Genomic DNA, 144,179 nt, shown 5'->3' on the forward strand with positions numbered 1-144,179 from the left:
CTAGTCATTTATTTTTTCAGGCATTGTCATCACGGATTCATTAACAGAAATATTGTAATCAAAAATTGCTAAATTGAACTGATTGACCTTGGCTGGTGTCGTTTCACTGTTTTAAAGTATAAATAATCCTGAAGAAGTAGGATTATTGACATCTTAGACTTCAGTCTCATCCAGTTCTTCCCACCACAACCAGTGTTTTATCATTATAAAGTAGTTCAAGTTATTTATATGCTCAAAACCTTTCAATATCATCCCACTGCACACTATATAAAATCTAGATATCTACAAGGCCCTATATCATCTTGCCCTGCCATCTTCCCTCACCTATCACATATCCTCATTGGATAGGCCAAGATCCTTTCCATTTCAGTGATTTTCTATTTGCTGTTCTCTCTAGACAAGTCCATAATACTTGCCACGGGAAGGTCCCTAGATCTTCCAAGGTAGTCCTCTTCTTCCAACTCAGGTTTCAGCTAAGCTGTCACCATCTCAAAGTAGCCTACCATGACTGTTCATTCTAAAACAGATACCTGCACCTCCCACTATTCATTTTATCACAGACTTATATTTTATTTTATTCACAGCATTTTTTACTATTTCAAATATTTGATCCTTTCCTTTATTCGTTTAGTTACATATCTTCCACCTCTAGAATGTAGTATATAAAAAAAAAAAAGGGTCATTCTGTCTGATGCCATAACAAATGTATTTAATCCATTACAGAAAATTGTGCTTAATATATAATAAATGCTCTGCTAACCCTTTACATTTGTGATATCCACAATTTTATTTTCTGCTCTGTATTGAGCATATTCTGTCTATATTGTCTGAGCATATCTGTCTATATTCCAGCTATATTAGACAGAATGTAATCAAATAATTATTACACCATTTCTTGAAACTCCATATGTTTCCAGTTATTTTTGTCTTGTCACTTTTCCTGATTTCCATCTGGAAATACTCTCTCATAGCGTTCTTCTCCAGTATAATAAAAATGCCTGCAATTCTTTAATGCCTACATGATAAACTTGGAACCCCACTTCTGCTTTTATGTTCTTCTTAGCACTGATTGGATATTTTACATTATGAAGGAATTACTGTTATTTTTAGGTATGATAATAGAATTATGTTATGGTTTTTAAAAAGGGGGCGCCTGGGTGGCTCAGTGGGTTAAGGCCTCTGCCTTCGGCTCAGGTTGTGATCCCAGGGTCCTGGGATCGAGCCCCGCATCGGGCTCTCTGCCCCGCAGGGAGCCTGCTTCTTCCCCTCTCTCTCTGCCTGCCTCTCTGCCTACTTGTGATCTCTCTCTCTCTGTCAAATAAATAAAATATTTAAAAAAAATAATAACTCTCCATGTTGTTTAGTTTAAAAAAAAAAGGATGAAGAATGGTTATCTCTTAGAGAAACATATTGAATTATTTGTACATGAAGTTATATGATGGCTAATATTTGCTTCAAAACAATCCAGGCATTATATGTGGGGGAACAACACCAAGGGAATTGGCCCTATGGTGATAATAAATATCTTCATCCTACTTCTGTAAACGTTTGTAACTTTTAATAATGAAACGATAAAGTTTTCAAATACTAATTCCATTTAACCTGACCAACCTGATTTTTGAATACTAACCTGTGCTTTACTCCAGCACATTAGCCTTTTCTGTGTTTTTTAAAGATACACATTCATTTTTCTTTTAACCACAATATGTTAGTTCATGACTTATTTTACAGAATTCAGCCTACCTGATGTGCAACTGCACATTCTATAGGATGCACTTGTACCTACATTTTAACAGTTATTTAGCCAGTGTTTTAACACTTAACTAATTCTGTTTCTTGAACAAGTCTTTTTTGGGGGTATATCTGGATGCGGTTCAATAGAAAATAAATTGAATTCCAAACATTGCACAAATCATCTGTTTATTAATTGACCCAAATAAACTTTTATGAATACAAATAGCTTCAGATGAGAAAAAAAAATGTCTGTTATATAAACAGTATTCAAGTTATATATTAATTCTAAAATATTTTATGTAGAGAGGGTACATTTCTATGGGCTATGGGTTTTTGATAGCTTTACTGAGATGACATCACATATAAAATTACATATATTTAAGGTGTAATATTGTATAAATTCTGTATATTTAGCGTATACAATTTGATGTTTTAATATGCATATACATTGTGAAATGATCAACACAATCACGTAATTAATGTATCTTTCATCTCAACATAGTTACCATTTGATTATGTGTGTGTGTGTGTGTGTGTGAGTGTGTGTGTTAAGAAGATTTAGGATACATCCTCTTGGCAAATGTCAAGTATACAGTACAATATTGTTAATTATCATCACATGTTGTACATTAGATCTCCAAAAATTATTAATTCCACATAACTAAACTTTTGGTTTTACCCCCATACATACCACTGGCAAGCCTCTGGTAGCCACCATTCTACTCCCTGCTTTTATGTGTTCAACATTTTTAGATTCCATATTTAAGTGAGATCATGCATATTATCTTTCTGTGTCTGGCTTATTTCACTTAGTATAATGCCCTTCTAGTTCATCCATGTTGTCACAAATGGCCAGATTTCCTAACTTCAAACTTTTCTTGGACCGCTTCCTCACTTTTCTTAACCTTCATAGAACTGAAGAGAGTTAGGGCCTTGCTCTGGATTAGGCTTTGGCCAAATGAAATGTTGTGGCTGGTTTTACCTTCTAATCAGGCCACTAAAACTTTTTTTGTGTTGGCAAAAAAACGTATTTTGTTTTCTTAGTAATGGTGTATTCACTGAAGTACCACTTTCAATTTCCTTCAAGAACTTTTTGTTTGCATTCACAACTTGGCTATTTGGTGAAAAAGACTTAGTTTTCAGCCTGTCTTGGCTTTTGACCTGCTGCCTTCCTCACTAATGTTTAATGTTTTCTAGCTTTTGATTTAAAGTGAGGTATGTGTAACTTGAAGACTTTGTTTCATTTGAGCCCATTATAGGGCTATTAATTGATTTAATTTCAAACTTGTTGTGTCTTAGGAAACAAGGAGGGGGAGGAGAAAGGCAAGGAAATAGCTAGTTGGTGGGGCAGTCAGACACACATTTATCAAATAAGCTGACAAATTGTCCCATATAGGGGACAACTATCCCATATAGGCATGGTTCATGGAACCCACCAATTAAAATAGTAAAATCAAAGATCACTGATCACAGATCACCACAATAAATAATAATGGAAAAGTTTAAAATACTAGGAGAATTACCAAAATATGACACAGAGACATGAACTGAGCAAATATTTGTTTATATATTTAGGTGCTCTAACATTTGGTGCACATATGTTTAAATTATTTCTTCCAACGGAATTACCCATTTATCTTTAAGTAATAACTTTTGATTCTTGGGACAGTTTTGATTTAAAGTCTATTTCTTCTTACTTTTACATAAGTATAGTCTACTTTGCTCTTCTTTGGTTTTTGAATGGAATACCTTTTTTTAATCTCCTTTCAGTTTCTGTGTACCCTTATATCAACCTTCAGTTTCTTGTGGACAGCATTTCATTGGATATTATCCACTCATCTACTCAATGACTTTTGATTGGAAAATTTAATCCTTTTGAAGAGATTGTTGATAAATGAAGATTTACTATTGACATTTTTTTTTAAAGATTTTATTTATTTATTTGTCAGAGAGAGAGAGAGAGAGCGAGCACAGGCAGACAGAGTGGCAGGCAGAGGCAGAGGGAGAAGCAGGCTCCCCACAGAACAAGGGGCCTGATGTGGGACTCGATCCCAGGACGCTGGGATCATGACCTGAGCCGAAGGCAGAGGCTCAACCAACTGAGCCACCCAGGCATCCCTACTATTGACATTTTTTTATTGTTTTTGTCTGTTTTGTAATTCTTTTATTCCTCCCTTACTCTCTTCTTTTATTATTTGATGATTTTTTAACACTTTGCTTTGATTTCTTTCTTTTTATCATTTGTGTGTCCACTATGGTTCTTTCCTTCATGATTATTTGAGACTTGTGTAAGTTTTCTTATAAAATTATAACCATTTATTTTAATCTGATAACAATTTCAGTTTAATTTTATACAAAAACTCTGTACTTTTACCACACCCCTCCACACTTTCTTGAGTGTGTTCTTGAAGTCAGAGTTTACTTCTTTGTATATTATGCATCTGTTACCAAATTTTTGTGATTTTATTCTTTTTTAAAAATTTTTTATTTGTTATTCTTAAAATTTTCTTTTACCTTCTATATCAGAAATACAGCTAATTTTCATATCACATTACAATATTAAATTATTCTGCATTTAACTATATATCTACGTTTACCACTGAGATTTGTACTTTCATATGCTTTCACATGGATGTTCAATGTGTCTTTTTTTCCATTTGAAGACATTCTTTAACCTTTTCTTGTAAGTAAGGCAATCTAATGGTGACAAAGTTCCTCAGTTTTTATTCTGAAAAACATTTTATCTCCCTTCATTTTTAAAGGATAGCTTTGTAGAATAAAGTTTTCTTTAGTTGACAATGTTTTTTTTCTTTCGGTACTTTGAATATACCATTCCATTCTTTTCTCCTGCCCTGCAACTTTTATATTGAAAAATCTACTGACAATCTTGGAGAGGCTTTCCTTGTATGTAACAAGTTGCTTTCTCTTGTTGCTTTCAAAATTCTCTATCTTTGACTTTTGATAGTTTAATTATAGTGTGTCTTTGTGTTGATCTCTTTATATTCAACATCTTGGGGATTCCTGAATCTGGATATCTATTTCTTTCCCCAGATTAGGGAAGTTTTTAGTTATTATTTTTTTTTTAAAATAAGCTTTGTGTCCCTTTTTTCCTCTCTTCTCTTTCTAGGGTGCCTATAGTGGGTATATTGGTTCCTTTGATTGTGTCTTATTAATCGTGTAAGTATGCATCACTCTTTTTCATTCTTTTTTTCTTTTTCTTCTTTGACTAATTTCAAATGACCTACACTTGAGTTTACAGATTATTCTGCTTCATGAAGTCTGCTATTGAAGCTCTCTATTGCACTACTTAGTTCAGGTTTATATTCTTCAGCTCCAGAATTTGATTTTTTCATGTTTTCTATTTTTTTTGTTGAACTGCCCATTTTGTTCTTATATTATTTCCTGATTTTATTAGATAATTTGTATTCCCTTGTAGCTTGCTAAGCTCCTATAGAACAATCATTTTGAAATCTTTGTCAAGCAATTCATGGATGGCCATTTCTTTGGTGTCAGTTACTGTAAGTTTATTGTATTTTTTTGATGGCATCAAACCTTGTGATTTATCGTGTTCCTTATATCCTTGCACTGATACCTGCACATTTGAAGAAGCCATCACCTCTTCCAGATTTTACGTACTAACTTCAGTAATGAAAGACGTTCACCTGAAGGGAGGGCTACAAAGGCACTGACTAGGGGACTATATAGGATTCATTGGTACCATGTCTGGTGGCATACAGGTTTCTAAATGTGTGGTGTGTGGTAGCTCTGGGTCTTGGGGTCATAGTGACTTGGTGGCTCAGAGTGCTATGGCCTACAATGTCAGCAACTCTGTAGCCCTTGGTGGCAAAAGCAGTGTGGTATACAAGTTGGCTGTGGAGGTCCTCAGCAACCCTCCAAGTCCACTGGTGAGCACACCTAGGTAGGCAACAGGGGTTCAAAACCAGTGGCATAAATATGTGTGGCTACTAAGGATAACTGTGAACATGTGTTCAGTGGTGGGGACCAGCAGCATGTATTTGGGCCAGGGCTGGTGGCAGGGACTGAGGCAAACTGTGAGTGCATACATGCTAGGCACAAAGTTTCCTGTGACTGAGGCACTGCAGTAGCATTAGGTGGACTGGCTCCAGAAAGGTGGCATCTTAGGCAGCTATAGTCTGCAAAGGCAAAAAAAAAAAAAAATGTAGAACTTTCACTGGTAGAACTACAGAAAATCTATGGTGGTTGCAATGGCTATTCACTGGCATTGGCAAAGGTTTACTAGCAAAAGCTACTGGGATTTCTGTAGAATAGGTTGCTGTGGTCCACTATGGTGAACACAGCAAAGTCTTCAGTGGTGAAAGCTACTGGATGTCCATGGCAGCCAAGAGGGCTGTGAGGTCCTCCGTGGCAAAATCTACTTGGGTTCTCTGCAGAGCAGGCCACTGGGCACCATGTTAAATCTGACATATGGCTGACACTGATAGTCTCCACCCTTCTTTGTTTTTAGCAGTTTCCAGACATCTCAGCTATGCCAATTTCCCCAGCAACCTGGGTGGGATAAATCAAAGCAGATTTTTCAGGCAGTACCCCCACAAGACTAGGATTGGTGGTCATTCATTCTGCTCTCCTCTTCCCTTGTCAGGGAAACTCATGGTGTTAAACTGTATCAGCATAGGGGATGGGATAATGCATGCAAAATGCTGTGCTTCTTACACTTTCTGTTAGTATTCTTAGGGTTTTGTTTTGTTTTGTTTCCTCCACTGTGTTGCTGCAGCTCCTTAACTGAACTCCTGAGCTTTCCCAGAGCTATTTTCATTCATGAACAGCCAACTGTTTTCCATGAAATGAAGGCTTAGATCTCTACCCTGCCATCTTGCTGATGCCATGATATGCTCTTGAAGATGTGTGTGTGGCATTTTTAAAGTAATTCCAATGAAACTTAGCTAATTTTAGTGGCTATTTCCCATTCTTCTCAGGCCCTGCTAACAAGAAATTATTTTCACTAACTGCAATCACACTGAAATCAGTTTTGATTGACAAAATAAAGTTAAAATTCATGTGGCATTCCTACTATATTCATATTAAAAGAACAAACTAAAAAATCTATATTAAAATTTATAGAGTTGGTGTCTGTGTATTTCAGGAAGAGAACCACATTTTCTACCAAATTCTCTTGATATAAGCTCAAATAAAACTTAATAACTAATGAAGAAAACAAATTTTGTGTTCCGTGCCTTTAGCAACACAGAACAAATTTACATTATAAAATCAACTAAAAATACAGTAATCTTCTTAGTATTCCTAAATATCTGTATATTTTGTGTTTTGACTTTTTAAGTCATGTGTTTTGTATCATATAACAAAATGACTAGGCATTTATTTCTTGGACTATTTTAGACTTAAAGATCATTTTGTGCTAGTTCCATGTGTATTGTTTACTGCCACAATAATATTTGCTACTACATCATGTAGAGCCTTGACACAAAACCAATTAAAAAAATAAGAAAAATAACATAAAAACCTAAAAAAATAAGAAAAATCTTTGGATTTTTTCCATAATCATTCCAAAATGATTCCAATTACTTTGGAATCATTAAGCATAAAATCTAGAAAAGAAATGGGAAAATTAAGTTGTTGAAGATAAATTAATAGTGCTATTTCCTAATACATACTTTCAATATTCAGTTTCTCAAATTATTATATTACACAGGAATGCTTCTCTCTGTTTCATCAAGTTGAAGTGCTCTTGAAATCATTTAATGTGCTGCTTCTCTGAATACTTTCAGATGCTTTCAATTTCTTTAATGAAAACATACTGAATCTAGTATTCTTCTAAATTGACAAGGGAGAAGCAAGGAAAATAGTGAAAAAGGAAAACAACATGAAAGGAATTGGAAAAGCAAGGAAAATAGTGAAAAAGGAAAACAACATGAAAGGAACTGGAATGAGATAAACAGGTTGAGGAAAGGAACAACATAGTTGAGTATATGTAGATGTAGAATTTTATTATTTTTTAAGTACCTACTGAATTTCATGAGTATTATTTAGATTTTTCATCTTAAGTTTTGTTTTTCATAAGATAGTGTGTTGCTGTATAGTAAGTACCTTTTGGTGGAAACTTTCTATTTGTATTTCTTTTGGAAATCTGAGCTTCTTAGTTTCACATACACTAGATAGTATGTTTGGATACAGACTGATGAAATCATAGCAATTTATTGACTCTGATTCCATGCACTATGCTTCGTTGCATGCCTGAAGATATGCTACACAACAAAGTAAATAACAAATGCATGACAGTCTAAAGGACAGATTCTCATTGGGGAAAATTGTTTAACATCCAAGCCCTTCACTATGCCCTAAAACACTGCTATACAAAACATAGTGTCAGGCGGATGGTGAAAGAAATGGATCAGCAAGACTCCATCAGCTGTGACATGTGGCATCAGGAGATGACTGTTTATCACTGTTGTGTTGAACTCCTGACACTGTTTTCTGCTTTGGCTTAAAAATTTGATCCCTATATCTCCGATCTTTCCAACTTGCAAGGGATTTTCAAACACTGCCAGATACATTCATTGTGAGAAAATGCTGTGTTTTCAAATGAAATTATCCTTAAGGGAAGACTGACCTGGGGAAACCTTTTGTAAATTATGTAATGGAAAGAAAATGAACCATCAGGGAAACATTTTTTTTTTTTTTTTTACTATCCCCTGCCCTATTGTGATAGTGATAGATTTTTTTTCATGGTGGCATTACCTCCAGCATAGGTTAGATTGACAATTATCTTTGGAGATAAATTTGAATTATGATTATTTGGGGGCAAGCGGGAACTGTTTATATATCTGATTTATATTTTATTAGCATTTATAATTCCTTCTCACTATAACATAAATATGATTCTTTAATAAGTGCATATTTACATAAATAAGTTGGATCTCTTGAAGTTGGTCTATATTTAGTATATGATGTACTTCCTACTGCAATATCTAATTATTTTATTAAACTAAAAATAATATGAAACAATTCTTATACATACCAGTTCTACAAATAAAAAATTTCTTACTTTACAATTAATTATTGTTTTGTAGTCAAGAATTTAGTGAAACTAAATCAGATTCAAATTCAATAGTCTCCTAAATTAGATATTTTATGTAGTTTCTAGTCATCATTTTTTCCCATACATCTTACATACCTTAATAAACTCTATGGAACAAAAATAGTTTGTTAGACCAAATAAATAACTTCAGTGAAAGAAGATGGGATTACATAAATTAAGAAAAAACATATCAGAACATGGGAGGATAATTTAGAAGTGCAAATCAAACAAAAATACATAAATAACTCCAGATCTGAGATGCTGAATAGTATCCATGTAGCCTCTAGAAATCTCATAAAAGTTACTGTTAATAACATAATATGCACTATCTTTAAAGCATTACATTGAAATATTTTTAAATCTCTTGTGTTTCTAATTAATGTTTTATTTTACACCACTATGCAGGATGATACTTGATTCACAAAATTAATAGAATATTTGCAGTTTTTATCGCTAATAATTATATAAATACTAGAATTCATTAAGATCAATAACTTGTAACAAATAACTTCACATAAATGAACAGGCAAGCATATATTTTTTTACTTAATACAAAGTACAGTTTTTTCAAAGATAATAGCAGTTAGAAACATGTGGATATAATTATAGAAATATGTATACATATGTACATTTTTATACATATGTACATATGTGTATCTATAAAAAGGATTGCAAGAAAAGAAGTACTATTAGATATAACACTTAACAAAGGCTTAATTCACACATGCTTTCTTAATAAAATCAAGACATTCAAAACATCAGTAGCATTTTTGACAGAACTAGAATAAATAATAATAAAATGTATATGGAACTATGAAAGACCTCAAGTAGCCAAAGCAGTCTTGAGAAAGAAAAGCAAAACTGGAGGTATCACAATCCCAGATTCTAAGAAATACTACAAAGCTACGGTAATCAAAACAGTATTGTACTGGCACAAAAGTGACCATTAATAAATGGAACAGAAGAGAGAGTCCAGAAGTAAACTCACATATGGTCAATCTACAGCAAAGAAGGAAAGAATATACAATGGGGGAAAAGACAGTCTCCTCAATAAATGATGCTGAGAAAACTGGATAGTTACATGCAAAGATCAAACTGGACCACTTTCTCACACCAAATGCAAAAATAAATTGAAAATCTAAATATAAGACCTGAAGCCATAAAATTCCTATAAAACAACATATACAGTAATTTCTTTGACCTCGGAATTAGCAATATTTTTCTAGTTATGTCTCCTGAGGCAAGGGAAACAAAAGCAAACATAAACTATTGGGCCTGTACTAAAATAAAAAGCAAAGGAAACAATCAACAAAACAAAAGACAACCTACTGAATGGAAAAATATATTTCCAAATGACATACCCAAAAACGGGTTAATATCTAAAATATATAAAGGACTTATACAACTCAACACTCAAAAAACAAATAATCCAATTAAAATATGGGCAGAAGACACAGAGAAAATTTTCTCCAGAGAAGACATACAGATGGCCAACAAACACATGAAAAGGTGTTCAACATCACTAATCATCAAAGAAATGCAAATCAAAACTATAATGAAGTATCATCTTATACCTGTCACAATGGCTAGATTCAAAAAGATGAGAAAAAACAAGTTTTGGTGAGGATGTGGAGAAAAATGAACCCTTATACACTGTTGTTAAGAATTTAAATCAGGTCATTGGGCCAAACAGTATGAAAGTTCCTCAAAATAGTAAAAATAGAAATATTATATGATCCAGTAATTCCATTATTGGGTATTTACCCAAAGAAAACAAAAACACTATAATTCAAAAAGATATAAGCATTCTATATTTATTGCAGCATTTTACAATAGCAAGATATGGAAGCAACATAAGTGTCCATCAACAGATGAATGGATAAAGGTGTGGTATATATACACAATGGATTATTACTCAGCCATTAAGAAGGTGAAACTTTGGTACTTGTAAAAAACAACAAATCAAACAGAAAAAGACAAAAACCTTATGATTTCACTTACATGTGGACTCTTAAAAACAAAACAAATGTATAAACAAACAAAAAGCAGAAATAGACCCATAAATACAGAGGACCAATTGATGGTTGCCAAAGGAGAGGGGCTGGGGGGATTGGCAAAATGCATAAAAGGGGAGTGTGAAAAAATCTTTAAGTATTTTTTGATGATTATTCCTTGTATATTTAGCACAGAGGTATAATTATAAAAGTAACGGATTTAGTGTTAGAAAGACTGGAATCAACTCCTTCCTGTAACTATTACAGAGAAACTTAATTAGACTAAAGCTACATTTACCTATATGTAAAATGAGTACAATGGTATCTGCCATACCTCCTTTAGCATTTTTCTAAAGATCAAATAAACTGCTTCTAAGGAAGCACTATGTGAACTGCCAAATAATAAATATAAATTATTTTATTATCATATTCACTAATAATGTAATAAAATATTTATGTGAATATAAACTCTGGCATTTACACATTATAAATGTTAGTTTATTTCTATAATTTTCAGTGCCTAGAAGCACAGATCATAGAAATTATTTTCTTAATTACTGTAATATATTAATAACCCCCCTTAAAATTATACAGCACACCAGTATTAAGTAAATATTCTAATTAAGTACAGTAAATGAGTATTTGTAATACATTAACCACTTATGTATCTTTTTTTCCCATGTTATCACTCAGAATTCTCAGCTAATCGACGTACTATTTTTTTTAAGAAATAATATGTAATTTTTACAGTTTATCAGTGCAGCATTCTTCTGTTGGGCCAATTTACTGAAAATCATGGCATAGAGGGTGAAGAAAAGTTTAGACCTGGAACTACCATGAAGTATGATAGATTTTAAAATATTTGTTGTTTGGAGAGGGATCATTGCAAACTGAAAAAATTAACAATAAAATGGGTCCCTGATAGAAGTAAATTGAATCCTTCCTCAGGCTTTCCAAGATTCACATAGTTAAAGCTATGCTAAAAAAGAAGCTTACAATTCCAAAATTATAAAACACCATAAGCAAAAGTCAGCAAGCATAACACCAACAGAATCAGGCCACCAAGAACTTCAAATAGTAATCCTCTCAGATGAAATATAAAATAAGTATATTTAAAATAATTAATAAGAACATAATAATCTATTTAAAAACATAGGAAAAAGGAATACCTCAAAAAAAGATTGGAGATTTGGGAGTAAAACAGAAGCATAGCTTAGAACACGGGGAGACAAATAAATAAATAATAAGAAAAAAGCATAAGGACACAATGAAGAAATCCAAATAAGATATTGAAAATGATAGACTACACAGAATACAGAGGCAAACTTTGAAAAGATAATGGTTGAGACATCAACACATTTAAGAGAAGCAACAAGAACTGAATAAATGAAAAAGAATCTAAAGCTAAATTTATAGTAGTAAAAACTATAGAACCCCAAAAGAAAGGAGCACTTAAAAGTAACTAAAGAGAAAAGACAAATTACTAGAAAGAATTATAAAAATAAAATGACTCTCATAGGACATTAGAAGTCAGGAAAAAAAAGTGGAATAATACATTCAAAATGCTGGAAAATAATTTTTGACAATTAACATACACTCAGAAAAATAATAAAGATGAGAATGAAATTTAGGTATTTACAGGTAAACAAAAATTGAGACAATTTGCCATTACCATAGTTACTCAAAGAACTACTAAAAAAGAACATAGGACTAAGAAAAAGAACAATATTTAAAAAGGAAAAAAAATCCATATCACTCATTAATATAAATGTAGAACACCAAAATAGCAATTTAAATTTCACACTATATCTAAACATAGTAATTAAGGGGCACCTGGGTGGCTCAGTTGGTTAAGTGTCTGCCTTCAGCTCAGGTCATGATCCCAAGGTCCTGGGATAGAGCTCCTATTGGGCTCCCTGCTAAGAAGGGAACCTGCTTCTACCTCTGCCCCCACCCCTGCTGGTACTTGCTCTCTCTTTTTCTCTCTCCCTCTCTCTGTCAAGTAAGTAAATATATCTTTTAAAAAATGGTAATTAAAAATGACTACCTTTTAGGAATACAATGACTGATTTTAAGATAGAAATTCCAGAAATGGCCTTTACAACAATGGAATAGTAAAAAAGGGAAATATGATTATCCCATTAAATATACTTAAGACTTTGATAAACTTAAACACTTATTCATAAAAATAACTCTTAGTAAACTGATAATATAGGAAAATACTTTAACTTAATAAATTTGATAAATTTGATAATCATTCATAGTAAGAAACATTATAAGCTACCTTTTAAAAAAGGCACACTATTTCTGTTCAACATTATCATATACTGTAGGGATAAAACTCCACACCAGATTAACATAAGTGAAGATAGAAAATGATCAAAGGTACTATAAACAGAACAGGCAACATAAAGAACAAAGTATAAAGTATAAAGTATACTTTGTATAAAGTACAAAGTATAAAGTGACATACCTGTATCTAATCATACCAGCAATTACATTAATGGACTAACTTTTCCAATTAATAAGAAAATTATCATACTGTATTTAAAAAGCAAGACCCAGGGCACCTGGGTATCTCAATTAATTAAGCCAACTCTTGGTTTTGGCTCATGTCATGGTCTCAGGATCATGAGATCAAGACCCTGTCAGACCCCTTCGAGCATGAAGTCTGCTTGAGATTCTTTCCCCCTCCATCTCACCCCCTCTCTGCTGCTCCCCCTGCTCATACTTTCTCTTTCTCTCTCAAATAAATAAATAAAATCTTAAAAAAAAAGACCCAACTATATGCTATGTGTCTTTCAATACAAAGGCACAAAAAAGTTAAAAATAAAAGGCTAGAAAAAGATAAAGTATGCAAAAAGTAAAGCTAAGAAGTCTGGAATGTCAAAATAAACTCAGGTAAAAACAGACTTTATTATGAGAAGTACTACCAGAAATTATACAAGAATGTCCTGTAATAACAAAATGACAAAGTGCACATAACTAAACATGCAAACACACAAAACAATATAAATCTAACTTACTATTGAAATATATAAATAAAAATATATAGAAAATATATATAATAAACTACATACATATGTGTATGTATGTATGTATGAATATAGTGAAGTACAAATATTGTGGCTGGTCACAATAAAATTTATGATAGTGTTCATTGCCAGGAGGAACAGAAAGGATGGGATGTGGAGGATGGAAATATAAAAGGCTTTCACTTTATTTTATAATAATTAATTTATTGACCAAAGATCTGAGGCTAACGGAACTCTTTTTTCATCTTGGCTAAATCTCAAAAGCAATATTAGATTAAAAGAAATAGGCAAGTTTTAAAAGAATACATAGAATACAATATAATTCATGTGAAGTTATAAAACTTATAATATGTGTATTCTTTATTAAATATACATATGTACAAAAAGTATGTAACGTTTGTCAAATGGTAAATACCGAATCCAAAAGAGATTCCCTCTGGACAGGATAAATTTGAGAATAGGAAAAGGTACAAAGGTAATTTCAATCATAAAAGCAATTGTTTATTCCTTAAAAATAATCCTAAAACATCTGGCAAACTCTATATGCCATTCAGATGTCACCAGCCTAGAAAGAGATGCATGAGCACTCAACATATTATTTCCTATACTTTTCAATTTGCTTGTGGTATGTGTGTGTGCTTCTATTGTATTAGAATGAAAAGTAAAAACTAGTTTCACATTTCAGCTCTGTCAAGTCCTCACCAGGAATAGTGCAGGCCACATGAACCTAATTTCTGGCTTCTGGGACAATTTGCATTTCTGTTTTGCTAGCCTCATAATCAAACAAAACATTATTAAGATTGAGAATAAACTAGAAAAACTACTCAAGGTCCATCAATGCTCCAAATATATGTTTTCCTCATCTAAAAATGCAAAACATCTGTTTGTGGTTCCACTTCTTCTAAGCATCAAAATCATTACTATATCTAATGCAGTTATTAATTTAAAGTAATCACCTCCTACAAAAAAGTCCAAGCATGACATCTCTGGCAAATAAGTTAAAAAATTCTATTCAGTTGTTTCCAAAGCAAAATAGTTTGTTGTTCAGTTCATACTGCTAATTATTATCCTCATGATAATGGAAAAATCACATTACAGGAAAGAGGAAATCCCAGAATCACCATTATCCTGAGTAATTGAATTAAATGAAAATCAAATGTGCTACCAAATCAAGGAAGACTTTGACTGTAATATTATTAAATCAATCTTTTTCAATACAATATATATTTTATTCCCATTTTGATATTTTACCACCTAGAGCTAAATGCTAATGTTCCAATCTGTTAACAGTCACTAAGATAGGTGTATTACTTATGCATTTACTCAACTCCATCATCATTTTGTCTCCCATTTTATGTTAAATAAAAGAGAGTCAAATCACATATACCTATACTATAAATTACCTATTTCATGCTCTGTATCTTTGTGGATGGTAGGTTCATGGGTGAATACATAGGTCAAAAAATCACCAAACTGGACGTGTTGAACCCATAAATCCAAAAGAAAGTTCTCCTTGACTACCAACTGCCAAAGGAAATTTCTCTCCCAGAAGAACTCTGGTTATCAATTTACGTTGTATACTTCTAGATCATTTTAGACATATATGCATATTGTTTCCTTTCTCTCCCTCTCTATCCTCCTTTATCTCAGCCTCTCCCTTCCTCTCTCACTCTCTATTTCTCCCCCAGTCCCTCTCCCCCAGTCCCTCAGTCTCTATCTCTCCCCCTCTCCTCTTTCTCTCTCCTTCTCTCTAATTACATAAGTGGCATCATGTTCCAGGTATCAGCCTACAGTTTACAATTTTCACTATATCTTGAGGATATTTAACTGTCAATAGTATTCTGTGTTTTGTTTACCCACTCCTTTATTGACTATCTTATTTATTCTTATGTTATATCATGATAAATAATATTTCAATACTTTGGTTGTACATGGCTCCTGGGGGACATACGAAGTGTTTCTCTAGAGTAAACATGAAAAAACATTATTGGTTCTTGAAGTACATGAATATCAAATTTTAATAGATACTGCCAAATTACTCTCCAAAATGACTATAATAAGTTATACCCTTACCAACAGGGTATGGAATTGCATGTTTCCCTATGCTCTCAGAAATACTTATTTGTTTACTTATCAAACTAAAAGAGTAAAAGATAAACATGAATTTACCTCCAGTAAAATTGAGAACTTTTAAAAAATGTATTATTGGTATTTTCTATTTCTTATGTAAATAACCTGATCACAATTTTTGCTAATATTACATTACCTTGTTTTGTTTTTTTTTTTATACTCCTTGGAGGAAATTTGTATATATTCTGAGTAATGTTTGTCAGTTATTAGGGTATTGTCATACCATATTTCCAATAATATCATATTGCCAGTATTAATAATACATAATTTCTCCAATTCTGTTATTTGTCATTTACCTTATCCTAGAATTCAAAAATGATTATGTAACTACATTTATCAATGTTTTATTTCTTTTAGGAAAAAAAAAAGCTTCTTGCCCACTTAAGAACTTCCTTACCATAAGGTCAAAAACATTTCTGCTTTATTTTCTTCAAAAACATTTACAATATCACTTACTCATTGCCTTATTTATTTATACACTTTTATCTTTAATGCATCTGGTGCTTCTCTTTCACATGTATGAATAACTTGGGTAGGTGTTGGGAGACAATTCTCCATAGGTCTCTTATATCTGCATGTCATGTGAGCAAACCAAAAACTTCACTTTGTCCCAGACTATCATCAAGAATGCTAGTATAGTGAATAGTTTTGGCATATGAAGATAATGCTTCTGTACAGAGCAAAGGACAAGCATGCTTACTGCCCATTATAAAAGAATAAGTTCTGTAATGTAGCCCACTTTATGGCACATGGCCTTTTGCCCTCTTTGTGAAAACCAGTGAGAAATGGACACTGGGAACTGACACAAAAAACGAAAACACTCTGGCCACTACCATTGAACTGAATAATAGATGCACTTCATCTCCGACCACAAAGTATCCAAAGTCACTGAGGATATTGGATGTGACACTTCTAAGCCCCCATCTATGATTGTCTAGAGAACATGAACAGAATGATGTTAGAAGAGAACAGACTTAATAGTTCTACATTCAAATGAAATGCATATCTAAATAACGTAATTTATATTGATTTTGAATTCATTTCTAGAACAGAAGTAAAATAGAAAATTGAATAGGTAAATTTCCTTCTCAAAATATTATCTGTTACTCTGGTCACATCTTTTTCCTAATTTCTGCTTCTAATAGGACATTGGTAAAAGGCTTTAGAAGATTAGAATGACTACATCTTTCAATTATATCCCATTGTGCCTTGATTATATAAATGCTGCCTATTTAAAGGGTATTAATTTTTTTATTTAAAGGGTATTAAATCTTTATCTTTGTCTCTATCATGCTCCAGTATTTATTTTGATTCTGCCTTGAAAATTTAAATGTGCTGAGATGACCAGTAATTGGACAATATTTGTGACTAAGCATTTAAAATTCCAATCCAAGAAGGAGTATTCTTGAGAAACTTCTGAGTAAAGACAGCATATAGTAATGGAAAAAAGAGTAATAACCTTAATTCTAGTGTGTGCTACCACAAATGTAGGAGTTCATATGACATACGTAACTAATCTTGTTTTTAAAAAGGGAGAGCCAAAAGCCATTTTAAATCATCAAATATTGATGGCCAGCCATGAACTAAGAATCCAAGCAGAAAACATTGCAAAAACTGACCTGATTTTGTTCAAAGAAGAAATAAGATTTCTAAAGTTTTCTTTTTAATCCTTTAATCACTGTCTTCCTGCACATCCCACTTCTTGGGAGTTGAGGAAGTTAAAACTTATTTTAACTGGGCAATGGAGTTAGGAGGGAAATTTTATAGGAAGCTAATTAAAATTATAAACATACAGTAGAAATCTGGGTATAACTGGTTCTACACATCATAGCCAAACACAACAAGGAAAGCTAAAGATTTTTTTCCTTTACTTTAAGAGTAGGGGATGAAGAAAGTTGAGACAAAGAGACCTCATGGAAGCAAAAACAAGCATATGGAAAAAGTTACTTAAAACATAAATGCCAAACTATACCAGAATGTTCAACAAGCAACTTATTTTTGCAGTCAAAGACCAGAGAAACTGGAATGTAAATGAAACAAAAAAATGAAGATGAGAAAAATAAAATCAAGTCAATGAGCTTTTTAAATGCTTAACTCTTACATTTATGTAGGAGAATTCTTTGACTTAGCAAAACTAAATTAAATCTTCAATAATTTTAAAAACATCCTATGCATCATAAAATCCAGTGTACTGACTGACAGCATTTGAAGTGTGACTGCAAACATAGTGTCTTAAAGATCTGCAAGGCTTACTAGATGAATTAAAAATAAATACAGTTTTGATTCCTAAATCGTCAGCACTGGTACGTATTTTAGTGTGCATCTTGATTGATTTTTTTTAAATTTACATAAATAAAATGTACTCTTTATGGATCATTTTATATAGTTCTATGGCTTTGACAAATGCAAAAAGCTGAGTAACCACCAACAGAGTCACAATGCAGAATATATCCATTACTCCAAAAATTCCTTCATGACATCCTTTTGTCATCAACCTGGGATTTTTTTTTTATTTGTTTGATTTTTTTTATTAACATATAATGTATTATTTGCTTCAGGGGTACAGGTCTGTGAATCAACAGGCTTACACATTTCATAGCATTCACCATAGCACATACCCTCCCCAATGTCCATTATCCAGCCACTCTATCCCTCCCCCCACCTCCCTCCAGCAACCCTCAGCTTGTTTCCTGAGATTAAGAGTCTCTTATGGTTTCTGTTCCTCCCCAGTCCCATATTGTTTCGTTTGGGAGTGCTTTTGAAACTATATACTAACGCAGTTGTGTAGTTGGCCCTATTTCTAAATATTTCAGTTGTGTAAGAAAATAACATCCTTTTTTTTTTTTTTTTTTTAGTTTGGTTCATGCTGTTTGCCCCTTGGATCTAAAAAAATTCCTAACTGATGTGAAACACAGAGAAGAATAATAAAATTATTATTTAGCCAACAAAAGAGGTTTTGGAAAATAAAATTTATTTTTGTGTACTGAAAGAACATTTGATAGCCTCAGATAGCAGAACGGAGATCAAAATTTGAATAGGTATTAAATAAAAAGTAGAATATAAATCTAGGATTTTGTGAGAATAATTAGAACATCCTTTGGAATTTGGATCTAAAGTATGTACCTTCTAAGATTAATGACTTATGATTTATAATTCTATGAAGAAATGATAAAAGAAGTTATGAAAGGTGAATTTAAAAGACTGAGTGAATAAGAAGTTCTCATAGAAAGAGCAAGTATCAAGGTGACTGAACACCATGGAAAAATATGAACAATATCAGAAAAAAAAAGTTAAGAGAAAGAATCAACAAGGGAATATGAGGACACCATGGTTGAAATAGTCCTGATATTTGTAGTTGTGAGACCTAGACTTCAATTTCATTTTTCCTATAACCTTTACTATGTTTTTATATGACAATGAGCAAATTATTTAAGTCTTCTGGTATCCCAACCAAAATATTAATAATAATAATAAAATTCTTATTTACTTCGTGTAGTTTAAGACCAAATAAGATAACCCATTTGATAGAATATTTTTGAATTATGAAGCTTTTTCACAAACATATTATTTTTCCTTATACCTTTACTATAATAAGTGGAATTTAAAGAATGGCTTAGATAGAAGTATTGGAAATAGAAATATGTAACAAAAGCTTGGAATAACTGTCAAGATAGAAAACAAATTTTTGTTTGTTGTGTATAGGAATAAGAGCATTTTTTAAAAAAACTAAGGTTAGTTTTAAATGTATGTATAATGGTCTTTTTGTGCAGTCCAGGTTTAAGTGGAATTACAACACAGTGTTCAGTTCATCTTTCCACTATTCTCCCCAAATCCCCATTAGTCCCACAAGTAGTAAGATGGTATCAAACATCTCAGGAGGTTCATTTATATCCATCTTCCCTGAGAGCCAGGGTAGATTTTCACATAGTAGAAGAAAACTCTCCAGTTGGATGAGAATGTCCCTGTAGTGAGAAGACTGTTCATGGATGACTGACAAGTCCCAGAGCGGTGCTCCAATCACATCTATCATTCTTCTTGGAGGCAAGAGAAACTTAAACATTTGGAAGAAGAATCTCCCTTCTCAACCAGGGAACTTAATTGTCTGAAAATATGTTAATAAAAGTCTATTAGCAAACCAGAGAGGAGGTTTGGTATTCTATACCTGGGATCGTTTCCTATTCGGTGGCAAAATGAATAGGGTATTTTGTTTGGATTGGAGTTACATGAAACGTGAATATCAGGAAAATTCATTAAAACTCTAGGTCTAAGAATACATATAATACTGTAGCTGAGCAACTATACAGATTTATATATCCAGGAAAAGGTAAATTGAGACAGGATATGTGATGAAAAATATATGTGTATCCTCAAGAGTTGTACACAGAATCACTAGCAAACACACACACACACACACACACACACACACACACACACACATCCAGGCTTCCCTGGAATATATTTAGAAGAATGATGATGTTATAAAAGGCAACTATCCAAAAGGCCTAAAAAAGGAATTTTATAACTCATGAATCTAACATTGTGACACTGTAGTAACAGACACACAGGTTTTGATGAAGAAAATATAGAAGAAATCTATCACTAAGAGGCACAGAAAACTCAAATAATGAGACACTAACAAAATATAACAAAGCAAACTAAAACAAACAGGGTTTGGGAGGGTGGGGGTGGGGTGAGCCTGGTGGTGGGTATTATGGAGGGCACATATTGCATGGAGTACTGGATGTGGTGCATAAACAATGAATTTTGGAACACTGAAAAGAAATAATAAAAGAAAAGAAAGAAAAAAAAACACAAGTGAAACACTTAAATACAGTCACCTACTCAACGTTCCAGCACCCTTCCCATATAACACACATGTGCCCATGCATGCAGCTAAAGGTACAGGATCATCAATTTTGAGTAAAATAATAATGTGGTAGTGACATATTGCAGAACACATTCAAAAACAAGTTTTATTTTGTTTTGTTTAACTATATAAGTTGTATTGTATATTTGTTTGCAAACACAATACATTCTGGTGACTTTACTGATTTGCTCAGATTTTACTTGAAAGTGTTGAAAGTCACTGTTTATTGAAACTCTGCTCACTAGGCCAAGTCGGCCCTGAGACCAAAGAAAACAGCCATATCTGGACTTCTGTAGATCTGTAGAACGAATGGGAAAAAGAGGCCCTTATTTCCTGATTTCCCAAGCACCAAACCAAAAATATTAAAACAGTTTCACAAATGGCTAGAACTCAAATTGTCTCAATGTCAGCAACCTATATGTACTCCAGAGATTACTCTGGTGTATGTGACAAACGTGCTTATGATCAAGTCCTTCCCATCACTACTTTGCTGGCTATCTTTGCTAATGTTCTTCCAGGAAGAGCAAAGGAAAAATTCCAGTCATCTGGAACTGGAATCATCTGGGAGCGCTGAAGGACTCTGACAGAGTCAAAGACACAACTTTCTGCAAGAATGACTGGTGTGAAATCAGAGTTAGTGTTACCCCTGTTTCATTCAGTGTAGGGAACTGCATCTTTTAAATGTTACTCCCAACTCTCTCACTGGTATTTAAGCATAGACGCCAGTCAAGGAGAAAGTCTATTCATTGCCATTCTTCCACTTAGCATATAAGGCTTGGTCCAGAAATTGTTTGTCATCATCTTCTTCATTATTACTGTTATTGATTATTGTCTTGCTGACATAATCCTCAAAACTACCTTTCTTCCTCTTTGTCAGTTTCCCAGCTATGATCAAAGCATGAATTCTTTTCCAAGAGGTTCTTCCATGCAGTGAAATGACCTGGATCAAACAGTTCTCCAACTTGATCCCATTCCTTTCATTAGAGAATGGTATTTAGAAACCAAAATGTGGAAGCTAACTTGTCTCACTGCTACTGAGGTTTTATTCCTTCTCAGTGAGCAAAGTTAGGGAACATTATGTATATCCATATACAGATAGTCCCAAATTTATAATGGTTTGACATGATTTTTCTCAACTTTATGACATTGTGAAAATGACAGGCATTCAGTAGCAATCACACTTCGAGTTTTGAATTTTGGTCTTTTCCTAGGCTAGTGACATGTGGTATGACACTCTCTCTCACAATGCTGAGCAGTGGCAGCCACCCAGTTACAAGGCAACCATGTGATCACAAGGGTAAACAACCAGATAGCATACATTATATATCCATATAACCAGGTCTGTTTTTCATTTTCAATATTATTCAAAGAAATCAATCAGTATTCAATAAATCACATAAATATTCAACATCTTGTATAAAATAGGTTTTCTGTTAGATGATTTTGCCCAACTGTAGATTAACATAAGCATGCTAAACACGTTTAAGGTAGGCTAGACTAAGCTACTATGTTTGGTAGGTTAGGTGTATTAAATACATTTTGACTTAGGATACTTTCAATTTATGATGGCTTTATAACGATGTAACCCCATCATAAACTGAGGGTGATCTATTGATCTATATACATATCTTTGTCAGTATTTCTAGACAAACATATCTGATTCCAATCTAACCCCACAAAGTTGATTCCAGTATTTTCCTTTCATTTGTAACTTGTTTCTCTGATAGCGAAAAACCTAGTTTTCATTATCCACGATATGTTTGAATTCAGAATTGCTAATCCATAACCTTATGAAGAAAAATTCACCAACTATAGTACCATATTTGTATACATTCATTTTTATCTTTGGCTTTGAAGTATCAAGTCAAATTGCTGTTTTCTGAAGTTAATTAGATTACATTTTTCTTCCCTAACTCCTTTGTTTAATTATCTATATTACGTTTATTATTTATTATTTTTATTCTAGTTTAGATTCTCCTCATGACCTGGTTCATTTTAGTTCTTTATTTATATTTCACATATGTGAAATATAACCAATGTACTAAAAGTCAAACTAAGCAAAGCATATGCTTGGAATATCTCTCCTTCATCATTCCTTCCATATCATTCTCTCCTTCCCATTTTTTCCACCTATTTCAGCCATCCCTAACCAATCTCATCAATTTTTGGATTAAACTTCCTGTATTTATTTTTGTCGAATAACCACATATCTTTTTTTTCAAAAGCTAGGGTTTTTATTTAATAATTAAACCTATTTAATTTTTCTATTTTTCTATTCTCTAGCTCCTTAATTTCAGCTTTTATCTCTGTTGTTTTCTTTTTGTTCTTTCTTTTGACTTACATTATTATTATTACAGTTTTTAATTGAGTAATTAATTTGTAATATTTCATTTTACTATTGAAGTATTCCATGGTTGGAATTTTTTAATGCATCCCATATATTCTGTACTTTTTAAAAAATACTATAATTTGCATCTTTCCTTTAACCTATTAGTTTAATAAGCATTTTTCACATTTCTAGGCTAAAGAACTTTATTGGTTTATGATTTTATTAAAAATTTCTTGTTTTGTTTTATTGTGATTAAGGATCATTGCTTATCATATTTCTATTTTATGGGATTTACTGAAGTTTCTGTGTATATATGTGAGTGTGACCTAATACATGTACATTTAGGTAATGTTACATAGACATACATAGACAAATACAGAGGTATTCTCTTATAAAGGTATAAAGTTTGATATATATCAGAATTTACCTTACTGATTAGGTTTTTTTAGTAATTCCATCTTCTTACTTATTATGTATGCATTTAATCTAAAAGGGGGAAGCAGACCCTGATAACCAGAAACTCAATCTCAGTGTTGTAGCTCTCCTAGTATTCTCATCTAGGCTTGTTGTTCCACTATTGGACAAAACAACCTGATTCCTGACAAGGTCACTTTGTGACTGTGAAGAAAACAAAACAAAAAAAAAAGGACTATTTCCTAATTTGCCTAAGCACAGACTTAAAGAGAAAGTCATAATATTAGCCATAGATGGTAAATATTTCTCTTTCCATTTAATATGAGTGGCTTCTGCCCTTTTACCAGTTACTGCTGTAGCTTAACTCCTACTGCCCTCCTTCTAGATAAGATTTATTATTACAATAAACTATAATAAACTACAAGTAGAATTACCTCCACTTCCTGATAATATTCTTCTATAAACTCTTCCCATATCATCTAAATAAGCTCCAATTTTAAAGTAAGTCTTTTCTAGTAACCCCTTATTGACATACTCTATGTTTTCTCATGGTGTGCAGTTTTCCCCAATGCAATGAGCATTAACTCAATTTACTAAGCTACAGGTTTTACTGGTGGTCTTTGACAGGAGGGCTTCACTTGCCTTATTCTAAGAGTAGTATGTTAAAGTCTCATATTGTCTGTTTCTATTTCTGTAGTTTGTTTCATAGAAGTGGTTGCTATGTTATTGGATGCATAAATATTTGTGTCATAACATCATTGTGATTTGTGATTTTTAATACAAGTGCCCTTATCGCCTTAAATAATTTTTGGCTTGTGTGCTTTATATCTGCTGAAAATAGGATTGCTATCCTGTTATCTCATTGAGTCTTCATGAGCTAAATTGAAATCTTTTTTTTTCTTTTAGTGAGTTAAGTATATATAACTGATATTTGACTTAATTTTGTCATAATATTTTATAAATACTGTGTATTATGCTTGTTATATTTCTTTCTCTACAAGATAAATATATCTATACACACAGTAACAGTATACACACACAGTATTAGAAAGCTTTGACTTTATGTTCTGGTGGATATATTCGTACACATATATTTTTGATGTCCTTAATCCACTGTTTCCTTATTTTACCTTTTATCTTTTACTGTCTAGTTTGTCAGCTTTTAATGGGATTCTTAATTCCCATCTGTTGCCCATCCAGCAATAAATGAACTTATTGTACTTTCATTTTGTCTTTCCCTAATTCCCTATTTTTAAGCTATACTTTTATACTTTGTTACAAGTAATATTTTCCCATTATTATTTCATCTTCATTTTTTATTTTAAGCTTTGATGTGTATGTCCATATGTGTCTGTGTGTATGCGTGTGTATACTCCCTTTACTGTAGTATACTCCCATTTACTGTAGTATTAAAGGATGAAACCCATCTGCTAGTATATTTTAAAAGAAAAATTCATGTATATGTAGAACTTTCTATGTCTTGTATGTCAAAAAATTTTTCTAGAGCCTTGATGCTTTAAAGATAGGTTTAAGATAAAATCCTTGGTTAACATATTTTTGAGTTAAAAAAAAAATTCCTTCCCCATTGCTGCCTTGCTTTGTATGATGCTTTTGAAAATCATGACACCAGTCTAACTATTTTGCTCTTTTTAATATTTGATTTTTACTTTATCTTTGAAATATAATAGTTTTATAAGAATACATACTGGAGCTGAACATTCCAACTTGATTTTCCCATGTACTTTATAGGAACTTCTCATTTGTAGATTGAGGAGTTATTTTTATTTCTGGATTTTTTTTAGATTATAATTTTAAATATGAGTTCTGATAAATTATTCTATTCTCTTTTTCTTCAGAGATACCAATTTTATAAATCCTATCCTTCCTTTCTATATCTTCCATTTTCTCTACTTTTTCTCTTATGTAAACTAATTTCCTAAATAAATAAATAAATACTATTTCTTTTATCATATTTACATTCTCTCAATTATTTCTTCCCTAATTTAAATGTTCTCTTCACTTCTTCCATTTATGATTTATTTGGCCTGAAGTTTTTAAATTTCTGATTCAAAATAGTTCTTTATATCCCTAAATATTTGTTCCAATATATTTAATTCAGTTTGGAATGTTGTCTTATAAGTTTCCTCTGCTTCATAATTTTAGGGTGGGAGTAAAATTTTAATCAATTAGATGTGTAGGATCACATTTTGTGATTTTTTTTGTGAGAACTCTGTATGGATCTAGTTATTAGTTTCTTATGACACTGGTGAAAGGATTCCTAGTTCAATAACATCCTCTTCTATCAATCCAAATATTTAAGTGGATTTTTTTTTTTCTGACAAAGAGTAAAGTTGTGTATACTTCAATTATTTGGCTTGCTTTTATTTTGCAGGACCCAAGTTTCTCCCTTTGCTGCTTTTTCTCTTTGACACCCAGTTTCTAAAGAATGCTTCTTCCCTCCTATTTGTCTTTTATATTCATTGAAAGCTATGCATCTTAGTCTACTGTTTATATCATTAATATTTTGAAGCCCCTTTTCTGTAGCTTGTCTTCAACTCACCAAGACCTTTTAAAAATACTTTCATACTGGAGTGCCTGGGTGGGTCAGCAGTTTAAGCATCCAACTCTTAGTTTCAGCACAGGTCAAGATCTGAGGGTGCTGAGATCCAACCCCACATGGGGCTCTGCACTTGCAGAGTCAGCTTGGGATTCTCTTTCCTTTTCCTTCTGCCCCTCCTGCTCCTGCTTTCTCTCTCTCAAATAAATAAATAAATCTTTAAAAAAATTTCATACTGAGGGTGGGCTAATTCTTTCTGATGATGGTTTCAAATCAGCTACAAGCCTGTGTCTAGCTCCATGCTCCCCATCCCTCACAATTAATCTCATTCAGTCTCATTCCTTGACTCCCACTACCACTTCTGCATGAAATCACTGGGATTTGGTTTTCTTTATCTACAATTATATTAAACTTTGGGCATTCTGTCTTCAAGCTATGCTGAAAGTGCAATTTAAAATATTTACATAATTCAGGGGCGCCTGGATGGCTTAGTCAGATAAGCCCCTGCCTTTGGTTCAGGTCATGATCTCAGGGTCCTGGGATGGAGGCCATCATCAGGCTCCCTGCTCAGTGGGGAGTCTGCTTTTTCCTCTCCCTCTGCCCCCTCCTCAACTCATGCTCTCTCTCTTGTGCTCTCTCTCCTGAATGAACAAATAAAATCTTAAAAATTAAAATAAAATATTTACACAATTCAGTCTAGTTTCTTGAGCTTACATTCTACCAGACTGTCAGGTATTAATACTTTCAGTTAGGGAACCCTCTTCCAATTCCCCAGATTTGTACCTAAATTCTTGAGAGATTAGTTAGTGTCATTTATCATTTATCAACTAGCCACACCGGCATGAGGTATACCACCATGCCCTGCATTTCTTGTTCAAGAACCCTTGAGGTTGATGTTTAGTCACCTGTCTTTTCTAACCATGCAATCCTTAAAGACAAATCTTCAATCACCTCTTATCCTACTTGTCAAAGGCCTGGAGCAGAAAAGGTTAGGGAAGATGAGGGGTGGGGAGACAAAAAAAAAAGGGAGAGGGCGGAATTAAATGCTCTGCATCTTGCTTTTCTTCTCATGTCCCACCTCCTTCCCCAATCCTAAAGAATCCATCTAAATTCAATAATGGAAAGAATTTCTCTGCCTCAATATATATTTTTCCCTGTTATGTCTAAATCCATTCTGTATTCTTCAGTTTCCCTCAGGAGCTAAAATTTTGATACTCAAAACCCAGAAGAGATTTTTTTAATCTGTTTTTTAAGTGACTAATTCCAAAATATCTCTTTTCTTTGGCCCAGGTCCAGAACTGCCAAACTGCTATCCACACCACCATTATTATGCCCAGGTGTTACTGAAAATCGGGAGGAGAGAAGAACACCCAAAGTTTCAGAACTATGTTCCTCCCTTATTAATGTGATAATGATGATTCTACACTGCTGGGCTAAGAGGTGAGAAACAGAATGCTGGAGTACAAATAGAAACAATAACACTGGGGATGACTACCCTGTGAAAAAGTTATGCAAGGAAGCAACACAAATGCAGGGCATATTTACACTTGCATATTTTACTTTTGAAATTGTTTCAATTGTACTGACAGAACACCAATAAAAAGAAGTGTTCTCAAAAGAGCAGAAATATCTATATCTATCTATATTAATGTGTGTATATGTGTGTGTGTATATATATACACACACACACTTAATGAGGGTATGCTTTACAATAAAATCAAGTCAGAAAAAACTGTAATGCTTTCAGAATTTCAATCCCTGCTTTTAGTTCCAGCACATCTGCAGGAAAAATAAGTTTTGTGATTTCTTAGAGGCTTGTGGTTAACCTCACAGCATGGAATAAATTATCTACAATTCCATCCTTCATTAAAACACCCTTTCCATGAAACGTGTCAATGAAGTCAGAACCTGGCTGGCCATGGATCAACCAGAGCACTGACCATCCACTTATGTTCTTCCATTATATTCCTTAATTATAGCAAAATACAGTTATTCATTCCCAAGAGTTTTATATTGTTTATGTCGTGCCCTAAATTAAGAACACCTATAATGTTTTAATTTGAACAGCATGAATATATACATGTATCAAAATAAAATGCCATACGACACATATAAACACAAATATCTTTGACCTCAATTGAGAGTGAATGGCTGAATGATTTAGTTTAATCATTTCTCATTCAAATTGCAAAACATATTCCTCTGAAGCATATTTAATAATATTTAGGAAAGTCTTTAACTCCTAGTCCTGCCCACAAAATCTGTAATATCTAAAGAGTGCTTAAGTTTGAGAGAAAACAAAGAACATCATTCCAAAAGTTGTTTCGGCAACATTCCTCCCACATTTTCACTTCTGAGTACATGAAAATTACTCCTCTCCCATTCTCAGTTCCTCCCTCTCACCTTTTGCTCTTCATCAGCTTGGTAAAAAGGAAGGAGTTTATACAAAACAGCATTCCACCCCATTTTTGAAGTTCATCTCTCTACCACTGTGACATAATCAACCATAAAGATCCCAAAATTTAAAACATAGCACCCCCTCAATTGAATACTTGGAGACATTTGTCAAAGGCCAGTGTTGAGACTGTAGCTGAAAACTACATTTAGGAGTTATTATCTTCCAATAGCTGTTTGAGACAAACAGATATGTATACAGTAGGTAATAAAAGTAACAACAAAATTTATATCTGAATTGAAATAGAAACCCAAAATTGAATTGAATGTTTTTATAACTAAGAATTCCATGATGGGTCAGTGACTTTATTACCCTTCAAAACCTTTAAAATGGTTCATAGACCAATGTAAGGACAAAATAAAAACACTTACAAAAGATATTTATATATCCTTTGGATGTTTGAAATATTCCAATGTCACTTCAAGCAGAGATCATAGAATCTAGTTACCCTTCCTCAAAAATAGGACAAACTTTTTCAGATACTTTAATTAAAGTGAGTAACTATTAATAGCTATTAATAAATAACCCCATCCACTTTACATAAATGACAATAAAAGCAAATTTGAATGATTTATTACTTTGAATAATTGTGTTAATACATGCGCCAGAAATAATTATTAGGGTGCCAAACCATATATAAAATTCAGGTGTTTTATTTTTAACTTAATAAATACCACTTATCTCTTTTACTCTCTATAATACTCTGGAGTTCATTAATATGGAGTTTTATAATATTTATGATGAAATTTCTAGTCATTAAGTGAAAATTTTTCTTAACCTCTTATGGATTCTACATCTTTACTTGGAGATATAGCTTGATGAAGAAAAATATTGGCTTTGTTGTAATGAGAACTAAGAATTCTACTTAATAAGATTTACTACCACACTGTAGGAAGGACTTCTAATACAACAAACATAATCAAATTGTGTCACAAACTATTTTCATACAGATTTTAAAACTTTCTGGAATTGATTCTAACCAAAAGAGTCCTGGGATTTTTTTTTTTTTTTTTTTTGGCATTGAGAGGAATCTTGGCTAAAGAGTACCATAATTTCACTCCCTTCTCCTGTTCCACAGGCATTCTTGTCACTGATATATGAAAGAATCCTTGGATACACTCCTGTTGTTCACATTCTCTTTAGAGTAGGGATTAGGAGTCATCTACATTGATAACAGATTTATGTATTACATGCAACTTTCTTTACTAAACATTCTCTTTTTTTTCTCTTTAAAAGATAGAAAACTTACTATAGTGTTTTTGATTAATTGTCCTTATGCTCAAGTAAATTCTTTTTCATAACTGCAGTTTTTATTCAAATAATGTTTCAATATGATTTTGGAAATGAAACATATAAATGAGTTTATCTTTACTGCAAATGAGTTATAACTAGATTCAGGGAGAAAAAATAATAAATATTAGGCGTAATGGCTAAAATGGTAGGGTTTCCTTAATATTTTTTAAATTCCCTATGTTCACCAAGGGTTTAGTACAAAAGCAGTGAAGATGCAGATTAGGAAATTCTTTTTTCCTCTATAATTACAGAGTTGCCAATCAGACAAAAGTTTCAGAGTACTGCACATTTTAGATTAATGGTGACATGTTGATGGATCTAGGACTCCAGGCCTTCAAGAGTGCTGCTGTCCTCAGTAATTCTGAATCAAAGATGAACCTACCCTGGCTCAAGTGTTTTACCTAAGTCTTTTTTCATTCTTGACAGACTTCAAAGACTTGTACCTTCAAAAATTTAGTCTGATACACTGAGATATCCTTGTATTTGATCTTAGACCAGGTCTTTTCATCTTACTCAGGCTCTAATATCATCATAACCCTAGACTGTTCTTGGTGAGAGCACATAATGAGTTAACCCTTTTACTATCAAAATGACTTCTTGAAGCAAAAGGTTACCTAAGTGCTTCCTTCTACTTCAGTTACTTTACATTTTAAGATGGACAAAAATTATGTCATTAATATTTAAAGTCACACTCAGATTCTGATTCAAGAGGTGACAGGTAGGGTTCATGAGTTCATTATTTTAAAAAGGCCACTAGATGATTCTGATTAATGTGAAATATAGACTGGCCAATGCTTTGAACAGCACATGGGAAGCACAATATCTGTTCAGAACACAAAAGCTCATGTCTCTGTCAATATGCCACTTAAAGAAATAGTGGTGTAAGAATTTCTTTTTTTTTTTAAAGATTTTATTTATTTGACAGAGAGAGATCACAAGTGGGCGGAGAGGCAGGCAGAGAGAGAGAGAGGAGGAAGCAGGCTCCCTGCAGAGCAGAGAGCCCGATGTGGGACTCGATCCCAGGACCCTGAGATCATGACCTGAGCTGAAGGCAGAGGCTTAACCACTGAGCCACCCAGGTGCCCCAGTGTAAGAATTTCTATTAGGGCATTTCTAACCCAGAAGCTCTATTTTATGAAGCTCTGCAAAAATATACTATTTTGGCTTAGAAACTTATGAAAGAAATCAAGAGCATTTGGAAGGAAATTTTCATTTTTTTCCAAATGTTTCTTATAAGAATATATTTCTAATTTAAGACATTATAATGGTGTCTCTAAAACACAAGCTGGACAAGGGCAAAACAATTTCAATTATTATAGCCATTATAATGATACATGCATTATAAGGTTGTTTAAATTTCTTTGAGGGAAAAGTCCTCTTTCATAAATGATAGAAATCCTGTAGTTCTAGTGATAACTAAACTTTTGTCACAGTTGATCCTTTTTGTGTGGCTTGAACATGAACACTTTTCTTAGACACATTCTTGGGTTTTTGTCTTAACAGTCCTTAAGTGGATTCCATTTAACATTATACTGTTTTATTTCAATATGTTTCCAACAAGAAAAGTTTACAGCATGCACCCCCTTGGTCCCTTGAAATGAGTACATCTATAAGCACATGTAATATAATGAAGAAGACTGGTAGAGAAGTAGAAAGACAAAGGCTTTAGGTATGATTAGGTGAGTCAGTAGCATTCTGAGATTACTTTTCCACTTCTAAATGGGGAGAGGAAGGAACAATAACACTTAAAGAAATATAGCAATAAACTATATAAGAGTGAAATGAAGTCTGGATGTGGAGATGCATTCAAAAGAAGGAACTACACAACAGTGAAGTACCATATCATCAAATATGAAGTTTTTGGAGAAAAAAAAAATTGGTTAGCAGAATATAGTAACTGTTCACAAGGTAAGGACAAGGACAATGGCTCTCAAAACTTTTGGTTTTAGGAATCCTTTTCATTCCTAAAAATGATTGAAAGCATTAGAATTTTATTTATGTAAACATATACCATATTAGAAATTTAAGGTGATACATTTAAAATTATTTATTTTAGAGCTTAAATTCCTACCTCCCTACCCCAAGTAGGGGCTGGATTTGGGAATCTTAGTAATTCACTTCCAAAAAAGAGTATAGAAACAGAAAAACAAGTAGCTTTATAATTGAAGTTGACAGGCACTACCTTAAACAACTGATCAAGGTTAACATAAGAAGTGATAAATTATGTTGAGTTCCTGTGGTGAAAAGGGTACTTCATTTCAGTGTTGTCCCTCCACAAAACCCATAATCCCAGTCTAACCCTAAGGAAACCCAAATTGAAGATTCTATAAAATACCTGACCTCTTCAAAATTGTCACACACACAAAATAAAGACTGAGAAATTGTCTCTAAAAATACACTAAATGCAATATGAAAGACCTTAGTGAGAAAATGGATAAAATCTGAATCAAGTCTAAAGTGTAGTTAGCAGTAATGCACCAATACTAATCTCTCAGCTTAATAAATGTACATAGTATTAGGAAGTTAACATTATAAGAAACTGGGTGAAATACAGAAATTCTCTGTACTGCCTTCACAACTTCTAATTCTAAAAATATTCCAAAATAAAATGATTTCTTAAATGATTCAGTAGTCTAAAAATGAAAGCACCTATTCATATCGATGGATGCAGAAAAATATTTGACAAAATCCAATAACCATTCATGATTTTAAAAAACTCAGTAAACCAAAAACAGAATAGAAATTTCTCAGTTCAATAAAGACCATCCACAAAAATCCTATAGTTAAAATTATACTTAATGGCAAGAAACTCAAAGTTTCCTACTAATATTAGGTACAAAGCAAAAATATCCTCTCTTATCAATCCTTTTCATTGTACTGAAGTCCTAGTTAATAGGAAAAGACCAAAAAAAAAAAAAATGTTTATAAAGTCTATATGCTGGGAAGGAGGACATAAAAATGTCCTTGCTTCCAAATGCTGTTATTGTCTATATAGACAATCCAAAAGAATCAACAAAAACAAAATAAGAAAAAACCCTGAAACTAATAAGCAATTATGGCAAAGTTGCAAGATACAAAGTTAACGTACAAAAGTCAATCACTTTCCTATATACTACCAATGAACAAATGGAAATTGGAATTAAAAATACAATACCATTTATACCAGCACTGAGAAAACTGAAATACTTAGGTATAAATCTACCAACATATGTATGGTATCTATATGAAAAAAACTATAAAATTCTGATGAACAAAATCAAAGAACTTAAAAAAATGAAGAGATATTTTATGTTCATGGATAATAAGACTCAATATTGCAAGATGTCAGTTCTTCCAAAAATGATCTATAAATTCACTGCAATTCCAGTAAAAGTTCAAGCAAGTTATTTTTTGGATATCAACAAACTGATTCCTAAGTTTATATGAAGAGACACAAAACCCAGAATAAGCAACACAATATTGATGGAAAAGAACTAATTTGGGGGACTGACATTACCCAACTTTAAGACTTATTAAAAATGTACAGTAATTAGCGGGTGTAATATTGGTGAAAAAACAGACAAGTAGATTAAGGGAACAGAATATAGAGTCCAGAAATAGACTCACATAAATATAGAAAACTGATCTTTGACAAAGAAGCAAAGGCAATACAGTAGAGCAAAGCTAGTCTCTTCATTAACGGCATTTGAGCAACTGGACATCCACATGCAAATTTTAAAAAAAAAGGAGTCTAGACCCTGATCTTGCACTCCTCACAAAAAATGAACCAAAATGGAGCATAGAACTAAATGCAAAACACAAAACTATAAAACTCTAGAAGATAACATAGGAGGTAACCTAGATGGCCCTGAGTATGGTGATGCCTTTACCATACAAAACCAAAGACACAATCCATGGAAGAAATAATTGATAACCTGCACTTGATTATAATTAAAAACTTCTTTCTCTGAAAGACAATGTCAAGACAAACAGAAGAAAGCCACAATTAAGCAAAAATATTTGCTGATCATATATCTAATGAGAATTAGTAGCCATAATATATGAAGAACTCCTACAACTCAACAACAAAAATAACCCAATTTTTTAAAAAATGGTCAAAATCTTGACTAGAGATTTCTTCAAAGATGACATACAAATGATTCACAAACATATGAAAAGATGCCCAACATCACTGATCCTCAGAGAAATGCAAATCAAAGCAACAAGATATTATTTCACATCTAATTAGGATGCCTACTACCAAAAACAAGATAAAACAAATGAAAATAAAACAAGTGCTGGTAAAGATATAGAAAAATTATAACCATTGAGCAACATTGGTGATATTGTGAAACAGTCCAACCACTATAAAAACCAGTATTGTGTTCTTCAAAAAATTAAAAAAAGAACTACCAAATGATCCTATAATCCGACTTCTGGGGTATATCCAAAAGAGTTGAAAGCGATTCAAAAATCTATAATCCCCCCATCAGAAAAAGAAAAAAAAAATTCTACAACCCAAAAAGAATTGAAAGCAGGGTCTATAAGAGATACTTGCACACTTATGTTTATAGCAGCACCATTCACAATATCCAAGAGGTGGAAGCAACCCAAATGTTTGTCAACAGATCAACAGATAACTAAAACGTGGTATATTCACAAAACAACATTATCCACCCTTAAAAAGGGAGGAAATCCTGTCACATACTACAACATGGGTAAATCTTGAGTACATTATGCTAAATGAAATAAACCAGTTAAAAAAGACAATATAATTCTGCTTTTAGGAGGTATCTAAAACAGTTAAATTCATTAAAACAAAAAATAGAATGCTGGTTACCAGGAGGTGAGAGGAGGGAGAAGAGGAAAGTTATTGTTTAACAAATATAGGGTTTCAGATTTGCAAGATGAAATGCTACAGAGATCTGTTCCACAAAATGTAAATATACTTAAAACTAATGAACTATATAATTAAGTTAAGGTGGTAAATTTTATGTTATGTGTTTTTTTTAACCACAAAAAAATTAGTGAACTCTGAAACAAGATCAATAAACTTTTCATGCTCTGTGGTCTAGCATGCCTTTCAATGGATCTTTTATCTGTGCATGATTTAATAACAGCATATACTGATCATTTAAAAAAAACTTGTTCAAATAAATAAATAGTACTTGTTCACTGAGATATGCAGATAATACAAATGTTGGTAATGTCAAGAAATCATATTCATTAATCACCATTAATCTTATCAGAATTTTTTTTCTTTGTTAGTATTGGGAAACTGTCAAACTCACAGTGTTAAGGACAAACTTCCCAAAATTCTCGTTCTTGGTTTTATATTTGATACCAAATTGATACCAAATATCATTTTTTTTTGTAGTGGAAGGCTGATTTTGCTCATTTTCAGGAAAATATTTGTCAAATATCTTTGGCCCCAAATTATAATTGTCTATTAGTTATTCTTTCAGTAAAATTCTTGTACCTTGAAAAATGGGCCAGTTTAGCACACAATTCAAATAATTCTCACAAATTCTTTTCCCCAAAGTAATCACTGCACTTTGGTATACAGGAAAAGTTCTTTATGCATATTTTTCATAGAATACTATAAAAGTGAACTAATAGGCCACACACTAAAAAAATTAGTAAGTTTAATTCTTCACCAAGGATGTTCCTAAATGAAACAGCCATCTAATTTTAATGTGGGGGCATGGCAGTAAAGAATATAATGACTAGTATAATTTGGTGTCACTGTCTTTGTTCATATCAAGGGATAATCAGTTTTACTCACTATTGATTCAGTACCATCAGTGCAAGTTTTCTCAGAAAAAATCACGAGTTGTAAAACTTATTCAACAATTTAAATAATATGTTTCATAGTAAATATTACTTTAAAAAAATCCACCCTCGAATTATATTGTAATTAACAAATGTCTCACTGCTACCATTTTTAAGGAAAACCTATCCAAGGAGCCCAGATTCCCTTTCTCCAATCACTTCTGTCTGCCCCATATCAAAGCCATGAGACCAGTCAATTAAAAAGAAATGTTTCTGAAGAAACACAGAGCCATTTGATTAATAAACATTGAGGGGGGTGCATAAAACAAAAAGTAAATTTCAAAATATCCAATCTCAGTTGAAAATTTTATAATCAAACCATATTATGGAGTCATGTTTCTCTTTCAAGCTATTTCTTAGAACACTTCGTCTATTTTCTTTAGTTTAGTTAGAGCTAAAATGTATATATGTTGCTTAGAGAAAATATATATATATATATATATAAAAAAAACATTAATTGATATTTCCCAATTAGAAGTCTATGAGCTATACAGAAATGAGAGATATTGCAATTCTTGAATAACATTTGGCCGAATCTTTAAAAAAATGAGTCATGAAATGGAAAGAAGGCAAAACCTGTATCAAGTCTGTTTGTCTAGCATGCTTCAGCACTCTTCTAATAACCCAGTGGGTTTTTCTTGCAGACTTAAGTAATTCTATAGAGATTGTTCTTACCATAATTTTTCCATTCCTTATTACTGACTTATATGATACATCCATTTTGTATTCTCTTCCCCCATGAATGTTGAATGAATTCCTTTCACTCCTTTCTCCATGTCCACAGTGAAATAATCAAAATCCTATGGGATTCGAGAGAAAATGGAAAAAACAATTTTTAAATATTAAAAAAAATGGATATTTAAGTACCACTAGTGTTTGTTGTTAAGCATGCACATAAGAGATCTCCTTCGTGACTAATTACAGTTAAAAATCAGGGGCGCTTGGGTGGCTCAGTGAGTTAAGCCTCTGCCTTCAGCTCAGGTCATGATCTCAGGGTCCTGGGAATGAGTCTGCATCAGGCTCTCTTGCTCTCTCTACTTCCCCCCAATCCCCGCCTGCCTCTTTGCCTACTTGTGATCTCTGTCTGTCAAATAAATAAATAAAATCTTTAAAAAAACAAAGGTATAACCCTAAATATAAGATATTAATTCAGTTTTTATGTTGGCAACTAAATCGTTAATTCAGTGAGTTATTATACTGTCAGGCTGTGGCAGTGTCATAATTTCCTTTACTTTTATCATTTATTCAGAAGACATTTAGCAAAGTCAAATGTTCAAGGTGATGTTATTTTCTCAACACTCATGTATGCTTTCTCAACTTATATACAATAATAGTTTAGTCTATAAGATGTCTAAATGGGTTTTACATCAATAGTTGGAAATGCTACCCAGCAATCGCACTACTGGGTATTTACCCTAAAGATACAAATGTAGTGATCCAAAGGGGCATGTGCACCTGAATGTTTATAGCAACAATGTCCACAATAGCCAAACTATGGAAAGAACCTAGATGTCCATAAACAGATGAATGGATAAAGAAGATGTGATATATATTACATATAGGAATACTCTGCAGCCATCAAAAGAAGTGAAATCTTGCCATTTGCAATGACGTGGATGGAACTAGAGGGTATTATGCTAAGCGAAATAAGTCAATCAGAGAAAGACAATTATCATATGATCTCCCTGATATGAAGAAATTTGAGAGGCAATGTGGGGGATTTGGGGGTAGGGAAGGAAAAAAATGAAACAAGATGGGATCAGGAGGGAGACAAACCATAGGAGACTCTTAATCTCACAAAACAAACTGAGGGTTGCCAGGGGGAAGGGGGTAGGAAGAGGGTGGTTCGGTTATGGACATTGGGGAAGGTATATGCTTTGGTGAGTGCTGTGAAGTGTATAAACCTGGCGATTCACAGTCCTGTACCCCTTGGGCTAATAATACATTATATGTTAATAAAAAATAAAAATATAAATTAGTCAGAAAAAAATAGTTGGAAATGCTATAACAAAGTGTTTTTTTTAAGATTTCCCCATGTCTATATTTCATTTTATTACTTTTCTTTAACTCTGACTTCCCTCAAAGTGATGAGAGTGACAAAATTATCATATGTCATATAGCCTCTGGAAAAGTCCACTGTATAATTTTGAGGAAAAGAGAATGACAGTTGACATCAGTGAAAATGATGGATTAGGTAGTTGCAAGGGCTGTCTCTCCATAAAAACATCAAAAAAACAAAACTGTCAGAACCAACTTTGTTAGAATTCTTTTTTTTTTTTTTTTTTTTTTTTTTTTTTTTTTTTTTGTGGAACAAGAACCAAGTTTAAGGTTTACAGCAACCAAGAAAATGCTAAATCAAGAAAAAGACAATGTAAAAAGGGTAGGACACATACACCCATATACATAGCACCATTATTCACCATAGTTAAAAATGTTAAAGCAACTCAAGTGACCAACTATAAAAATGGATAAACAAAATGTAGTGCATATATACCAAAGAATGTTATTCAGCCTTAAAAGTAAAGACTTCTGACTCATGATACAATCTGAATAAACATTAATGACACAATGTTAGGAGAAATAAGTCAGTTATAAATTCAGAGAGATAACTTCATAGAGACAGAAAGTAGAATGATGGTTGCCAGAGGCCAGAGGAAGGGGAAAATGGGGAATTACTGTTTAATGGGTATGGAGGTTTAATTCTGCAAGATGAAAAAATTGTGAGGATGGATGGTAGTGATGGTTGCACAACATTGTGGAAAGGAACATTAAAATGCATACTGAAATGCACACTTAAAATTTATGAAAATGGCAAATTTTATATTACATGCTTTTTACTATGATTTTAAAAATAAAAAGACAATATTTTGAGAGCAATGTTAGAAAATAGACTGAAGCAAAAAACAAAGTATGCCTCACAATGATAAAAGAATATTCAAATTTTTTAGACATTGAATCAAGTTATTAAAGCTAAAGATAGTAAGAAAAAACATTAAAAATTATTTCAGCAAGGGTATTTAATCATATTATAGATGGACCATATGACAAGATTGTGGAATTTGTATAAGAAATTAAAGAAATATTAAAATATTATAAGTTTCTTAAGTATATTTTTACAAAAATGGTATATGTAAAAATATTATTTAAAGCAAAGAATCATTGCATACTAAAGGTTACTGTAAAACAAAAACAAAAAAACAAAAAACAAAACATGAGGTAAACTTTGTGGCATTTTCAATTGACCTTGCACTCTTTTTGTTGGCCTGGCAGCAGTCTTGAAGATGTCAGACAACATTCCCATTCCTCATTCAAAGTTCTAGAGAGCAGAGAAGACCTTACTCGCAAAGAATTGGGTTTGTCTCTTATAACCTAATTAAGGAATAATGAAGGACTGACCTAAGGTACTTTGTTCTACCTAACTCAAAATCTTTCAGTTTGGCAAAGTAACAAGCATTCCTCAAAAACACTACAAGACATATGAACAACCCACAGTAAAAGAAATTACAATTGAAGGAAATAACAGCAGGATGTCTTGTAAAGAAAATCTGTAGAGAGTGATATTTATTTATTTATCTATTCATTTATTCATTTATTTATTGGAAATTAGGGCATTCTAAATCACCCATGTACAATAGAGGAATTTAGAAAGTCACATACATGCCCAAAGCAGAATGCATACTGTTATGGACTGTATATTGTGTCCTCCCCAAATTCTTATATTGAAATCTTAACTTCCGATGTCATGGTATTAAGAGACGGGAGCACTGGGAAGTGGTCAGATCATGAGAACAGAGCCTGTAGAAATGGGCATTAGTAATCTTATGAAAGAGACCCCAGAGAGCTTTCCAGTCTTCTTTCCATCATGTGAGGATAAAGTAAAAACACAGCCTTCTACAAATGAGGAAGTGGGCACTCAGTTTTCACTGAATCTTCTAGTGTTTTGGTCTTGGACTCCCTAAGCCTACAGAACTACAAGAAATAAATGTTTCTTGTTTAAGTCACCCAGGCTATGGTATTTTTGTTATGATAACCCAAGTGAACTAAGACACAAACTCAGAAATGACTTAAGAAGTTCCTAAGCTTTTAGCTCTGACTCATCTTTAGGCTCAGTGCAAATAAGAAGTGAAAGACTAAGAGTGTAAACAACCTGGTAATGCATTAAAGCAATTCTCTCTCTCTCTCTCTCTCTCACACACACACACACACACACACAATCAGCAAAGACAGGAAGTAATTCAGGCTTCTATTCTTTCCTTCCTTCCTTCCTTCTTTCACTCCTTTCTTCCTTTCTCTCTGTCTCTATCTCTCTTGGCCTCTGTCTCCCCTCACTCTCTTGCTCTCATTCTCTTTCTCATAAACCCACATGACAAAGAATAATGACTTTAAAAAAAATAGTTCAGAAAGTCACTAGGCACACAAACAAGCTAAAGCACACAGCATAGAACAAAACAAACCTTGAGTAAGGCAAAGTATTTGATTTTACCACATTGTAATTTCCAAAATGTCAAAATTTTAACAAAGAATTATGAAAAATGAAAAGAAACAAAAAGTATGGGGTGTGTGTGTGTGTGTGTGTGTGTGTGTATATAGATAGATAGATAGATGATAGATAGATAGATTTCTTCCTGAGAAAGCACAGTTATTACACTTACCAAATAAAGAGTATCAAAATTACTAAAAGGAACTAAGCAAATTCTGGAGCTAAAAACTACAATAAAGTTAAATGAAATCCCACTAAAAGGTTTCAATTGTAGATTTCTACAGGTAGAAGAAAAAAAATCAGCTTGAATTGAAACTATCCAATTTGAGATCAGAAAGAGGGAAAAACAAACAAACAAAAAAACGAAGAAAAGCACATGAACCCTAAGGGACTTGTGAGATACTGTGAAATGGACTTTACATCCATGAAAATCCCAGAAGGAAAAGAAAGAAAGAGAAAGAGGCAGAAAGGATATTTGAAGAAATAATGGCTAATTTTTCCCAAATTTGATAAAAGACATGAATCTACATTCAAGAAGTTCAGTGAACTCCAAAATAAACACAAGGAGATCCACACCGTGACACATTATCATTAAATTGTCAAAAGCCAAAGATAAAGACAGAATATTGAAAGCAGTAAGAAAGAAACATCTTATACAAGAAATTATCATTAAGATTATAAACAGATTTCTAATCAGAAATCATGAAGGCCAGGAGGGAGTAGGACGTTTGTAAAGCGCAGAAAGAAAAAGTCAATGATTATATATCCAGCAAAACCATCATTCAAAATGAAGAAAAAGTTAAGACATTTCCAGATAAACAAGAGCTAGGGGAGTTTGTCAACAATAAAATTTGCCCCCCCCCAAAATGCTAAAGGGAATCCCTCAGACTAAAACGATAGCATGTAGACTAAAAACTGTTACAAATAAAATAAAATAAAATAAATTTAAAAATTAAATAGAATTAATACCAATCCTTCTCAAAATGTTCTAGAAAGTAGAAGGAACATTTCCTAATTCATTCTATGAGGCCAGTATCATCCTGATAACAAAATCAGAAAAAAAAAAAAAAAACACAAGAAAACTACAAATATTCCTTCTAAATATTGATGCAAAAATTATTAACAAAATAGTAGCAAAGTGAGTCCAACAGCATGTTAAAAGTTTTATACACCAGAACCAAGTGAGATTTATCCCAGGAACACAGAGTGGCTCAACATAAGAAAATCAATCAATGTAATACACCACATTAGCAACAACAACAAAATGACTATTTCAGTTGATAGTTGACAGTAAAAACCATTTCTATCATTCATGATAGAAAATACATAGAAAACTAGAATAAAAGGGAACATTGTCAACATGACAAAAGGCATTTGTGAAAATACCATTGTTAATATCATATTCAAAGGTGAAAAACCTTTTTCCCCTATTACTAGGAAGAAGACAAGGATGCCCACTTTTAGGATTGTTATTTAACACTGTGCTAGAAGTTATAGACAGGACAATCAGGCAAGAAAAAAAAAGATAAGAACCATCCAGATTGAAAAAGAAGAAACAAATCTATCTCTATTCACAAATGACATGATGTTACATATAGAAAGTCCCAAATAATACACACACACAAACACACACACACACACACCCCCAAAAACTAGTTTTCTTCTTCCACGCCTTCTGTCCCTGACCAACAGGTCTCCTTAGTTTCCCATCACCCACTACCAACTCTGTGGATACACAATAACATCACTAACCTTTGTTCTTCACCTGCAGCCTTGAAATGTGCTATTGTTCTCCTCTGAACCCTCTGAGATGACAGACAACTTGAATGTAGTAGAGATGGTCTCTTACGCTCAGGCACTCCCATGTCAGTGTTCGTGCAAGCCTGTGAATGTGCGCAACTTCAATCTTGATCTATAGATACTCTTGACTTGTAGAAATTTGTAGATCTGACTCAATAACAAGTACCTCATTTCAAAGACACTCCAAAATTTCTAGGGATGCATTTTATGCTCCCTTCTCGTATTCTCCACAGCAGGAGTGCCACAATTCTGGACACACTAAAACTCTCCCAAAAGCATTCTTTCTAATTCCCCTTCAGAAAACAGCACCATTTTGCCTTTGTGGTTTCCATAGCCCAGCAAGAGGGCCACTGGGCAACTGGGGAATAAAATGCTTATCTTCCCTCTTGGGAACTTTCAATCTTTCAATAATTTTCTAAGAGGCCTCATCACAGGCCAACTGGGGAGTAGATTACTCCCTTCCTTTCTTCCCACAGGAAAAGAAGAGAATCCACTTTCACCATAAGCATTCTTCAGTACAAAGCTAAACACCTGAATCTGTAGTCCTCTAGTTACACTGACTGAGTGATAGATACATTGATGGTGACATTGGTGGGGGAATGGTAGTAGAACAGAGCCTACACTGGCATTTTCTAGGGAAAGAGCTGGTCTCAACTACTACTGGGCTTCTTAAGAATAGATGACATTTACAACCTTTCATCCTTAGCCAGAGTGCAATTCACTTACACAATGACTACCTCTTGACATGGTGCTACAACTATTTTATAGGTATGTGGGGAAGTGATAGCAACACTAATAATTCTGCAATATGAATTTCAAGAGACGTCTCTGATATTCTTGATTTAGAACTGGAAATTCCAAATAATACTTTTTCTGCAAAACTTAATACATTTAATCCAATCAATATTTTCTCCTTCCAAGTAAACATTATGTAAATTTTTATCTTTAAATTAAAATTGTGCATTATTTTAAAACCTAAAATATCAGGGCACCTGGCTGGCTCAGTCATTAAGCATCTGCCTTCAGCTCAGGTCATGATCCCAGGGCTCTGGGATCAAGCTCCACATCAGGTTTCCTACTCAGTGGGAAGCCTGCTTCTCCCTCTCTCATTCCCCCTGCTTGTGTTCCCTCTCTCCTTGTGTCTCTCTCTGTCAAATAAATAAATAAAATATTTAAAAAATAAAAATAAAAAATAAATAAAACCTAAAATATGAAGACAGGTTTGAAATGAATTTCTTTGGCCCTCTTCTAAAATAAAATTCACTTAAAGAACCTAGTTTATCCAGAATGGTTTTAACTTACTGTAGTCACTACAATATGTACAACCTTTGTACATATCTAGTTTTTATTAATGATAAATAGATTTAGTTCCTTATTTGCATAATCATGCTATATGACTACGACTTGTAGGAAATAAAGTGAAGCCCTAAGATCATCATTTCATGTTTCTTCTTTAGTTATATTATTTATTGAAATATTCTGACTCATGAAATTATTAAATTATGCCCTAATTATGGAAAATGCATTTTAATTATTAAATCAAGTTAGAAATGAGTGATTTCCCTAAATTTCATTGTTAAATGGAGAGAGTGAAGCACTATTTGGAAAACTAATAATAGACTAGTATGCTTTTGTTGTTTACAGTGATACTTAGTATCAATGTCCAGGAGATATTATTCTAGTTGTATTCTATGTGAATGAAATTGTGCCACAAAGACTGCCATTCTCATAGATTCTATGACAAACACGATATGAATTGTGTCCCCAAGCACTGTGCCACTTGGCAGCTATGCTCAGAAAATCTTTTCTTAAAAATTAATTTTAACAAAGCTAACAAAGATAAACAAAGAGATGGGAATTTGAATTTGAAAGAATAAATGTGAAGCCAGTAATGAGACTACTTACTGGTCAATAATAAAGTTAGAGGAAAGTGAATTATTCATCCTTTTCTGTATGATCATGTACCATTAAGCACATAATATATAAACAAAATCATACTGGATTACTACAAAGGACCATCTCTGAATTACATCAAATTAGGCCCATCACTCAAATCTCCATGCCTTCAGTGAGCCTCTTCCACTAAGACTAGAAATGAAAAATAACAACAGAGACAGAAATGGGGAAAAAGCTAAGGGATTTGGCGTGCATGTCGCAGAAGGTAGGGGAAAGTCTCATCACCAAATGACACCTAAAAAGAAGGTCTTTTCTGCTCTTCTACACACAATTAATCCTTGCCAAAATACCAGTTCTTCTTAACATAATAGCAATAGCACAATGGAAATTTTCCCATGTGCCAGGTACTGAACTTAAGTATTTATATACCTGACATTTATCTATGTCTTCATTAAAAAAAAAAACAACAAAAACAAAAAGTGAGAGTCAATTATCATATGGTTTCACTTATTTGTGGAGCATAACAAATAGCATGGAGGACAAGGGGAGTTAGAGAGGAGAAGGGAGTTGGGGGGAATTGGAAGGGGAGGTGAACCATGAGAGACTATGGACTCTGAAAAACAATCTGAGGGGTTTGAAGGGGTGGGGGGTGGGAGATTGGGGGAACCAGGTGGTGGGTATTAGAGAGGGCATGGATTGCATGGAGCACTGGGTGTGGTGCAAAATAATGAATACTGTTATGCTGAAAATAAATAAATTAATTAAAACAAAACAAAACAAAAAACAAAAAACCAACAACTCTGATGTAAAGACACTTGTATGGCTCAGTTGGTTAAGTGACTGCCTTCAGCTCAGGTCATGACCCCAGGGTCCTGGGATCGAGCCCAGTATTAGGAATCCCTGCTCAGCAGGAGTCTGTTTCTCCCTCTCCCTCTGCTCTTCCCCCTGTTCATGCCCATGCTCTCTCTCTCAAATAAATAATTGTTTAAAAATTAAAAAAAAAAAAGAAAAAAGAAACCCATGATGTAGTCATGTTTCTTGGCTTAAAGATGAAAAAGTTAAGGTTTGTAAAGGTTTAAACATATGTTCAAAGTCATAGTCCTGGCAAGTGAACTCAAGAATCTATCTAACTGTAAAAGCTATAGATACTTAACCAAAATTTAATTCCATCTTCCTATACTATCCTTTCTTCTCCTAATCCACTTATGTGTTCCATTCATTCACTGAACCTTTTTCAGCCCTGGCTCAGTGCTAGTTATTCTGTGAAAGGGATGCAAAATTGAGTAAGTGGTAGTTAGCTTACATTCTGCAAGAATTCACAATCTAGAAGAAAAAAAAAATACATACCAGGATATAAAAGTATGGTGTTACAGGTAGGAAGAAATATATGGGTGCATGAGGAAGCAACAGGAAATCTCAAGATACAAGAGTAACAAATGTTTCCCACAGGATGAGATTTAAGTTCTCTTTGTAATACTTCTCCAGGTCTCTTTTAAGTCTTAGTGTAACCTCTACATATAAAAGTTTAACCTTGACCATTTAGAATATACAAATTAGCAAATCTGTCCTGCACTAGGCTTTAGTAAGTAGGCTTCTCCAACCAGAGAAATGGCCATTATTTCCAGTTCTAGAGATAATAAAAAATATCTCAGTAATAGATGAAATAAAATAGAGATTTTTTTTGGTTTGTCCCAACTTTTGTTCTTTGAACAAATAACACATGCAATCTCTTTCACGTCTTCCTCATTCCCAATCAACTTGTGATATCAACCAAGACTATGATAGTGATAGGCCATCCCAGATTTTTACAGATGTCTTTAATGCAGCAAATAGCTAACTATACCATTCTCTCTTCCCTTAAGAGTGAATTGGTAGTGTGAACTGTAAAACATGCTCAAACTAAATGACATTCATCTTGAATGGCTGCCAACAATTCAGGGCATATACACACCATATGCACACACAAAAAAACTGAGGTCAGGAACCAGATCTATTTACTAATTCACAAGTGGAATCAACTTCCTTTTCTTGGCTTCATTCTAGTGGCTGATGCTTGATCCACCATCACTGAGCCCCGGCATGGACCATGCCTAGATACTAGATACTAGATACTAGATACTCAGAATATTCCTGTTGCACATATTACTTTTTATTAAAATAATAACCCTGCTCTTGCTTAACAAAATAAGATGGTTGTGTGGATGGAACTAGAGGGTATCATGCTTAGCGAAATAAGTCAATCGGAGAAAGACAACTATCATATGATCTCCCTGATATGAGGGAGAGGAGATGCAACATGGGGGGTTAAGGGGGTAGGAGAAGAATAAATGTAACAAGATGGGATTGGGAGGGAGACAAACCACAAGTGACTCTTAATCTCACAAAACAAACTGAGGGTTGATGGGGGGAGGGGGGTTGGGAGGGGGAGGGTGGGGTTATGGATATTGGGGAGGGTATGTGCTATGGTGAGTGCTGTGAAGTGTGTAAACCTGGCGATTCGCAGACCTGTACCCCTGGGGATAAAAATATATGTTTATAAAAAATAAAATTAAAAAAAAATCATCAACAAGGCAGTTAAATAATGTTTTCTAGAAGTCAATGGCACACATTTTCATGTTAAAAAGGGGTACAAAGTCCCTGGGACAAAGAATAAAAAAGGAATAAACAAAAAAAATAAGATGGTTGCTTTTGCTTTTATAAAAAACTTAAAAAGTATACAAAGGACAGAAGAAATTTTAGGTTTTAGAACCTAAACTATTACCTGCATAGTAAGAATTAAAAGAAATGCAGTATGAATTTATATAGTGCCAAATATGGATCTCCAAATGAATATTAAGTAAATATTAAGGAAACAATATTAAGGAAAGAATGAAAACTCACCAAAAAAGAAGTAGATATAATTCCATTCCACATAGAAGAAACAACACATAAAAGGCATGAAGGTTAAAAAAAAAGAAAAAAAAAAGCCTTGATCAGGAAACTTACGTATTTTTTTGTGACTAAAATCTCTATAGTGAAAACATAAAAAACAAGATTACAACAGAAGTAAAAAGAACATATTATAAAGTATCTCCTTTGAAAAAAATCTGTACTTTACTTTCTACAAGTGTAATCCCAAACACTATTCTATAAATAGAACTTTTAATCTATAAATGCCCAATGTAAATTTCCAAGAGGTAAATACATAACGCAGTTTCCCAAATATACTAAGTTTAACCCACCTGATAATAGGCAATATCTTAAAATTGGTAAATTTTGTGGCAGTGTTGGTTTTTAACCTTCTCCTCACCAAATAAATAAGCTATTGGTTTGTTTTTTTAAATAGATTGTGTTTCATAAAATCTATGGAACTGTGAGGAGTGCCTGGGTGGCTCAGTGGGTTAAGCCTCTGCCTTCGGCTCAGGTTATGGTCTCAGGGTCCTGAGATCCAACCCCGCATCAGCTCTCTGCTCTGCAGGGAGCCTGCTTCCCCCTCTCTCTCTGCCTGCCTCTCCCTACTTGTGATCTCTTTCTGTCAAATAAATAAATAAAATCTTTTTTAAATTTTTTTTAGTTTTTTTAAGATTTTATTTATTTATTTGACAGAGATCACAAGTAGACGGAGAGGCAGGCAGATAGAGAGAGAGAGAGAGGGAAGCAGGCTCCCTGCTGAGCAGAGAGCCCGATGCGGGACTCGATCCCAGGACCCTGAGATCATGACCTGAGCCGAAGGCAGTGGCTCAAACCACTGAGCCACCCAGGCGCCCAATAAAATCTTTTTTTAAAAAATCTATGGAACTGGGTAAAAAAGAAAGAATACAATATTTGGCTATGCAATTCTTCCCCTATCAAACTCCTATTAATAACTTACAGAACTAGTGTTCTTTGACACAGTTTAGAACAAAGTACTATAGGCATTCATCAGTGTCAAGCTTTGTTTATTTGGCAGGGAGGAGAGTTCAACTTTTACCTCCAAGGGCTAACTTTAACACTGACAAAAGGAAAAAAAAAATGAGATTGAGCAGTAGAGCCCCTAAGAATTTCTCCAGAATCCATGTACCCTTTTTAGGAAGACTCAATTAAACATCATCAGCTGATGAAGTATTGTCTCACAAATGCAACCATATTATAAAAATAGTAACAAATGAAAAACCAAACTCCTGGTTTTCATGTTTACATCTAGTTGGAAGGAAGTAATTTCTTCCAGGTCTCATTTTTCTTCCCCACAGGGATTTTGAAAATAATGTATGTATTTATGCTGAGGAAGAATTAAGGAAAAGAAAACTTGTTTTAATTATTTGAATTATATTACTTTTAAATTGAAGATAATTAAACTCAAGACAAAATTTATGTACAACTTTATAAATTAATTACATAGGTTGTGTCCTGGGTTATGCATTAAGATGATAACCCTGAAGCTAGGAAGACCTTAAAAATTTTCACATCACGGGACGCCTGGGTGGCTCAGTGGGTTAAAGCCTCTGCCTTCGGCTCAGGTCATGATCCCAGGGTTCTGGGATCGAGCCCCGAATCGGGCTCTCTGCTCAGCAGGGAGCCTGCTTCCTCCTCTCTCTCTGCCTGCCTCTCTGCCTACTTGTGATCTCTGTCTGTCAAATAAATAAATAAAATATTTAAAAAAAATTTTCACATCACAGATTATAAATGAATCTATAACCTTTGCGGCATTGACAATAATATAAAACCCGGGTGATATGAAAAGGAAGGTCTTATGATTAGATGGCATCCTTAGAGAATTTACTGTCTTATGAAAATAATCAATCTGATTGATTCTGGATAGTTTAACCAGTATTTATCCTGGGACATGAGGGTTTTAAATATAAAAATATGGTTGTAGACTTGGGGAAGCAAGTTTAATTCATTATAGTATTTATCGTTAAGACAATAAAGTGTGTTGTTTTTCTTATAAAGATCCTTTCAGTTTGAAACTGATCTTTTTTCTCTATGTTGATCTATATTTTACTACATCAGAGAGTCACACTCTCTTCCACAATCTGAATATTCTGAACTGGGCACACAGACAAAGTCTAAGGATAGATAATCACAAAGCCCATGGTATGACACATTTGGCTGCCAATCATTTTAAAGCTATGTCTGACAGCTCTGTCAAAATCCATTTCAAACAATCTATGGGTAGATATATTCAACAAGTTCACTGTGTATTTCACAAAGGAATACTGATAAGTGGTGATAAATTTCTGGAAGACTTTGAACTCAGTTCAGGACTGATTCCTCTTAACATCATTCCTTCTGCTTACACTTTCAAACTACAGATGTGGACAAACAGAGCGGACTGGAGGAAAGGTCAGTAGAGTCAAAAACAGGATCTCTCAAAGTGAGCTTGCACCTACGATGTTTGTCAGAGTGTTCATTGATAGGCCCAGCAGAATATCATTGTGTTAGCATGTGTCCTCTTGCGATTGCTTTTCTTGACATATAAACTACTATCACGGTCACTAAGAACTGTTCTTCATATCTTACTAATCAAAAAGGACAGTTACTAAATGTAGTTGAGATCCAATTCTTAACCAAAATAATGGACAACTAAATATGGACCTACTAAATAAGTAAAATAATTATCAAAGTAAAGTGGCACATGAATGTAAGTAAACTAGGATGAGTATAGAGCAATGTAATGGAATAGCCATGTGGATTTGCTGAATATGAAGCAGACATAATTTGATATCAGAGAAAATATGAAGATAGCTATTTGCAATTTCAAAGAAGAAAAACACAAAATTGACAAGTGGAAAATGATGATAACCTTGACAATAATACGATATTTTGAAAGTTACAACCAGTGGTAGTAAGAATAATTATTCCCCTTTAAATATGACAAGGTGAAGCTAGTAGCTCTACTATGAAAAAAGTGGCACTATCTTCTATACAAATATGCATGGAATTAGAAGAAAACCTGGAAATTTTCTTCACATTCAGCTGCTATAATTTCCCTAAAAGAATGCCTCGGTATGAATGAAGAGAACAGGAGAAGTCATGTGATGGCTAGTGGGTTATCTTTCAATAGATTTGAAATATATAGCAGGATCTTTAAATTATCATTTGGGAGTAAAATATTTTTTAAAAAGTATATATACAAGCAAATTATTGAAACTTTTTTTCTGGCATTATCTCAGACTCAATTTTTATCAGTAACATACACAAAAATTAATTCTATTTTTATGACATTCTAGAATAAAAACTGGATATTATCCAGCTTATATATGCTCTTTACTGATGAAATATGTAACTAAAGGACTGTAAGCCATTTCAAAACTATATACAGTCCACAAAGACTAATAATTGCCATCACTGGAGTCATCCTAAAAAATATGCAATAGAATTGAAAAGCAGTGTAAAGGAGCAGACTGTGATTAAGCTTATAGTACCGTAAAACATCTAGCTTGAAGGTGAAAATACATTTAAACAAATAAGTTCTGGCAGGGTAGTTTAAAAGAAAATAGTTTATTTCATATTCCTACCTTTTATTTCTAAACCAGAAAAAAAAAAAAAAAGAGAACTTTTACTCTCTGACTCAAATCCTTTGCAATGAGATGGGATAAAAACAAAGTTTAACTTTTAAATTGTATCCTTTTTGTCAATTCCGTGAGTTGATTCCTAGCATAGCCGGCCATCGGCTCTTTTGCTCTATATTTCTTTTTCTACTGCCTTTTCTTAGCTTTACATGGTCAAGATCTGGTTTTCCTTGCAAGTAGCCTGAGAGATTTAAGTTTTGTCATGGTTCACAAAACCAGAAAGCTAACATCAAAATCTTCTTACCCTGAACAGATTGCATACAGGTTAGGAACTTTAAACATAATAATCAGCAATATGTTTTTAATTCTGGAGGGGCTGCAATGAAGTCTGCAGTCAATGACACAGTCTTGTCTCGTCTGTCACTGTGGGTAATGGTGCAGAAAAAAACAATATATGATGCATGACGGATGAAGAGTGAGGACTGAGAATCAAAACAGAGCGCTTTGTTCACAGAGCAACTGAGCTACAGTAATCAATTTACCTATGACCAAGTGAGTGTGAGGATGGTGAAAATTCCAGGGACCGACTGCATTCCCATCTTGAGAATCATAGGATCCTGCTGACAAATAGAGCACGAAAACAGGAGAATGCCTATCACTCCCAGCCTGAGGATCTAGAACTCTTCATCAGCAGGCGCCTGGGTCCTCCCAAAGAAAAGGGGCTTTCTTCAGGCAAGAAAACATTTACTCTAAGAAAACATTTACTTCATCCAGTGTCAGATTGCAATTATGCTCAACATTTCCAGACATGGGGATTGAGTTTAAATATGCCCTCTCAAAGTGGAACCTTAGCTAAAACATAGGGCCTGTTTGGCATATACTCTCCCTAATAAAGCCCAATATGGTATCCTCCATCCTCACACTCTCATGCTGTAGGAAAGTTAAAAAAAAAAAAAAAAAAAAAGAGTGTCATTTTTTCTCATTCAAATCAATCTTTCCAAACCATTTTTAGAAGCTTACTAGTCTGAGGGAAAGGTACGCAAGTTCGTCTTGTTTTGGTTTGTTTTTAAGATTTTATTTAATTACTTGACAGAGAGAGATCACAAGGGGGCAGAGAGGCAGTAGGGATGGGGGGGGTAAGGGTACAGGGAAGCAGGCTCCCTGATGAGCAGAAAGCCTGATGCAGGACTGGATTCCAGGACCCTGAGATCATGACCTGAGCCAAAGGCAGAGGCTTAACCCACTAAGCTACCCAGGCACCCCAAAAGGTATGTAAGTATTAGTCCAATTTAACAACTTAAACCCTCAAACTGAAGCAAAATTATCAGAGACCTTTTAGTGAATAAACACTCATGTGAAGGACTGTCTTCCACACTCCAAAATTACTCTAAGGAGTAGACTTTTTTTTAAGGGGGAGGGGAGTAATTATGAGGTTGTAGAAAAATCTACACTCATTTAGCAAATCTCCTTAAATCATCAAAGTCTCCCTTTTGTTGAATTATTTGACGGTACTAGAAAAGAACTTTGGACTATGAAATTGATTTTTAAATTCAATAGTCCTCACACTGGTCTATATAAATGACCTGAGTAGCATGTCACCCCAGAGTCACAACAAAGTTAGAATAAATTTAACAGACAAAAGATGAAAATAAAAATAGTTCTGCATTTAATAAGATACTAGTTAATCACAATGCAGATTACTACAAGATCTTAAAATGGAGTAAGAACAGCTGGTGATCATGAAATAGCTTCATCTCCAATTATTTAAAACATATTTATAGAACGCCTACTCTCTCTTATGTCCGAAGAAAACAAGGTGAACAAAATATTAATTACATTGTGTCTGCTTTCTCTTTCATTCTCTTATTCCTCACTTCATCTTTCGCTTCAAGATTTACCATCTTACATGGGAAAGACTTAGAGACATAAGCAGGCACATTCAGTAAAATATGTCAAGTTTTATAATAAAGATATGCATAGTGTTCTTACTCCTTGGGAATTAGCGAAGTCTTCCAGAATATGTCATTTGGCCTATATAATAAAGCCTTGGAGAGAACAAGGGATGGAAGACAAGATGGGGTAGGGAGAAAGTGATTCACAAAATTAACGTACATGAGGATCAGTTTGATTGCATGGCAAGTAATCACTCAGAACTTTGGTATAATGTTAAGTCAGTATCCTGAACACTCATAATATGAGAGACTTAGAAGTAATATTCAATTTTCAATAGCTAGTGAGGGCTAGGAAGAGAGAGAATATATGACTTCCCCTCCTCCATCTTAAGTTATCATAAATAGAAGTAAATATCAAGTCACTGAATACTATTTTTCAAACTGGTAAACTATGACTTTTATATACTCCTTTTGCGATCCCTTTAATCTCAAAAAGCTCAGCTTTCAAACTCTAGTAACTTATAAGCTTTTAATCACATTCATTTGATTGGTTAATAATTAATAGTATCTCATGGCACAAAACTGCTACTTTGTTGGTTTTTAATATCATATCTACACACCTGTGTGAAATGAAGGACTAATTACTGTGTTTATTAACATTATTTTTAGAGGTAGAACTGATAGAAAAATATAGCAATAAATTTAATTCAGTATGATTAAAGTAAAATCGTCTTAAATTTGAAGCACATGAAAGGTGCCTGAGTGGCTCAGTCAGTTAAGAGACCAACTCTTGGTTTCACCTCAGGTCATGATCTCAGGGTCATGAGATGGAGCCCCACATCAGGCTCTATGGGTAACATGGAGTCTGCTTGGGACTTGCTCTCCCTCACCCTCTCTTCTTTTTCTTCTTCTTCTTCTCCTCCTCCCCCTCCCTCTCCTCCTCCTCCTCCTCTCTCCCTCTCTCTAAAATAAATAAATAACTTTTTACATACCAAAAAAAAAAAAAAGTAAGTTAATCACATGAGCAGCTGGAGAAAATGATCTTACAGAAAATGCTCTCACTTGATTTTGAAAAATACATATATACAAAATAGTGCAATTCTCTACTGAATCCGTATTTCTTTATGTTTCATCCTACTTCTCTTCCGCGTCTCTTCCATTATTCCTTTCTCCTCATACCTTAGCAATTTATCCTACATGTGTGTCTGTTTATTCTAAAGGCTATAAAAATACAAATTATATTTCTCAATGATCTTTTGTAAATTAAAAAATAGCTAGATGAATTGTAGGGTAAATATAGCTATACCCTAGAAGGTGTGAAGCTTTGTGAGAAACTTCAGAAAATATGTTTTTCACACTAAAATAATATGGAGAATGTTTCACATGCAAATAGACCAAGGAAAAAAACACAAGAGTAGTCATACCTGTAAAAGAAAAAATGTACTATACTAGAGGACCTTAATCTTTAGGGATTTATACTTTTGGTAAGGAAAACATTACGTATTATGTAGTTTTAGAGAGTAAATTTTACATTAAAAAATCATTTGAAATGTCATAGAATCTACTCATTTCAATGAAGTCATTCTTTGAAGATTTATTAATCTTTCCAGTTACATGGGTCCATTTTGTAAGGTTTTTTTAAAAAATTCAAATACTATTCCTCAGTCACTAAATAGAACTTCAGTGAAAAAGTTCAAGTCCTTCTAAAAGATGAGAAATTTGTCCCTATATAAAACAAATGGAAAATTCACAATTAATATATGAGTCATAAATATGTCACAATATGAATGTATTAATTTTAAAAATCTTAAGATTGCTTACAGAAGATTTTAAGGTATGAGAAACTGGATTAAAATAGTAATATTTTATATTGATACATTTTCTCTATTATTTTCCTCTTATTTCCAAAACAAAGCTTTAAATTCCTCATGAGTTAAAACTACTGCCCTCAGGGACCACCATGATGTCCATCAAGCAGAATAACTAGGAAAATATCAGGAACATACAAGGTTCTCATAAGTGTTGTCTATTTAGAGAGTAGCTTATATATCATTGTTAGCTGCCTTACACTTGATACTGTATAAAATATTTAAAATAAATACACCTTCACTTAAAACTTATTTTGCATGCATTTCGACATAGTATGAGTCATATCATTTAGAAATAGCTTAAGCAAAAAGATTGAATTTGAGCCATTTAGTTGGTTGGGGACCATAACATCTATTTTTAGTTTGACTCAACCTTTCGTTACTCAGGCTATTTTGGTTTTGGGTAAATACAGCCCAAAATGTTCATTCTGAATAAAGACTTTATAGAAATTAATATCTTCACTGTGAAGCCAACAGGAATATTTTCTGATGTTTTATATTTTGGAGGAGTTATACATTTATTTTTACTAGGATTACAAATCAGATTAAGAGAAAGTTATCAAAGCTGTTTAGAGATATGTTTGTAAAGAGTTAAGTTACTTTCCAATACTAATTAGTTTATAATGACTGAAATGGTATTTGCAGTTGATGGTATAGATTCACTTTTCTTAGGTGAAAAGAAACAAGAGACCCTCTTTTTTTTTAATTTGTGTAAATGGGCATTTATTTTTTTATTTAAATTCAATTAGCCAACAAATAATACATCATTAGTTTTTTACTTAATGTTCAATGATTTGGAAGTTGTGTATAACACCCAGTGCTCATCATATCACATGCACCCCTCTTTTATAAGCAATACACTCTTACAAGGCTTATAAAACTAAACTTCAAGTTCCCTCAAAGTCCACATTCAAGCCAGCAAATGTATAAAGACAAATTCCAAGATCTTTCTATTTCAACTTTTGGTCTGGTCCTCAAAAAATAACTGAAATCTTTTTTTTTTAAGATTTTGTTCATTTATTTGACAGAGAGATATCACAAGTAGGCAGAGAGAGAGAGAGGGAAGCAGGCTTCCTGCTGAGCAGAGAGCCTGATACGGGACTGGATCCCAGGACCCTGAGATCATGACCTGAGTTGAAGGCAGCAGCTTAACCCACTGAGCCACCCAGGTGCCCCCTGAAATCTTTTTATTTAAAATTGCCATGTCCTTCCTAATGACAAATTTAAGTCCAACATAATAATAGCAGATTGGCATGTTTACAAATTAGTAGTTTGGCTGAGAATAAACTATACCATATGGATACAGATATTCTAAACACCCAATTTATTCCATATTTTTTGAGTTTACAAGTCAAGAGACCTAGCTATAGGCTCAACTTTTAACATTTAACTGCCTTGTGACTATTTGAAAGTCTTTTAATCTATCTATGCCCCAATTTCATCATCTTGGTAAGCAAAGCTTTTGAGGAATAACATGTGTACATGAGATGACGGCATATTCAAATGATTTTTACCTGTAGAGGGATTGCTTCAAGGGAGAGAGGATGGTTTTCACATCTGAAAAACTGAGAAGGATGACACTGAGAGGTTACAGAACTTGCTGCAGTAACTCCCACACGCTGTTCAGAGGCAGAGAAAGCAGAGCATGGGAAGTGTGGCACGGAGACACAAGCAGGCAGGACCAGTGGGGCAGGGAGAGCAGTGAGAACATCTGGAGGAACTGGCCTGTGGGAGTTAGGAAAAACACAACTTCAACTGTGTTCCGCTTGCTTCTGCCATGAGTCTGGTGAGTCTCAGCTATCATCTATAATCAGGACCATCGAGGGGTGGAATTACAGAATGAAGATAAAGAAGTGGAACACAATAATAAAAATGAAGCCTAAAGAAAGAGAGCAAAGTAAGGTGAAAAAAGAAAATCGTGTCTGTAGGTCTAGCTCCTTCATCATTTGCAAAACTACAGGATGAAACAAAAGAAAGAAGAGTGAAAGTAAGAACATCTAAGAGACTTTTGCAAGGGAAAGAGGACCATGAAGAGCACCTTCAGGAAGCTGCACTTCAAAGGGATGAAAGCAGCTGTTTAGCAAGCGCTATGTGATGGAACCCATTAATGTCATGTGAATTCAAAGAAAACACAAGATTAATAGCAGGTTATAATAACATTTTGCCAAGTACTGTAGTTAGCTTTATCATAAGGTTAGTATTAATCATCTAAATCATATTGTGATGATTTTGACGAGTTTATTAATCAGATCTCAGATAAGGAGTATATTTTCTTTAGGAATAATCAGTGAAGGTAAAGAAATTAAAACTTGATTAAAGAAACTGTCTGAAAACAGCACAGAAGTGCAGGCAAGGTTGAGACTTTTAGTCAAAGGAAGACAAACCATGGGAAGGGACTTTGGGATTGAATTCACTGAAAATTATTGTCTAGGACAATGCCTGATTCATGATAGATACATAATAAATGTTTGTTGACTCACCTTACTGACATATAAAACTTAATATTATTCACACCATTTGATATGGCTCCCATATCAAATGGGAGTCACAAGCAGACTCTGTCCAGTTCTCTAGAGAGAGCCAGAGGTCTATAACAGGCATGCAGCGGCAATAGGCAGGAATGGGAAGGCAGAGATTGAGCCACACATCCTGGAAAATGGAGAAAAAAAAAATTTTTAAGGGCAGTTGCCATACAGAGGTCAGGATCAAAGAGTGCCCTGAATGGAAGAAGATTGGTGCTAGTGTCTGGATACTGTACCACCAAGTTACAGATCCCAGGCTATATTGTCAAGAGCAAGAAAAGGTCATATATAAAGTAGGCAAGGCCCAGTCCCATTAAGGCACACATCTAGGCGAGGATTTGAATAGAAAGAATGTTTGGTTAGCCAGGACAAGGCAAAACAGCAATAATGAGAACTGTGCAAGTGTCAGACAGGGACAAGAAGGAAAGTTTTATGTTCAGTCAAATAGAATTGAGCAAAAACTACTTCAACTCTTCCTTTTAAAGCCAGAATTTATCCTTATGGCAGAAGTAGAACTGAGATTGCACATTGCAATCAATTGGTACTGGCTATGAAAATGGAAGTCTGAAATTCTAGGAATTAGTCCTGACAAATTAGATATTAATGTTTTGTGTCTTTAAAAATGACTCCTTGGAAATATAGGGGGTAGAACTCATCTTTGACACTGGAAAAATACAGTATTATCAATGCAAAGTACTTTATGATTTTATTGGGTTTTAGAGATGAGAGCAGACAGAGATGGCCAGTTGAAGTCAGGATTCAAACTAACTTGTTAACACAGTAAGACTGCAAACTAAAGAAATGTGAGGATTTAAAAAAAGGGGGGGGGTATTGCTGATGTCACTAGGGCAAACATTTCAATGATGTTGTACAATATGATGCCAATGAATTTGCCATATGGGAAGCATCCAGGTATTTGCAGTTCAAAATAGTTAAATTCAAATTCCTAGAAGAACTCTTCTAGGAATTTAGTGGACACAATTTCACAGAAAGCAGAATCTGTAAAAGATAGATGATTGTGCAAGGATCAGGTGGGGAAAGGATTACTGAGAAGGAAAATTAGAGGACCCTGATTGGTGACAAGAGCATTGAGATGAACGTACCTGGTCAATAAGGTTCACCTCCAAGTGGCAAATGTCCAGGAATAATAAACTAAATACATTAAGTCACAAAGGTACACTATTGTAGGTGACTCCAAAGGATGATGACTTTTCTACTTTGAAGGGTTTAGGGAGTCAGCACCATGCTAACTATAAGCTACCACAATAAACATAGGGAACTATTCTGTACCTTGGTGATTTTTCCCTCTGATAACTCCACACACAGGGGTCTCTTCTCTTAGACAGTCAAAGTTCAGATCTAATGTGATAACAACCAAGATCTAGCAGAAGCTAGAGATAATGGTGGGACAAACAGGAAGAGCAGGACAATGGGACCACAGAGAAGACCAAAACCAGACACAATGATCCTGATGAGTTCAAAATCTTAAGTTGAGGGGCACCTGGATGGCTCAGTAGGAGAAGAGGATGACTCTTGATCTCAGGATTGTGGATTTGAGCCCCAAGTTGGGTGTGGAGATTACCTAAATAAATAAACTTAAAAAAAAATAAAATCTTGGTTGAATGTTGGATTCATGGTTCTAGAATTTTTGTGTTTCATAACTTGTTGCATGCACTCTTTTGTGTATTTTTAAAAACTAAGTAATAAATTTGAAAATAAAAGAAAATTTTAAAAAAGTAGAAAGTAAACATGTGGACTTTAGAGTTAATGAAAGATGAAAAGAAAGGAAATAATTAAGTATAAACACAACCATATTTTTCCTAAGACATCACTGTTTCTACCTATTGTCTCAGTGTAATCATTAACAAAGTAATAGTGTCCTCTTCGTTTCAAAAGTGTCCCATTTTGAACATTTGTTACCAAGATTCCTGCCCATCAGGAACTGTGGCTTTGATAGATTTCACTGTCATGATTAGGTTATGTTGTATGGTACATTTGGCTTTATGAGAGAGAGACTGTCTCGGATGGATCCAACTTAATCAAGTGAGCCCTTGAAAGGGACGGAGCTCTTCCTGAAAAAGAGATTTAAAGTGTGACAAGAATATGATACAAGGGAGATTTTCCATTCCTTGTAAAACAGAGGGAAGTCACATGACAAGAAATACAGTCAGACTCTAGGGAGTTGAAAGTGATTCTGGCTGATGTATAAAAGGAAATTGGGAACTCAGTCCTACAACCACAAGGACCTGAATTCTACCACAACTGTTTTATCTCGGAAGAGTTCCAGATGCGTTTCAGTGCTAGCCAACATCTTGGTTTCAGCTTTGTAAAACCTGGAGTACACTGTGCCCAGACTTCTGACCTATGAAAGTAGTAGCTAATAAAGTAACTAACTCCACACACAGGGATCTCTTCTCTTAGACAGTCTGTGGTAATTTGTCTGTGGTAATTTGTTACATAGCAATTAAACTCAGTTAACCCTAGGAACACTTGAATATTCAAATTTTAGTTACAAGCTATATGGTACAAGAAAAGTTACCAAAAAAGAAGTTTAAAAAAATGTTGAGTTTAAACAAAAAGCACAGAGTTCAAAATTATGATCAAGTGCTAAAACTATATTAATGAACCTGTCAAAATAATAGATATACAAGGAGCAGGAGTTTTCTGAAAACTGAAAACTCTTAGACCAAAGCTGGTGATAAACAGCCACATGCTTTACTTGCAAAATTTGAAACTTCAGGTTTGTGATTTGTGGTTTATGTATTTAACAAGAAGTATTTCCATTTGGTCACCAAAAATTCCAAGTTAGCCATACATTCAGCCTGTGATAACTTGAAAAAATAATAATAAAGTGAAGTTACAATAAAGTGGTATAAGTACAGTATATTAGTAGAAGTTCATGTTGTAAATATGGTTATATTTATATTCATGCTTATACCCCTAAATACATGGATATAACTAAACAATATAAGGGGAGTTATTGCTTATAAACAAAACTGATAATATAGTCCTATTAGTCAAATACTTCTGTAGGTTTGCTATTATAGCTGCATGAAGATAGTTATTCAAAAGAAAAAATCAAATGCTATGTGAAAAGTACTTAATGTATTTTTTTAGTCTCTCTCTGAAGACTCTTGTCTATGTGTATGACTCCTCTTGAACCTGAGTGGGGGACTTCGTGATTGGCTCAGCCAATAGAGCATAACACTGTAACACAACGTGAAATGCAAGGCTAGTTGAGAAAAAAAAATGAAATATATCTTCACTTTGTTTGCTTGAGACCTTCCTGAGCTCTTGGAACCTACCCTTCCATGCTGTGAGGAATCCCAAGCAGCCTGTGGAGAGGCTATTCTGTAGAAGACCCAAGCACCTCTCAGTCAACAGCCACCACCAACTAGCCAGATAGTGAGGGAGTCACCTTGAAAGGAGGTATTCTAGTCACTAGTTAAGTTATCCAATAGAGCAAATATTTTTCATTTCTACCAAACACCACACATAATACAGATTAATGAGCAAAATAAATGATTGTTGTTTTAAACCATTAAGTTTTAGGTTTGTTTTATAATAATAAATAATTGGATCATCATCCTTAAAGATGCAGTTCAAAATTCATGTGTTCCTTATAACATTCCTAAAGTTCTAAGGCAAACTACGTTTGTTTTTTTTTTTTCCTTTCTCTTTGTTATTCTTCCATTTGGTTTATATCTCTTTTGCAATATCTAAAACATAGTCTTTTATTTCACCTTTTGAATAACTGTCTTCCTCTTAGGACTATGAGATTCTTAAATGTAGTAACTGTTTCTATGTCTATCTATCTGGTGCATGAGTCAATAAAAGGAACATAAAAATAGATACATAGTAAGTGCTTATTTATTGAAATATAAGCTGCATTAATGAAGGAATTAGAGAAAAGATAGCAATGATAATTTGATTGTTGTGTTGAAATGGCCATTGCTTTTGTTTGCCGGGAGGTTTTCCTCACTGGTCCTCTCTTCTGTTTTAACAGATTCCACTCCTTTAGACACAAAAAACACAAAGCCTGTTCAATTATAAACCGATCCCCCAACCTGTGATCACAGGTCAGAGGATGAAAGCTTGATCCAAGTTTATTTGAGTTTCTCAGACTCTTTCTTCTAGTTATCTGAAATGAGTGGAGACAGTACCACTGAGAGTTATTATAAAATAGTGCTAAGTCAGTTCCCTAGCTCAGGGGTCAGCAAAATTTTCGTGTAAAGGCCCAGATAGCAAATATTTTCAGTTTTGCAGGCAACAGGGTGACTGTCACTACAATTCTTTGTGGAGCGAAAGCAGCCATAGACAATACATAAATAAATGGGTGGGACTATGTTTCAATAACACTTTATTTACGGACACTGAAATTTAAATTTTACATAGGTTTTATGTGCCACAAAATAGTATAGTATTCTATTTATCTTTTTCAACCATTCAAAAATATAAAACAAATGAAATAAACCCTTCTTACATTGCAGGCTGTGCAAAACAGGCAATGGTGCTCGGTGTTTGGTGTATGCCATGCAGACTATCGTTTTCAGACTGTGGATGGAGACAGAAGCTCAGCTAAAGTCCCGGTGCTGAATCCCCCAAGCTGCCTGACTCGGCTCCATGAGTTTCAATTTCCAGTAATCCCTCTGAGCATGTTAGCACCTGAAGTACCTTTTAACTAGTCCTTTTATTTACTTACTTGTTTATTGCCAGTTTATTTGTTGGAGTTGACCCATTCTTGTACGTGTGTTCAAAAGGCACCAATGCGCATTTAGTTTAACAATTGCAAGATTTTTTAATTAATTTTTATAACTCAGCAGCAGGAAAAGACTAAACATGTGCAAGGAAGAAAATAACTCTCCTAATTTAAAAGAAAACCATGGCTCGAGATATACTAGGTGAAAATAGCTTCACTATTTTACTATTTCACTTGACTGTAAGAATACTGAAAGTAACAACTATGTCTAATGATTTGTATCCCCAAGTTCTCAAAAAATGATGAATGGATAAAATTTGGAAATAGAAAGCTTAGTAAAAAGTGAAAGAAATCATCTCCTGAGTGAGGCTTTTAAATCAAATTGTTAGAGCAAGCCTTCAGGTTTGAATACATTGACTAGATCCCTATGCTACTTCATGCAACTCAAAGTTGAAAAATAATTCCAGACAATAAATTTAAATATAATTTGACCTAATAGTGCCTATATTACCACACTAAGTAACTACATGAAAAGTGTTTTAGTCAACTTGTTTTTTGTGGCGCATCTGTGAAAGCACATGAACAATTCAATTGGCATGTGATGTTCTATCTTGTGGTTCTACTATTTATATAAACCAGGAATAAGCTATCCAGCTGCACATAGACAACTAGCCACTAAACAAATGGCATGAGAATAAATTGTTAATATGTTGTCTCCCAAAACAATTGTGCATATCCATTCATACATACACAAATTTTCTGGGTAGGAGATTGAGACTTCACAGTACCATCCAAAATAATAATATAAGTCCTTTTGGATATCTATGGTAATTAAAACTGGCTGTAATTATTAAAATTAATGTTAGTACTTTCATTTTAGAAAACCCCTCAACTGGTAACAGCATACTACCTAAATAACAAGTATCAGGGAGTTGTTTAGCTCTGACGAATGTCTGTCCTGTTTGCTATTTGCTGTGAGTCACATGTGGGTGATGTGATATTTCATTTCAATCTTTTTTATTTCCTGTCATTGATTTTAAGTCAACAACAAAAGTCTATTAGAAACATAAGTGATACTCGAGTACACCCAATTCTTTTAGGTCAATCCTCTGCCCCTACTAGAGTCTAGATTTTTTTTTTCCATTTATGATATTTTTATGCTCATGACTCATCTCTTGTTATACTTCTACATAAATAGATTTTGTCTTCTGAGGGCATGAATTATGCCCCCTTCTTAAATATTCCCAGGAGCCCCGAGTTGGTTTATCATCTTCTTCACAGCTATGGGATGACTGAATCTAACACAGTGTTTTAAAGCTTTAATTTTAATTACAAAATGCATGTATGCCTGGGCACACACACACAGAACTGCCTTTAAGAAAAAATGAGATCGTGAGGCCCCCTTTAAGCTTCTCTGGAAGATCATTTAAATGGCTGTCATTTCTATTTTTTCAGCATGTTCATCAAATTAGGAAAGCATTCGAGTGAGAAAATTAAATCCTTATTTATCTTCATACTTTCAAAATAGCCACAGGCAGCTTTAAATGACTTTACATTTCTCTTAAAAATATGCACTGAAAAAAGTATGCACAAGAATATTTTCAACTGAAATTTTCTGTAGTTGTTAAGTCAAAATTGGACTATGCATATTTATTTAGACAAATTTTTATTTTATTCACATTAAATCATATTAAAGGGATTAAAATAAAAACAGGCATAGCTGTGCTTAGCAATGCCTATATTATGAGCAACTTACATGGGAAAATCCTAAACATACAAATAATAATTTTTAAAATTTCTCTTACTTATTCTGTCACTCTAAAGTCACTCTACTTCTATATCTTGCTATATCTAGGGACTCTGAGAACACAATTATGTCACTTTCTTGGCCTGTCCTGCAAATTCTCTAACCAATCATTAAATTATTTTCCCCTCTTTCTTCATCAGAGAAATGCAATATGTACACAGAAGTTTAGTGGGTTTCCCATTCCATCCATCATTATTCACAACTCAGTGTGTGCTACCCTAGATACATATACACTTATAACACAGACAAAGCCATATATATTAGTTAAATTAATTTTTGCAATGTATTAATAAAAGTACCTGCACATTCAGTCAAGCATTTGACTACCCAGTGGTTCTATTAGGTATAGATCTGGGATATATTACCCAGTTTCATATATTCTGTTTATGACTATATCATATATAGATATATAGTATTTACATAAAGTCAATATAATGTGAGAAATGAGTGGGTGGGCTCCAGAGCCAACCTTTCCAGGTTGAGATCCTAATACCACAAATTCTTAAGTGTGTGAAATTAGAAAGTTTTTAAATTACTTTATGCTTTGGTATACTCTATAGTGAAATGGGATAATAACCCCACCTACCTTACTGTATGAGGATTAATGAATTTCATATGTGGGAAACACATAGAACAGGATCTGGAACATGGTTTGTACCTTATGAAAGTTTTTCTTATTGTCCTTTTTTACTCCTTAATTTTTTTACTCTAGGTTTTCCAGTTCTCTCAATTACCTTAAGAAGACCTGATTATTCTATATTTCAGATAGGTATATAGACAGATCTAGATCTGTATATAAAGAAATAAATGGTCCATGATTTCCTGGGAACTATTTAAGAAAACCTCAAATAAACTGGGCCTAACGTGCCTTTTTAAAAGCCCTACTATCCATCTACTTCTTTATCATCCCATATTTCTTGAATTCAAAATAGCAATGCTTTTTATTAATTCATTTATTTTTTAAGTATATTAAAACAAGTTGTTTCTCTAATTTATATAGAGTACTTTATTCACATTATGAGTTTAGTTAGAGTAGCCCAGATAATTTTTGATCCTTGATAAAATAAATAAATAAATAAATAAAATGTTTCCGCTTTCCATGTGAAGGGGAAACCCAGGTAAGAATTTAACACCAATGGCACTGGAACTGACCCCCACACCTCAGTAATTTTTATCAGCTTTTCTTTCTCTTTACTACTGACTCTTGGTTCAACTGGGTTCAACACATCCCACACGGAACAAATCATAAGCAATCACACTTTCCCTACACACCTGTCCCTAATTCCAGGTTTCACTCTAGACTCAGATGGCACAGCCTGAATGAGGACCATCTTTAAGTCCTTCCTTCTCCTCATTCCTCAAACCCCCCAAATCACTAAGCTCCATTGAGTCTTCCCCTAAGTACCTATCACATCCTTCCATTTGGTTTCATCACCACTGCCGAGACACTAGACCAGGGCTCCCACATGAACCTCCTAAAGTTTCCCTAACTGACCTCTTTATATCCAGGCTTTTTTCCCTTCAACTCATTCTTCATGACAGCAATGTGAGTTTTCAAAAGTGCTTCTTGTTTCTCCACAGATTTTAAACTTTCAGAAGCTTTCTATTACTCTTGGAATGACAGAACATTTAACAAGAATGACTGCATCAGCAGGACCCTTTCCCTCTCTAGTCACATGCACTCATGGCCCTGCCAACTGATTTTTTTCTATTTCTCCCCACATACAGTTAACTCTTTATCCTCTGCTGCTGCTGGCAGCTCACCGTAGTTCACCCTCTTTGCCACCGAATCCCATTTTAATCTAGCTGTCTCTTAGTCATCTTTCCTTCCTTTCTTTTTTTTTAAGATTTTATTTATTTATTTGACAGAGAGAGAGAGATCACAAGTAGGCAGAGAGGCAGGCGGGGGCGGGGGGGAGAAGCAGGCTCCCCGCTGAGCAGAGAGCCCTATGCCATGCTCAATCCCAAAACCCTGAGATTACGACCTGAGCCAAAGGCAGAGGCTTAACCCACTCAGCCACCCAGGTGCCCCTCCTTTCTTAATTTAAATGGCTTGTGTTCTAAACAGAACTCCTCTGCGCATGTTCGGTAACTTTGAAGCATTTTTTATTTCCACTTTCAGATCACTTGTTATTCCTTCTAGTATTTTTTTGTTTAAAGAAACTATTCCCTGATCTCTCCACCCATCACCCTCCCCACCTATTGTAAGCTTTTTGAGGCTAAGACATATTTTAGAAGTAAACACATAATTAAGTTCAGTCCCTTGTATATGGAATAAGATATGGCACAAGAATGAAGAACAATAAACACCTGTTACATTTAGTGTACTTGTCAGCCTCTTAAGTTTCCATGGATAGACAGTATACAACTGCAAAAAGTCAGACAGGAAAATGTGAAGGAGAGTCATTAAGTGAATATGAAATCTCAATATATTCTTGGAACAAAGCAAATAAATAAATGGGTGCCTTCTAACAACACAGAGAGAAGGAAAACTGTGTCCCAGGATATGCTGAGAGGTGCTGTATCTGAGATGAGTCTATATCCTTATAACCCTGGAGTAGATCCCACCTCACTGTCAGCTAATATGATGGAGGGATGTCGAGAGTAGGACTGGCTGAACATATAAGAAACTGTTGGTTCAGTCTCATTTCATTATTTAAGCAGCAGACAAAACAGTATTTATCCCCAGGTTAAAAAAAAAAAAAGAGTATCTTTTCTATAATTTTTTTTTTTTAACATGGAGGAACCTCTGGCTTTTAGAAATGGCATGTTACTCCAGAGTTGTATGTAGGGCCCACAACCTTAAAGTTAGCATCCCATCCTCTCATTTAAAATAGAACCTAACCATGGACTGAATTCACCCAGGAACATAAGATTCCTCACCAATGATTCTTCTTCCTCAGGTGTCCTATCAAGAAAAGAGCAGAGGAATTCCAGAGCTACCTAGAAAAAAAAAAAAAAATCAGTTCGGTTCTTCAACTTTCAGTATAAAAGGACAACTAGGATCTTCAAACATGAGGATGGTTTGAAATATGAAGTAAAAAAACAAAACAAAACAAAATATTGATCTCAAGAGAATCAGTATAATTCAGGGAAAAAAAAAAAAAGAAAACGTTTAAAAATTCCTTAACAGGGACCCCTGGGTGGCTCAGTTGGTAAGCATCGGCCTTTGGCTCAGGTCATGATCCCATGGTCCTGGAATCAAGTCCCACATCAGGCTCCTTGTCCAGCAGGAAGCCTGCTTCTCTCTCTGCCTCTGCCTGCCACTCTGCCTGCTTGTGCTTTCTCTCCAACAAATAAATTAATAAAATCTTAAAAAAAATTCCTTAAGAGATTTGTTATAGAGATATAAGAAAAAAATTCCATTTGAAAAGCAGGATCAGGAAGTTATGAAAAAGAAACAAAAAGAAAACAAAGAATTTCAGGAAATTAAAATATGTAACTGCTAAACAATTTAGTAGAAAGTCTATCATGTAAAATGCATTAAATGTCTCAATATATTAAAAAAGAGATGAGAAATATGAGAGAAAATATACAACATAGAAGATCAATCTAAAAGGGTCAATCCCAACTAAAAATAAATCCATGAAAAGGAATTAGAGAAAAAGATGTTATACATGTTCATATAAAAACATGAAACAATTTCAAAAGGGTACCCAGTGAGTACCATGTGCAAAATTAATAAAATATCTAGGCCTAGATGCATCTTTGTGAAATTTCAGAATTCTAAGGAAAAATAAAAGATCTTAAGAGTTTCCAGAGAAAGAAAAAGTATCACATACAAAGGCACAAAAGTAAAACTAGAGTAACCAAATCAAAATCTGCATAGTAAAATTCAAATGCAGGGGGAATAATAAAGAGGAATTTTGGATTCCCAGTAATGTACACTGGATGGAAGTTTTGGGAATGTGAAAACTTACACATGCACTTAAAGGTCAAACAGCTTTAAGTGAGTCACTTTGTGGACAATATTCCATCATTTTAGTTACAAATAAACTATCAGGCGTTTTCTAGTTCCCAAGCATTCTTTCCACTAAGCCATCTTCTTTCCAATATATAATCAGGTACTGGAATCAACTGTGGTTCTCACATCAATAGTTCTTTTGTATTGTGGAGCAGTCCTGAATGGATTAATCCAACACAAGAAACTCAGTATCATTCCCTGTCAGTTTATGGTAACCCATTGGTTCAAGGACAGTGTCAAATATGAGCATATAAAAATTTAGACACATAAAATTTTAGGACATGTAGCCTTGTTATTAAGAAAGAGACAAGAAAAAGGTGGCTGCTCTCTTTATCTGGCCATTAGCCAACATGGACAGAAGGCCCAGAGAGTCTGTAGCCATGTAGGTGCTAGCCTCGGAAACAAGTCAATGCACAGAATAGAATGAGGAGCATCATGGTAAAAGAGACCAGAAACCACACTGAAGCCCACCTACCTGGAGACTTCAAGTCATACTGATAAGTTCCTTCATTATTTTAAGCCAATTTGAGCTGACTATTCTCTTATTGTTAGGTGAGCTGCTACAGGATTCTTAGGTAGAAGGAAGTATGTAGCATCTGCTCCATATTCTATATTCTGGATGCTCTGACCTTTCTGAGATGTTTCTTGCCATAGGCCATGAGCCCTCCTGTTGGTACATATGGAGACAAAGCTTGATTGGTCAGTCATCACAAGTCCTATACTAGTGCCCCTATTCAAGTCCATGGTCTCTCCTGTACTCATACTCTGCAGCTCCTTTATTAGTGCTTCATCCTTCAAAAACAATTGGATTCTCTCAACACTCCTTTCCTGTTCCTGCAAAGTGCACCAAAACTGTGTTATGCCCAACCAACCACACACAGGCCTAAACAACTTGGAGTGATAGCTCAGGTCCTTCTATCAGGACACTTTTATTACTGAGACTATTCTGTTGTTTCTATGCTATGTTGTAGAAAACAAGCATAAAATTCAATATGCAAAAATTTAATGTACCAACATGTGATCAAGGATATGTCTCTTCTCCTCTCCCCTTCTCGTTCTTATTTTGTTTTTACCCTTTACCCAGTCTTCTAAAACTCAAATGAATTTACACTTCCAATCAAAGAGGATATTATCTTAAAACACATTATTTTTCACTATAGTTTATCCTTAAATTCTAAGCTCTAAAATAAAAAAAACTTACTCTGGTTATATAAATAAAAACTTAGAATTTAGAAAGCCTTTTTTCATCATAAGGCTTTCAAAATAAATGTTTTATCATACATTGAGAAAGTATAATTTGAACTGAGCAAAGATCACTATTTTCTATTTTTTATTTTTATTTTTATTTTTATTTTTTTTAAAGATTTTATTTATTTGTTTGACAGACAGAGATCACAAGTAGGCAGAGAGGCAGGTAGAGAGAGAGAGGTGGAGTCAGGCTCCCTGCGGAGCAGAGAGTCCGATGCGGGGCTCGATCCCAGGACCCTGGGATCATGACCTGAGCTGAAGGCAGAGGCTTAACCCACTGAGCCACCCAGGCGCCCCAGATCACTATTTTCTAGACTGAATTGCTCTCCCATTGAATTGGATCTCATTGATTATTGAGCCATCAGAGAAAAAGGAACAGGGATTACCCAGAGCAGAGATGCATTAGTTTAATAATATAAAAGTATTGTTCTGCTACATCAGTATCAGTTTTCTCACAAGAAAAGTGCTAAAAGATAATTAAGCAACAATTTCATTGTTTAAAGGAAAGTGATTTGAACCTAGAATTCTATACCCAACAAACTGAAATCAACTGGAAGACAGAATAAAGAAATGTGCATAAATCAAGGGCTAAGAAAATGTATCTGCCATCTTTTCTTGAATGGTACTTAAAAATATATTTATCAGGCACTTGGGTGGTTCAGTTGGTTAAGCTTCTGACTTTTGATCTCAGCTAGGGTCTTGGTCTCAGGGTCTTGGTCTCAGGCTTGTAAGTTCAAGCCCCCTATTGGACTTAAAAAAACTTTTTTTTAATTTGTCAAGAAAAAATTAAGTGGTGCCTGGATGGCACAGTCAGTTGAGTGACCCACTCTTGGTTTCAGCTCAGGTCATGATCTCAGGATCAAGGGACTCTCTCCTTCTGCCCCTCCCCTCTATGTTCGTGTGTGTACCCTCACTCTCTCTCTCTAAAATAAATAAATAAATCTTTTTTTTAAAAAGTTAAGAAAAATGTATTTATCAAATTTATTTTAAAAAAAGAAACAAGAATCCAAGAAAATACAACTTTAAAAGAGAAAGGCAATGTGAAAAATCTGAATCTCATCAGTACCTACCCACCTTCGCTATATAACCCATACCCTAAAACTGTCAAGCTTTGGAACATAGATACAGTCTTAATAATTTTGTGGTATACTTTTAGCAAAACAATTCTGAAATTGGATGGAGGAAAAAGATGTTTAGGGATAGAATACATTGGCTTTAATCATATATATTATTCACACAACAGTCTTTTACAAGTATACATTTTCTTCCATGCTCTCTACTATTCCTATTTTTTGCAATAATTTATGCTTAATGCATTGATCATAAAGGTCTTTTTTAAAAAGTTAACCCTGAGATTCGGCAGCATTAAGGCAAATGGTTTCATTTCAGAGGAAACTAGAGGGGAGAGATCAGTCACTACAGAATTAAAGGGTTCAGTCATACATAAGCTCTGTAAGTCATTAGTATGTGTCTTAATTCCTTTTTTGTGTACAACAGTTTGAGGTTGCAAAGCACTTCCACTAAAATTGTTTTAGTGAATAAATGCAACTTTGTGGTTTTTGGGTTTTTTGCTTCGTATAATAGCCATAAGTTTGTCTTACCTGAACCTGACCTAAGCTAATAGACATCAATCATCTTTTGTGAATTAAATTATAATAAAGTAACACTAGGAAGATAGGTTACTGAAATTAGTCATATATATATAATAAAATCTTATTATAATGCTCATATTGACTCATATAATGCACTATTTCCAAAACTTCCATACTTCACTTATCTTTATCATTTTGTCATACCATCACACAATCTTATCATCAATAACATAGCATGTTTCTTTCTAATGGTCTACTTTTTTTAAAGACTTATTTATTTTAGAGAGAGAGGGAGAGCCCTTGTGACCAGGGGGAGGGGCAGAGGGAGAGAAAAAAGAAGCAGACTCCCTGTTGAGGGTGGAGCCCAACTCCCTGCTGAGGGTGGAGCCCAACTCCAGGCTGGAGCCCAAGACCCTAAGATCATGACCTGAGCCAAAGTCAGGAGTCAGATGCTTAACCAACTGAGCCACCCAGACCCCCATAATGTTCTACTTTTTAAAGATATCCTTCTGTCTCTCCTGAAATCAAGATTTGAATGTATTTTTCTAATTCACATAAAACAGTTAAAAAATAAAAAGATTGTTCTTGTGGCTACCCCTAATATTAGTTTCATGTTCTATCAATAATATATTTATCTCCCCTTGGGAAGTGCTATTTTAATGATATCTGTTGTATGCTATATATTATTCAATATTATATTTCTCTTAATAAATAGGTATACATGTATCAGTTCATATTAAAAAGAAGTCATGAATGAATACAAAAATATAGGTGGAGGGTGTGGTCAACAACATGTTTTGTCTTTAGATATAGTTACATAGAAATAAATATCTGTCAAAGGTATATGTGATATCCAAGATGTGCACAAAAATAAGAAAAATAAACTAAACTCTCTTTCTTTCTCCTCTCTTTCTTTCTTTCTTTCTGGATTAGGCTTTTGTTGAATGTTTGATTCTGTACAACTTTTAGACTTATAAAGAATCTGTCCTTTCTAGATCAGACTTTAAGTAGGTCTATTCACATTTTTTTCAATCAAGATACAATTTCAAAGTTCAGTTTACTCTTAAAGAAAAACAGCATTATTCTTTTAAGCCCCATTACTTTATTAGACTGGTTCCTCCTAACTTGATAAATCAAATGATAAAAGACTACAATAAAAACATTTATGACATAGGGAATTTTCCGGACCCTATTTATTGGCTAACATATTTCACTAACAAAATTGAATAAATTCCATAAGTTCATTTTGTTATAAACCTATAAAGATACCAGGAAGAAAACCTATGTGCAAGGATGACAAATGGTCCTAATGTTTGCAGTAGCCAGATGATTTATTAGTTTAAGCAAAGGGTACTTATGAATATTTCAAAAGATAACCAAATAAATAAATAAATATAAATAAAGGCTGAACTCATCCAATATATTTCAGGTTTGTTTTCAGGTTTTTTGTTGTTTTTTTTTTTTTTTTTTTTTTGGTTTTGCTTTATCCTGTTGGGTAACAGTTGTTAAAAATAAATTCAAAAGAATAGTACCAAAAACAGACACATAGATCAATGGAACAGAATAGAGAGCCCAGAAATAGACCCTCAACTCTATGGTCAACTAACCTTTGACAAAGCAGGAAAGAATGTCCAATGGAAAAGACAGTCTCTTCAACAAACGGTGTTGGGAAAATTGGACAGTCACATGTACAGAAATGAAACTGGACCATTTCCTTACTCCACACACAAAAATAAACTCCAAATGGATGAAAGACCACAATGTGAGACAGGAATCCATCAAAATCTTTGAGGAGAACACAGGCAGGAACCTCTTTGACCTCAGCCACAGCAATTCTTCCTAGAAACATCACCAAAGGCAAGGGAAGCAAGGGCAAAAATGAACTATTGGGACTTCATCAAGATCAAAAGCTTTTGCACAGCAAAGGAAACAGTTAACAAAACCAAAAGACAACTGACAGAATGGGAGAAGATATTTACAAAGGACATATCAGATAAAATGCTAGTATCCAAAATCTATAAAGAACTTATCAAACTCAACACCCAAAGAACAAATAATCCAATCAAGAAATGGGCAGAGGACATGAAGAGACATTTCTGCAAAAAAGACATCCAGATGGCCAACAGACACATGAAAAAGTACTCCGCATCATTCAGCATCAGGGAAATACAAATCAAAACCATAATGAGATATCACCTCACACCAGTCAGAATGGCTAAAATTAAGCCAGGAAACAATAGATGCTGGCAAGGATGCAGAGAAAAGGGAACCCTCCTACATGGTTGGTGGGAATGCAAGCTGGTGCAACCACTCTGGAAAACAGCATGGAGGTTCCTCAAAAAGTTGAAACTAGAGCTACCCTACAACCCAGCAATCCCACTACTGGGTATTTACCCTAAAGATACAAATGTAGTGATCCAAAGGGCCACATGTACCCAAATGTTTATAGCAGCAATGTCTACAATAGCCAAACTATGGAAAGAACCTAGATGTCCATCAACAGATGAATGGATAAAGAAGATGTGGTATATATATATACAATGGAATACGATGCAGTCATCAAAAGAAATGAAATCTTACCATTTGCAATGACATGAATGGAACTAGAGGGTATTATGCTGAGTGAAATAAGCCAATCAGAGAAAGACAATTATCATATGATCTCCCTGATATGAAGAATTTGAGAGGCAATGTGGGGGGGTTGGGGAGTAGGGAAGGAAAAAATGAAACAAGATGGAATCAGGAGGGAGACAAAGCATAAGAGACTCTTTTTTTTTTTTTAAGATTTTTATTTATTTATTTGACAGAGAGATTACAAGCAGGCAGAGAGGCAGGCAGAGAGAGAGGAGGAAGCAGGCTCCCTGCTGAGCAGAGAGCCCGATGCGGGGCTTGATCCCAGGACTCTGAGATCATGACCTGAGCCGAAGGCAGCGGCTTAACCCACTGAGCCACCCAGGCGCCCCAAGAGACTCTTAATCTCACAAAATAAATAGGGTTGCCAGGGGGAGGGGAGTAGGGAGAGGGTGGTTGGGTTATGGACATTGGGGAAGGTCTGTGCTATGGTGAGTACTGTGAAGTGTGTAAGCCTGACGGTTCAGAGACCTGTACCCCTGGGTCAAATAATACATTATATGCTAATAAAAAATAAAAAATTAAAATAAACATATAGTATGTTGCATACGTGAAAGAAGCAAATTTGAGAAAGCTGCATTCTATATAATTCCAACCATGTGACATTCTAGAAGGGTGACAACTATGGAAACAGTAAAAACTTCAATGGTTGCAGGACATAGTAGGGATAAAGAGATAAATAGGCAGATCACAGATTTTTAGGGCAGTGAAACTATTCTACATGATGTTATCAGGGTGGTTATATGTCATTATACATTGTCAGAAATTCACAGAATATACAAAAGCAAGAGTGAACCCTTATATAAACTATGGACATCGGATAATAATGTTGTGTCCTTGCAGATTCTTCAGTCATAACAAATACACCTCTGTGGTGTGGAACTCTACATTTTCTACTCAATTCTGCTGTATCTCAATTGAAAATCAAATTGCCCCCCAAAATAAAATTTTTCAAAAAATTTAAAGATTATTTTCAGCACTATGCAAATTAAATAGGGCTTGCCAAAGTACATATAACTCCCTAACAGGAAGCTAGGCAGTGGGAATAAAATGAACCATTTATTAAGAAAAAAATAAATAATTATTGCTAAACTTCGTGTTTTCCAAGGTACTCATCAAAGAAATTTTCCCTTAGGAAATAATTTTGAGAAGCTCTACCATATTCTCTCTTAGAAAACAACAGTGTATGTTTGCTAAATACGTCCTGAAATAAAGAAACCCATTTAAATTTGTTTAATGCAGTGCTTATGTATTCAGCAAACCCGTATATGACATTCTCTTCACAAGGGGTACTCTTCTAGGCATCTTTTCAAATATTAACTCTTGATTAAACGTCTCACAAGAATTAACTCAATTGGGGGCACCTGGGTGGCCCAGTTGTTAAGCATCTGCCTTCAGCTCAGATCATGATCCCAGGATCCTAGGATCGAGCCCCCGCAATAGGCTCCAGGCTCAGTGGGAAGCCTGCTTCTCCCACTCCCAATCCCCCTGCTTGTATTCCCTTTCTCACTGTCTCTCTTTCTCGCTCTCTCTGTCAAATAAATAAATAAAATCTTAAAAAAAATTAACTCAATTGAAATTCCCATAAGAACTATTGGGGGGGCACTATTATTATAATTTCCATTTTACGAATGAGAAAACTGAGTCACAAAGAAATTAAGTAAATTATGCAAGTCAGCAGCTAATAATCTGTGGCTAGGATTCATCAAATGTATAAGCATGGAGTCAGTTTCTAATATAAAATTATGAAAATAAAATGCAATTAGTACTCTGAAACACTTTCGAAAGTAGTGCTAGATCACGTTTTCCTTTTCAAAATCATTTCCTTTGGATTTTCTCTTTTGGAAGTACAATCACCCTAGAGATAGGTAGCACAGAAATACTTTACAAATACTAAATGGGTTTTCCAAGATTTCAGAGGTAGATGAAGTTTAAGTCTCAGTTTTGGTTTACTGAACTCTGAAGTCTGTTCTCTTTGCAGTGTGTTCTGCTAAAAAAAAAAAAGAAAGAAAAAAAAAAGTGAGATTTTTCCACTCTACAAGTGAAGATGGCCAAGAAAGAGGTGAGGGGATTATGTACTTTAAGACTAGAAGGAATCTGAAGGCCAAATATAAAATTGTAAGGAGGCTTACTTCCAGGCTAAGGTACTGGACCTGATTGAATAAAAGAAAATGGCGAATTAGTGAGGAGTTTTTTGTTGATCAGGAAACAATGAAGGGAGTTCTCTATAAAGGTGAATCCACACAATATGAACAATGCTTGGAACACAGAAGGAGTGGAATCTGGGAGAACCAGACAATTATTAAATTAGCAGTGTGGTCTAAAATAAAGGGTTGTCTGATTAACTCATTTTATGCCCCTCAATTATACACAAGAAGGTTTATATGAGTAACATTAGAGTTAAACACATTTACATAAAACTGGAGTAATTTTCTCTCAATTTACTGTTTTTATACATCTCTATTATCCTATTTCCTCTACAGTCAGAGTGAAGTTCCTTCTCAGCTTCTCTCAGGGAGAGAAGAGTAATTGCTCTTTTAGACTGGAGAGATTACTGCTACCCTACTGCACAAAATGGGGAAGCATGTGCTATAAATCTACAAAGAATCCTTTGCTAACTTCTATATGTCTTTTATCTGCTTTTTACAGCAAGTCCTTCTTTCTCTTTCAAGTCATCTGGGCTTTTTTCAGCTTAAAACCAACAAATTCAAAAGAACCTATCTTAAGGCAATTATATAGTGCTGTTTTCACATGATTAGGTCAATCTGACAAATACACAAAACTGAAACAGAACTCCAAACCATGCTGCTCTCAAGGACATGCATATAGCCTTAAAGGATTTTTCAAAGTTGTGACAAGAACATGAAGCAGGAATCTCTGCAAAAAAAAAAAAAAAAAAAAAAAAGAAAAAGAAAGAAAGAAAAAGAAAAGGCAAATCTGAGGAATGGAAAGTCAATTTTGACCATGACATATATATGCATATCCTTCTTAATGTGATTTTTAATATTGGATAACCAACCCAAAACAACAACATATGTTCCCATCTTTGGGTAAGAGTTCATTCAGTCTCAGAGAAAATGATCTCATGGGCCCACATACTTACCCATAGACTTGCAGAACCCATAGGACTGTTTTCAGGCAGGCCATCATGCAAACAGGGTCAAGGCATTACAAGGATCCCCATCTTGGGTTGGGGGTAGGGTACACATTTTGAGCCCATTCCTGCTGGCTCTGTCAGTTAATATACTGCAGTCTGCATGAAGTTTCTATTCTCGTTTCCATTTTGTTGCTTTCAATGTTTTTGGAATCAGTTGAAGTTGAAACATCTTGGAAGTAAAGTTTGGTTTTCTGAACCCCCTGGTTTCAATTATTTTTAAATCTGACGCACAAACACTGCTTTTAAAGATATGTGACTAAAGTGCCAAATAAGGATCTTTTGATTTTTTGAAATACATGTGGTTGAAATTTGAGACCTGGCTGCTGCCAAGCTGCAGTTCACAGAATAGAATACTGGCACAAGAAAATGAGCTGTTGTTCAGAGGATAATGTTAGAAGGAACTGTCCCTACAGAAGGAAAATGTAAATTTTCATGATTTAGCTTATGCTTGTGGGACAATTCTATAATCCTTTGTTAAACATGTAAAAGTTGAAATGCTGACTCTCCTGTTGTTCATTCAGGTTCTCAGCTATAAGTTTCTCCTATTTATAAGCTCGACATAGAGTGATTCCTTATAATACTATTTTTTAAAAATACATTTACAAGATACCAAGACCCATTCATAGTAATTCAAACAGTCCCATATTTTTAAATATAACCTATAGGTAATAGGTATTGATTTCTTTAAGAGGAAAGTACAGTAATTTAATAGACCCTTCTGGTGCAACTGGAACTGTGGTAAGATCATTTAGGCTAAAATGTTATTTGGGGGGAAAGGATCAAAGTATAATTTACCTGTTTGTGGCAGGTATTATAACCAAGTGCCTCTAATAACTTATACTAGAGCATTCACGGTAGAAGTCACTGTAGTTCATCATCTAGTATTTTAGCTAACGCTACACATAAAAAGGAAAATCAATGGTACTATCATTTTTGACTAGGTAATGGTAGATGCCACATCTGGTAAAATATACCAGAAACTTTTATATCAACTGGAAAGATATAAAAGTTGAAACTAGATTAAGTTGCCAAAGTAGACCATGAAGAAATAGTAAAATCATATAAGAAAACTAACATGCAATAAAATCAAATAGGGGCAAATTTTAAGAACTGTAACAGGAATGGAAAAAGTACTATTTAAATATTTCCAGAGTATATTACCAAATTCTTAGAATTGGTTACCTCAGACAAATAGGACTAGAAGAGTAAAGCTATAATTTTATTATTTTTCATAATTCTGTACTGTCTAAATTACTTGTATAATAAGTTACTTTACAGTAACAAAAGAATATATGGAGAAAGATAACAGGTCTCTTTGGTAACTTATGTTAACTATGCAATTAAAGAACATCAAATCTACAGGTAAAATGCAAAAACAAGTCAAATAAGCATAAGCAAATAAAGTGTAAGCACTATAGAGCTGAATATCCAGATAAATTATTTTTTATTATTCATTCAGATGCTCTAATAGTATAAGGCACAACCCCAAAATCATTATTTACATGTATGAAAGAAGGACAAAATAGACACATATCATATGACTTAAATTCATGTGTATTAGTGTAGTAATCATATGGGAAATCACTGAAGAAAATAGCTAAGTGTGGTGAGAACATTTTATGAATAATATATGTTTATTAGAGAGCCTGGACTAGAAAGTATCTTTTTTTTCTAAATGTTCTTAAAAGTGTTCCAGAAAAAAAAAATTAGTATTTCAGAAATGTTTATTTGGAAACTAGTTGAAGTTTGGTAAACTTAAGACAATGATAGATTCCAATTAGATGTTTGAAAAGAGACATGAAGGTAGACTCTGATAAATGGTACAAAGAAACTCATATGAGGACTGAAAAAAATAATACCATGATTGAAGTCTAGGGCATTCACGCTGTAGGAAAGTCCACTCTCCTCCAGATGCCTTATTTGGCGTTTTTTATGAATACCTATAGATGCATGAATCATGTTGAAAGAGATTGTGTACCTCTTCTTTTGACCTATTTTTAATTCTCTTCCTAAATATACAACTGGGCCAGGGAGAACATGGGTTTAAGAAGGTGAAAGTGAAAGCAGACCATCATAAATGCCTTCCTTGACTTTCTGAAGTTTAAGGATTTGATGCAGTAGTATAATTTGTGGTATCAATCTTGTTAAATCACTGTTCTGTAAGAGGAACTGTTATTATTCCATTACAGGAAACAGAAAGTCTTTGTTTTGTAAGTTGGCTAGGTTTATCTAGTAATGCGTGCACATTGTGCTGTTTCCCACCAAATTGTGCTACAACTTAAGCAGATCCACATGCAGGTGACTTCTTCCCACTGAGGACCCTAGGCTATGAGCAAAGATTTCTAAGCCCTCTAACATAATAGTGTTCATGGTTCAGTCTTCTATTGCTTCATTTTCATGAACTATATTTAAGGTCATAGTTTTTGCTCCTATTTACTACACAGATATATGTAAATACTGTAATATATGCAGATTAGCTCTGCTTCATGCAGATAGTACAAATTTATGTGCTCTAACTCCACTGGCACCTACAACAGTATTTCTTCCCCTTTGGGGCTGAAATAAAGGAATTAATAAATAATTCTGGGTTTTACAGGCAAAAATACATATATTTATTTTTTTCTAGCTGCAGAGAGTAAAACATAAGAAAATTATCTCTTCTATTCCCCAAATAAAGAAATGATAGAACATGGCTTATTTTTATTTAAAATATGGAGATAAATTTATGAATTGAACAGGTATATATCCATGAAGCAGAAAAAGATAATTTAGAAGAAGGAAAAGCAATTGAATTGAATGTAGCCCATGAACGTAGAGCCAAATACAGGCTAAGAGGTCATGGTCTAGACCTGCATAAACCTGGAAGCCATATCTGTGCCTTCTTCCTATGAAAGGGGTTAGAAATAAACTAGCAGACTAGAGCCCAGCATAAATGCAAAGTTAGGGGTGTGTGGCATGGATATTGGCCACTACACAGGCCAATAATTTTAAGCCAAACAGCTACCATGTTCAAGAGCCGCACCTTATAAGCCCAGGACAGAAACAAACATAAAACAAATTATACAGACCATCATAAAAAATTATATAGACCATCAAAACAATTATATAGACCAAACCAAACATAAAACAATTATATAGACCATCAAAATTTATACAAGATAAATTTACAGACAAGATTCACAAAGAACAAAAGTACATGAATTGCTGATGCAACAATTTATTGAGCATCTTCTATATGCAAGGAGCTCTGCCAGTGCTAGAGAACCAACAGTGAAAAACAAATAGTTACAAATCATGCCCTCATAGAGCATACATTATGCACAGGTGGAGTAAAAGCAAACACACAAACAAATATGTAAGAGGGTTTACTGCCTCTAGCAGAAGAGAATTTGAACCCAGGAAATCAAGCTAATCAAATAATGTAAAGATATTAAGAGAAGAAGGCTTAAATATCTCAAAGAGATAAAAAGAAAAAAGATTTTAAGAAAGAATAATATGTGATGATGAAACAACAGGGAAAAAAACAAATTAGGAACTTTAGAATTTAAGAAATACAGTCATTAGGGACATTTTAAAACCTATAGGTTAAATCTTAGCTTAAAGAAAATTAAAAACCAAATCAGTGAGTAGTAAAAACAAGACTAATGGAATCTTTCAGAAACTAACGGGGTAGGGGAGAAGGAGGGTAATCAAGAGACATGAGAAATAGTTTGAAGGCCATATATACCTGCCTAACTCCAGAAAGATAAAACAAACAAACAAACAAACAAACAACAACAACAAAAACAGAAAAGACCACAAAAATGTAATATCTAAAGATCAAAGAGCTGAGATTTTCCCAGAACTATTGATATCACTCTTCAGGGTTAAAAAAAAGAAAAAAATCTGCCACATGGGTAATCCAAATCTCTATACATCACAATGAAATTTGTTACTCTTTGCAACTAAGAAACATTTTTAAATTTTCCAGAAAAAGACCAAATTTTCTATAAGAAAACTTTACCAATCAGATTGATGTCTGACTTCTTATTGACAGAAATATGTGACAGAAGTCAGATAATTAATATATTTAGATAGCTCTGGGAAAATTACCTTGTATTTCATTATATGCCCAGACAGACTATCACTTATCTAGAGTTAAAGTAAATTAAAGACATTTTTAGAAATCAAGAACACAGAAATTTTCATCAGTCTCTCACTGAAAAATTATAAAGGGGCTATTTCAGCATGAAGAAATTGACTACATAGTAAGCCATAAAAATAAATTCCAAATAATTGATATTCCAAGACTCTCTTCTCTCATCACAGTCCCATGAAGTTAAAAGATAGAAATCAACAGAGCTAAAACAAAAAAGGATAAAAACATCACATACTTGAACACCACAAAAATGACATTCAAGTAATGCAGTAATGCATGAAATAAGAAGAGAAAATTACATTGCCCAGGACCTCCAAAACTGATTACAGTTTGAGCACTAGCATTGATAGCAGGCATGACTTTTTAAAATGCTTCTGAAGTTAAAAATTAATGGCTGTATAGTATTCCATTACATATATATATGTACCATATCTTCTTGCCATTTGCAATGACAAGGATGGAACTAGAGAGTATTATGCTAAGCAAAATAAGTCAATCAGAGAAAGACAATTATCATGTGATCTCTCTGATATGAGGAATTTGAGAGGCAGGGCAGGGTGGGGGAAGGGAGGAAGAAAATGAAACAAGATGGCACCAGAGAGGACAACAAACCATAAGAGACTCTTAATCTCAGGAAACAAACTCAGGGTTGCTAGGAGGTGGGTGGGGAGGAATAGGGGGCTGGGTTATGGGCTTTGGGGAGGGTATGTGCTATGGTGAGTGAATTGTGTAAGACTGGTGATTCACAGACCCATACCTCTGAAGCAAATAATACATTATATGTTTAAAATAAAATAAATAAAATAAAATAAAATAAAATAAAAAGCGGACTTAGAGGGTCCTAGGGGTTGAGCTAAGATTGCCTTTTGCCCTTAGCAAAGTATCAACATTGAGTCAGTTGAGTCCCTAGAGGAATGTTATTCTTCCTGTTTCAAGGACTTGTCAGTGGACTATAGGTAGTAAAGAAATTTAATAATTTTTCCTCTGCCTTTGTTTCCCACATCAAAAAGACAAATATTATGTAATTCCACTTAAATTACATATCTAAAGTTAAAATCATAGAGATAAAAAAAATAGAATAGTGGTTGCCAGGGAGTGGGATGAGAGGTAAATGGAATTTTGTTGTTTAATGGGTATAGAGTTTTAGCTTGAGGAGATAAAAATGTTCTGGAAATGGATAGTATGATGGTTGCACAACAATGTGGATATACTTAATACCAATAACTGTATACTTGAAAAGGGTAAAACACTATAAAAATAAAGTTAAAAATTAAGTATATTGGTTTACATTAAATTTTAGTAGATATTCACAAGCAGGTTCAACGAAGTTCTCTGCTATTCTTAATATACACATACACAGATACACATAGGCAAGTGTATGTGGGTAAAATATTGAATATTATTGAATTCCTTTTCTGCATCTATTGTGATGATCAACAATTCTACTAATAGAGTAAAAAGATATCAGTGATGAGGTGGTAAATATTGATGTCAAATCTTCCTTGCATAAACAGTATTAATTTTGATGCAATCTTAAAATAACTTCACAAATACAGACATTTCAATGTGATGGCCACATTAGTATTCAAAAAATGCCATTTGCTCTTTTTACTATATTTTTTTGATTTACTGAAGAAAAATAAAACTCAGGATAAATATTCAAACAGTATAGTTAATACAGTGAAAGGTACTTCTCTAGTCCTCATTTTCCTCCCCAGGAGGACACTCTTAAGTTACTCTGCATCATTCCAGAACTGTCCATATAACTATATATTTTTCATTTTAACATAATTTCACATAAATTTTAATACTATAATGGGAAATGATGTTTCTAGTTGGAAATATATTTGAGATTTTTTAAGGTAGTGGTTTTATAATATTCCAAGGTATAGGTATAGCATAAGTAAATAAAAGACATTAAGGTAGTTTCCAGTTATGCTATCATAAGCAGGGCTGCAGAAAATATCTTTGTAGAAATGTCCTTGCATACATGTATAAGATATGCATGATGAATTCCTAGAAGCAAAATTGCTAGGTCAAAGTAATATACATTTATATTTTTATAGATATGACAAGCTGCCATTAAAAGAGGTTAAAATAATTTCAACTTCACCACCTTTTAATGAGAACTGTGACTTCTCCATTCAATATATTTACATACTGTACATTATCAGGTACTTTAGTCTATAAGAAAATAAGTGTGAATCAAGTTCTTATTATCTTAATTTTTATTTCTTTAATTATGAGCAACATTATGTAGTTCAATGTGATGATAATTCATTTGCACTTCTTTTTGGTAAACTGGTTATCCAATATTAAAAATTATAACCCAAACTATATGCATATATATTTCATGGTCACAGCTGATTTTCCACTCCTCAGATGTGCCCTTTTTTGAAGGCGTGGAGGAATTCTTGCATCATGTTCTTGTCACCTTGAAAATTCTATTGAGGTTGTGCTGTATCTTTCTGAGCAGCATAATGTGGAGTTCCGTTTCAGGTTTCAGTATTTCTCAAGTTGACCTACACATGAAAAATACCACATAATTGCCTTAAGAGTCATTCTTTTGGGGACAACTTGTTGGCTCAGTCATTTGAGTGTCTGACTCTTGATTTCAGCTCAGGTCATGATCTTGGGGTCCTGGGATCAAACCCCAAATAAGGCTCCACACTCAGTGGGGAGTCTACTTGAGATTCTCTCTCTCTCTTCTCCTTCTGCCCCCTCTCCCTCTCTCTCTAACAAATAACGCTTTTAAAAAAGAGAAGAGTTATTCTTTTGTGTGATGCAGATACAGTACCTATAACAATTGGCAAAGGATTCCTTGTAGATTTATAGCACATACTTCCGCATCCCCATTTAGGGTAATAGTGTAGCAATAGTCCTTTCTTCCTAGAGAGAAACCAGGAAGGAACTTCACTGCCTGTTCATGTCTTCTATATAACTTTCCAATATGTTATAGGCCTTTTTCTTATTGATTTGTCATGCACATAACTAATCAATAAGAATATATATTACAAAAAATATATATTAAAATTAAAAAAAAAAAAGAAACAGCAGGAAGATAGGAGGAAGGATAAAGAAAAGGAGGAAAAGAAGGTGAGGAAGGAGCCACCTCACATGGGAACTGATTTCTTTCCACTGACTCCTAAATATTGGATCCCTGATTCTTGCTGGTCTCTTTATACTAGTTTTGATCAACTGCCTTTAGACTGGATATAAAATTCTATCTCTACCATCTTAACAAAGGGGAATCCTTTATTACTTTTAAATTACAAATTAACCAGTTGATTATCTGTGCCTGATTCTTTCAAAGTAGTGAATTTCTTAAACAGTTTGAACAGGTGAGTACTTACTGACATAAAATAAAACTCAGAATTACTCTGTTGCTATTAACTTGTTGAGTTTCATCAGTATTCAAGTCTTCCCAGAATTAAATTTTCCACAGAAACTATAGTCTAGTTTTCTTAGACATAATATGGTTGATTGGTGATACTTGTATTTCAAAGAGTACAGTGTACTGAAGTTTACCAGCCTGAGAACCTTCTTGGTCTTACATTTAAGAGTATGTAAGAGTCAGTTCTTAGGCCTTCACTTTTCAAATTACACAGCTAAATGACATCATGGTTTTTTCTTTAATTTCTCAAAGTTTTGGAAACTTAAAGTGCACTGAATATATAGTCATATCATTCTATTGGTTACAGATGCAATTATATAGTTTGAAGGCTTAAAACTGGTATTTACTACTTGTGTTTTATTTAGTATGATAAACACAAAATGCATGAAAAAGACTAAAGAATGAGCATAATTGAAATATCATAACCAAGTAGTCTATGCTACAAAATTTGCAGTCACTGAAGCATAAATTTAAAAATATCTATTGATAAAAACCATAGGAAAAAGCAAAGACTATTCCACTTGGGCACAGATCCTCAGAGAGACTGAGAATGTGACAGTCTATAATGGCTGAAGCAAACAGTACTACAAAAGGGACTTTCCTTACAAGTTATATTTCTGGTCTGCTACAATATGACAGAGTTATTTTTTTATTGTACAGAAACATTTTTGAGACTATATAAGTAAAGTAATTAACTTTAAAGAAAAAGTCAAGGAAATTTAATTACATAATCAACAGATGTTTATTTAAATAAGATTAGATCAAAAGGGGAGAAATTATTTCAAAGACATAGCTTCCAAATTATTTATGTAAAAACAGTTTTCTGGTCATTAAGCTATCTTATAAGCTTATAAAAATAAAAGAGATAACAAAACTACATCAAGATAAACCTGCTTGAAGAAATATAATTTCTCAAAGATTTTAATTTAAATCTGTAGCTTGGACTATTTCCTCAAAAAAGTAACAGAGGTTAAGACACATGAGACACATTTTCTGAACCACACTCAAGTTAACCACATTTACCACTGAAAGAGTCAACGCCTAAGATACACAACACCTGGGAAGTAAAATGGCATAGTCTGTGTTTGCTTTTAATACAGTGAGCTAAGAACAACACTTACATACACAACAGAATTTAGTCCCACTATGGATGTACACACTCAGAAATGGCATGTGAGGCTTTTCCTCCTCTCTTACTCTCCCAAAAACTGGTTTACCTGGGATTATGGGGGATTTGGCTCCACAAACTGTAGTTTGCAAATCTCTGCTCTTTTATTCTAAACATAGTTGCTGTTACTGTAGTTTTCATAAAATACATGTATAATCCAAATTAGCATGTATTTACTACTTACCTTTAATGAGAATAACATTCTACAGGCAAGTTAATTTGGAAAACTGAGTCACTTAGCTCTGACTCACACAAACAGCTATACTTCTGCCTTCATTCATTTCAAGAATAAATTCAAAATGGTGTGAAATAATTTGAGCCCAGTTTGGACACAGTTCACAATTCCAATGCCTATGGCTCAATGTTCTGCTGCATCTATAAATTCAAAATAAACAATGATAGCACAGTGATTGTAAAGATGAAGAAATAGTACTTGAGTTACCTTAATATTATAATTCTTTGCACAAATCACCCCCTGAATCTTGAAGAATGTATTCTTTTGAAGGCATTCTTCATTAGTGTCTTTTCTATTTTCCAAAAATAGTACATTTATGAAGTTAAAAAATCTTAATCCACTACTTTGTTTTCTTTTTAATTTTTACCAGCATGATTTTATATATAAAACTCAGTTGCTATTTGTATTCATTTTTCTGTTATTATTACTGTTAATATATATTTCATTTCATGATTACTAGTAAAAATAATTGTTATCTAATGAGTATTATAAAATGATCCACTTTGAGGGTTCCTTACATTAGACACAGCACTGTTTCATGTTTTATTAAACAAGTGTATGCATTTTAAGCATCTATTTACTTGGTAAGAAGTTAAATGTTTTAAGTATGAAAATAATTAATTAAAGATTAAATTAATCTGAGAAATCAACAAAGTGCTAACAATATATTAGTTAAAGGTCAGAGAATCCAAAGATTGCAATTTGACAGGACTAATCAGATAAAATAACAGATTGTAAAAAATAAGCAAGCTGCTATCATGATACATGGCATAATTTCAGAAATATGTGTTATAATTTTAAGGACGTGATAAACTTGAAAACTGGCCTCATCACTAATTAGACCTAATATAAAGGTGACTTTCCTCAAAAGATGCTATAAATTTATAGATCCTATAAATCTAGCCTTTTCCAAATATCATAAGAAAGTCAGAGGGGAAACTTTTTTCAAAAGCATATACCTTTATTATCAACTATATGTGTCTTTCAAGAGATGAATCACTCGACTCAATAAGTATTATATCTAAGAACAGGGCTACTAATTTGCTTGAAATTAACAGTGAACAATTTAAATGCCTTTAATATCACATTCTTTAGCATTTAAACCTGTTATACTGCTTCACAGATGTTAATAACACATCGTGTAATTGACAAAACTTCCCAGAAAATTTATTAAACATGAGCAAAATATATCAACACAAGCTTTTGCAAGTCAATTTTCAACCAAAAGTAAAGAAAGAGTGCGAAATGAAATGATAGTGAGAAGATTAGATTACATCACTGGATCTGAACTGCAAAGTATATGGTATCATATGCAAAACTTAATTAAATTCCACTGTTTTCTTGTCAGAGCAAAATGCCTCACTTTTTCTTTTTTAGGAAACCTTGGCTTTGCAAGTGTGCTGTCCTTAATAAATATCTATATTGTTTGTGATTTCAGTGTTTGCTCTTTAACAAGATTTATAAACTTCTTCCACCATTACAAAGCAGTTGCCTTACATATGCCATTGGCCACAAATCCAAAGAATTGCCATAGCAAAATGTTTGTGTATCCCCAGGACTAGACTAAACTGTTAGAATACTACCAGAGTTCCCTTAACATTAAGAAAACAATAGATGTGCAATCTATATATCTCTCCCCAAATCTTTTAAAATTATGGATTTTGAATGATTTTGAAAAATCTCTATAATCAGGAATTCCTGGTGCAGTAAAATCACACTGGACTAATCAGGAAACTTGGGCTGAAATTCTAGCCGTCACTTAACCTCATTAAACCAGAGTTTCTTAAAATTAACAAATGATATCTGCATTTCTAGACTGCTATAACTGAGAACATCAATCTAAAATCAAAGACAGGTTGGGCAAGAAAAAAATTACTTTTCTGAAGATAAAATCTCAATATAAATAAAAACATTAGGTTATCAAATCTCTAAACGTAACTGAAGAGAACAAAACAATCTTCCATATATAGTTGATAAAATGGTGCTTAAATGCTCACCAGAGTGGCCAACCTTTTTTCCCCAAAATCATTACAAACGAAATAAAAATTTCCACAATGACTTAGATGAGTCTCTTTATAAAGACATTCCCTATATGAACCATATTCTAAATACAGAAGATAAGTTCTGGGGATGAAATGTTCTGGTGACAATTGTATAATAATGTGAACATATTTAATGCCACTGAACTGTACATTTAAAAATGTTTAATATGGTAATGTTTACATTATGTATATTTTACCACAATTTTTAAAAAGCAACAAAATAATGTAAATGAGGAAAGACTGGAAGAGATAACATAAATGATTTAAGTACAATACAGTAAGGATTGATGGGTATCATACTGGTGAACTCATGCCCTGTTACTTCAACAAGTGTTGACTAAGAGATTAAAGTCTGATTTTTGTGATAATGTATTGAAAATCTACAGCCAGACACTCTTCCAGATATTTCACAACCCACAAACGAGTTCTTCATGGAAATTCATAGGACTTCAGTTCTTCATGGAACAGTTACTTCTTCATGAGTCTTCATGGAATTCATACTCTAGCAATTGTGTGTAGTGGGCAATTTCTGCAGTTCTCATCAAATGTGGCCATATGGGACAGTCTTTTTAATATTGCCAGATCTTCATATTTTTCAAGAGAATCCAGAAATCTGGTATTTTAGGTAAAATCTTCCAATTTTGGATATTGGAAAATAATTCAATTGTTAAAAAACATTGTGTGGGTCAAACATCCATAAAAAAAAACCATATTTGGGGATATCATTTGCAACTTCTAAGAGGAATGTTATCTAGTGTTCACTAGTTTCATTTAGATCTAACATGGTATGATTAGTTCAGAGTGTCTGTTTAACCCTTGAAGATGGCTTTTTAGGTTGGCTCTTTCACTGTTTATTAGTAATATTTTGCTTATTCTATATTAAAGTAGAATGGTACCCAAAGGAAGGCAGAATAAGACTGAAAAATTAGACACACACACGCACCTCTCCCCAGCATATAACATATCACATCTATATTTCTAGAAGAACACAGCATGCTGCTTTCTGACAGCACAATGACCAAGACCACCCTAGGCACGCATTACACTACCCTAAGCTGTGTTTGTTCAGAAGAGAAACAGAACAAAATTTATGAGCCTCACTTTAGTTCATATCAATATATTTCAAGCACCAGAATACTTCCTCATTTTGCAGGTGGTGCTTTAAAGCTTGGATTTTAAAATATCATTCTTAAGAATCCTAAGCCCTTAAGGCCCATCAATTAACCCTGCATTATCAAACATTTTAAAACCAATCATTCACCTTCTCTGTACATGCTGAAGCAAATGCTAACAAGCTCTTTTACTTTAATAAATTAAGAGTTGTTTCAAAAGTTAAGATAGGTGTATGTTCAAGCTGCATTATGTGTGTTGACAGGGTGATCTGGGTTATAAGAAATTCTTTATTGTGCATTTTAAAGAATTACCCTTCTGTGGGGAATCCATGAATTTCTTTCTGTCATTCTCCTCCCCCTCTCTAAGCCACCCACTAATCTAAGCATTCTTGAACATGAACCTTATAAGTATTTCTTCATGCATGTGCAGTATATTGGGTAACTAAATGAAATGCAGCTGGAAAATATGGAGTAGACATTGAAATGACTCATTAGGCAGCTGCATAGAATAGACAGAAGAAAGTGGCAGGAAAATCTACCATGAAGATGCCTAGGGTCATACATACCATTTCCAGTGGATGACTAGAGGCAACATTAAATAAAGCTCTGGGGAAGAATATGGAACTTTAAGGTCCCAGTGCTAGACAATAATAGAAATTAAACTTACTAAAAATACGTATCTGGTGATAAATTTAACACCATACACCACTGAATCCGAGACTGTAATTAATAGAAACAAAGCAGGAGTATGAATGATTAAAACAAACAAAACACTAGTGCTATTTTAGAGAGGTCACTGATTAACAGGGAGCTTGGGGCCCCAAATTATTTGTTGTTTATTTGTTTGTTTGTTTTGTTTTTTATTTTGTTTCTTAGTCCTAAACTTGGGAAAGTTGATACAACATGCAGGTCATGAAATGTGAAACCTGAACCCCCTGTTTTATTCTTAGCCTGGCCTTTTGCTACCTAGATGAATCAATCCGTTCCCTCATCTAAAAATAGGAATAATATAGACCGCATAAAGCTAATTCTGCAAGGATTCAATGAAAAAGTAGCATTATTTGAACCAGACCAATTTTACTTACTTTATCACTTAATAGCTGCCTGACATGTATGAAAATATATAATGTCTCTATACCTCAATTTATTCTTCTAAGAAAGGAGTAAAATAATATATAAACCACAGAATTGCAATCATGAGGTTAGATACTATATGTAATGTGTTAGCACAATGACTGCTCATTATATTCTATAAAAGTTAATTATCACTAGTAAATGAAAGTACCTGGAAAACAGTTCATATTCCAAAAGTATTAGTCAAATCTTACTATGATAAATATAAGGATAAATTATCTTAAGGGCAGTCATACATACATTTTTTCTTTTCCAATTATGTCCTACATATATTTGGAGTTTCTAATGACAGCCAGGATGAGCAGCAATAGCAGCCAATGCTACACACACACACACACACACACACACACACACACGATCTTAACTACGGAGGTATTTTAATAAGGTCCCTATAGCTAAATATCTTACCTAAGAAAGAGAAGAAAGGTATTATGATATGGAATTAAGAGAGCATTAGCTAAGATAAGCTAAGAGAAAAAGTGTTGTAGAGCTGCCAGTAAACAGTGGAAAGCTAGCCTAAGAATTCAGAGAATACAAATACTAATTTGAGAAACATAGCACAGACTGTAGCCAAATGGCCTGGTTTGTCTGGTCTGTAACACTTCTGGCAGCCTCCCTTTCTCAGGTGTACACTTCACTTGGTGAACACTGCCATCCAATTAGCTCCCTAAGCCGTGTCATTTCTCTAATCAAAACATTTCCAAGATGCTCACATTTTCTAAATGTTTAAGTACAAACATCATCTAGGTTAAAAATCTCTCTAAAATGAGGAGTCAAGTCCCTCTTCCAGGTTTAGCTTTCATTCCACCCTACAGAGCACTAAACTCAGCATATGGGGCCATGCACCACGCCTATGCACTTCCTAAGTGTTTGCATTTCCTTCTCCTCCACATTCAGTTCTTTCTCCCCCAGATGCCTGCTTTTCTGTCTTTACTTGCTTGAATCCCCAGCTAATTGAAAGAATCTTGAGAACAAGTAATATTTACATACCTTTATATATAACTTGCTTTAGCTAACAAAATGCTTCCATCTGCTCAACTCATTCCCAAAAATCCAGTGTCAATTGAGTGCCAATTATGCAGTTGGCATTCTGAGAGATGCTATAGGCAAACTGCTAAAAAGTATTTGCTGAATTCAATTAACCCTTCAGCTCTAAAGATAATGTTCTTTAAGGGCTTCTGGGTGGCTCAGTCAGTTAAGCAACCCGTTCTTGATTTTGGCTCAGGTCAAACATCAGGATTGTGAGATGAACCCCACAAAGGCTGGGTGCTGGACATAGAGTCTGTTTAATTTTCTCTCCCTCCCTCTCTCTCTCTCCCTCTGCCCCTCACCCAACCCCTAAAGATATAATAATAATAATAATAATAATAAAAGTTTTAGCTATTATGCACTTAAAACAGCAATATGAAGATTCTGGATTTATTTGTTTTTATTTGGGTGTGTGTGCTTGTTTTAAACACACAGATGTGTAATACTTAAAATTTTCAAAAAGACCTATGATGCAGTAACTTCTCTATAGCAACAACTGCTGTCGAATTAGAAAATTAAAAAAATATTTTTAACTTCATCTGTAAGGTGACAATAAAATGTCTACATTGTTACACTGGACCTCATTTTACAAAACACGAGAAAATTATTCATTATTCAAAATACACCAAAAAACTCAAAAAAAGAATATAAAATCAAGCAGGCAGAAAAAGTGCTGTCTACAGAGAATGCAGTCAGGATAAATTGGGTAAAACTTCACTTTGCAACATGTAAAAAAATCTTTTTAGACTTCATGTAATTTTTTCATACATTTCATAATAAATCAAGTATATGAAATCATCTTGATTATTGCCATCATGTTTAATCAATGTTCCTTTCAATGTAATGTTTTCCATTTCTCCATTTAAAGTTTTCCAGGTCTAACCTGGAACTCCTCTACTATTAATGAAACATGAAGTGACTTAGTATACCTTGATTTTTCCCTAAATGTACCTCACTGGCAGTCATCTATCATTTGTTTGATGTGGGGTTCACAAATGTTTACATATAACAGAAAACAAGAAAATTTATGTTAAAAATTATAACACATTACAGAGCATCAACAAATAGGAAGCTAGTATATTTTTGTACTTAGTTGAACAACTGAAACCACTGCTTTAAACTTAGATATTTGACCTGAAAAAGTGTCTAGAGGTTTGAGGAAAAAAATACATTAAGACTATTATTGGAAATGCAACAAATATACTTAGGAATAAGTTTATGCAATGTTTCCTAATCAATTGGACAGTCTTTAAGCATACACCAAGATAAAACTATCCACAAACAAGTGGACATTGTTTTTGAATTCTTAAGAGAAAGGTTTTTCTCCTAATCCCATTTATTTTAGCTCCAGGGAACACTGTCACAAGTATCAAGAAATAAACAAATGGTTGGATATTCTATACTCCATTGAAAGATGACCAATTTTTACATTACATGTAAATGTCCAACATTCTGGCCTGTATCTTTCTTTCCTCCTGACTATAACAATTACAAAGAATATCTGGTAAATGAAAGGCCTGTAGATTTTTTAAATCTTCAAATATTTAGCACTGACAGTTTGAGAACATTACATGTTTTTGCATTTTCCATTATTAAATCATTTTCGTTTTAAAAATATTATCCTTTTCCCAGGGGAATTCTACCAAACATTTAGAGAAGAATTAACCTATTCTCTTGAAACTGTTCCAAAAAATATAAATGGAAGGAAAACTTCCAAACTTATTTTGTGAGGGCAGCATTACTTTGATCCCAAAACCAAAGACCCCACCAAAAAGGAGAATTACAGACCAATATCCTTGATGACCATGGATGCAAAAATCTCACCAAAATAGTAGCCAGTAGGATCCAATAGTCCATTAAAAGGATTATTCACCACAACCAAGTGGGATTTATTCCTGGGCTGCAAGGTTGGTTCAACATCTGCAAATCAATCAATGTGATACAATACATTAATAAAAGAAAGAACAAGAACTATATGATCCTTTCAATAGATGCTGAAAAAGCATTTGACAAAGTACAGCATACCTCCTTGATCAAAACTCTTCACAGTAAAGGCATAGAGGCATAGAAGGCATAGATATTCCTCAATATCATCAAAGCCATCTATGAAAAACCCAGAGTGAATATCATTCTCAGTTGGGAAAAACTGAGAGCTTTTCTGCTAAAATCAGGAACATGGCAGTGATGTCCACTATCACCACTGCTATTCAACATAGTACTAGAAATCCTAGCCTCAGCAATCAGACAACAAAAAGAAATGAAATCATCCAAATCAGCAAAGAAGTCAAATTCTTACTCTTTGCAGATAACATAATACTTTATGTAGAAAACCCAAAAGACTCTACTCCAGAACTGCTAGAATTCATACAGGAATTCAGTAGTGTCAAGATTTAAAATCAATGCACAGAAATCAATTGCATTTCTATTCACCAACAGCAAGACAGAAGAAAGAGAATTTCAGGAGTCAATCCCATTTACAACTGCACCCAAAACCATAAGATATCTAAGAATAAAGCTAACCAAAGAGGCAAAGAATCTGTACTCAGAAAACTATAAAACACTCATGAAAGAAATTGAAGAGGACACAAAGAAATGGAAAATCCTATGCTTTTCCATTTCTATGGAAAAGCCATGCACATGGATAAGAAGAATAAATATTGTGAAAATGTCTATGCTACCTAAAGCAATCTACACATCTAATGCAATCCCTATCAAAATACCATCAATTTTATTCAAAGAAATGGAACAAACAATCCTAAAATTTATATGGAACCAGAAAAAAAAAAAAAAAACCCAACACCCAGAGGAATGTTGATAAAGAAAGCCAAGGTTGGTGGCATCACAATTCCAGATTTCATGCTCTATTACAAAGCTGTAATCATCAAGACAGTATGGTACTTGCACAAAAACAGACACATAGATCAATGGACAGAATAGAGAGCCCAGAAATAGACCCTCAACTCCACGGCCAACTAATCTTTGATGAAGCAGGAAAGAATGTCCAATGAAAAAAAAAAAAGACAGTCTCTTAACAAATGGTGTTGGGAAAATTGGACAGTCACATGCAGAAGAATGAAACTGGACCATTTCTTTACACCACACACAAAAATAGACTCAAAATGGATGAAAGACCACAATGTGAGACAGGAATCCATCAAAATCCTTGAGGAGAACACAGGCAGAAACCTCTTTGACCTCAGCTGCAGCAACTTCTTCCTAGATACATCGCCAAAGGCAAGGGAAGCAAGGGCAAAAATGAACTATTGGGACTTCATCAAGATCAAAAGCTTTTGCACAGCAAAGGAAACAGTTAGCAAACCAAAAGACAACTGACAGAATGGGAGAAGATATTAGCAAATGATATATCAGATAAAGGGCTAGCATCTGAAATCTATAAAGAACTTTTCAAACTCAACACCCAAAGAATAATCCAATCAAGAAATGGGCAGAGGACATGAACAGACATTTCTGCAAAGAAGACATCCAGATGGCCAATAGATACATGAAAAAATTCTCCACATCACTCAGCATCAGAGAAATACAAATCAAAACCATAATGAGATGTCACCTCATGCCAGTCAGAATGCCTAAAATTAACAAGTCAGGAATCGACAGATGTTGGCGAGGATGTGGAGAAAGAGAAACCCTCCTACACTGTTGGTCAGAATGCAAGCTGGTGCAGCCACTCTGGAAAACAGTACGGAGTTTCCTCAAAGAGTTGAAAATAGAGCTACCCTGTGACCCAGCAATCTCACTACTGGGTATTTACCCTAAAGATATGAATGTAGTGATCTGAAGGGGCACATGCACCTGAATGTTTATAGCAGCAATGTCCACAATAGCCAAACTATGGAAAGAATCTAGATGCCTATCAACAGATGAATGGATAAAGAAGATGTGGTATACACACACATACACACACACACACACAAACACACACACACACACACATTGGAATACTATGCAGCCATCAAAATAAATGAAATCTTGCCATTTACAATGAAGTGGATGGAACTAGAGGGTATTATGCCGAGCAAAATAGGTCAATCAGAGAAAGACAATTATCATATGATCTCCCTGATATGAGGAGTTTGAAAGATAGAATGGGAGGGGGGTTGGGGGGTAAGAAAGGAAAAAATGAAAAAAGACAGAATCGGGAGGGAGACAAACCATAAGAGACTCTTAACCTCACAAAACAAATGAGGATTGCTGGGAGGAGCGGGGGGCATGGAGAGGGTGGTTGGGTTACGGACATTGGGGAGGGTATGCGATATGGTGAGTGCTGTGAAGTGTGTAAGCTTGACAATTCACAGACCTATACCCCTGAGTCAAATAGTACATTATATGTTAATAAAAATAATAAAAAATTTATCTTTTATACAGTTATTATTTCAAAAGTATATTTTCCATGATTATGCACTAAGCAAATGGAAAGCTCCAAAATTTTCTCTATTCATTTTATAAAAACTACATATTATTACCTAGGACACAATAAAGAGTTATTAGAGTTACATTTAAAGTTTGATGTGGGCTTATTTAAATGAAGTCAATGGATGCTTAAATAAAGCTCCAAGGTGTACAACTGACTTTGTTTCCTTGACTCATCAATAACATAAAGCATAAGTCATATCCACATGACATAAAATCAATAAGCTGGTAAAAAAATTAAGGAATTTGGTTTCATTTCAGGTTTTTTTTGTCCACCAAGAATCAAATATATTTATCTTTTATTTTTTTCACCAATTCTTTGAATCTTATCATGAAGTTATAATCTATTTGGCTGTACTAGCTACTGTAGAATATTAAATCCATTCACATTTAACATTTTTCAAAATAGCTATAATATTTTTAGGTCACTAAGTCTTAAAAATTCCAATTTCCCAAGAGCAGGAGACAAGGCAAGAGAAAACATTTCTTACATCCTAGCCCGAAGAGACACAGTAATATATGAAATGTCCCCTTACAGTAGTGGTCTCATACATATGCCATGCTAGTAATGGGCTTCTAAAAAAAATCTACAGATGTCTAGTGCCAAGATGCAGCTCACCACAGTGTATTTCCTAGACATTAGCTCCTCAGGATACTCTGTAGAAAAAGGAGTTTCTATAGTTGAAGATCTCTGGACAACAGTGCCTACAATATACACCACCCTTTTAAAGTTATACAATGCACATAAGAGCCAAAATTCTATTATAAAAATAGCAACACTTAAAATCCTTACCTGGCTAACTCAATATTTTTAAAAAGTGATTTGACTATGAGGATTGCTATAGACTGAAGGTTTCTGTCCCCACAAAATTCATAGGTTCAATTCCTATTTCTCAGTGTGATGGTATTAGGAAATATGGTCTTTGGAAGGTAATTCGGTTTAGATGAGGTCATGAGGGTGGGCCCCCCTTGTGATGGGATGAGTGCCACTATGAGAAGAGGAAAAGACACCAAGGCTTCTACTCTCCACTATGCCAGAAGACAATAGTGTGCAAGCCACTCAAAGGGCCCTCACAAAAATGAACTCAACCGTAGTGGCACCCTGATCTCAGACTTACCAGCCTGCAGAACTTTGATAAATAAATATCTGTTGTTTAAGTTACCCAGTCTATGGTATTTTACTGTAGCAGCCCATGTGGTCTAAGACAGGGCTTTTATTTCTTTTTTCATATTATGTCTATTATATAGTTACAGAGAGCACACTTTGGCAACACTGATATAAGTTAACAGAAGGTTTTATACAGGAGAGGGGAATGAATATGTTCACTTTGGAAATTCATCACTTCAACTATATTTGTAGAGAACAGATGGGAGGGAGGAAATCTTAGAGGTAATGGAAGTAGACACACCAATAGAACAGATGAAGGAAAAGGATGACTCCAGGCTTACTGGGTTGAACACATCAGTAGGTGACAGTTGTCACTGACTGAGATGGAAAGGACTGGAAGAGGAAAGAGTTGTAGGGAAGATCAAACCACAGCACCAAATAATTAGTCTATACTCCATGTGTATATATTTCTTAAGCAACAATACCAAATCTATCTCATCATTTTACTTATCTTGGGGCATTTTATTATTGTTATTATACATATATATATATATATATATATATATGTATATATATATTTATATACACACACACACATTTTATTTAACATATATTATTTGTTTCAGGGGAACAGGTCTGTGGTTTAACAATCTTACACAATTCACAGTGCTCACCATAGCACATACCCTCCCCAATGTCTATCACCAAGCTACTCCAACCCTCCCACCACCCTCCTTTCCAACACAACCCTCAGTTTGTTTCCTGAGATTTAGAGTCTCTTTTTTTTTTAAAGATTTTATTTATTTATTTGACAGACAGAGATCACAAGTAGGCAGAGAGGCAGGCAGAGAGAGAGGAGGAAGCAGGCTCCCCGCTGAGCAGAGAGCCCGATGTGGGGCTCGATCCCAGGACTCTGGGACCATGACCTGAGCCGAAGGCAGAGGCTTAACCCACTGAGCCACCCAGGCGCCCCATGATTTAGAGTCTCTTATGGTTTGTCTCCCTCTCTGGTTCATCTTGTTTCATTTTTCCCTCCCTTCCCCTATGACCTTTTGTCTTGTTTCTCACATTCCTCATATCAGTGAGATCATATGATAATTGTCTTTCTCTGATTGATTTATTTTGCTTAGCATAATACCCTCTAGCTCCATCTATGTCTTTGCAAATGGCAAGATTTCTTCTTTTTTTGATGCCTGCATATTATTCCATTGCATATATACACCAGATCTTCTATATTCATTCATCTGTTGATGGACATCTAGGTTCTTTCCATAGTTTGGCTATCGTGGACATTGTTGCCATAAGGATTGAGGTGCTTGTGCCCCTTCAGATCACTACCTTTGTATCTTTGGGATAAATGCCCAGTAATGCAATTGCTGGGTCGCAGGGTAGCTCTATTTTCAACTTTTTGAGGAACTTCCATACTGTTTCCCAGAGTGGCTGCACCAGCTTCCATTCCCACCAACAGTGTTGGGGGGCTTGGGGGTATTTTTAAAAAATATAAAGTCCCAAGACCTATATACATAGATTTTGTTTCTGTAGATATGAAACAGAGTCAGAGAATTTATATTCCTATACAACTTCTCAAGTACTTCTGATGATCAAACTGGCTTGAGGGTTACAGGTACATTTTTTTGCCTAGTCAGATCTCTTGCACTTAGCAAGTGCTTAATTAACATTAACTACAAGAAGGATCTTATATAACCCAGTGAAGAATAGGATTAGAATCTTGAGTTTTGTGAACTGGGAAGTTGTGAAACTACAGAGAGAAGAGGAAATGAGTATAGGCAGTTAGGATTCCCAAAGCCTAAAACCTGCTCAAACTGTGATTGGATTGATCCTCATTTACTTCATTTATAAAATGACCTATAATGACCATTCTGTCTCCAAAATTCGTGTTTTCAAAGATATCAGATGGTGAGTGTCTGCAATGGGTAATTAGAAGGGCAATGATGTCTTATTTTATCAATGCAGACAGAACATGAAAGACTTAGTCTTTAGTATAGGAAGAATAATGTTGAAGGGTCAAAACTACTAAGATGCATTCTACAGAACACTGATGTATGGAGTTCAAGAGATTGCCCATGCAAGAGTGTTTTACTTGTTCTTGTTACCATTCTATTCCAAATGATCTACCATCACTGAAAAAAACAATTTTTACAGCAAAAGTTTGTACCTTTTATGAAAGAAGTAATTTTCTTGATCCATTTGCTGGATCTACACTGAAAACCACTTTTCCTACTTGGAAACCACCTGAGTAAATTTAAGAGCCCAGCTCCTGTGACTTTCAAGTTTCTGTGAAGAGTATCAAAGGGAAACAGAGAAATAGATGATGATTGCAGTTTTAGAGCACACTTTCTACAAGAAAGACAAGGAAGGTCATACTGAAGTTGAATCAGGCCATGACTGTATGTTCACATTATCACCATAGACCTGCCTCAAACAGAATTTAACATTCAAGTTTTCTTTCTTCATTCAATACTTTGTGAACTTACTATATCAACAATACTAGATTAGTGTCTTTTACATCGTCCTTCTTCAATTATACCAATACCCTACCCTCTAAAAATCTATGAACCATCCAAACAGAACAACAAAAGCCACTGAGTCACAAGATTATGGTATATTATTCACCATTACATTTTCATTTCTGTTTTCAAAGCACTGATTCTTTCTTCCTTCTTAATTTGTTTTTGGATAAGCCTTGCTTAAGCTTATTCTCCCTCCTGTAGAATGGAAATATTTACAGCAATGTATCTAGTCACCACAAAAAAATTTAGTTGTCTCATAAAATCCATTATAATGGGATTTTTACCTGCTCTTGATTATTCCATGTCGCCTCCCTCACTTTCCAAAACTTTTTTTTTTCACCAACAGTCTGATGAATCCAACATGAGGTGCCTGCTACACAGCTGTGTAATGATTTATGCATAACAATATATCTCATTTGGCTCTTTCTGGTGAAATTTTTTTCTCTTACTTCTAATATCAGAGCAGACCATATCCCAGATCCTCCTTCTACCAGTACATTTCTAATATTCACAAAATTAAAATTTGTCATACTTCCAAATTGGCTTACCCACTCCTAATTATTTAAAAATACTCTGTTCTTTGAAACATGACATTTTACTGAATTATGAACCTTACCAAACAGATGCTAACAAAACGTCTGATATTAAAATACAAAATTTTCAATACTGGATTATGATCTTCTGGGCAACAAATTTATAAGGATCATCTGGTTGCAAAATGTGATTTTAGGATTGGAACATTGCAAGTATTTAGCATATTTTTCAGTATATGCACTATAAAAATCAAGAGGGTTCTCAGGACTTCAGGATGTAGAGAATGTCAGAAAATCAATGAGGACTATACAGTGTCTGAAAACTTACACTAAAAAATAACCAAATTGCTCCTGATAATAAAAGTGACACTGTGGAAGAAATAGTTTTGAATTAGCACTCATTATTACAACCCACTACTGATCACTGGCACATTCACCATGGCTCTTTAATTCCTGCAGTCTTACAAATCACTCAAACTGTTACAGCTTCCCCAGTTTCTATTACTTTTCCCATGTAGTGTTGCAGCTTACAGGTGTCAATTCCTTCTGATTCCTTTATTAAATACACCTTCACATACCTTACAAAGGATTATCTCGTGAAATATGATACCACTCAGTTAACTTTAACATTATAACTGAAAGAAATGGAATCCATTTGGGCATTTCAAAACTACAAAATAAATGGAAAAGAGTTTTTTTCAAGTCCCTGGGGTGAGGATGAGGGGCTGTCTGGTGGAGAGGAGCACAACTAAAACCAGTTTGTAATAAGAAGCAAGTAGTAATCCTAATAAAAATGCATTTGGATCATAAAGCCATGATAAACTTTACAAGACAAGCCAAAGGGTCAATATTCATACCTATTATCTGTTATTGCTTTCTTTAAATAAAATCACATTATTACTGTTGGTGAAAAGCCAATTCAGCGAAACATCACTGAAAATCCAGAATGAATGCCACTTATAATTCTGTGAAAGAAAGGAAGTTGGTTCAAGTATATTAAAAGTTATACACAGGGACGCCTGGGTGGCTCAGTTGGTTGGACGACTGCCTTCGGCTCAGGTCATGATCCCGGGGTCCCGGAATCGAATCCCACATCGGGCTCCCAGCTCCATGGGGAGTCTGCTTCTCCCTCTGACCTTCTCCTCACTCATGCTCTCTCTCACTGTCTCTCTCTCAAATAAATAAATAAAATCTTTAAAAAAAAAAGTTATACACAGTTCTACCAGCTTCTTAAACAAAAATAATTGTTCAAAGAAAAAAAAAGGAAGGAAAGAAAAGACAAATCTAGCTATCAAATCTTCTGTGACATACACCTACAGACACATCTTGATATCCATCCACAATGCTGGGTTCATACTTGATCTTCTGCAGTGGTAAACAGCTCTAAACCTCAGCTTTCTTTCCATAAAATAGCCAACATCTCGAAAATAATACCTTCATCTTATTTATAAATTGCATACATCTGACCAAACTTTTCATGTAGCAAACTAAGAAGTCTCTAAAATGTGAAAAAAAAAAATAAGAGAACATTTATTATCTTTTTTTCTTTGCTAAGAAAAAAAAGTATCCGCTCCTGCAATATACATATAATTTTCATATAGTAAAAGTAACAAAATTATAAAAATAAACCAGCCAAATACAGGATTATTGCTTTTATGGTCTATTTTTAATACCAAAAAAATGTAGTTTTATATTCTAGCTGGCACTAACTACACACGCAGTCCCTAAACCAAACATGTAATGTGTCATTTGAAAATGCATTTGTTGACAAGTTATGTCTTTTTAAAATTATAGGCATACCTCATTTTATTGCACTTTGTTTTACTGCACTTCACAGAGACTGCTTTTTACAAATTGAATGTTTGTGGCAAAGCTGTGTGGAGCAAATCTTTTGGTGCCATTTCCCCAATAGCAATTGCTTACTTCATATCTCTATGTCACGTTTTGGTTATTCTTGTAATACTTCAAACTTGTTCATTATTATTGTGTCATGGTGATCTGTGATCAGTGCTTATGACTTGCTAAAAGCTCAGATATGGTTAGCAATTTTAGCAACAAAACAATTTTTTAAATTGAGGTATGTATATTATCTTTTTAAGACAATGCTTTGCACACTTAACAGACTACATTACAGTATAAACAAGACTTATATGCATCAGGAAACCAAAAATTTCATTTGACTCACTTTATTGTAGTATTCATTTTATTACAGTAATTTGGAACCAAACCTGCACTATCTGAGGTAAAAAGTATACGACACTTAGTAAGTGGGAAAATAACAAGTTTTGCCTATGAATAATATAAACTTTATATTAAAACATTTAATAGTATATGATCTAAAATAATTTTTCCTTGTCACATGCACTTACACATTATTACTAACATTCTAAAGCAGAGTTTGTCAGACATTGCCTTTGTGAAAGTGTTTTCCAGCCTGTCTTCACAATCACCAGTAAGTACTGCCTTCGATAGTTTTACATAAAGTATTTCAATCAAAGAATTAGATTACTGAGCTCATAAACCATATTAACTATCTCCAACAAATGGAAAGCAAAAAAAGTTGTCTTCAATTTGCTGCATCTATGAAAAACACCACTAGTCAAATGATTCTCCAGCCCCTAATGGTCCCTTTCATACACTGTTCACATTCAGATGTTTCTTAGAACCTAGATCTCCAGGATTTGGCCTTAGGATACGGATATTTTATCAAAAGTCATATGAAGGAAATAGCAATCAGACCAACTATGTTCTAAAATTGTTTTAAGAAGCAAATATATAGGGACCTGGGTGGCTCAGTGGGTTAAGCCTCTGCCTTCAGCTCAGGTCACGATATCAGGGACCTGGGATTGAGGTCCTCATTGGACTCTCTGCACAGCAGGGAGCCTGCTTCCCCCCTGCCTCTCTGCCTACTTGTGACCTCTCTCTCTGTGTTAAATAAATAAATAAATTTTTTTAAAAAGGAAATACATAGATTATATAAATAGCAAGTAGAAAAGTTTAGATTCTGAGGAAGTTTTTTTTTTTTTAATGTAATAATCTAAGGTTAGAAGAGTTATCGAGATCAAGAAAACCCAACCTGTTACCTCAGTCTTTATTGTGATAGCAGAAGGCAATACCACCCTGATCAGGTGGATTGCTAATGGAAATTTTTATTTTATTTTACTTCATTTTTTTATTTTGTTTTTTTAAAGATTTAATTTATTTGACAGAGAGAGACATAGCGAGAGAGGGAACACAAGCACGGAGAGTGAGAGAGGAAGGAGCAGGCTTCCCGCCCAGCTGGGATCTCGATGTGGGGCTCAGTCCCAGGACCCTGGGATCATGACCTGAGCTGAAGGCAGAGGCTTAACTGACTGAGACACCTGGGCACCCCACTTTTGGAAATATTTTAATTACCAGCCTCACCTTTCCAATCCATAAACTATTACCCTATAGCACACATCTCCACAAACCTCAGCATATTTCTGTTAGTTCATCTAGAATAATGTGAAAGAGTTAATAAAAACTCAATAAATATTTGCTGAATGAAAAAAAAAGAATAAACACAATGAATGAAATTCTGACATTCATACTGTTCTTCAGGAGTCACTTGAGAACAGCTAATATTTTCAGTGCAAAGACCTAGATTTAAGGCAAGAAATTTATGGCCTTAGAAACCACTCTCCATGACATCAACACTACTCTGAACACTGCCTCTCCTATCATACTTCTAGTAGAGAATCACTATCTCGGGCTTGGTGAGCCTGCCACTTCCACCTTGAGGTAAGGAGACAATGTCATAGGAATTTTTCCTGGCTCCTGAGTCTTGTCAGCATTCTAGGAGAGTCCAGCCCTGTCTGTAGGCTATCTCTTATCTCATTTAATAATACCTATTATTTATTGAGCAACTTTCCCAAATCAAGGACTGTCATAGTATATTCCATACAGATATAGTCATTATTACCTCTTACAACAGAAAATAAAAACAAAAACAAAAACAAACAAAAAAAAACTGGCCTCAAAGTGATTGAGCAACATGGTGCAAGGTCAAAGAATTATTAGTAAACAGTGTAACAAGTTTTCAAACTCAAGTCTCTTTTAGTTCAAAGCTGGGTTTATCCAACTGATGTCATGTTGCATTTTATTTATTTCCTAATTAAATGATGTACAAATGCAAAGAAGAATGTTTTGACTTCCAAAATATAGTACATATGGAGATGTGTCTGTATAGTTACTAAGTGTCAAAAGACAAATGGAAAACAATTTTGAATTATATTAACAATCAAATATTATAACTATATACACAAACATATATAGAAAAATACTGTGATACTCAATTTGCACCAGTCTGGCTAGAGTCCCCAGCTCTTCGGTAAACATTAATCCAGGCATTTTTGTTATGAAGGTATCTGGTAGATGTGATTAAAATCTATAATCAGTCGTTATAAGTGAGGAGATTATCCTAGACAATCTACCTGGGCCTCATTCAACCAGTTGCAAAGCCTCTGGAGCAGAGCTGAGGATTCCACAAAAAGGAAGCTCTTCCACTTATGGACCACAGCTTCATCTGAACCAGAGAGTTCCAGTCTATCCTCCCCGACAGCTTTTAGGATTCCAGATTTGCCTAGCCAGTACTCATGTACTAAGCCAATTCTCTTAATATAAGCCTCCCACTGGTTCCGTTTCTCTGGTTGAACTCTACCTAACTGATACCTACCTACATCTTCCCAAATACCTATTTGTAGGCATGATTCTTAATCTTGCTCTTGTAGTACTTTAGTCAAAATTACCAATAGCACTATGGAAAAGGTGAGGCAGGAGGTTATCAAACCTAATTCTTTTTCCTCTTAGACACACAGATAAACAGTATCACCCAGCAACCTCTGCAGTTAGATGAGGCCACATGGCTGAGTTCTGGCCAACAGAATTTTTTTTTTTTTAAGATTTTATTTATTCATTTGACAGAGATCACAAGTAGGCAGACAGGCAGGCAGAGAGAGAGGGGGAAGCAGGCTCCCTGCTGAGCAGAGAGCCCAGTGCGATGCGGGGCTTGATCCAGGACCCTGGGATCATGACCTGAGCCAAAGGCAGAGGCCTCAACCCACTGAGCCATCAAGGTGCCCCCAACAGAATTTGAGTAGAAGTAGTAACTATTATTTCCAGGTTTTGCCCACACAACCTAACATCTGCAATCTCCCATGCTCTTTCTCCTTCTGTGGCAAATTTAGAAGCCAGGTGTGGAAGATTAGGAAGCCAACATATAGGGGTAAACTGGGTTACTGAATCAATGCTTTGACAAAATCTGCCTGCCACTCTGATATATCTACTTAACACTTTTCATTAGCAAGAATTAAACTTCCATTCTGTTAAGTAACTGAAATTATTGTGTTTATATTTTACACAAGTTCTGCTACTATTTAAAAAAGTGGAAAGACAACCCAAACATAGTGAGCACAAACACTTCCCATTTTTTCCAGAATATAAGTATTCCCATTTATTACCATCAAAGCCTTGGAATATCTATCACTACTGTACACTTCTCTTGCCTGAACCACACAGAGGAAAATTCATTGATCTATCTCATTAAATACTAAAAATGCAAGTAATTCCCCAAAAATCAAAACACTCTGACATGTAACAGAGACCAGGAATATTCAAATCATCTGGATCATAGAATTATTCCTAAGGCATTTTTGCATTAAAGTGAAGCTTATGTCATAAAAAGCTAAGAGAAAAAATGCAGCACATACTTCACGTTAATAATTTACAATGCTAAGTGTGTCTGCTTGCTGTCCTTATGAATTTCAACTTAGAAACCAACCTATTGTGCCTTCTAAAGGGATTAGTGATTTGCTACTGGTAAAGAAAATAATACGTTATGTGAAATTTGAATGAAGAAAAGTGCACTTCATGGAGAATTTAAAGTTACTCTTATCTCTGACCTATCCTGTATGTGTTTTCTCAGAATATTGATGTTATTTCTGCTGTGGTCCTGCCACCTTGTGTTCTCTCTTCCTTAGCACACAAGTAATTGTAGCTTTTTTTTCTTCTTTTTTCTTTTTCTTTTTTTTTCTAAGTACAATGAGACATGTTATAAGAGCTCATGTATCAAGGATTTCAGATATTTTGCTTTAATAAAAAGAAAACTCAAAATCACCTCTTGCCTTTGGCTGCAACTCTGTATGCACAAAGAACTGGAAATTTAATGCAAGTGTCAAGACCCACATAATCCTGTTATTGAGGGGGAAAAATTAGAGATGAAACGATCCAGATTTGCTGTGCATATTGGTCACATTTTTCAGATAATTCCTGAACTCTCTACTTTTACTGGCTCCCATTGTTTTACTGTGTAGTCTTTTATAAAGTGCCTAGAAACTCAGGAGATAAGTTAACTCAACACTCTTAAGATCTCTGACTCCAGACAATGTTCTTTGGTAGAAAGCCAGGCTTTAAGTCCTTGGGGGAGACTTTTGGGATAAAATGATACAAGAGGAGACAGAAAAAAAGTGGGTTATAATCACTGATACAAAAAAAAAGAGAGAGAGAGAGAGATGAGGAAGAATATTGGCTCTGATAAAAAAAAGGTGGATTTAATCAAGTGTATTCATAACTATGGTGAGGGAAAATAAACTCAATTAGAGAGAATACAATTGGTCTATAGATGACAAGTGTTGATGTGAAGAAAATATTCCTAAATATATATCATTGATTAATAAGTAGTATACTGAAACACTGATAAAAAGAAGAGATTCTATCAGACAGTGTTTTATAACTACTTGTTAGAGACAAATTCCAAAAATACAAATGTAGCTATAAAAAAGATCAATTGATTTTTAAATATATAATTGATGTTGGAAGAGTCAGTGTTCACTGATCTAAAACATATCCATATCCACATATAACTCTAACTATAAACCTTATAACAAATACAAATACTTTAACTGTCACGTACAATTTAATCTCAGTAAAATAAACATAATATTAACTCTGAAGAAATTTATCTCTCTACAGAAGAATCTGCAAACTAGCTAAATGCCAAACTTAGATTAAAAACATATTTTTGTACCTTGCTCTTAAACCAGAGTAAATACGTTTCTCACAATCCATCAGTATTTAATTAACATATGATAACTGTCCTATTATACCTAAATTAAATCCTTATTAAAAAGATAGTTTAAAGTGCAACTGCAGCTTCTTTTTATGTATATTATAACTATTCACAAAGACCAAAACAAATCCCAAATGCAAACTATCTGAAGTGATTATATAGTTTGATTTAGGAGAATGGAAACTTGGAAACCAAAAGAAAGTAAAATGTGGAGGGAAGAAGTTGACATGCATCAATAATTTCTTTTTATCCTTTAAATTTTTTTTATTTTACACTTCTGCCATGAATTCAACTGGATTCATTCAGATATCCAAATAGAATTGGGATCTAAAATCGTTTATATGATTTCCTCCTGCCTAGCAACCCAACTGCTTTTGACTGCCTTCCAGAAAATGTGCCATTTTTTCCTTCTGTTTATTTCCCCAGTATATCAGCATTCATCTGTTGGAGTCTGCTTTAATGGAAGTCTTTCAGTATGCCATGCAACGTTCTGCTGGGGTAAGGAAGGTTTCTGATTGACAATCATGGGTAGCAGACCAAAGCTGAGGGTTTGCAGGGAGAACCAAATGTTAGGACAGTCTGGGAGCCCTGAGAATGTTTATAGTATTTTTTGTGTTAGGAAATGTCTGCAGGAAGGAAAGTCCCCAATAAAGTTTGTTTGGAATTAGTTGTAACCTCCCGGTTTGAGGATTTTGCACGATTTGAGGATGACATCAGGTGGGAATAAAAGACAGATATAAGACCAAGAATGTGTTTTACTTTCTTTTTAGGCAGCCAAGAATAACTTGTTTTGCATGATCATGGAACCACTTCAGTAAAATGTTTAAATCTCAGGATTTTATGCATAATAAACCCACAGGAGCATTTAAGCCCTGAACAACCTTCTTTTCTTAATCGAACCACATAAATCACTATTCTACAAAGCATAGATTATGTGTACCTGAAAAATATGTTCAAAGAAGTATTAACAGGTCTGACATATTACATAATATTTATCCTTTTAAATGAATTTGGTAAGAAATAACGTGGGTATTAGAAAACCTCGTGTAACATCAGAACTCTGTATTATTGACATCACCCATACAAACAAAACTGAAGGGCTTACGCAGTATCTAATACTATTGTTGGAAATGGCTTTAAAACAGTAAAGTATCTGATACTATTGTTAGCAATGGCTTTAGAACAGTAAAGTAACAAAAAATTAATAAGAATTAACATACTATTCTCAAACTAATTAATTCATTGTTCATAAGGCCACCACTAATGAATGGAACCAATTGTTTGACCAGTGTAATGTGACACAGATGATTAAGATGGTCCTACAACAGTAAAATTTGTATTTCTATGTACTCATTACTCACAGGATCTCACTTATCTCCAAGAAATGTATCAAGCCAACATGTACTATGAGAATTAGAATTCTAAGTTGAAGACAATTCCTAATTCCCAATTAAACCAAAGTAAGCTGAAGTGTGATTTGAAATATATCACAGATTTCTTTCCATCATATAGCCCAAGCCCACTACACACAGAACATGAGAATATCAAAGTACCTAAAATTTCCCGGACTCATGCCTCCTGAATGACAAGGCACTATTTGGAAGAAGGTTATACCTTAATCATCCAGTCAAACACTGAGAAGTGGAATAAATGAGACGAGGAAAGGAGAGGTCAAACACAGTAATTTCGTCCTTAAGGAACCACACTAGAATTCCATGGCCATCCAAGAGACTGCAGACAGACTGAGATTGACTTGGATGAGGAAATAATGAAAGAACAAAGGAAACTATGGAAGGACAAAGGTGGCCCAATGAAAGCTTCCTCTCTACTAAAATTGGATAGGCCCACCTATTCTAGAACAACCTAGTTTTAGGTTATTTCCACCTCTAACATTACTCTTTAAATTATTTTTTCTAAAATGCCTCAACCTCGCCCTGTCTCCTTTATGAATTTGAAGGAAAGAATAGGTGTCAAAGCATTTTCAGTTATTTAGAATGAAGACTCTCAAAAAAGAACATTATTTTGGGTATTGCTATTATAATTCTACTAATTTTTTTAATTATTATTTTGAATCTATTCATCTAACTGGGAATCACAGTGAAAAATGTGGCATCACTTGGATAGCATCTTCCTGCTTAAGTTAATCTTTATAACTTTTAAAATCAATATAAGTTTTTAAGAAGGTCATATCTTTAAGCCAACCATAATATCATGTCTGGAAAGTCACAGACTAAGCCTGATTTGTTTTCTTTTCTTTTTAATACTTGAAAGCCAATTTATTAATAAAAATACAAGTGTTAGATACTCCAGTGAGTCAACCTAGTACATTCTCCCCTCTCCCTGTAGTTTTGAAACTAAACCTGATTCCTGAAGCTCCATGCTTAGCCCCTTAAGGTGACACCCACAAACAATTCTCCAACACAGACTTCCAAACTTACTCTATGTTTTGGAGCCATCATACTTCCCCTAGCAAATATTTGTGTTTGTATCCCCATTGTTCCCATAACCCTTGACTATAAAAACACAAAAATGCAAGAAAAACAGCAGTCCAAATGACCACGCATGGGCCAAACTGAACTGCCGGGTAGTCGACCCTCCATTCACACAGCCCTAATTGCTCACTATGCAATTGTAGGAAACAGGAAAAAAATTCAGGCTGTATTCATCGACTTCACTCTAATTTTATTCCTGAAAATAGATGGGAGCCTAGAGTAGAACATTTGTGTCACTTATTACTCAAGCATACTCACAATTTCTCCTTTATTCTTTTTGCACTTTACATATTTGGTTTCTTAAAAGTGGCATTAGAAAACCTTTACAACTAGGGGCGCCTGGGTGGCTCAGTTGTTTAGCATCTGCCTTCGCTTTGGGGTCCTGGGATCAAGCCTCACATCAGGCTCCCTGCTCAGCAGGAAGCCTGCTTCTCCCTCTCCTACTCCCCCTGCTTGTGTTCCCTCTCTCGCTGTATCACTCTCTATTAAATAAATAAAGTCTTAAAAATAAAAAAAAAAAAAAAAAGAAAAGAAAACCTTCACAACTAAAGACAGAGTTCTTTAAAATTTGTATGCCTGCTATGGTGAGTGCTGTGAAGTGTGTAAACCTGGCAATTCATAGACCTGTACCCCTGGGGCTAATAATACATTATATGTTAATAAAAAATTAAAAAATTTGGATGCCTCTTCGATAAAATTTTTACTACCTACTTAAGAGCAGCTGCAGTAACTCCCAACAAGGGCAGAGACCAACTCCAACTCTTGAGTGCAGTATTGTTGTTGTTTTTTAACGATTTATTAATTTATTTTAGATGGGGGAGGGGCAGAGGGAGAGAGAAACTGAAGCAGACTCCACACTGAGTGCAGAGCCCGATCTGGGGTTCAGTGTCACAACCCTGAGATAAGGACCTGAGCCAAAACCAGGAGTCAGAGGCTTAACCAACTGTGCCACCCAGGCAACTCAAGTTTTTCATGATTTTCTTAATTATTTATTATCAAGTTGAGATATTCATTGTTACTGTTTTTAGATTAAAAGTCTTTATTATGCCTGTAGACAAATATCCTGGTTCTTTATCCATGAAATATGAATTAGAGATATGTAAAAACAAGTGGAGAGAGTCTAAGCTAAATAGACATTAAAGCCTTCTTAGTTTTTACTTTTAAAAAAGATAAGAAATGGGTGGACTCTAAGGATTGCAAAAAAGAGGAAATATGAGGGTAGAATGGAAAGGAGACAGTTTGGGAAAAAATGTTGAGAGACTTAACACAGAAGTGGTAAAATAGTTTTTAAAAAAAAAGAATTTTCTCCCATTCTCATCCGTCTCATGCACTGTATCTAGAACACTCATATTAAATAATTCTACTCCAAATACAAAATGTGGAATCTGCCATTTAGACATAGTTCATACTCTATTTTCTTGAATCATTGTCTTTTAATCCTGGAAGAATAACTATTCAATTGGAGAAAGTATAATGAGGAAAACATTTATTTAAAGTGTGTATTTTATTGTCTCTCTTTTGTGTTAAGCCCTGAAACTTGCACTTGTTTATATTATAGGGCTCTTATATCAATTCAACTTATTTATTTATATGGCTGACCCCAACTAAATTTTGAGCTTTATTTTTTTTTTAAGGTTTTGTTTATTTATTTGACAGAGAGAAAGAGATCACAAGTAGGCAGAGCAGCAGGCAGAGAGAGAGAGAGAGGGAGAAGCAGGCTCCCTACTGAGCAGAGAGCCCAATGCAAGGCTTGATCCCAGGACCCTGGGACCAAGACATGAGCTGAAGGCAGCAGCTTAACCCTCTGAGCTACCCAGGTGCCCCTAAATTTTGAGCTTTAAGTGACAAGTATCTTGTCACATTAATCTTTATGCCTTCTAACCAAAAAGTCAGTGTTATTATAAGTGAGTTCAAAACATCTTAACCTTATGTAGGCAGAACTTTGATTTCAGGAGAGGTGAGGAGGGGTAGCTAGGGAAAGGGAAGGGAGAGGAGATGAAAGAAAGAAACTAGTTCACAAGATTACATCCAAGAATGTCATATAATATTATTTTATTTTAAAAGAACTTTCTTCTAATATTTAAACGATATATAAGAAAAAAAATTCAATGTGATTGAAAGGCATTTGGCTTATCCTTTGACAATCATAGTGAAAATTTTCTAGCTTTTTCAGCTTCTATGTCAGTCGTGCTCAGTTAGGGAATGTGTTATCCAAGGAGAGAGTCCTATCAGACCAAGAGATTTCTAGCTAACCACCACCTACATTATCCTCACTTAAAAAAAATAAATTATTTTAAGTGCTGTCTGTGGCAGATCCTTCGTGTGGTGATTCCAGTCTGCCATCTTCTGCTCCAAGCATTTTTAATACTATAACAAAAATCACAATATACTAGTCGAGTATGGTTTCTATTCATTAGAATAATTTAACTTTATATTCCATGATTGTGACTTCTTCATGTGGCCAAACCAAGGAAGTAATGTGCATGCAGCAGCGGCATCTAGAAATTGAAAGTTTAGGGCGCCTGGGTGGCTCAGTGGGTTAAGCCGCTGCCTTCGGCTCAGGTCATGATCTCAGGGTCCTGGGATGGAGTCCCGCATCGGGCTCTCTGCTCAGCAGGGAGCCTGTTCCCTCTCTCTCTCTCTCTCTCTCTGCCTGCCTCTCCATCTACTTGTGATCTCTCTGTCAAATAAATAAATAAAATCTTTAAAAAAAAAAAAGAAAAAAAAGAAATTGAAAGTTTAATAAAGAATTTGCATAGTAAGTTCAGTTTCTTGTGATTCTGCTTTGCATTATATTTTTGTGTGTTGTACTGAAGATCAATTCTGGTGTCTAAAATGTGGGTTCTTTCCTTTTTTACCAGATTTTAAATTGTCTGACTTGAATAAAGTGAATAAGTATGAAAAAACAGTTTACATGATAAAATACCAATCTTCTAACCATTAGACTCCTCTGGAACTCCAGAGATAAATTCAGATTATATTTTCAGGAAATCAACCTGATAGGTTTTAGATTTCCTCCTAATTATCGCTCTCAATACCACTATATCAAAATTCTATCAGATTCCTTGATTTCCCATTCTCTACTTTTTTACAATAGACAATTCTCCTTTTGTTAGACTGACCAGCAATAGCAAATCACCAAGTCACTTTCCCACAGTCACTTGGAGCTCCTTGCTTTTCATTAACAAACTAATTAACATGAGCCAGTATGTTACGTGCATTGTATTTAATGATGATACTTTGGCCTATCCAATCTTCTTTTATGTTAATACTGAACACTATTCCATAATCGCAATTTATCCTTTTAGAGAGAGCCTCATCCAAAGCAGTTTAAGACAATGAGAAAAACTCACTCTTCGAATCCTAACAACACTAGTGAAATGTGAGATTAATATTTCTCTTTCACTATATATCAGTGAATGCAGAAGACCAAACATAAATTGAATATTTTTATTCAAGTCATCGTACTTATCAACTGAGACTCTTTATTATCATCTAAATAATCAGAACCTTGAGTTTCCTGGTGTTTTTTTGGTGCTATCAACAGTTGAATTCACACCCAATTTCTCTGTTGTTCATAACTTCTTCAATATAGGCAAAGCAGCAACATTTGTTCTGCTTTATCATGGACAGTAGTCCAACCAAAAAATAATTGGATATATCTGTTTCCTGTTTCACAGAGCTGGCACTTTGCTTTCAGCACTGTTCACTGCATTAACGCCTCTCTCAATTAGGCAGTGAGAGAAGAGGGAAAATATGCACATACTGTGCTCTGGCATTTCAACAGCAGTGACTCCAGTCAATTCCAGCAGAGCATCTTGCCTCCTGATTTAATCCCTCTTGTCAGTTGCTCATCATAAACTGTATAAGAATGTTGCATATATTTTACAATTCGCAATTCTGCAATGAGAAAGAGGGTGTGTCTACAAATGTATAATGAAAGAGCAAAGCTTGAGCCACAGGAAAATGATTTGCATGCCTTTAATTTTTATTTGAAATCAGATGATATATGTTTGCTCTAATTGCCAAGATACAATAATTGATCGATACAGAAAAGACAGAGAAAATCAGTTATATCTAAGTTTACTTAATAACTAAGTTGATCATAAAATGAAAACATGAGTAACAGACTTATAGGATTCCCCACAGTATCTGAGAAAAATTAGATCTTGCCTAAACAAATGTAATTCAGCACTATGGAGCTGAGTATGAAAAATGGCATAATTATTTCTCTGTATGAAGTAATTTCTCCATTAGAGCAGCAGTGAGACTAAAGAACTGAGATAATTATCCCTTAATATGTTATCTATTTTGAGTCCGCTACTCATCTGCTATAAAAGTTAAAAATGATCAGAAACCTAAGATTCCTGGCACAAATGCACATTGAGAGCATATGCTTCCTGCCACCTAGTCTCCATCCTCATTTACTTTCTGCATCTCCCCTATGCCCCTTCCATCTCACTTCTATCTCAAGCTTTACCCCACTGTTCTTTCACTTCCCATTAAAACCTTGTTTTTTCCCCTCCCACTAATACGTCTACTTTATTGCCAGTCTTCCTCATTTCACTTTTCTCTGCCTTTCCACCAAAAAAAAAAAAAAAAAAAAAAGAAAGAACGAAAGAAAGGGGGAAAAAAAAAAAGCAAACACTTGTTCATAGTGCTCTGCATTTGGAGACAAAGACTAAACCCTAGCTGTTGTCATCTTTCTTAACACATTTACAGCAACTCCAGGCATTTTCATGTGCCCTGGTGAAAATAAAGTACTTTGAGTATAAAAAACAAAGATATGGCAGAGTCTTTGTCATCCGGGAGCCAATAATTCAATGAACAGATAAAACACACAATCACTATAAATAAAGACAGTAATTGTGAAAAGAGACTTAGAATAAGAAATTTCAAGATGAAATGGAACAAAAAAAGAAAGCCTGTACTGTGGTTGGGCTGATGGATGAAAGAAGTTAAGAGGATATTATCTTTTATATCCCTCTATTGCCCCCCAAGAAAGAGGTGTCAGGCAGAACTGGAGCTATATCAAACCCAGAAAATAGAAAACTTTGTTAAGTGTTCTTGTTTGAAGTTTGGTTCAGCACCATAATAGGTACTGGCTTTTTATCAACTGCACAGGTGTTTGTGGCTTATCATGCAGCAGGCACTGTCCTAGAAATGGAGCTAACACCGTGCTTGCCCTCCATTGCTTTCAGCCGGTTAGGGAAGATGAACAGGTACCTACACCTAGAGAGACAATTATCATATAAATACTCAGAGAGACGCAGAGACTGTGCAGGAGAATATAGCAAAGTCCTCTAAGCCTCTGTGAAGATTAGGAGCATTCTTTTGAAGAGGAAAGGGACGAAGAAGAACAACCATGGCCCAATCAAAGATCTTCCAAAAAATCCAGCATGTCAGAACAGTTATAAACTGATGTCAAAAGTACTATCCCTCAGGCATGCTGCCCTCTCCTCTCCCCTCAACCTCTCTCCCTTTCCCTGTCTCCCCACTCTCCATATCTCATGCCCTCTCTCTCTCATCTATCTATTTTCTGATTACAAATCACCAAAATAAGTGCAAGGATACCAGCTTTGGCCTTAACTCCATCCTCTGGTGATTTCCAAGTGTGTCTTGGCAGGTATGATGGATTGGTGGGGGCACCTTCTAGGAGATAATTTATGTGATAGCTCTGGAATGAGTAAAGGAAACCTCAGGAAAAGACAGAATTTTGTGCATCATGGACATTGGTTACCTCACCATATGTCATGGACTCCTATTTGAGCCTCAAAGAGGGAAACGCTATAAAGCCAAAACTCAAGAAGCATTTCCCACAAAACCTTTGATACTCAGAAACTCATAAGTACCACTCTGGTGTCTAGCTAACAACTACAAGGTACTTCAACTCCTTGTAAAAAAAGAAACAAGTATTTTCCAAAAAGAAACAAGCATTTTTAAAAAGTTAAATTATCATGTTCTGACAGAATTTTGTAAAAGAAAGGGCTTTCCACTTGTCAGACTCTCTTCCTTGACATTTCTACAGAAGGGTTTCTCAAGTTTAGCATTATTAAACCAGAGAATTCACTGTTGTGGGGACTATGCTATATACTGTAGGATGCTACTAAACATCCTACAAAGGCTGCCCCTATAATGTGAGAAGCATCTCCCCTCTAGTTGTGACAATCAAAAATGCCCCCAGACATTGCCAAATGCCTTTGTGGGTGGGGGCAAAATCACCCCCACTGAGAATTACTGTCCCACAGTAATGTATAGTCATCTGGTACTATATCTGCTTTCCTCTGTCACTGCCTAATTTTTCCACCTGTCTGTCTCCCTAATAAGCCTCTACTCATGATGATCACATAGTAGGCACTCAGGAAATATTCACTGAGAAACAAACCTTCACAGCAAAGCATGGTTTTACTTTTTCTAGATTCTTTAAAGTTGAGGCAACAGTATGCTTTCTCATGTGGACCTCCCTCTGTGAACACATAGAACAGGCCAAGAAACCAAAAACAAAATTTGGCTCCAAAAGAGAAACATGTAGAACAGAGTTATTTATTAAGAACAATCCAATCTGAGAAACATCTTTAAAGATAATTTATCTTCCCTTCAGTTGCATCCATTTTGCTCCAGGGAAGCTTTATAACTGTGTATAAATGTTTGTAAACTCTTGCTTTCTCCATGGTTACAAACTATGAGATCTTATTTGTTTACACTAAGAGGGGCAAGACTAAGGCTATTACTGACCAGAGACACATTAAGATAATGGCACTCTATTGATATTATTTTGGGCAAATATTTGTCAAAAGTATAAATTGAAGCTCCTTAAATGAGTCAAAACTTATATTTCCTTCCCACAACTCTAAATTCTGAAAAATGTCTTAAAGGAGGAGAAAAACCACAAGCAGAATAACTATGACGATATGAAGCCGGGCAGAATAGGAAGTGAATCATGGGCAAAAAGGAGTACAAACATCAGGGAATGAGATAGTCTGAATGGTATGCAGCATCTAAGAAGAAAAGTCAAGTTTTGAAACTTTGTACTCTACAAATCAGGGTCTGATAAATGCCATAACAAAGGAGGCTGGTATCATGTCCCTTGACTAAGCCTATTGCCCAAATGTTTTACATTTGAAAGTCTTGAGGCATTTATGAGAAGTTGAATGAACTTTCGTGGTCAGTGTCTTGAGGCCAGAATTCTTTCAACCTCATCATTTCCTAACTTGAAGACAGGAAACTGGAAAAGCTTCATGAAGTGTAAGGGAGACAGATTTCATGTTTAAATGTAACAGTATGTTTCTCAAAATATTTAAACGAGCTAGGGAATAAATCTCTTAACTAGAAAGTTAATAAACCAAATGCATGTGTTTTATCCATCTCAAAATCTAGTATAGTATTTTCCTTAAATACTTTATGGCTTTAAAAGGGGAAAGGAAAAAAAAAAGGAATTTTCTCCTTTATTTCTTTCACTCACATATGGTGGAAGTTTCCAGAGAGAAAGAGAGAGGAAAGAAAGGGGACCTCACATTTACTGAGAGTTTACTGCATGACACCTACTAGATTCTTCAAAAGAAGCATTTCATTTACTCAGAATAATCCTGTGAGAGAAATACTCATAACCACATTACACAGATGAAAAAACTGATGTCCAACTCATATAGCTAGCAAGGACCAGAATTTGCGCCCCAAAAAAATCTGTATTATTTCCCTAGTCTACCCTCTCAATTTACATCCAAAAATGCAAAAGGTATTCTGTTTTTTTTTTCTTTTGTATCTTTTTTCTCAAAAAAGTTCAAAGTACAAAACAAACAAATAAAACATTATGTGAGAACTCTTCAAAGATCTTCAAATTTCTCTTTTTAAAGTTTAAGAAAAACATGGGGCGCCTGGGTGGCTCAGTGGGTTAAGCCGCTGCCTTCGGCTCAGGTCATGATCCCAGGTCCTGGGTTCGAGCCCCACATCGGGCTTTCTGCTCAGCAGGGAGCCTGCTTCCTCCTCTCTCTCTGCCTGCCTCTCTGCTTACTTGTGATTTCTCTCTGTCAAATAAATAAATAAAATCTTTAAAAAATAAAAAAAAATAAAGTTTAAGAAAAACAATTTTGTCACTATATTTACAGTACTTCTCATAAAGTCTACTCAATTAAATTTAGGTTAAGGTAACAAAATATATAATTTTAGGTTAGAATTATCACTGAACAATCAAATAGAAAATAAAACATTTAACTGATCTCAGATGTAACTAAACGTAATCACTTCTGGCTAAAGTATGCACAACATTTACAATGGTTTTAGACGGTTTATTTTTAGCTTAATAACCATAGTTTAGGGAATGTTTCTGACATACAAATCAAGATATATTCTTTTCCCTATTAGCCTAATTATTTTTTATTTTGAGGCTATCATGATGATACCGGAAAAGGAAAAGGATTGTACAAACTCTTCTGAGTTGAAATGTAAAGTCATTGTACACAATTTTCCTATTAGATACCCCATGACTATCTATATTGGTGGGCTGATAGGTCTACATAGCTGATGTAAAGTATATCTGACATGTAGGGAGAAAAAAAGAAAAAGGCAAGTGGTCCTATTCCAGTAGGAATAAGAGTCAGTCAATATCATTACTCCACAAACATGGGCTCCTACCCAGAATATCCTTCCATATTCCAAGGTCTAAAGGAAAATCTCAAAGACACTCTTTCCCATTCATTGAGGGCCACTGCAGGAGGCTCCACTGATTGGTGCTCTGCAGTGCTGAAACTCTCATTTGCTCTGGGGAAAAAAGGGAAGAGATCAAACATTTGCTACTGAAAGATTTTACTTAAAGTAAAATCATATGTTCCCCCCGCCATTGCTCGTATTAATGTATGGTGCATTAACATTTAGTCCCATAAGTCTTCATTATTCAGGCATTTAATCATATGGAAAACGTGGTAATTTAATTAAAACAAGCAACATAGGTTAGATATCCCTTGGGATACAAACCTAGGAAAATGATCTAATGCATCGGGTTTCCATTGTGAAAATGTATTAATATTAGACCACAAGACCACAGCAGAAAAAAATGCTGCTTATTTGCAAAGCAGTAATCTGATGCAGAAACAACTTGAGTTTAGGAAGCCAAAACGTACACCATTCTTTCTGAAACGAGTGGAGGGTTTGTAAGAGACTCTACTGCCTCTGCCCTCATGGTGGTTGGAAGGGAAACTGCCACAGGGGATACATTTTCAGTGATAAGAACTCTGCTATGTTTAGAATATAAATGCTGGTAATTCAAGTAACGAGAGTCTCTTGAATAAACTTTCATGACCTGCAACCATCTTTTCGGAGCATGATATTTCATCTTTTAGAATATGTTATCTTCATGAGAAAAAGGATTTACCTCATATGAAAATAAAATCATCTCCTTTACACCTGAGTATCTAATTGCCCTGACTGTTGTTGTTACTATAAAGGTTTCTCTTTTCTAATTCTAAAGTTGTTTATTTCCATAGACTAGACAAATGCCATAATCCCCCTGGTCTGGGAACCTAAAGTAATATATAATAATAATAATATATAATAATAACAAATCAACCTTAGATTCACAAGGTTCTGTAATGAGATTGTTGGAGGCCACAGCATGGTTGGAGTCGAGGATCAAACGAGGCCCTGATTTGTGTCTCCTTCAAAGTCCAGACACCTTGACAAGGTTAAGGACGGGAAAGTTGAGTACGCTGAGAAAAGGGTCTGTGCTATATGTCTTGCACTTGCCTACGTGACCTCCCACACACTCCCCCTACAGAAGGGAACAATGTGGTCAGGGTCATGAATTCTTAGTCAGTCCTTGTTGTTCTGTACCTCCCATAACCCACTCCCTGGTTGATTGTCTTGCTAATGGCTTTAGCCAAAACTACCTGACATCATGAGGTTTGCTTGTAGTTAATGTAAACTTGTTATAGAAACTTGCAGTCATCTGACTAGGTACTGATGTATTACTCCTCCTATTCTGGTCTGCCTTATGAGATTGTAAGATGTGGAATAAAATTGGCACTGTTGGACATCATCTTCAGTGTCCCTCCTGCCAGCATCTCTTTGTCTCTTAATTTCTTTTCACCATCCTCTTAGCCCTCACGTTTTCCTGGTCGATTTGTCGCGCTGGCCATGACATGAGATATTTTTTTAAAACATTAACCCCTCTATCAGTCTTGCCACCGTAAATGAAATTCGCACATCATTCACTCCTTGCTGCTAGGCTTCCTTGCTGCTAAGCCCTGGATGTATATGATAAAATTTAAGACAATTATCTGCTTTTAATGTTAATGTGTTTAACCATCATCCAGACTGCAACATTTTAGGTTGCACTATTTTATCAAATTTTACAGCCCTTGAAAGCTAGAAGTCATGATGATAGCTTTTCTTGAGGAAAGTGGACAAGAGAACTTGCCTGGTTCATGGGGCACTGATTTGCATAAAAATATCAGATAAGCCCTAAGGTACATTTCCTAGGCTATAGTCTATCCATCATAGATAGCTCTGGAATAGAAACTTAGTGGGTCACCCAACATGTCTCATGATTTTTGGAGGTCACTTGATATTGAATGATTTCTTCTTTAACCAGTCAAACCAGTATAATGGGAGACAGCATTCACAATGTTAAGGAAGCACCTGAGAATTTCTTAACAAATGGATAAATAATAGTGCCCTTTAATTGTAGGGAAGAATTTGGGAAGATTAAAGAAGTTGATAAAGAGTTCTTTGTTGGATGGTTATGTTTTGGATGTTAATTAGACACTGAAAGTGAGCTATCAGTTAGGAAACTATATATACAAGTCTGGAGTTTAGAGGAGATACTAGGGCTAAAATATAAATATGAGTGTCATGAAGATATACATTATATTTAAACAATGGGAATTAGTGACAATATCTGTAGAGTGTTAGGAGGTAGAAAAGATGAGGACTAAGCACATTCTCTGGCATTCCAACCTGTATAGGTTGGAAAAAGGAAAGGGACCTGTGAAGAAAAATGGAAAGGTCCTTGCCCATGAGGAAGGAATAAATATGAGACTGAATGTCCCTGACACAAGGCAAAGAATTCTTTCAAGAGCTGCAAAAATGTACCTGAAGGGTTAATTAACACAATGTTTGAGAAATTATTGAACTTTATGACATGAACTCATAGGTAAACTTTATTAAGAAATGATCTAATGATTTGATGGTATTAAACTCTTGATATGAATGAGTTGAAGCAATAATGGAAAGCAGGAGAAGTTGATAAAATAAGTGTTGTGGTGCTTTTATACTGTGATGATTTGAGTAAGCTAGAACTAAGTTTATAAGATCCATTCTCTGTATGTCTCTAGATTAGATTTGGACAAAAGAGAAATTTGTATCCAGAATGAATCAGTAGCCATTACTCTCTGAAGGCAGCCAAAGTTAGATGAAGTGAGAGACACAGAATTTGTCAGCTTGGACCTCTATCTCCTCTCCCTCTGCATGTAGCTCTTCTTCCTTACTACCAGCTCTGCTGACACATCAACCCCAGTTCCATCCCCAGATTCATAGGCAACAGTCTTCCATAGGCTTCTCCTTTAGCTCTGCTTTATGGCCCCACCCTGGAAGCTGGACATGCCTGGCTTTCCAGAAGTCTCTGACTTATTCACCCACACAAGTGTTTCAGAAGAGTGATTAGAGACTTTTCTATGATCATCTGATTCCCTTGTTGTGGCCTTATTTCCCAACTTCTCCCCCATAATTTCTATAGTTAATCCCATTTTCCATAATATTCATTTGGTTTCCGTGAGTACAAGTATAAAATTGGTACAAGGGGGCACCTGGGTGGCTCAGTGGGTTAAGGCCTCTACCTTCGGCTCAGGTCATGATCCCGGGGTCCTGAGATCGAGCCCCACATCAGGCTCACCACTCGGCAGGGAGCCTGCTTCCCCCTCTCTCTCTCTGCCTGCCTTTCTGCTTACTTGTGATCTCTGTCTGTCAAATAAATAAATAAAAGCTTAAAAACAAATAAAATAAATTTGGTACAAGTATAAAATGTTTCAAGGAGTTTTGTTTTAAAGGGAAGGGGAAAAATAGGAAACATCTAGATATAGACAGAGTCAAGAACAAGTTTCTATAATTTTTAAGATAAGATATATTATGACATGTTGGTATGCCAAAGGCATGGATTCAAAATGAGCAACTGATATTGCAGGACAGAAAGGAGATACTGCAGAAGTGAAATCCTTGAGTAAGCAAATGGGGACCCTAAAAAGGGTTGGTTGTAAACAGATTCTAAGGCAGTTCGTCTAACATAATGGAAGGCTGAAAATATGAACATGAATAGAGAGGAACTGATAAATAAGAACACAATAAATTACAAGGAAGTTTGTGTCCTCATTGCTTTATTAGCTCAAAACGAAGAATACGAAATGGATGTTGAAGGTTTGAGAAGAAGGAGAAACTGCAAAATAGATGTTGAAGCTTAGGAGGAAAAAATGACTAGGAAAACGTAGTGAACAGTTGAACAGAGCTCAGGGAAAGCTCAAAATCTGTGAAAAATAGGCCCAGTCCACTGAGTTTTCTGTTTGTCAGTTGGTTTGTTGGTTTTTTGTTTTTTGGGGATTTTTTGTTTTGTTTTGTTTTTAACATGTCCATCTCTAAGTTACAGATGTGGAGCAGAAAACTTGGAAAGGAGTTTGGTAAATTTAGACGATGGAGAAATGTAGATGCATCCAAAGGGATGATTTTAGTAATAGTCTCTAAGTATGGTAAAGGGAAAAAATAGCACATGAAGGAGAGCATTATGGAGAAAATAACATTAAATTCCTCAACTAGGCATAAGAATTCATCCAGTGAGGATACAAGAGAGAGTAAGTTAGAAAGTTAGTAGAGTTAATGAAAATTGGGATGTTTGGCATCTATCTATGTATTGGAACTGGTGTAGTCTTTGGTAATAAGAAAGTCTGTGGTTTACCATTAAAAAGCAGAGGGGATTAAAAGAAAGATCATTGGAAGACATGTCTGTCAAGTCAAAGAACTGAGATTCATTGGTACAGGATAAATCATCCTTAAGGAAGTTGATCCTGTCAAATGTTGTCACAACAGAAAGAAAGACAGCAGATCTGGGACTAAGGTGAGGCAAGCAAGGCACTCAGGATTTAAAACTTAATGAGGCATGTACTCTCAGGAGTTGATCTTGCACTTGTGCTACCTCACTAATGTTAACCTGGACATTAAGAAGCATGAAAAACAATAGAAAATAAGTACCATCCATTAAAATAATAGAATCACATAATTTTTCATAATTAAAATTTACATTCTTTAATGGGCATCATTTTATTAGATCAACAAGGGGTCTGTTCATAATAATCAATGTGATATTAAAATGAGAAATACCCAGTGAATCAGAGTATTCCAGCATAACATAACTGCATTGTTGACACATGAACCTCAAACAGTCTCACTCCTTTTATGTCTCATTAACTTCAGGAAGGTTGAATGGTTAGCAGCTAGGGTTGGGAAGTAAAGCCATTGTCTCTTTTACACCATTTAGGCTTCTGATTTTTCTGTTTCCTATTCCCTGACAATAAATTTAGGAACGGACTTTAGATAACTTTAGAACCTAAACCGACTTCATGAATTCTTTCTGATCAATGGTTGCTTTTTCTTGAACCAAATGAATCTCTAATTACTTTCTTAACGTTACAGGCCCTCAAATACCCATTTACTCTCTCACTTAGATTTGTCATAGTACTTCTGACACATCTATTAATCTAGTAAAAAGGAAAAAAGAGTATATTCCACAGACAATGAGGGAAATATAAGTAGCAATCATCAGAAAAAATATTAGGACAGGGGATTTGTTTCGTAAATGTATTAAGAATTTTTCTGAGAACTCTAGACAGACTAATGAAAATTGTTTTATTTTCCCAATTAAAGAGAAACTATTTTTATCTGTAAATCTACCTCGTGTAGGCTTTTGTTTCTAACTAAATCCGCACTGATGGTTCCTGGTGTCCCATCAAATACAGTGCTAACCGGCACTGCTTTGAGAAAAATAATGACATCCTATAGCTCAATCTTCCATTTCAGAGCAATCATCATAAAAACCTCCCAATGCCCTCAATGCAACTTTAAACTATGTAAACCACAGTGTATGTAATGAATGGAGATAATAGCTTTGGTAACCAAAAAAGACACTGCCCCTGCCTGAAGACAAAACATAACAGAATCCACTATGTTGAGCCAAAACATGTAATCATAAGTGATATTGGCCATCCCAGGGATGTAATTAGATTCCTTTAGAAAATGAACAAAGGCTTTAAACTACCACCTGAAATAATTACTTTACAAGTCAAAGAAATGAAAAATACTCAAAAATCCTATTTGTGTTATACCTTTATGAGATGACTCTCATGTTCCATTTCATTGAAATAAGAGGAAATTAGTTCAGGTCCTCCTAGAAGTAGATCCAAGATGGGATTAAACATGTAAAGATTTTATTAAGGAAAATACCTGTGTGAGGAAATGCGGAGGGAGCAAGGGAGACTAGGAGAGACAGCAAGACTTGATACAGCGCTAACTCCAAGTGAAGGAGAGTCAAAAGAAAGGTTGGGTGAAAACATTCTAGACTTCCATACAGTTTGAAGAAGCTTCAACAAGATGGTCAGGATGGCCGAGCCACAGTCACCCATCAGAGGAGACTTGTGTTTGGTCAGAGCAGGCTTACCTTAGTGTCCTTGCTGTGCTGTTACAACCTAGAAACAGCCCATGGGAAGCATGGCCCATGGGAAGCAAATGCCTTGATAGATTCACAGCAGTGCAGCTGGGGCCCTCTCAATTACCTGCCATGAAGATGGAAGTCTGTGACACACATTCTCATGGTTGCCAAAGGTAGGTACATAACGAATATTCTACTCAATATCTGACTTACATTTCCACCTCACTGGCATTTTATGTATTTCTTAATTGCACTGTTATTGTTAATGAGAATGATCACTGAAATAGCAACAGAACATCCACATTAGGCACACACATATAATAATGATTTTAATCAGGAATTCACACTGGCATCTCGGTATTATTCCTGCCCAAATACATGACTTAAGTTCTAATTTAAGATGCTTTACTGTATTTTTTTTTTCATTTCTACTTCTGTTTAAAAAGTTTATCAACCTTCTTTCAGGTTATAATTTTACATATCAGTGTTGTAGTAGAGCCTTTGTTTCTATTTTATACAAATGAGTCATTTAAATTTCTAACTTAACAATTTTAAAGCTTATCTGTGTGCCCACTTGTTATTAGAAATATTTAGTAAGGCATCCTTTACCATCCTAAAATTAAATGTAACAATTTTTTTGCCATTTTGAAATTAAAGTCATAGATATATCATCTATTTACACATATAATTTCTAACTGCAACATAAGAGGGAATATAATAAAAGTATTCCTAATAAATAATTTTAAAATATCAATACAAAAATGTTTGGTGATGACTATATTATATAATACCATGAAGTAATTATATGCTTATACCTACTTAAAAAAAGAATCTTAAAAGTAAAACAAAAAGAAGAAAAGTCATTCTGTACAAGAAATTTGGGGAAATCTTAAAGAGTGCTGATATGGCTAAACAGTAAAATAAGACTAATGCAAAAGTAAATTGTATTGTCTTATTTATTTCTACATGATAAAATAAAGAGGGAAATAACTTTAACTGAAATAGAAGTAATATAACAAGGTAAATGACTGAAGTAAAGGAAGTATCAAATTATTGCAAATGAAATGGGTCTCATTCATGAGTGTTTTCATCCAATTATTTTCCTATATGATGACATGTGATAGGGAGAATTCTAAATTCTAAATTCCCACCCTTGTGCAATCTCTTTCTGTGAATTGAAAGAAACCTGTAACTTACTTCTAACCAATAGCATATAATAAAGGTGATAGAGCATCATTAAATGAGATGTAACATGACAAAATGCATTTTGCATATGTAATTGAGGTCCCCAGTCAGTTGAATTTGAGTTAATAGAAAAGGAAATTATTGGGGGGAGGAGTCAAGATGGTGGAGAAGTAGCAGGCTGAGACGATATCAGGAAGCAGGAGATCAGCTAGATAGCTTATCTAACCATTGTGAACACCTACAAATCCAACGGGAAGTCGAAGAGAAGAAGAGAAACAATTCTAGAAACAGAAAATCGATCACTTTCTGAAAGGTAGGACCTGCGGAGAAGTGAATCCAAAGTGATGGGAAGATAGACCGCGGCGGGAGGGGCCAGCTCCCGGCAAGTGGCAGAGCACTAAATCAGGACTTTTAAAAGTCTGCTCCACAGAGGGACATCGCTCCAGAGGCTAAACCGGGGGGAAGCCCACACGGGGTCAGCATAACCCCACATTCCACGGGGTCACAGGAGGACCGGGGGTGTCTGAGTGTCACAGAGCTTGCAGGTATTAGAGCAGGGAAGCCAGCTACAGCGACAAAACCAAGGAGTGAGCTCTCAGCTTGGGGTTACCTTGAACCGGTCGCAGGCTGGGTGAGCTCAGAGTGGGGCAGGAGGCCACGGAGACAGAAGTGACTGGGAGCTTTTCTCCAAGTGCAAACAATTGAGTGCTTTCCTACAAGCGCGACCAGAGGCCAGGGACACAGCGGCGGTTGGGCGCTTTTCTCTGAGGGCACACTGAGGAGCGGGACCCCGAGCTCTCGGCTCCTCCCTGCCGGAGATTGGGAGGCCACCATCTTCATTCCCGTCCTCTGGAACTCTACGGAAAGTGCTCGGGGAACAAAAGCTCCCGAAAGCAAACCCTAGCGGATTACTTAGCCCAGCGCCTGGTAAGGGCAGTGCAATTCCACCTGGGGCAAAGACACTTGAGAATCACTACAACAGGCCCCTCCCCCAGAAGATCAACAAGAAACCCAGCTAAGACCAACTTCACTCACCAAGGAGAACAGCTGAATTTCAGAGGAGGAAAAGCAAATCTTATCTGGACAAAATGACAAGGCAGAAAAAACTCATCACAGAAAAAAGAACAAGAGGCAGTACCGAAGGCTGGGGACCTAATAAATACAGACATTGCTAATATGACAGATCTAGAGTTCAGAATGACGATTCTCAAGGTTCTAGCCAGGCTCAAAAAAGGCATAGAAGATATTAGAGAAACCCTCTCCGGAGAGATAAAACCCCTTTCTAGAGAAATAAAAGAACTAAAATCTAACCAAGTTGAAATAAAAAAAGCTATTAATGAGGTGCAATCAAAAATGGAGGCTCTTACTGCTAGGATAAATGAGGCAGAAGAAAGAATTAGTGACATAGAAGACCAAATGACAGAGAATAAAGAAGCTGAGCAAAAGAGAGACAAACAAATACTGGAAAAGGAGGAGAGAATTCAAGAGAAAAATGACACCATAAGATGACACAACATTAGAATAATTGAGATTCCAGAAGAAGAAGAAAGAGAGAGGGGAGCAGAAGGTATACTGGAGAGACTTATTGTAGAGAATTTCCCTAATATGGCAAAGGGAACAAACATCAAAATCCAGGAGATGCTAAGAACGCCCCTCAAAATCAATAAAAATAGGTCCACACCCCGTCACCTGGTAGTAAAATTTACAAGTCTTAGCAACAAAGAGAAAATCCTGAAAGCAGCCCAGGAAAAGAAGTTTGTAACATACAAGGGTAAAAACATTAGATTGGCAGTGGACTTATCCACAGAGACCTGGCAGGCCAAAAAGAACTGGCATGATATATTCAGAGCACTAAACAAGAAAAACATGCAGCCAAGAATACTATATCCAGCTAGGCTATCATTGAAAATAGAAGGAGAGATAAAAAGCTTCCAGGACAAACAAAAACTGAAAGAATTTGCAAACACCAAACCAGCTCTATAGGAAATATTGAAAGGGGTCCTCTAAGCAAAGAGAGACCCTAAAAGTAGTAGATCAGAAAGAAACAGATATACATACAATATATATCAAATATAAATATATGAGATATATATATCAAATATACAAAATACAAATATACAGTAACAGTCATCTAACAGGCAATACAATGGCACTAAATTCATATCTCTCCATAGTTACCCTGAATGTTAATGGGCTAAATGCCCCAATCAAAAGACACAGGGTATCAGAATGGATAAAAAAACAAAACCCATCAATATGCTGCCTACAAGAAACTCATTTTAGACCCAAAGACACCTCCAGATTTAAAGTGAGGGGGTAGATAACAATGTACCATGCTAATGGACATCAGAAGAAAGCTGAGGTGGCAATCCTTATATCAGATCAATTAGATTTTAAGCCAAAGACTATAATAAGAAATGAGGAAGGACACTATATCATACTCAAAGGGTCTGTCCAACAAGAAAATCTAACAATTTTAAATATCTATGCCCCTAACATGGGAGCAGCCAACTATATAAACCAATTAATAACAAAATCAAAGAAATACATCGACAATAATACAATACTAGTAGGGGACTTTAATACTACCCTCACTGAAATGGACAGATCATCTAACCAAAAGATCATCAAGGAAACAAAGGCCTTAAATGACACATTGGACCAGATGGACATCACAGATATATTCAGAACATTCCATCCCAAAACAACAGAATATACATTCTTCTCTAGTGCATATGAAACATTCTCCAGAATAGATCACATCCTGGGACATAAATCAGGTCTCAACCCATATCAAAAGATTGGGATCATTCCCTGCATATTTTCAGACCACAATGCTCTGAAGCTAGAACTCAATCACAAGAGGAAATTTTGAAAGAACCCAAATACATGGAGACTAAACAGCATCCTTCTAAAGAATGAATGGGTCAACCAGGAAATTAAAGAAGAATTGAAAAAATTCATGGAAACAAATGATAATGAAAACACAATGGTTCAAAATCTGTGGGACACAACAAAGGCAGTCCTGAGAGGAAACTATATAGCAGTACAAGCCTTTCTCAAGAACAAGAAAGGTCTCAAATACACAACCTAACCCTACACCTAAAGGAGCTGGAGAAAGAACAAGAAAGAAACCCCAAACCCAGCAGGAGAAGAGAAATCATAAAGATCAGAGCAGAAATCAATGAAATAGAAACGAAAAAAAACAATAGAACAAATCAACAAAACTAGGAGCTGGTTCTTTGAAAGAATTAATAAGATTGAAAAACCCCTGGCCAGATTCAGCAAAAAGAAAAGAGAAAGGACCCAAATAAATAAAATCATGAATGAAAGAGGAGAGATCACAACCAACACCAAAAAAATACAAGCAATTATAAGAACATACTATGAGCAACTCTATGCCAACAAATTTGACAATCTGGAAGAAATGGATACATTTCTAGAGACATAAAAACTACCACAACTGAACCAGGAAGAAATAGAAAACCTGAACAGACCCATATCCAGTAAGGAGATTGAAACAGTCATCAAAAATCTCCAAACAAACAAAAGTCCAGGGCCAGAAGGCTTCCCAGTGGAATTCTACCAAACATTTAAAGAATTAATTCCTATTCTCCTGAAACTGTTCCAAAAAATAGAAATGGAAGGAAAAGTTCCAAACTCATTTTATGAGGCCAGCATCACCTTGATCCCAAAACCAGACAAGAATCCCATCAAAATAGAGAATTATAGACCAATATCCTTGATGAACACAGATGCGAAAATTCTCACCAAAATACTGGCCAGTAGGATCCAACAGTACATTAAAAGGATTATTCACCACGACCAAGTGTGATTTATTCCAGGGCTGCAAGGTTGGTTCAACATTTGCAAATCGATCAATGTGATACAACACATTAATAAAAGAAAGAACAAGAACCATATGATACTCTCCATAGATGCTGAAAAAGCATTTGACAAAGTACAGCATCCCTTCCTGATCAAAACTCTTCAAAGTGTAGGGATAGAGGGCACATACCTCAATATTATCAAAGCCATCTATGAAAAACCCACCGCAAATATCATTCTCAATGGAGAAAAACTGAAAGCTTTTCTGCTAAGGTCAGGAACACGGCAAGGATGTCCATTATCACCACTGCTGTTCAACATAGTACTAGAAGTCCTAGCCTCAGCAATCAGACAACAAAAGGAAATTAAAGGCATCCAAAGCGGCAAAGAAGAAGTCAAACTATCACTCTTTGCAGATGATATGATACTATATGTGGAAAACCCAAAGGCTCCACTCCAAAACTGCTAGAACTTGTACAGGAATTCAGTAAAGTGTCAGGATATAAAATCAATGCACAGAAATCAGTTTCATTTCTTTACACTAACAACAAGACAGAAGAAAGAGAAATTAAGGAGTCAGTCCCATTTATAATTGCACCCAAAACCCTAAGATACCTAGGAATAAACCTAACCAAAGAGGCAAAGAATCTATACTCAGAAAAATATAAAGTACTCATGAAAGAAATTGAGGAAGACACAAAGAAATGGAAAAATGTTCCATGCTCATGGATTGGAAGAACAAATATTGTGAAAATATCCATGCTACCTAAAGCAATCTACACATTTAATGCAATCCCTATCAAAATCCCATCCTTTTTTTTTTTTTAGAAATAGAACAAACAATCCTAAAATTTATATGGAACCAGAAAAGACCTCAAATAGCCAAAGGAATATTGAAGAAGAAAGCCAAAGTTGGTGGCATCACAATTCCGGACTTCAAGTTCTATTACAAAGCTGTCATGATCATGACAGCATGGTACTGGCACAAAAACAGACACATAGATCAATGGAACAGAACAGAGCGCCCAGAAATAGACCCTCAACTCTACGGTCAACTAATTTTTGACAAAGCAGGAAGGAATGTCCAATGGAAAAAAGACAGTCTCTTCAACAAATGGTGCTGGGAAAATTGGACAGCCACATGCAGAAAAATGAAATTGGATCGTTTCCTTACACCACACACGAAAATAGACTCAAAATGGATGAAGGACCTCAATGTGAGAAAGGAATCCATCAAAATCCTTGAGGAGAACACAGGCAGCAACCTCTTCGACCTCAGCCGCAGCAAATTCTTCCTAGGAACATCGCCAAAGACAACAGAAACAAGGGCAAAAATGAACTATTGGGATTTCATCAAGATCAAAAGCTTTTGCACAACAAAGGAAACAGTTAACAAAAACAAAAGACAACTGACAGAATGGGAGAAGATATTTGCAAATGACATATCAGATAAAGGGCTAGTATCCAAAATCTATAAAGAGCTTAGCAAACTCAACACCCAAAGAACAAATAATCCAATCAAGAAATAGGCAGAGGACATGAACAGACATTTCTGCAAAGACATCCAGATGGCCAACAGACACATGAAAAAATGCTCCATATCACTCGGCATCAGGGAAATACAAATCAAAACCACAATGAGATATCACCTCACACCAGTCAGAATGGCTAAAATTAACAAGTCAAGAAATGACAGAGGCTGGCGAGGATGTGGAGAGAGGGGAACCCTCCTACACTGTTGGTAGGAATGCAAGGGAGCAACCACTCTGGAAAACCATGTGGAGGTTCCTCAAAAAACTGAAAATAGAGCTACCCTATGACCCAGCGATTGCACTACTGGGTATATATCCTAAAAATACAAACGTGGTGCTCCGAAGGGGCACGTGCACCCGAATATTTATAGCAGCAATGTCCACAATAGCCAAACTATGGAAAGAACCTAGATGTCCACCAACAGATGAATGGATAAAGAAGTTGTGGTATATATACACAATGGAATACTATGCAGCCATCAAAAGAAATGAAATCTTGCCATTTGCGACAACGTGGATGGAACTAGAGGGTATTATGCTTAGCGAAATAAGTCAATCAGAGAAAGACAACTATCATATGATCTCCCTGATATGAAGAAGTGGAGTTGCAATGTGGGGGCATTGGGGGGTAGGAAAAGAAAAAATGAAAGAAGGTGGGACTGGGAGGGAGACAAACCATAAAAGACTCAATCTCAAAAAACAGACTCAGGGTTGCTAGGTGGAGAGGAGACGGGAGAGGGTGGTGGGGATATGGACATTGGGGAGGGTATATGCTATGATGAGTGCTGTGAAATGTGTAAACCTAGCGATTCACAGACCTGTACCCCTGGGGATAAAAATACATTATATTTTTATTTAAAAAAATAAATAAATTTAATTTTAAAAAAAGAAAAGGAAATTATCCTGGGTGTGCCTGATCTAATCAGGTGAAGCCTTTAACAGTAACATAGAGACTAGAGAGATTCTATTGCTGACATTGAAGAGGTAAGTCTCTATGAGTTCTGTGAGCTACAAAGAAATAAACTGTGCTAAAAACACATGAGCTTAGCAGGCTCCCAATCCTTATATGACAGTCCAATGCTGGCCAACACTGATTATAGACTTATAATCTGAGCAGCATACCCAGCTAAGTTGTACCTGGTATCCTGACCCACAGAAACTTTGGGACAATAAATGTGGCTGATTTAAGCCTCTAAAATTATTATGCAGCAATAAGAAGGCCAACACAATATAAGAGAGAGTAGTAACTAAGAATTACAGAAAACAAACAAAAAAAGAATTACAGAAAACAAATCTTTATCTTGACATTTAACACTTATTCAACTTCTACCACTTCAGAAGACCTTGGAAGAATGCATCCTTCAATAAGTGATGGAGACATGAAGACTGGAGTGGAAAAAGAACAAATAATAAAGAACATAGAGTAAATCTCTGAGGATAGCATCAGAATAAGATGAAAAAAGCAACAGATAAGCCATTATTAAATTATTCCCATATCTAATTTCATAATATAAATTTCTTATTGTGCCATAAAAAAATTAAACATTATAAGCTTAAAATAATATGAAATACTTTTTAAAAATCCTGCATTAATCTAATGCAATGAGATCCCGGAATCTCTACTTACTCAATAATATTTTATTTGAATCCCATCTTTTGAAAGATTCAAATATCCTCTTATACATTTTGAGTCATTATTTGGTAGGGGCTGAAATGAACAAAACAGAAAAAGGTCCTTCATCCTGTGGAGCTTATATTCTAGGAAGGATAGATAGAAAGGAAATATAAACAGTAATAATGTATACTGTGTTATATGGCAATAAATCCACAGGAAAAATGACTATAAAGGAGGACAGAGGAGAGATCACTATTGTAAAATAAGGTGGCATGGATAGGAGTTATTAATGAAAGACTTGATGGAGGTTAGACAGTAGTTGAAGTTTTTCATGGTGAAAGATTTTTGTTAGTTTGTTTAAAGATTTTTTAGATTTATTTATTTGAGAGAGAGCAATCATGAGCTGGGCAAAGGGAGAGGGAAAAGTAGACTCCCCACTGAGCAAAGAGCCCAATGTGAGACTGGATCCCAGGACCCCAGGATCACGATCTGAGCTGAAGGTAGCTGCTTAACCACCCAGGTGCCCCTCATGGAGAAAGATTTTTATCCATGGAAAGGCAATAGCTAGACCAAAGGCACAGCTGGACAAACAGGCCCGCTGGAGAAACAGCAAGAAAACTATTGTGGCTGCTCTGGCATGAGCAAGGGGAGGGAATGAGATAGAAGCTGAGAGAATTAACACTGAGGAGTCAGATCATACAGGTCACATAGGGATTTTGGATTTTTCCCCTGGGTGAAACTGGAAACCACTGCAGAGTTTTGAACACAAGAAAGATTCAATTTAAATGACTTATCACAGGAGCCAGGTAATTTCTTCTCCTATTTGAAGAAGAGAGGGGCAGACAGCAAGGGTGGAAGCAGGGAGACCAGTTAGGAGTCCATTGTAATCACTCCAAAAGAACAGAGTAATGGTGGTGAGTAGTGGTGGTGAGTAGTGGTCAAATTCCTAATAGAGAGACAATAAGATTTCTAGAAGGATCGGATGAGAGGTTTCAAAGAAAAAAATGTATCAAGAACAGCTCCAAAGCTTTTGGCTTAGAAGGATGATATTATCACCAACTGAGTTGGAAAAGACCAAGATGGAAACTTTTAAATCTGACCCATTTTTAAAGAGCATTCAAGTAAAAGCAGTATTTTCAAGTCAGTCTTTAAATCTACCCAAAATAAATTAAATAAATGGCTGAAATTTGGAAATGGAAAATGCCTGGTAAGCAAATGTGTTTGCTTAAAGTAAGTTTATTTATAACTAACAAATTTCCTTTCATTTAATGAAATTAATCTCATATCCTTGAGGAACTGCAAACACATTCAAAAGCTATCATATTATTTTAACAATTTCACTAATAATATTAATTATGATGTTTATTTTTATTAAAGATGTTTATTTTAGAAAGAAAGAGGGAGAGAGAAAGTATCGGGAAGGGGGAAAGGGAGAGAGAGCCTCAAGCAGACTCTGCATGGGGCACAGAGTCTGACACGGGTCTCAGTCTTACTGCCTGATGATCACAACCTGAGCTGAAACCAAGAGTCAGATGCTCAATCAGCATATCACTCGGATGCCCCCCCTCAATTATAATGTTTATTATTTTATTGGTTGAATAAAAAATATAAAACAATATGAAATATTTTTAATGTTAAACTATTTACTTTGGAGAGTCAACTACTAGGTGTAGAATGAGACTCTTTATAATATATGCAATAATCTATTAATCCAGTGGTCAATCATATACTTTTAATAGAATTAAAAACAACATTCATTAATTTGTTGACTCTTTCAGACCCCTTAGACTAAGAGTTGTCAAAGTATAAGGCAATGAATTCCTACAACATCTGATGCTAGTTTTTAAAATGGACTGAAAATTTGTATAGTGAATAATCACATCTTATGTCATACCTCTGGTGTAAGCAATGACATTGGATGAAAAAATATTTTTCTGTGAAATAACTTATATTTTCTATATTAGCAGCCCTATATAGCCATCATGAGTAATTCTGAAACTAATTTTTATACTATGATTATTTCGTGCTTGCTTCGGCAGCACATACACACTATGACTATTCCTTATGAACCTTTTATATGCCAAAAGTGAAACGGCATTATCAAGATGAAAATTCACTTGACTGCAGTTCATTACATAAATTTCAACATTTTTCATCATCTTGACAATATTACTCAAATTTCAGTTATAAATAAAACAGATAAGGTTATTGTATTTAGATTTTGGTCAACTTGTTAAAGGTTACTTTTCCCCTTATGTTGTATCACTTATGGCACTCTGCAAGTCTTTGACCTATTTCATTAAGAAATACAGTGTGCATCCTTCTGATCAGTAGATTTTTTTTTAATTTTATTTTTTATAAACATATATTTTTATCCCCAGGGGTACAGGTCTGCGAATCGCCAGGTTTACACACTTCACAGCACTCACCGTAGCACATACCCTCCCCAATATCCATAACCCCACCCCCCCTCCTACCCGCCCTCCCCCCATCAACCCTCAGTTTGTTTTGTGAGATTAAGAGTCACTTATGGTTTGTCTCCCTCCCAATCCCATCTTGTTACATTTATTCTTCTCCTACCCCCTTAACCCCCCATGTTGCATCTCCTCTCCCTCATATCAGGGAGATCATATGATAGTTGTCTTTCAGTAGATTTTTTTTAAACACTCCAAGAAATATCTTTCACCCTCTGATTTTATCAACATGTTTGCTTCTAAAACTTTCATTTTTTTTGACTGGTTTGTTGCTTTATTAGGAAAACAGCGTATTGGCAGGGTAAGCATTCATTACCTGTTCAGTTGTGGGAAATGTCATAACATCCATTATCAATATTCAGCTGAAATATTATCAATACTTTTTCTCTATATTTGCCATTTTAAAATAATGGACAGGTGAATAGAGGTGGTCCAAGATGGTGATGAAGTTAAATTCTGAACTCCCCTTCTCCCACAGACACACCAAATCTATGGCTACATATCAAGCAACTCCTTCTGAAAAAGACCTGAGGACTACCTGAATAGCTCCTTCACATTAAATGAGAAAGGCAGGTAGGAGAACCTGAGACAGGGTCTCACCATAAACCCCACCCCTGGTACAGGGACCCGCAGTCGGGAGAAACAGAAAAATCAGAGCTAAGGCTCCGATGAGGAGCAAAGACTCTTTTTCTACATTAAACAACACAACACTTCAGACTTGCACCTGAGCTCTGAGCCCCTAAAACCTCTGGCTTTGAAAGTCAACAGGACTCACACCCACAAAACCCAAAGGGCTGTTGTATACCTGAAACTAATATAGTGTTATCTGTCAATTTTACCTCCATAAAAAATAAGAAGATAAGAAAATAAAAATAATGAATATTTTGTTATAAACAAACGCATATGCAATTGTGTTGTGTTAATGAATTCAGTACCATAAATTGTGATGTGATTTCCAATATGGTAAATAATTTTTGGAAAATTCTCAATATAGACAAAATACTATGGATAATACATATTCCATACCCATTTTTTTCAAATATGTTTTTATATTTCAGTTTACAAGTGTCCTTTTTCTATCACAAATATTGACTATCAGACTGACACAGATGTCCTTTCCTGACAAGTTTGCCTTCTGACTGTGATATAGCCTAAGCATTCAAACTTCTCACACCCCCTTCTCAAATCAAATATATTTATCTTTTCTGAGTTTCCTATCTTGTTTAGAAAGATTTCCTTTATATTGGGCTAATAATTACACATTTCTTATTATTAGATTCGTACCATTGATCCTCTAAATCTCAACTTGTTAAAGTCTTTGCAAGGTGGATAATCAACTAGGTCAGCATCTTTAATTAAATAACTTGTTCTTTTTCCACTAAACTGTAATATCATCTTCACATTATTTAAAATCCCTTTATATCCTTGATTTTATAACTGGGATCCTATTGTGTTAAACTAATCTGCTTTTCTACTCCTCGGCTGATGCCATGCTTTTTAATTACAATGCTTTGGTAGTAAGTTTCAATATCAGAGAAGGCAAATTTCCACTTAAAATTATTTTCTTATACCTTTCTTGAATAGTCTAAAACATTTATTCTTTCATATATATTTACATATAATTTTATCTAATTTTTGAAAACACTGTTCTTCTGCCTGGAATTACATTAACTATATAAATCAAAAGAACTGCTAGGTTTATACTGTTTTCCTATCCAGTACCATCAGTATCTCTCAATTTGTCTAGCTTAAATTTTATGTACTTTAACAAAATTGCCTTTTTCCTTTCTTTTTAAAATTATGGAATAGAATGGGCCAAGACAAAAGTAAACAATAAACATAACATATAAAGAATAAAGAAATAGTGAACACCTTTGTGTGTACTACATAGATCAAGAAATAGCATATAACCATCACCTAAAAGTCCCTTCATCAATGTGTCTCTTCCCAAATACACTGAAGTGAACACACCTTCTAACTTGCATCAACATGCCCTTACTCCACCCCCCAGTGCACATACGCACACGTGCGCACGCACACGCGCACACATACACACTCCTGTTTTTTATTGACCTGAGAGAAGGCTAGAGGGAGTAGAAACAAGAGATAACAGCTTTCTTTAAACTCCTCCTACACTTTAGTGAACATATGGAGAAGGAAGCTCAAATGAAAGACTGCTAAAACACTATAGATTCAGCTTTGATATAATATTAATTTTACTAAATAAAATATTCCTAAAGCACTGTATATTTGCCTTTTGACTTTGAGATAATATTATTTTATTTTATTATTTAACAATAATTATTTTTTTTAAATTTTATTTATTTACTTGAGAGAGAGTGAGAGTGAGAGAGACTACAGAGGGAGAAGGAGAAGCAGACTCCCAATTAAGCAGAGCGCCCAACGTGGGGCTCAATCCCAGGACACTGACATCATCCCAGGACATCTGCCAAAGGCAGACACTTAACCTACTGAGCCCCCCCAGGTGCCCCATATTTAACAATAACCCTTAACTGCAGTCCAACATGATGTAAAAAAAGTATATTGGCATGTTTAGGTATATAGGACTTGATGTTAAAAAATGAAAATATAATCTAAATAATCAGGCTAAATAGGTAAAAAAAAAAAATCAGAAGACACAGTTGATTGAAATGCAGCTTTTTCTGTAATAATTCAAGTTAATTATCTCAATTATCCACTTCAGCTAACATATGCAGATTACAACTAAGCAGTTTCTTGAAATACCTTAACAGTTCTTGAAACAAATGATATAAAAATTGTTTTTTTAATTGTCTGTATGCCAACATAGAGCAACAGCCCATATCTGAAATAATTTAAAATCAAACGAGCCCATTAGTTAAATGTATATAATAATCACTATGATCACATATGTGCTTTAATCTTTTTACATTAAAAAGAACTTCCAATCTCAAATGAAGGCACAAAATTTAAAAACATGCGTAACACTGCCCTCAAATACTTACGTATGATTTATAATGTAATTTAGCTAATTTTAGCTAAATATTGTATGGTTTTATTTTCCAGTCTTCCTGCAACAGAAATTTGACTTTGAGTCCCTATGCAGACTCAAAGACAATTTATATATAAAACACTATTACATTTTTGTCTCCATCTGAAAAATCAACTTCTCAATTGTGTGTGTGTGTGTGTGTGTGTGTGTGTGTGTGTGTGTGTGTGTGTGTGTCTCAGTGGTTGAGCGTCTGCCTTTGGCTCCGTTCATGATCCTAGGGTCCTGGCATCAAGCCCCTCGTAGGGCTCCCTGCTTGGCGGGTGGCCTGCTTCTCCCTCTCCCGCTCCCCCTGCTTGTGTTCTCCTTCTTGCTGTCTTTCTCTGTCAAATAAGTAAATAAAATCTTTAAAAAAAGAGAGAGAGAGACAGAGGGACACAGGGAGGGAGGAAAAGAAAGTCAAAACTAATACATAATGGTAATTAGAACCAGTATTTGGTACCTCAGTGATCTCAAATGACAAGTGAAGGAAAAGTTAAATAGAAAGAAACATGTCAGGGCAAGCAACATTTGGGAGTCTTCAATATGAAAATATTCTGATAACATAAACTCAGAACTCATTTAAATTTTGGTAGATTTTCTAATGAAAAGGACTAAAAATAACAGGACATGAATATGTGAACCAAAAAATATCATCAGTTTTAAGCAGTTCTTTCAATGTATTTTCCTAGACTGATCAAATTGATTTTGCTCTTTTCACCTTCTCTTTTTAACTCTTCATGCCTTTTTTCCCATAGACACAAAGGGCACAAAAGAAGTCAAGCTCAGGTGAAGAGAGGGAAAAATAAAACAAGATGAAATCAGAGAGGGAGACAAACCCTAAGAAACTCTTAACTATTAGAAACAAACTGAGGGTTGTTGGAGGGGAGAGACGGGGATGGGATAACTGGGTGATGGACGTTAAGAAAGGCACATGAAGTAAAGAGCAATGGGTATTGTGCAAGACTGATAAATCACTGAAATCTAGCCCTGAAACAAATAATACATTATGTGTTAATCAACTGAATTTAAATTTTAAAAAACTTTATTTTAAAAAAATAAACACAATTACTAACCTTAAAAAGAGGAGAAGTCAAGTCCAGGATGTTCTCAGTGATTGTGCTGGAAGAGGCTGGGTCTGAGACAAACAGCTGGTGCAATCCTTCCAGATGTCCCTGTCCTGAGGTAAAGTGAAACAATTCTGTCTCTTCAGTACCTGCCCAGTACCTGACACTTGATAGGTGCTCTCTAAATATTACTAATAAATGAGTCATTGTCACTGAATTTAATGTATACGATTATATTTTAATTCTAACAGTGTCTGAAAATCAGCATCACCAAGTGAATGAATGTGAGGTGTGAACACAACTGGCCAATGAATTATTTAATGGTCAAGGACAAGGACAAGACCAAAATGGACACTGGCTCTGCCATTCACAACTTACATAATATTCACAGTTTACTTTCCATGCTTCATTTTTGTCATCAGTAATAAAGGTACTCTTAATATCGGTATCATTTCTATTTTGTTTCAATTAAAAACTATTAGGCAAGTTTTTAGTGCTTAATTCTAACAATTATAAATGAGTGGCAGCATGCATTTGGACACTGATCAAAAGACAAATTTGTCCCCATAACAGCCCTGAGTCCAAGATAAAGATAAGATTTAGGGTATGATCAGGTAAATGAATTACCTTAACCTAACAACACTATGCATATCAGTGCCTTATTGGGATTATCAAACAACTATCCTGGTATTCCTAGCACAGTTTTATAATAAATGCAGCAGGCATTTTAATAACCAAAGAACAAATAATTTTAGTTTCACCAAAAGACTGGGATAATTCCTTTCTATATGGCTTATCACTGAAGAACTATGTGAATTTACTGAAGCTGGAAATGATTTTAAAACATGTTAATTCCATATATTATATATCAGGATAAAAAATAAGTATCAAAATCCTAAATCAAAACAGCAAAATTAACTCAATGATGCAGACATACGTAAATAGGTATGTATTTCTTTTTTCCCTTTTTAAAAAATAGTATGTGTTTCTATGTATGAAAGTTCTAATTTACTACAATGCAATTATGACACTAATTACCTGGAGTTGAGCCAAATTTCACAGGTTAAGGGCACAATCCTTTCTAACAAGACATCCCTCACTTTGTTTATTTTTTTAAAGATTTTATGTTTATTTAACAGAGAGAGAGACAGCATGAGAGGGAACACAAGCAGGGGGAGTGGAAGAGGGAGAAGCAGGCTCCCCACTGAACAGGGAGCCTGATGTGGGGCTTGATCCCAGGACTCTGGGATCATGACCTGAGCCGAAGGCAGACACCTAATGACTGAGCGACCCAGATGCCTCCATATTCCTTACTTTAGATATAAGCCAAGCTCTGGGGTTCCCAGGCTGCCTACATGTCTGACCATTTGGCTACAATTTCAGGAGTTCCCACTACCTCATCAGGTTCAATAATTGGCTGAGATGATTCATAGAACTTAGGAAAACACTGTATTCATAATTATAGTTTTATTATAATTGATATAAATAAAGACCATCAAAATGAAAAGATGCATAGGATGAGATCCAGGGGGTCCTAATTGCAAAATTTCTGTGTTCTCAGAACGTACCATGCTCCTAGCAAATTGATGTATATCACCAGAGAGTTCATCCAAGCTTCAGATGTCCAGAGTTTTATTGGAATTTCATGATGTAGGCATAATTGATTGAGTCACTGAACTCAATCTCCAGCTCCCCTCATATTCTCAAGGTCAGGAGTCCAGTCTTATATCATATGGTTCAAAGCCCTAACTGTCTAATCAGCTGCCATGCTGAAATTATCTAAGGCCCAACAAGAGTCAACTTGTTAACATAAACTCAGGTATGATCCCAGGTGTCCACCATTAATAACAAAGACAATCCTAGAGTTTGGGAAATTCCAGGACCTGAGATCAGCCAAATACTTTATTTTACAACACTAGAATTAAATAAAATTGTTCAACATATCTTTGAAAAACATAGAAATAAAGTAAGTTATTGACATGTTATGTAGAATTTCCTAGCCATTAACAAATTCACATACATAGTTTTTATAAATAATGCCATATGTTCAGGTACCAACTCACACTGGAATTTAATCTCTATCATTGTAAATCTATCCATTAATGTGAGAGTAATGACTCTCTACAGTTTTTAAGTTTTCTTTTTCTCATATCAATACAAAAGGAAGAAGACAGGTGCCTCGTTTGACTAAAATTAAGGTTTGATTTTAAAAGACAAAATTGATTGCAAAGCAACACTGGATCCTTAATGCTTAGTCTAGTGACATCAGTTGGTGTAACTCCTGCAAGAAAGCGAATCAGCCACCATGAAGGGCTAGTAACTAGAGAACATACTGTTGTGTGTTCTCTATGTATGCCAGCTTACTAACCCTCTTGCTTGAATCTGAGTAAGATCCTTGTTTATCAGATACAAGCTTTGGTAAAGTTCATATGACAATGTTCCCAGGATTCTTTCCAAGAAATCAAATCTGCCTGGTCTTAATAAAACTGCTTTCACCATGACTGCTGAGAGGGACCTACGAAACAAAAGATGGAAGCTATTACAGCCACAGTGGAAGCAGGAGGTCACTACTATAGTCCTTTAGCTGTCATGAAAATAGCAGTGAACCCAAATAATCCCAAATATAGCAAATTTAAGTGTGTGAACAAAAACAAAGAAAAAGAAAACAATGTAGTTTTTGAAAACCAGTTTGTCAATGAACAAGATCAAAGCATCAAGATTTACTTATAGACTAGCTCACTCTATTGTAAAAAATAAACATGCAAATGAATTTTCTACCACATTAAGACTTCAAAGAGAAAATCCCAACCTTATCTAGGATATGAGTAGCTAGCATTACTCCCATTTCACATATTAAAAAAGAAGACGATGAAGAAGAAATAATAAATTCCTAAAGCACAACCGTGAGCAGAAACTTTTATGTTCATCTAACAAATCAGGCCACACCATTTCTAAAGGAGGTCACAGCACAAATGTGTGCTATTTCCCAGTTGTGGATAAAACATGCCAACTCTATGATGCTCATTGATCTGAGAGAACTGAGAGAATGAATTTGTTGGTGAACCCTAAAGGAGAGAAAGCATCCATTTATATCCTTTTTATTCTTAACTTTCCTTTAACAAGATCTTTCATTCTTTTATGTGAGGAAATCACTCAATTCTACTTATAATTTAAAATGTTCTATCTCTGTCTCATAAACTTAGTGTCCTAAAACAACACAGATTTGGTATCTTACATATACTTCTGGAGGTCAGAGACCTGAAATCGGCCTCCCTGAGCTAAAATCAAGTTGTCTGCAGAGCTACATTCTTTCTAAGGCTCTGGGGAGAATCTGTTTTCTCTGGGCTTTTCACCTTTCTGGAGGCTGCCTGCATTCCTTAACTGCTGGCCCTGTTGGTCCATATCCAAAGGCAGCAATGGCCATTAAATCTTTCTCATGTCACATCTTCCTGATCCCTGACCCTGACTCCTCTCTCTCCCTCTTCCACGTTTAAGGGGCCTTGTAATTATACTGGGCACACTTGGATAATACAGGAGACACTACCTAAATTCAACTGATCAACAAATTTAATTCCATCTGCAACTTTAATTCTCCTTTGCTATGTAATACTGTAACATAGTCCAAGTTTCCAGAGATGAGGATAAAATCATCTTGTGGGGGAAGGGTTGTCGAAGGTTTATTTACATTATAAGAGTACGGTCTATTGGATATGAAAACACAACCCTAGGAGTACCTAAACCTTCAATCTGGTTCTGGGCCTCAACTTCTCCACCTAGTAACTTTCTAAATAGTCACTAATTCTGAAACAATTAACTAAATTGAATTCACTTATTTGAACTATTAAATAATGAATTTTAAATGAACCATAGAAAACATAAGACAGTTATTCAACAAAGGACTTATGTTTACAGTTTCATATGCATGCCACCCTAAAACTATCTTCCTATTAATTTTTATCAGCACTGAAAACATTCTGATTTTCAAGTAATTATCTCTAGTAATTATAATCTTTAGAAACCTACCTAGAACTATTCATTCAGTAGGTGATATTCCTTGAAGTTCATTTTATTGAGCACAAGTAACACCTTCCAATTTGTTAATATATTAGTCCTATTGTTAAATTATATGTTTAGGGGCACCTAGGTGGCTCAGTGGGTTAAAGCCTCTGCCTTCGGCTCAGGTCATGATCCCACCTGGGATCGAGCCCCACATCGGGCTCTCTGCTCAGCAGTGAGCCTACTTCCCCCTCCCCTCTCTGCCTGCCTCTCTGCCTACTTGTGATCTCTGTCAAATAAATAAACAAAAAGTCTTTAAAAAAAAATATATGTTTAAGTTGTTAGTCTATCATTTAATTATTCAAAAGCTTGATTTATCGGAGTACCTGGGTGGCCTAGTCAGTTAAGTGTCTGACTTTTGATTTTGGCTCAAGTTATGATATCAGGGTCATATGACTGAGCCTACAGCTGGCTCTGTGATAGATGTGGAGAGTGCTTGGGATTCTCTCTCTCTCTCCCTCTGTCTCTCCCCTCCACTCCCACTCTGGCATGCATGTATATTCTCTCTCTCAAAAAAAAAAAAAAAAAAAAAGACCAACTTGATTTCTCAGTCAAGGCATTAAAACTGTACCTATATTGAATCAAAACATGCAGAAAGGGAAATAAAATAACTCAAATATTTCAAATAATGCTATAGCTAAGATGTTGAGGTACATATATTCATTTCAGTATATGAAATATATACTTGTGTTGTATATATTGAAGTATATACTTGTGTTAATTATATATATGTGTATATATTTGCATATATATATAATTTATATGTATTTAATATATATGTATATAAATTTAAAATTTCAAGATTAATCTAGGCCTCAAACACTGAAAGTGTTGTAACAGAGTCAAATTGGATCTCTACTATAGTTAAAATCAAAATATTTTTCTATTTTATTTGTCAATATTTTTTGAGAAACAAAAAAATAATGCTGGAGAATTTCCTCTATTAAGACAGTGAGCAGGGGCACCTGGGTGGTTCAGTGGGTTGAGCCTCTGCCTTTGGCTCAGGTCATGATCTCAGAGTCCTGGGATCGAGTCCCACATCGGGCTCTCTGCTCTGCAGGGAACCTGCTTCCTCCTCTCTCTCTCTCTGCTTGCCTCTCTGCCCACTTGTGATCTCTCTCTGTCAAATAAATAAAATCTTTAAAAAAAAAAAAAGAAAGTGAGCATCTTCAACATGTAAGGAGACATTGGTGCGTTGGCTAGTCTTACCAACATAAAAGAAAGCAAGTGTAAATTGAGTTTCTCTGAAAGACCATACCTAAATAGTTTGTTTTGGACAGAAAATAACCAACCTAGTATTAGAAAACAGGAAAAAGTATAGAAGTTCATATATCACTGCAGGAAAACAAAACAAAACTACAGTTTAGATCTCTATCTCTGTGCTAGTTGTGTCTTTATGTTAGACCATTATTTCCTGTTTCATATTTTTTACTCTATAAAATTTTGATGAGAAGGTATCAATTCAGTTGAACTGGTACTTAAAAAAAAAAATACAACATGATATTTTCCCACTTGGGAAGGCAAGTCCAGGAAAGACATGTCCCTTATCATGTAATGAATGATTCATGATTCTTAAAATTTCTTTCAGTTCATTTAAGAATGAAGTCTCTTCTTCAGAATTATATTATGTAAGCCATGCATAGCCATGAGAAAGTATTGGTCAAAGACTCATATTTCCACTGTTAAAAAAAAAATCATAGAATATTGTGATGCCAGAGGGAGGAAAATATAACTGAGTGTGAGAAAAAGCAAAACCTACTAAAGTAAAAATTCAGAATCATGAGATTATTTTAAAAGTAATTTATAAATTTATATTATATCAGATGCAAAAATACATTTATGGAACCATTCTAGGAAGTTTCCCATAAAGGAATTGCTTTAGCAAATAAGGATGATAATTGATTTTCCCTCTAAACAGGTCAATCGTTTTAATACCTTTTCATTTACATTTGCTTCTTAACTCTTTTAGAAAAATACAAAGAACGATAGCCAATGACTCAATCTGAAATTTGACAAAATCCCCACATACCTACATTACACTCTTTCAAACAAGAATTTTGTTATATAAGCCTGGACAATCAGGCCAAAGCAATGGTGACCAGCCTCTACAAGGCCTGGTCTCCTCAAGACAGGTTCTGTTTCTGCCAGAATAAAACTTTGCAGAGCAAAGGCATACAGTTAAGTGTCCCACAGACATTAGCTCCCTTCAGTTTCCATCTTTTTCTTTTATGGAAAAATAATAATCTGGTTCCTTTTTGTAGATTCCAGAGGCACAGTCAAGGTCATAGTTAATGAGATCTAGCTTATGCCTGAGTAAGAGCTGTAGAGATAACAATGCAATGTGGCCTATTACTCAAGTTCATTTCTAGCTGTGTTTTGGCTAATAAAGCCTATCTGCCAAGAATTCAACCACTTGGAAATGGCTGCTTTAGTAGTTGTACAGATGTATCTTATGAAATGGCACTGGAAATCTGTAATGACTCCTTTGTTCTAGTTTTTAGTTGTGGAGCCTTTTACACAAACAAGAACTTTTTAATTCTACTTCAAAATACTGAAAATTCAAAGTAAACTACACATATCTTTT

Source organism: Lutra lutra, chromosome 2, assembly GCF_902655055.1.
Source record: "Lutra lutra chromosome 2, mLutLut1.2, whole genome shotgun sequence".
Taxonomy (NCBI): Eukaryota; Metazoa; Chordata; class Mammalia; order Carnivora; family Mustelidae; genus Lutra; species Lutra lutra.